The 144179-nt window shown below is 43.4% G+C and overlaps 1 pseudogene; it reads right to left on the bottom strand.

The window, feature by feature from the left end:
- Nucleotides 1-62110: 62110 nt before the first annotated feature.
- LOC134384053 (eukaryotic translation initiation factor 2 subunit 3-like) lies at nucleotides 62111-133775 on the bottom strand (annotated as a pseudogene).
- Nucleotides 133776-144179: the final 10404 nt, after the last annotated feature.

Raw genomic sequence — 144179 nt, 5'->3', positions numbered from 1 at the left:
GCCACCTGCCAAAAAAAAAAAAAAGATGCCGAATTCTCTTTCAATTTCTACTGAACTAAAAGCAATTACATTACAAAAGTTCTGGTTATTTTTATACTTTCTGAGATTAAAAAAATTCAACATCTCTATTATCAATTAAGTCATAAAAATTATTGAGATGTCATAATTAATTAATTGGCTTAATTTTATTAATTTTTGCTTCATCTTTAATCCACAAGCTCTGTAAACCTCATCTGGCCAAATTTCAGGATTCAATAAACTGGAATAACTTAGAAGTTTTTAATGTTTCACATTTTGTCCTTAAATAACAAATTCACTTTTATACAATTTATTAAACAATCTAGTAGTTTTAATCTTGAAATGATAAGGTTTTTTCAAATTGTTATGTATCATTTTCTTGTTCCTAAAATATCTTTCTTTTCTCTTTTGTAGATTTGTTTATTTTAGCTTTATAACTTTAACAGCTGAAGCATCTCTTTCTTATAAAGCAAAGTACTGAGGTCTCTCTTACAATCTCATTTATTAAAGTCAAATACCAAAAGAGGTTTTTATTTTCCAAGTGTTTACTTTTATTTCTCAATTATTCAGATTAACATTCAAGTCCTGCTTCGATTTCTAATCGTTTTTGCAGCTCTAGTAGGTCCAGATATTTCTCCAATTTTCATTATTTTAATTCTCACCTTTTCAGATATATTATTTAATTCTCTTTGATTGTCACTTGATATCTGGCAGGAAATATTTAAAGTGCTGTACTTGGTGAGGATCTTCCACTATATTGATCCCAAATAACTGAAAAACTTGTGACTATTAAACCAGAGTTTCTTCATGTGTTTCCTCTTAAATGTATTGTAGAAGATTCCCAGTCATTTACATTCCACTGGATGCATTTGAAAGAGCACGGGAAGAGGCGTATTTAAAAAGGTCTGTGTGTGCGTGTGCGTGTGTGTGTGTGTGTGTGTGTGTGTGTGTGTGTGTGTGTGTGTGTGTGTCTCCTAGAAATGACTCTGTGTCTGTGTGTGTCTCCTAGAAATGACCTCTTCAACTTTTTAAACTTAAGATGCAGTAGTTTAGAAGTCAACTTAAAAATGGGTGAGGTAACATAGTTTTAAAAAATTCTGTTAGGGAGTATATGAGCAAAAACCTGGAAAGCCCATGGCTCTATATGATTCCACCTAAAGATACTTTACAACTTGTTTATCTTTTCACCTGTTGATGGACATTCCCATCCCGGCCAGTTTTTCACTATCACAAACACATTGCAGTGAACACCCGTGTGTGTGTCCACACGCTCAGGAGCGAGGGCTTCTCGAGGTTCACTCGTAAGTGGAATTGCAGGGTTGAAAGAAGTGTGTGTTCACTTTGCTAGATGCTGTTGACTTCTCTCCAAAGTGGCTGCCCCGATTTGTAATCGGAGTCCCACCTACGGGGCCTGCGGGCTCCGGATTCTCCACAGCCTTGCCTGTCCTCAGCGGCGTCCAGTAGGCCTGGATGGTGTTTCATCGTCCATTTCGCTCTGATTACCAGGCAGTGTGTGTGGCCAAGTAAACAAGCGGGACGTGAACTGTGTTCTCAGAGCTCACACCTGAGCGAAAGGAGGCAAGTTCCAGGGAAGGAACTGGGACACCAATCTGTGTTTGGTTCACTATAATTCAGCCTCTCGCAATCCAAGGGTCCTCCCCAGGGGAGATGCATGTGGTGGGAGTTTTCTGGAAGCCAGCCCCCCTCCCTGTTTTCTGGAAAAGCCTAGACTCACTGGGAAGATAGAGCTGGCTGTCCCTCACTGGGGAGTCCCTGTGACAGATGAATGGACAGAGATCACGCTTCCATATGGACAGCAAACCTGTGCCCCACTCCTGGAGCACTTGGGCACCAGGATTTCCGTCTAGGCCAAGATTCCAGCATTCAGGACATGTCCTCAAGTGTGGGCTTGGGGAAGGGCATTGGGAGCTACCCAGAGTGGCCTCAGACGGAGGGACTGCCTCCGATGTTTCTCTCTGGCTAGGGCACTGGCCTGGGACAGAGAGAGTGCCGGGAGCCCCAAGAATAAAAGACATTCCCTTCCCACTCGCCTGGCAGGGTCAAGGCTTGGAGTCAAATTTGACTGAAAAGAAACAGCGAAATGGATGTGTCCGTGCACGTGCACGTGTGGGTGCGACTCACACCCTGAACAGGCAATCTCCAAACCTCCGTGCACTGTCAAATGTGTGCCCTGTGGAGAACGGCATGGCCGAGCACCACGGTGGGCCCTCCACTCAGCCCCCAAGACAGGGAAGACTGAAGCAGGAAGCCTCCCCTGAAGGGCGAGGGGGAATTAGCCGGGAGTGTCCAGCTAAGGAAACCGGCTTCACCTTTGGAGTAATAAACGGGGCGATGTCAAAGGTTGTTTGCTTTCTTTTAAGGAACGCAACATGAGCAGATTTGCATAGAGTATCGTGGCTACAGTGCAGACAATGGATTGGTGGCAGGAGACTGGCATGAGCCTGGGAGACCCCTCCGGAGACTTAGCAATGACCCAGATGACAAATGATGGCGGCCTGGGCAATGGCCGTGGCAATGAGGATGGGGGACATATGCAAGCTGATTAGGAACAGAACCGCTGGAGCCTGACGCTGCCCTGGCGGGGAGGTGGGAGGGGACTCAAGGGATAGGTGGGAGGTGGTGCCAGTTACACTTTAGAGAATGCGGGGACAAGCCCGTATGGGTGGGAAGAGGAGAGTGCTGTTGGGGCGTGTTAAATGCAGGGGACTTTGACCACAGAGACACAACAGGAAGTGGGGGACCCAGTCTGCAGCTCCTGAGTGGAACCAGGCACTGACAATGCAATTTGGGGGCTACCAGGCTGTGTGGATGACGACACTACCTGGGGGACAGTGAGTAGAGAGGGGACCTGGGAGAGACATGGTTGTTTATGTGGTTTTAAAACATAATAAAGTTTTATGTGTGAACTGGCTGCCTCTACCTCTTTATTGCCAGCCCACACACTATATTTATATTTATAATCACTTCCCCTAGCCTTATCTCACAGAGCATTTCATATGAAAGTGGCTACCACGTAAGCCAGTGCCTTTTCCTGCAGTCACCAGCATCATTACAGGTCTTAGAAAAAGGGTCACGAGCTCCAACGGCCATGCGCCCCGCTGTCGTGAATTTCCGGCTAGCATCGTTTGATCAACAAGACTCTAAGCTCATGGTTAGCTTACAAAGTTCCTAATTAAATGGGAATGGGAAAATGCATTTATTACTTATTTATAAGCAAACAGCCTTTGATAATAAAGCTGGGCACCTTTGTGACATGCACTGGCACGATCTTTTTAAACCTAGGCTTGCAAGGTACGGCTGTGAAGCAATGGGATTGACTTTTACAAACACACCAGAACTTATATATTCAAACAAGGTTCTCCTCTTCAAGGCAGGAGGACTAGCCAAACTATTATGTTCATTGACAGGACATAATTGAGACTCCTTTTGGGGACAGGATGCTCTTGAGAAGGAGGAAGGGGGTGGAATTTTGGCATCAGCCAAGTCGGTTGGAGCCAAATTGATGCCTAAGACAAAAGACAGAGTGAAATAACCTCAGATCATCAAACTCGTGACGTCCCCAGCCCCACCTGAACATGACAGTTGTCACCACCCACCAACCCTAAAACTGACTTCATTAGAATGTTTATTTATAGTTCAGACATACTGTGTTTCCTCTCCTTTCAGCACAACCACACCCAATTCACCCTAGTCCTGTCAGTTTTTTCTTTAACAAATAGTCCAGAACATTCCACTGCCTCCCTCTCACTGCACAGCCTGGAGCAGGTGCCACCACCTCCCACCGGCGAGATTCCTGGTCGCCCTCCACGTCCGGCAGCAGAACCACCTTCTCACAAGCCGGGTGCTGGGCACCCACCACCAGCTCCCCTCGCCGTGACAGCATCCAGGCAGGTTCCCTGACTTGCCCAGCCTTGCCTGGTCTGGGCTCCAGTGGGCAGGTGGTGCTGGACCCTGTGAGCTTTCTTTTGGTTCCTTGATCTTGCTAAGGTGTTGCCTCCCCAAAGCCACTGCAAATGCTGCTCCTGTGGCCTGAGCCCCTCTTGCCCCCTTCTTTATGTGTCTGGCTCCTACACATCGGTGTTAGTTTCTTATGGCTGCCATAACAAAGTACCGTGAACTGGGGGCTTAAAACAACAGAGATCTATTGTCTCATAGTTCTGGAGGCCAGAAGTCCAGAATCAAGGTGTCGGCAGGGCCACCCTCCCTCTGAAACCTGCAGGGGACGTTCCTTTCCTGCCTCTTCCAGCTTCTGGTGTTGCTGGCAGTCCTTGGCATCGCTTGGCTTACAGATGCTCTGCTCCAGACTCCTCCACCTTCACGTGGCCTTTCCTCTGTGCACGTCTCTCTCTTCTAAGCACGTCTCTCTCTTCTAAGTCATATTGGGTTGAGGGCCCGACTACTCCAGTATGACCTCATCTTAACTAAGTACACCAGCAACGCTCCTATTTCCAAGTAACGTCCCATTTACAGGTACTGGGGGTTAGGACTTCAACATATCTTTTGGGGGGATGCAGTTCAGCTCCTAACAGCATCCTTTAGGTCTCAGAATAAGCACCCCTTCCTCCAAAGTGCTTAAGCTACCCAGGGCGAGGGGTCAGCCTTCGGCTCAGCTCTAGCTGCTTTCCCACGGCTGCTTCTCTGTGTGTTCAGCCGGCCCATCTCTGTGTGTGTCTCTACCCTGAACGTACGCTTGTGAGCACTGGATCTACGCACCTGCTGCTCCTCCACAGCCTGGCAAAGGACAGGCACAGAGGAGATGCTCTCTCTATATATAAACATTTTTTTTTCTTTTTTTTTTTCATTTTATAGTTACACAATGTAAGCATTTTTTGTGGCCCTTTACCAATTTCTCCCTAATCCCCTCTCCCCCTTTCCTACCTCTGGTGGCCTCAGTTCTCTTCACTCCTTTTGAAAGTTCAATGAATCATTGTGATTGTTGTATCTTTGTTTGTTTCAGCTCCCACTTATGAGGGAGGACATGCGGTATGTCTCTTTGTGTCTGGTTTATTTCATTTAACATAATTTTCTCTAAGTTCATCCATGTTGCTGTGAATGGCAGAATTTCATTCTTTTTTACGGCAGAGTAATATTCCATGGTGTAGATATACCACATTTTTCTTATCCAGTCATCTATCAATGGACATTTAGGTTGGTTCTAGCTCTTACCTAATGTAAACAGAGCTGCAATAAACATGGGAGTGCAGGTATCCCTCCCACGTGATGGTTTCCATTCCTTTGGGTACATACCCAGCAATGGGATTGCTGGGTCTTATGGCAGCTCTATCTGTAGTTGTTTGAGGAACCTCCATACTGTTTGATGGAGTTTGGATGTGTTGTCCCCTCCAAAACTCATGTGGAAATTTGATCTCCAATGTGGCAGTGTTGCAAACTGATTGAGTCATGGGGGTGGATCCCTCATGAAGGGATTAATGCTCTCCCTGGGGGAGGGGGGATTAATGAGTGAGTTCTCGCTCTATTAGATCCTGCAAGACCTGATTGCTTAAAAAGACCCTGGCACCTCCCCTCTCTCTCTCTCTTGCTTCCTCTCACCATGTGATCTGCTTGTACCCGCCAGCTGCCTGCCACTTTCCGCCATGAGTAGAAACAGCCTGAGGCCCGTGCCAGATGCAGCTGTCCCAGAATCGTAAGCCAAATAAACCTCTTTTCTTTATAAATTACCCAGTCTCAGGTATCCTGTTATAGCAGCACAAAACGGACTAAAACACTGTTTTCCCTGATGGCTGCACCAATTTACAGTCCCACCAACAGTGTAGGATGGTTCCCCTTTCTCTGCATCCTCACCAGCATTTGCTATTCTGTCTTTTTGATTCTGGCCAGTCTAACTGGTATGAAATAATATCTCAGTGTGGTCTTGATTTGCATTTCCCTGATGCTGAGTGATGTTGAGCATTTTTTCATGTGTCTGTTGGCCATTTGTATATCTTCCTTTGAGAAATGCCTATTCAGCTCCTTTGCCCATTTTTTAATCAGCTTTACTTGTTCTTTTCTTTAACCACTGTTTGAGTTCCTTGTATATCATGGATATTAATCCCTTGATGGATGCATAGTTTGCAAATATTTTCTCCCATTCTGTAGGTTGTTTTTTTGCTCTGTTAACTGTTTCTTTTGTTGTGCAGAAGTGTTTTAGTTTGATATAATCCCATTTGTTTATTTTTTTCTTTTGTTCCCTATGCTTTTGGGGTCTTGTTCACAAAGTCTTTGCCCAGTCCTACTCCCTGAAGTGTTTCCTCTATGTTTTCTCTTAATAGTTTTATAGTTTTGGGTCTTGTAGATAAGTCTTTAATCCATTTTGAGTTGATTTTGGTATATAGCAAGAGGTACAGGTCTAGTTTCATCCTTCTACACATGTATGTCTAGTTTTCTCAGTGCCAGCTATTGAAGAGGCAGTCTTTTCCCCAATGTATACTCCTGTTGCCCTTGTCAAATACCAGTTGGCTATAAGTATACGGGTTGATTTCTGGGTTCTCTGTTCTGTTGCATTAGTCCAAATGTCTGTTTTTATGCCAGTACCATGCTGTTTGGGTTGCTATAGCTTTGTAATATAATATGAAGTCAGGTATTGTAATGCCTCCAGTTTTATTTTTTTTTTGCTCAGGATTGCTTTGGCTATTCAGAGTCTTCTGTTGTTCCAGATGAATGTTAGGATTGTTTTTTCTATTTCTGTGAAGAATGTCATTGGTATTTTGTTGGGGATTGCATTGAATCTGTAGATCACTTTGTTAGTATGGACATTTTCACAGTGTTAATTCTTCTAATCCAAAGTATGGAATGTCTTTCCATCTTTTGTGTCCTCTTTAATTTTTTTACTCAGTGATTTGTAGCTCTCATGGTAGGGACCTTTCACCTCCTTGGTTAAATTGATTCCTAAATAATTTTTTAAATTTATTAATGATTTATTTTTTATTAAGTTTATTTATTTATTAATATTATTATTATTTACATTCTATGATGTTGTTGTGGAACAGTTGGGGGAGGGGGAGAGGGCAAGGGGGAAGGAAATAGGGGGGGAGAAAGAGGAAGGGGGGCAGGATTGAGACCTGTGGCACCCCCCTCATTCCTGCATGGGAGGCCAGGGGGCTTCCATTGGTGGCTTGGTCATTGCTGGGCTGGGTGCAGATGTCAAAGGGGTGTGGCTGAAGCCCTCGTCCCACCCACCACCCCAGCTCAGGACCCTGAGGTTCTTCCTGAGGCAGCTCGTTGGTCATCGCTGGCTGGTCATGGGTGTCAGTGGGACATGGCTGAGGCCCTTGGCCCCCCACCCTCAGGACTGGTTGCAGGTGTCAGGGGCATGGCTGGGGCTTCATGCCCTCCCCCCTCCCTGGCTTGGTAGCCCAGGGGCCTTCCAATCCTTCTAGGTTTTACAGGTGTTCTTTGGTGATGTGAGACCTTCACTAGTTAATATCGAACTTTGTCTCTGATCTGTGGGTATTTTGTTTTTTCTTTCAGTTCTGTGTTGGATAATTTGCTGTTCTTACCACTTACACTCTGCACTGGAACTAATTCGTTGTCCTTTGGTTACTTCTAAAATGGGGGAACCTCCTGTGGGGACCAGCACTTGAGCCCTGTGGTTGAGCTAAATTGCTGCTTTGCTGCTGATTCCCTGGGGAAGGCTTTTTGTGCAGCTCTGGTTTTAATGGTTGACTTTATAAGTACTTCTGGCTCTCGTGAGGTCTGGTGCACCTGGGTTGTGTAGAAACTCTGGTCTGGGCCTGAGTCTTTTCAGCAAACTGTACCTCCTGCTGTTCTATATTCCTGACCAGTCTACACAGAGTGGTCCTGTGCTGTTTGGAGGGCAGATCAACTGTCCTTGCTGTGCCACGGTGTTCCCCTGGTGGGCCTGTTTCCTCCACTGCCCAAGCTCCTAAAACTTCCCATGGGATGGGCCATGCTCCAGTCCCTCGTGATGACTCACTAGCCTCTGAGTGGCTCCTTTTTTTCAGTTGTTGTGGCTCTTCATTCCTATGTGGGTCCATGGGAACCCTGTTAGTGGTCTTTCTGGCCTGGGAACCACCAAAGCCCTCTTCTCCCCTGCAGCCTCCAAGCAACTTCATCCGAAGGGCACGGCTGTGGCTTTTGCAAGCTCCTGCCCCATGCACTCACCAGCTCCAGCCTTGAAGCAGATGGAGCTCGAAACAGTCCGCGCAGTTCTTTCTTTCTCTCATCACGGCTTCTCTGGCCTTTATGCACTCTGCAGGTCTCTCCTCCTCTTCCCCTGATCTCTAGCAACCCCAGCTTGGCTGTCATTACTTTTTAATAGTTGTAAATTGGTTGATTTGTGAGAGAGAGTGACGCTGGGGACTGTCTATTCCACCATCTTGACCAGAAGCTACTAAGTATTTTATTTTTTTGGTGACTGTTGTAAATGGACTTGCTTTCTTGATTTCTTTTTCTGCTAGTTTGTTATTGGAATATAAAAACGCTACTCATTTTTGCGTGTTGATTTTGTATCCTGTAACTTTACTGAAATCGTTTATCAGCTCTAAGAGTTTTTTATTAGAGTCTTTAGGTTTTTCTCTATATAGGATTATGTCATCTGCAAACAGGGACAGTTTGAATTCATTTTTTCCAGTCTAGATGCCGTTTTTATCTTTCTCTTGCCTGATTGCTCTGGCTAGTACTTCCGATACTATGTTAAATAGGAGTGGTGAGAGTGGGCATCCTTGTCTTGTTCCCATTTGGAAAGCTTTTCTCCACTCAGCATGATATTGGCGGTAGGTTTGTCTTATTTGGCTTTCATTGTGTTGAGATAATTTCCTTCTATACCTAATTTGCTGAGAGTCTTTATCATGAAGGGATGTTGAATTTTGTCAAATGCTTTTTCTATGTCTACTGAGATAAGGATATGTTTTTTGTCCTTGATTTTGCTGATCTGGTGTTTACATTTATTTACTTGCATATGTTGAACTGTCCTTGCATCCCTGAGATGAATCCCACTTGATCATGGTATATAATTTTTTTGATGTGTTGCTGTATTCTGATTGCTAATATTTCATTGAGGATTTTTGCATTTATGTTTATCAGAGATATTGCCTGTAGTTTTCTTTTTTTGTCATATCTTTGTCTCGTTTTGGTATCAGGGTGATGCTGCCTTCATAGAATGAGTTTGGGAGCATGGCCTCTGTTTCAATTTTTTGGAATAGTTTGAAGAGAATGGGTATTAATTCCTCTTTAAAAGTCTGGTAGAATTCAGCAGTAAAGCCATCTGGTCCTGGGCTTTTCTTTGCTGGGAGACTGCTGATTATTGCTTCAATCTTTTTGCTTGTTATTGGTCTGTTCAGGCTTTCTATGTCTTCTCGGTTCTGTCTTGAAAGTTTGTATGTGTCCAAAAATTTATCCATTTCCTCTAGGCTTTCAAATTTGTTGGCATATAGTTGTTTATAATAGTCTCTAATGATTCTTTGTATTTCTGTGGTATTGGTTGGAATGCCTTTTTGGTTTTTTTTCATTTCTGATTTTTGTTATTTGAGTCTTCTCTCTTCTTTTTGGAATTAGCCTACCTAATGGCTTGTCTATTTTGTTTATATTCTCAAGAAACCAACTTTTTGTTTCACTGATTTTTTATATCATTTTTGGGATCTCTATTTAGTTCTACTATGATATTATTTCCTTCTGTCTACTAATTTTGGGATTGGTTTGTTCTTGCTTCTCTAGCTCTTTGAGGTGTAGCATTAGGTTGTTTATTTGAAATCTTTCTATTCTTTTGATGCAAGAGTTTATTGCAATTAACTTCCCTCTTAGTACTGCTTCTGCAGTACCTCACAGGTTTTAGTATGATGTGTCTTTATTTTCATTAATTTCAAGAAATTTTCTTATTTCCAGTTTAATTTCTTCTTGGACCCATAGGTCATTCAGGAGCATGTTGTTTAATTTCCATGTATTTATATAGTTTCCTGAGTTTCACTTGTTACTGATTTTTAGTTTTAATTTGTTGTGATCTGAAAAGTATTTGAAGTGATTTCAATTTTTTAAAAATTTGTTGATTTTGAGACTTGATTTGTGACCTAACATATGGTCTATCCTGGAAATGTTCCATGTGCTCATGAGAAGAATGTATATTCTACACTTGTTGGATGAAATGTTCTGTAGATATCTACCAGGTCCAGTTAGTCTGAAGTGTAGTTTAAATCCTGTTTCTCTGTTGATTTGTTGCCTAGATGACCAGTCCAATGCTGAGAGAGGGTTGTTCAGGTCCTCGACTACTATCATATTGGGGTCTATCCCTGTCTTTAAGTCTAATACTATTTGCTTTACAAATCTGTGTGCTCCAGTGTTGGGTGCATATATATTTATGATTGCCATGTCTTCTTCATTGTATAGCCTTCTTTGTCTCTTTTTATGGTTTTTGGTTTAGTCTATTTTATCTGATAAAGGAATAGCTACTCCTGCTAATTTTTGGTTTCCATTTGCATGGTATATCTTTTTCCATCCCTTAACTATTAGTCTGGGTGTGTCTTACAGGTGAGGTGAGTCTCTTGAAGACAGCAGATAGTTGGGTACAGCTTTTTAATCCAGTCAGTCTGTGTCTTTTGAGTGGGGAGTTTAACCCATTTACATTTAGGGTTATTATTGAAAGTTATTGTCTTACTCCTGGAATTTTACCAATTTTTGTTTGGATGTTTTAAATACCTTTTGTCCCTTTCTTCCCCCTTTACTCTTGGTCTTTGATGTTGGTTTTTTGAAGTAGTAAGATTTAGTTTCTTTCTCTTTCTTGTTTGCATTTTTGTTCTACCAGTGGGTTTTTTTCTTTCTTGCGTGTTTGGGGAAGTAATTTTTTCTTTTTTTTTATATTCCAGATGCAGGACTCCCTTGAGGATTTCATGCAGGGCTAGTTGTGTGGTGGCCAACTTCTGCAGTTTTTGTTTGTCTGAAAAATACACTATTTCTCCCTCATTTATGAAAGATAGCCTTGCTGGGTACAGTGTTCTTGGCTGACAGTTTTTTTCTTTTGTATTTTGAATATAGCATCCCATTTTCTTCTGGCCTATAGAATTCTTGTTGAGAAGTCTTCTGTTAGTCTGATAGGGGCTCCATTATTGGTGACTTGATGCATTTCTCTTGCTGCTTTTAGAATTTTCTCTTTGTCTTTAAGTTTTTCCAATTTGACTATAATGTGTATTGGAGAAGATCTTTTTGGATTGACTCTATTTGGGGATCTTTGAGACTCCTGGATCTGAAGGTCATGTCTCTCTCTATACCTGGAAAATTTTCCATTATTATTTTGTTGAATAGGTTTCCAATGCCTTTTCCTTTCCCCTTCCCTTCCAGAACATCCATGATTTGAATGTTTGTGAGCTGAAGGTTGTCTGCTAGCTCTGTTAGATTTTCTTCATTTTTTAAAATTCTTTCTTTCCTTTTTTTTTTTTTTTTTTGTCTGCCTGGGTTATTTCAAACAGACTATCTTGAAGATCGGAAATGCTTTCTTCTGTTTATTCTAACCTGCTACTTAAGCTATTGGTTCTGTTTTTTATTTCACTGAGTGAATCTTTCAGTTCCATGAGTTCTGACACATTCTCTAAGGTATTGAATGATCTCTTTGTAAGTTTTCTCCCTCATATGCTTCCTTCTGTTGTCTAACTGAGTCTTCTCGTATCTCACTGAGTTTCCTTAAGATTGTTGCTCGTAATACCTTTTCAGACATTTCAAGGGTTTCCTGCTTTATAGGGGCTGGTGTCTGAGAATTACTGTATTCTTTTGATAGTGTTATATTTTCTTGGGTTCTTGTATTTCTAGTATCTGTACATTGATGTCTGATCATCTGGTAGAGCTGTTGCTTCTGTTAGTCTAGAGTGGGCTTTGAGGAGAGAGACATCTCTTCTTTTTCCAGTCTACACTGGTGACTCTCCTTGTGTCAGTGCAGTCGAGTGGCTGGCAAACCACCCACACAGTGGCTGTGGCTGCTACTGTGAGGTGAGCCACTTTTATGGCAGCCATGGTTGTGGTGGTGACTGTGCTGGGCCATCCATGCAGAAGTGCTGTTTTCAGCTGCTTCTGCTTTATGCTGGGCAGGGGGTGCTGCCCGCGGCTGCCCTAGGACCCCGTGTGTTCTCCTGCTTTCTTCTGGGCAGTGGGGACTGCCCATGGCTCCTGCCTTACAGTTCCAAAAATTCTAGTGACACTCACTTGCTATAGTTCTCTAACATCATATCTCTATACAAATGTCTTTGAGCAGAGAGTCCAGGCATTCCCACTCTTTCTGAGAGAAGTCAATGGCCACACCCCTGAACATCACTGATCTCTGAGTCATGGTTTAAGAGCTTCAAGAAATAACCAGTCGTCTTCTGGGTTCCTATCTCAGAGAAACAACAAGTCTGGAAAAGGCAGAGTCAAAAGAGGTGCAGTTCAGGCTCCAGGATCTGGTACCAGGGTCCCAAGTCCAATTTCAGGTTCACCCACCTAGTGGTGCCAAGCCAAGCTCTCCCACAGAAGTGGCCTTCCCCACTCAATGTATTTTTATTAATTGAACTTCAAAGTGAGTTGCAGGCTTGAAGAAGCAGCAGTGGCTGGAACACTGGGTGACATAAATAATAAGCTGTAACCTACATCCATCTAATGCTTTATAATCTGCAATATTTTCAAGGCCATTATTTTATATAATGCACACAACAAAATAGGCTGGGAAGTCTAAATACCCCTATATTACAGAGAAGTGCACAGAACCCAATCTCACCACAAACGGAAATGCTGTGGTTAAGCAGAAACTTCTGGACCATGGATTGTTGGAGCTGGCAGGAATCTTGTGAAATATTTGGTCTAATCCCCTCCTTTTGCAAATGAGAAAGCCAAGGAGAGAGGAGTGAAGTGGTTCACTTGTTACAGCTTAGCTGCTTACTGCTAGAGCTGGAAATACATTCCGAAAACTTTAGTTTCTAGTCAGATTCCAAGAGGGTGATTCCCCACATGTTTGGGGAGTGGCAGGATCATTGCAGTAAACACGCATCCTCCCAAAATGACAATGTGGAGAAGCAACACTCATTTGGCATATACGGTGCCAGACAGCCTGGGTAGGAATCCCGACCACCCCTTCTGGGCTCGAGTGATCTTGCAAACCAGTTCACACCGAGGCATTGGTGATTAATGTGTTGTCTATCCCAGCTGAACCTACTTTTTGAGAGAATTCCTGAAAATCTATAGCCCTAGTCACAAATCTCTGCACTGGTGCTTCACGTAGAACCTGACACGGAGTCAGCATGCAGTGAATGTTGAGTGAATGAACACAGGTGGACCTCGGGTGCAGTTAGCCTGGAGTGAGGGACGTCCTGAGCAGGAGCGGCCCTCCTGGATTTCTTCAGTTCATTCCACAGTCGCAGTGCATGTCCCCCACGTGTATAGGGTTTGTGTGGCCCCTGAAATCTCACTTTGGTGTGCACGAGTGCAAGCTAATAAATGAGGGAAGCTCGGCATGGTCATATGCATTATAGTAGGATAACAAACTCCATTACATCCGTTTTCAGGCAGTTAGAGTGGAACATTCCAATGACGACACTGACTCAGTAGACCCACTGCGGCCGAAAGCCTAGAAAATACATCAAGAAAGGGTTTGGAAGCAAAGTTAGAAATATGTCCCTACTTTTGTCTACAGTCTAGAATAGCATATGCATTTTTAATTATTATATGTCAAGAAAAGATCTTAGAGAAGAACCATTAAAATATAATTATGGGAATAAAAGGCTTACGTTGGAGGTGGAATAAAGGTTAGGTGTTTTTTTTTTTTTTAAGCTTAGAAAGATGTTGGCCCAGGGGAAAAGTAGAAAATACTTTCTGTATGGATTTTCTGTTCATTAGAAGAATATTTATCAAGTGCCTCCTTGGTCCAGACACATCTAGGTGTTGGGATCCAACAGTGGACAAGATGGGCCAAGCCTTATCTTCATGGGGTCATTGGATATTAATATGAATTTGCTTACCAAATTTTGGAAAATTGGTTGGAAAGATTATCTCATGAAGCTTAGAAGGGGTACATTTAGAACAAATAAAAGAAACCGTGCACAGTGCCCAGGACTAGAGAAATGCCCCAAGGATATTGGTGATTTTACATAAAACGAGTGTTGATATTCTTAATGTTCTTTATATACGTGATATTAAAACTCCCATAGAAAACGCCTGGCAAAGGACAGAGAGCAATTCAGGAAGGAGAGATACAAATGACCCATCAAATTAAAAGCAAAAAAGAAACAAATTAAATACATGCAAAATTAAATGTAAATTAAAATGTAACAATGCACCGTTGCTAGTAAGCTTTTAGAATTAGTAACTCTGCAAGAGTAGTAATAAAAAAATTAGAACAGATTCTGATAAATCCATACCAGGCATGCAATGATTGATTAGTGAAAACCAGCATATTGGAGGATATGAAAACCAACACTTGAAAACTAGTTGGTTGACAGAGGTTCCCAGCAATACTGGCTGATTTAACACGACCTGAGATTTCTGTTCTGAAGGTTCAGAAATCCATTGCCTGGGACCACAGTGGGGAGGCGGAAAGTGCAGAGTTGAATTTCTGGCACGCAGCCGGCTGAGCTTTGTTATGTAACCATCGCCTGAGCTAGTCAGTATGAGACCTTGCGAAATAAAAGGTAAGAGGGGCCAAAATAAATTTGTGGCCAGTTAAAGCCGACTTGGCCGATGTTTCTCTAACACTGGCATTTGATAAGCACAGCAAAGAGCAACAAAACAGAAGGCCGTTTTTGCCTCAAATCATGTTTGTGATCGTTGTTCTGCACCATCTGGGACTTCATTCTCACTGTCAGACTTGACGAGACATTCCATGCAATCCAGTGAGAGCATCTGAAACGCTAACCCCAACAAGCCAAAGTCATGGAGGAAGAAATGCACGCTCCCCGTTTTCCCGTGGACGTGGCAGCTCTTTCTTTTCTCACAGCTGTTGCTGGATCTTTCCAGCAAACACCTAGAACTCTCCCCTCTCCAGAAATCAGGCACTCGTGGACCAGGTGATTCATTTGTTTAGCATCCTGTGCCTTTATTCTCAGAAGAAAGGGAACAGGACAGAACACTCTGTCAAATAAACAGTTGCCCAAAGTCTTGGGCAAGAGAAATTGGGACAGGAAGCAGACAGTGGACTCTGGCCCAGGTAACTACCCGATAAGGTAAACAAGCCATGCACAATGAGTTCCTGTCCTCCATGTGATAAATATTTATATGCTGAACCCTGTGTTTGAAAGCACTAAAGCATTTCTCAGGCTGAACATTGACCTTTGGATGCAAAACACGAGGCTAATTTCCTAGGTGATGTAATTAATTTTTGTGGCTCAAAGCCGTACTGAGAACAAGAGAAATTGTTGTTTCTGCAATTGCTTAAAAAGTGATTCAGCAGGTATGTGCAGCCTTCAGGTAACAGTGTCAACTTACAACCTGAAACCTTTCTTAGTTACACCTGGAATTCAATGATTTTAGGAAGACTGTGGTGTGGGTGTTCACCATAAGCAAACTCAGGTTTTCCTCATGTGAGAGTGACAAACTCAGCTTTGGGTTGATGCATGGCTTTGAATTATTTCTAAGGATGCTGAGGACTTTATTTTTAGGAAATTGGTTTAACATGGCCCCAAATTTCAGTGACTTAAATGTAATTCACTTTAGCATTAATAAAATGTGCAGGAAAACTATTTTCTTATGGTAAGCTAAATTAATCCCACCCCAAACAAATTAAAAGGCAAATGACAAATAGGGTTGTTTATTTGCCCAAGACAGCAGCATCTTTCTAGGTGGTACAAGCTGGAACCCAGGGTCCACCCTTGTCACTGTCCTCTTGCTCACGCCCCGTGTCCAGTGCATCTCAAGACCTTACTGTTCCACCCTGAGCTCTCTCAGATCCAGCACTTGCACCATCTGCATTTTGTCGACTCTTCTCTGCTCTCTCCAACTTGCTATTTGCACAGGTACCTCCAGGCACTACTCGCCAAGACTAAACTCAAGGTCTTCCCCCACAGCCAGGCCTTTCCTGGGTTCGTTACTTATGAAGTGGCACCTTCTTCAGCTCCACTCGCCAGGACCTGCAGCTCTACCCTGGGCTCCACCCTCCTCCTCCTCCCCTGACCCATCCTTCGCCAGGTCTTGTGGATTGTTTTTCCTGAACACCTTGGGTTCAACTACCATGTCTCTCTGTGGTCACTGCCTCCACCCTTTCTCAGGACGCCCTCACCTCCCACCTGGGCCACCCAAATAGCCTCCCATGATCTCTGGGGTCTGTTCTGCTGTCCTCATTCCATTGTCCACAACCAAGCCTGAGGGACCTTTCCCAAGCACAAGCTTGATGGGGCCACTTCCTGGCTGAAAACCACCTGGGACTTCCCTTCACCCTGAGGAAAAGATAAAGATGCTATCTCTGCCTGCAGGGTCCTGCAGGACCTGCCCCTCCAGGCAGCCACATGTCACATGTCCATCACTCAGAGATCCGGCCGCATGACTCTCTGCCCTTTCCCCCTCCTAATTCACCTCTAAAGACCTGTAGATATTTGAGATTAGCTGACTAATTTGCACATTTGCTTATTGTCCATCTCTCCTGTCCCTAAGGGCAGGGGCTTGGATGTCGTGTTCACTGCTGGAGCCCCAGCAGCTCAGAGCACAGCCTGTACCTCACGGGGTGCTCAATGAATATTTGTGGAATAAATGAATGGACGAAGAATTTAACCAATCAAGGAAATCAGCAGGGTGGGTGATGGGTGGTGAAAATGGTCAAGAAAATGGTCAAGCTCAGAGTGGGAAAGACCATGAGCTATGAGCTATGAGCCTAGGCTTGGATGGCTATCTTAGTTACAGCAGTAAACACAGTGTCTAGAAAGGCAAATAAATTGTCTCTGACTGACAATCTGAATGCCCTCACTCCTGTCTGGAACTCTCTTGTCTCTGTGCCTGACCCCCACTTCCGTTCACTTCTCATCCTTCATGGTTCAGCTTAAACCACTTTCGTTCATGTCCTTGGACACATCCAGCTCCTTCAGGCCTCAGGGCCTTTGCACATGCTTATACATTTTCAGGAATGCTCTGCAACCCTCACGCACCATCTTTAGTTATTTCCAACTCATTGTTAGCATCTTGGCTCCGATGTCACTTCCTTAGGAAAGCCTTCCCTGAGCCCCAGACTAGCTCAGATCCCCTTCACAGCACTCCAGTCCTGGCCTTTACATCACTTATCCCAATCTGTAATTACATATTTGGATAATTCTTTCATCCTGCCTATCTGCCGTTCTGCCCCAGGAAGGCAGGGATTGTGGCTTTCTTCTTCTCACTGCAGCATGAAGACCAACATCGAACACAGTGCCTGGTCTAGAGGGATGCCCAATGGACATGTGAAGACTTTATATACAAAAGAAGTGTTGGTATTCTTAATACCCTTTATATATGTGATATTAAAACTCCAATTAAAAAACAGGCAACAGATAAGAGGTGATTCAGAAAGGATAGATACAAATGGCCAATCCCTTATTAGGAATAAAAAAATGCAAATTTAAATACAACAAAATGCCATTTTAATATGCTAATCAGGCAAACTTTTAAAAACATAACAGTAGTACCTACAGATTCAACACAATCCCTATCAAAATCCCAATGATGTTCTCTTGCAGAAATAGAAAAATACATCCTAAAATTCATATGAAATCTCAAGGAACCCCAAATTGGCAAAATAATCTTGAAAAAGAACACATGAACCCATACGTCCTGATTTCAAAATTTACAACAAAGCTACTGTAATTAACATGGTATGGTATTGGCATAAAGATGGACATATATACCAATGGAATAGAATAGACAGCCCAGAAATAAACCCTCACATGTACAGCCAAATGATTTTTGACAAGGGTGCTAAGACCATTCAATGGGGAAACGATTTTTTTTTCAACAAACAGTGTGGGAAAATTGGTTATTCACATGCAAAAGAATAAAGTTGGACCCTGACCTCACACCATATACAAAAATTAACTTGAAATGGATCAAAGACCTAAACACAAAGATATTAACAGTGGGACGTGGCACTGTGATTTATTTTTATTTTCTTCTTCAAGATTTTCTACAGTTTACCCACGCTCTCCAAGACAGCCTGGATGTTTCAGCCATTGAGGTATCTAATAAGGACAGGTCAGGCGCTCTAAGGACGTTTAAGAGAATCCCAGCTACCCAGCCTTCCTCTTTGATGTCCGAGTTGGCCTTTTACATTTGAATATTATGAATTAAGTTATGAATGTTATGAACAAAGCTATTTAAAAATATCTTAATAAGGCTAAGGAAGTTTCTGTACAATCCACATCATCAAGGAAGACAGAGACCTGCAGAGAAAGCAGGCAGGCGTGAAGGTGGTACCTGACAGGAATGTCTATTTCACCTGCATCCCAGGCTGGGACCCTGCTCTGGGTCTCATGCTGTGGGACCCACTCTGGCCCTCCACTGGCCGTGCCCCTCCCCATGGGACAAGGAGCCCAGTTCCCACTTCTGGATTGTACGCTGGTTATCTGGGATCCCAGAATTCCCTACCCGAGTGGCCCCCAGCCAACTTCTGGAGTCTGCCCTTCTGAGGGTGGACCAGGATGGTGTGTGTACTTCTAGGCCAGAGGGTGGGCAAGAGGCTCTGGTGGGCAGGACAAGAGCGTGTGCAGGCTGGGTGGTGCGGGGCAGAGCCAGAGGCAGGCAGCAGAGGAGGTGAGCCAGGGGCTCCACTATACTTCGAGGCCCCATGAATTTGGGGGTAGGTCTACATGTCTCATTTTATTTACTGTAGTAAATTGATTTATGGCATTTAAATGTTTAGACATGAGGAATGAGGGCCTCCATTGGTCCTGTTGTCTGGGGCCCCACTGTTCCTGTGCAGGTCTGATGGTCAGGGAGTGTGGGGAGAATCCAGATACAGTCACTGAGGGCAGTATTTTTCTAACCATCAGAGGTGTCCCTGTAGTAGGTCATCCTACCGATTTAGTGGATTGCAATGAACACTTTTTTTTAACAAAATAGAAAATACTGGAATACAGCACATAAAAGAGTATTTTAGTAAAATGTTTGTTTCTGTGATACAGCCTGGTCTTGGTGTCAAAGATATCTTCTCCTGTGGGTCCCAGTTAAAAGAGCTTCACAGAGCCCCTCAGAGAAGGACACACAGGTGGGTGCAGACCATGGCTCAGAAACACTCTCTGCCAGGAGAAGGGCCGCAGGGCCCACACATCACTCACTGCATCCAGGGAGCTTTGGCCACCAGCTGGACGAGGTAACCAGGCTCCAACCAGCTTGAGCTGGATGAGGCTGGAATCTGGGCACTACTCTCCAGCTCCACCATGACTGCCCTCACCTGAATGCCGCTGACTCACCTGGACACCTGCAGAGGGTTCTGCCCTAGTCTCCTGTCCTCTCCTTCTCACTCCTCCACCACCCGCTCTGCTCATTCAGCCAAACGATGTTTGCACATAGGAAGTCAGATCGAGCACTCTCTCTCCTAGATGCCTCGACTGTGTTGCCTGGCCCAGCTGGCTGGTCACCTGGTCCTGCTGTCTCCTGGCTTCTCACAGCTCCTCAAAGGAGCCACACTCACTCTGCCTCAGCTCCATCATCTGGTAGCTCCTCCTGGTGCAGGCACATTCTCTTCGGTTCTCATGCTGGTCCCTTGTGTCGTCCAGGTCTCAGCTCTAATGCCACCTCTTTGGAGACCTTCTGGGACCCCCTTAGTCTCTGTCTTAGAGTTTCTGTGGACTCACTCATTGCCCATCCCCCCTTCCCACTAGAGGTCAGCTCCAGAGGGCAGCTGTCATTACAGCTGGGATCACAAAGTCTTGCACATAGTAAGTGCTCCATACATACTTGCAGGATGAATGAATATGGCACCACAGCGATACTCTTGACTATGAGAGTTCTTAGTCTTAAGTGCATAAAGTCTCCAATGTGTTAACTCTCCAGGGGCTTAAAGCCAATGATCTTGGACAAGTCATTTGGCCTTTCTAAGTTTCTGTTTCTTCTTCTAGGAAATGAAGAGGAGGACTAGAGGATTCCTGAGGGTCTTTCTAAATTATAAAATTTTGCAACTATAACAGAATATGGCTACCTACTACGAATTTCTATTTCTATTTCATTTTCTTCCCACTGTGGAAGGAATAATAAAGGGATATACATATTTATAGTATTTACAGAAGGAGATGAAAACTTCAAACTGTACCAAAAAAAAGTTATTTTCTCATTTTTAAAGTGATCTAGGGGTTTCCGGTCAAGATGGCAGAATAGAACAGTTCCCAGCGTCACTCTCTCCCACAAATCAACCAGTTTACAACTATAAAAAAGCAACAACAGCCAAGCTGGGGTCGCTAGAGCTCAGGGGAAGAGGAGAGACCTACGGAGGCCATGAAGGTGGGAGAAGCCACGATGAGAGAAAGAGAAGACTGATCTCACCATTTCAAGCCCCAGCCATTTCCAGGCTGGAACAGCTGAGCGCACGGAGCAGGAACTGGCAAAAGCTGCAGCTGTGCCCATCAGATGAAGTTGCTTGGAGGCAGCAGGGGAGAAAAGGGCCTTGGTTGCCTTTAGGCCAGCAAGACCACTAATAGGGTTCCTGTGGGCCCACATAGTAGTGAGGAGCCACAGACAACAGAAAAAGTAGCCACTCAGAGACTGGTGAGTCATTGCAAGGACTGGAGCACAGCTTGTCCCATGGGAAGTGTTTCGAGTGTGGACAGTGGGGGAGACAGGCCCACTGGGGGAACACTGGGGCACAGCAAGGACAGCTGATCTGCCCCCCAATCAGCACAGGACCACTCAGTGGAGACTGGTCAGGAACATAGAACTGCATGGGTGCACTTTGTTGAAAAGACTCAAGCTCAGAACACTTTCCACATAACCCAGGTGCACCAGACCTCATGAGACCCGGAAGTACCTATAAAGTCAACCATTAAAACCTGAGCTGCACAAAAAGCCTTCCCCAGGGAATCAGCAGCAAAGCAGCAATTTAGCTCAACCACAGAGCTCTAGTGCTGGTCCCCACAGGAAGTTCCCCCATTTTAAGCAAGCAAAGGACAACAAATTAGTTCCAGTGCAGAGTTTAAGTGGTAAGAACAGCAAATTATCCAACACAGAACTGAAAGAAAAAACAAAATACCGATGACCAGAGACAAAGTTTGATATTAACTAGTAAAGGTCTCACATCACCAAAGAACACCTATGAACCCTAGAAGGACCAAAAGCCCCCTGGACCTCCAAGCCAGGGAGTGGGGATTGCCCGGGGCCTCAGCCATGCCCCCCAATACCCACACCCAACCTAGCAATGACCACTGAGCAGCTGCAGGAAACACCCTGGGCTCCCAAGCCGAAGGGCCAAGGGTGTCAGCCACACACCCCTGACATCTACAACCAGCCCAGCGATGACCAAGCCACCACTGGAAGCCTCCTGGTCTCCCCTGCAGGAATGAGGGGGGTGCCACAGACCTCAACCACACCCCCCTCTTTCCTCCTTCTCCCACCCTATTTTCTTCGCCATTCCCCTCTCCTCCTCCCACCCAACTGCTCTGCACCAACATCTTAGAATGTAAAAATGCATAGAGCCAGGACCAGCCCCTCCTCCCACATCCAGGCACACTGCTGCTGCCATGGGGCCACCCAGGATCCCAAGGCATGGTGCTGGGATCTGACCCCTCCTCCCACAACCAGGCAAGGAGCAGGCCAAAAACACCACTTCCATGTGGGTGGCCCACTGCGCCCACCACGATAGCCACGGCTGCTGCAAAAGTGGCTAGACGCCACAACCACCGTGCAAATGACCCACCAGCCACTCAAGTGCATTGACACAAGGAGAGTCACCAGCAGAGACCGAAGAAAAGAAGAGGACGTCTCTCTCCACAAAGCCCATTCCAGAGAGACAGAAGAAGCATCTGCTCTACGATAATAGTGGGGAGCCTGAACACACATCTCTCAGGGCTAGACAGATCATCTAGGCAACAAATCAACAGAGTAACTGCTACTCTTTCAGAGGGAGAGAAGAATCTAGGGTTATCAGAGGTGGGAGCGGGGAGAGAGAGGGTGGGGAGAGATTGGACAAGGGGCAGAAAGAATAAGTACGATTTGTAATAATATATATGCCAAAGAAATTGATTTGATCAACATAGTCAACGTTGAACCCCCAAAATATATACAATCAATTATGACGCAATAAAAAAGAAAGATAAAGAGAAAGTGTTCTGCCTTTGGCATATATGTTTTAATGCTATAACTTTATAACATTTTGAACATAGTTTACAGCCTAGACCTATTTTGAGAGTCCTAACAGAGCTTTCCTAAGTGGGGCTGTTTGGATGACTAAAGGAAACAAACAAAAAAAATACACGAATGGCTGGTATTGAAGAAACTTTAAGATCCTACTCATGTGAAATTCTAAAGAAGAAGCATACAAAGATTTCTTTTAGTGTTTGCAGTCTAGACTCTTTTGAAATGCCTGAAAGTATGTACCTAATCATTAACTTTTATTATGGATGTATCAGGGTTTATTGCAGAAAAATGTAATTATTTGCTAGCTCTCCACCAGCTCTCATTCCTGTAGGCAGGAGGATCTATGTGCAGCACTTCTAGATCTCTGGCAGAGGTTTTCCTCGGGCACTTTCCAGTTATTACACCCAGGGAAGGGCCATAAAATTGATATCCGGCACCAAATCACTTTTACAGTTGGAAACAAACTCACTTGGTTGTGAAACACCCAACGCTACTGTATTCTCATGTTAGGATTAGAACCAAATCGCAAAAAACCTAATCATCCTATTGGTTACCCGTGTTTTCTTTTATTTTTTGTGGCAATGACAGCCACCAGAGTCAGAATTTTATTTTCTGTGCCTTCACTTGTAGAGAACTGTCTGCGCACACTTTAATTAGCAGGACTTTCCACTTCCTAGTTCTCTTAATCAAATTGTCCTAGGCAAACTGGAGTCGTTTTTCTCTCTCCAATATCCAAATCTGTGCAATTGGAAAGGTTGTCTCAGGTGCAGCAGAAGTTAATTACCAACACCCAATTTTTCCAATAGGCTGTCTCTAACTTTTCTGAAAACTTAGCCTAGATTAGAAGTTCATTCTAGCTATGACACTGGTTAGCGGCTTGCTGCATCTGCAAAAGGAACATTCACAAAATGAAGACAGGGTCACTAAATTTATTTATTTTGGCAAATGGAGGCTTTTATTTTTATCGGCTTTATTGAGATATATAATTAACATACCATACAGTTCATTTAAAGTGTACAATTCTATGTTGCTTAGTATATTCAGAGTTGCATGAGCACCCCCACAATGAATTTTAGGACATTTTCGTCCCCTCAGAGAGAAGCCCTCACCCCTCAGCCCTCGCACCTCTGAACCTCCCGTTCTCTGCAGCCCCAGGCAACCACTAATCTCCTCTTCATCTCTGCGGATTTGCCTATTCTGGACATTTCCTGTGAATGGAATCGTACTACATGTGGTCCTTTGTGTCTGGCTCCTTTCGCTTAGTATGTTTTCCAGGTTCATCCATGTTGGAGCAATATTATTTATTGTCAAATAATATTCCATTGTGTGGATACACCACGTTTAGTTTATCCATTCATTGGTTGATGGATCATTGAATTTCAGAACTGGAAGGGACATGGCAGATCTTCTAATGTAACCCTCGATTTTACAAAGAAGAGAGGTACAGGGAAGGGAGGGGGCTTGTCCAAGGTGACACAGCCGGACTGGGAGACCTGGCACTAGAGCTTTGGTTTTTTAAATCAGGAAATATTTCCAGCATACTGAAAAGCACAGGGAAAAAAGACAGTGAACATGCATATACCCACCACCCAGCTTCGAAGCCATTTTCCATATTTGCATATTTCTTACGTTATTTAAGAAACAAAATATTAAAGATACTATTGAAGCCTCAAATGTGCCCCCGTCTCTAACTCCTCATCCTCGTCCCTCTCTCCCCAGTGGACACTACTTTACTGAATTTGGTATTTCCATGTACATTTTTATTCTATTACTGCAAACACACACAACCCTAAATGTGCACAGTATTTTGAGCATGTATTCAAACTTCATATAAATCGCATCGTGCTGTGTCCCTTTGTAATTTGCTTTTTATGGTATTATATTTTTGAGATTTAGCCATGATGAAACACGTAGCCGTAGTTTACTATTTTCACTGCTCTGTGGTATCTGTTTTAAAAATATACCAGCATTTATACATCTATATTCCCTGATGAGTATTTAGAACAGGGGTCGGCAAACTTTTTCTGTAAAGAGTCAGATTTTCAATGTTTTAGCCTCTGTGGGCCATCCATTCTCTGCCCTAACTACTCAACTCTGCTATCGTGGCAGGAAAGCAGCCTTGGACAACAGGCAGACAAATGGGCATAGCCGTGTTCCAACAGAACTTCATTTACAAAACAGGCAGGGACAAGATTTGATCTGTGGTTTGGTTTGCCGACCCTAATTTAGATTATAGTCGTCCTCAGTATCCAAGGGGGATTGGTCCTAGGACCCCCGTAGATACAAAATTTGTGGATGCTCAAATCCCTTATATATATATCTGCATATAACCTATGTGCATCCTCCCGTATACTTATCTCTAGATTATTTATAATACCTAATACAATGTAAATGCTATCTAAATAGTTGTTATATTGTGTTATCTAGGGAATACTGACAAGAAAAGGAATTCCTACATTTTTTCCCGAATATTTTCAATCTTATTATGGTTTTAATTTGCATTTCTCTATGATTTGAGGTTCAAGCATCTTTTCTTATGAATTGGTCACTTAGGCTTCCTTTGTGTGAATTTCCTGTTAGAAGACTTTGCCCATTTCTTTCTCAGGTTCTCTTTTACTTAACTACTTGCAGGAGTTCCTTGTAAATTTTAAATGCTAATCATTTGCTGATTATAAACTGCATTAGCTTTTCCTAGTCTGGGGTTTGTATTGTCCTTTTGTTTTTATTATTGTTTGAGGGACAAAGGTTTGGTGGTTTTTTTTTGTGGCTGGCCAATATGGGGATCCAAACTCGTGACCTTGGTGTTACAAGGCTGTGATCTAACCAACTGAGCTGACCAACAAGCCCAGAAGTTCTTCATTTTAATGAATTGTCAGTCTTTTCATTCATGATTTGTACTTTCTGTGTCACGGTTAAGAAATCCTTTCTTAATATTTCTCCTAACTTTTCTTCCAAATGTTTACAAGTTTTGCTTTTTACATTTAATTCACTTGGACTTTACTTCCGTGTTTGGTATGAAGCAGGGATCTAATTTGTTTTTCCATATGCATGATCAGTTATTCAGCATTGATTATTGACTAGCCCGTCCACTATCATGAATTTATGTCATCTCTATCATGTTAAGTAATACCCATATATGTGTGGGTTTATTTGGGGGCCCTGTCCCTTTATTCTGTTTGTCTAGTTCTGGGCCAATGCCACATGTCTTTATTCCTATAAGTTTATAAGTTCTGATGTCTAGGAGGACAAGTTCCTCAACCTCTCACCTTGTTGTCTTTTTTTTAAGATGGTCTTAACTAGTTTGGGCTGTTTGCTCTTCTATCTATATTTTAGAATAAGCTTGCCAATTCCCCAAAAATCCTTTTGGACTTTTGATTGGTTATGCATTGAATTTATATACTAATGTGGGGTGTACTGGCATCTTTAAGAGTTATTGAAATCCTATCCATGAAGATAGTATACAGCTCTTCTTTTATGTTTCAGCACATATATTTCAAACAATTTTACAAATTACACAATTTATAAATAACTTTATAATTATAATTTTCTTTATAAAAGTCTTACATGTCTTTAGTTACATTTATTCTTTGTTTACATAATTTTTTTGCTCTTGTAAACAGTAGTTTTAAAATACTATTGCTGGGCCGACCCTGTGGCACACTCAGGAGAGTGCAGTGCTGGGAGCGCAGCAGTGCTCCCGCCGTGGGTTCAGATCCTATATAGGGATGGCCGGTGCGCTCACTGGATGAGTGCGGTACAGCCGGTCACAAAAAATAAAAAATAAAATAAAATAAAATAAAAAATATAATAAATAAAATAAAATACTATTGCTGGTGTATAGGAACACATTTGAGTTTTATTTATTATTCTAAATCCAGCAACCACGATAAACTTTCCTAGTTCCAAAAAAGTATTAGTTCCAAAGTTCTCCTGGATTTCTATACAGATGTTCACATTATCTGTGAACTATGACAGTTCCATTATTTCCTTCCCATCTTATGCCTTTTGCTTCTTTTTCTGGTCACACAGGTTAGGACCTGAATCCATCATGTGGTTGAATGGACATGGTGACAGTGGGCATCATTGTCTCATGCTTGACATTTAAGAAACTTTTCTCGTTTAATTTTTAAGTGTGAGAGGAATGGAAATCATCAAGTCGAAGGTATACCTGTTCCCCAATGTTTATCGCAGCACTCTTTACAATAGCCAAGAGTTGGAACCAGCCCAAATGTCCATCATTGGATGAGTGGATACGGAAAATGTGGTACATCTACACAATGGAATACTACTCAGCTATAAAAACGAATGAAATACTGTCATTTGCAACAACATGGATGGACCTTGAGAGAGTTACATTAAGTGAAACAAGTCAGGCACAGAAAGAGAAATACCACATGTTCTCACTTATTGGTGGGAGCTAAAAATTAATATATAAATTCACACACACACACACACACACACACAAAAAAAAAAAAAAAAAACCGGGGGTGGGGGAAGAAGATATAACAACCACAATTACTTGAAGTTGATACGACAAGCAAACAGAAAGGACACTGTTGAGTGGGAGGGGGGAGAGGGAGGAGGGAGGGGGTTTTGGTGATGGGCCACAATAATCAACCACAATGTATATCGACAAAATAAAAAGAAAAAAAAAAAAGAAAAAGAGAAAAAGAAAGTTTTTTTAAGTGATATTTGCTGTACGTTTTTGGCAAATGCCCTTCACCCAGTTATGAGAAATTTCCAGTATGTTATGAATCTTCACCCAGGTTTTTTAAATAGTTTTTATTAATTAACGTTTTTATTATAGAAGTTAGATATGCCTGTAGAAACAGAAATCAAATAGGTGACAAGTAGAAATGCCCCTTCTCAGGACCAACCCTACTCTTCAGACCCAACCACTGTTAACATTTTGTCTTTCCTTCCAGAAACTTTCAATGCACATCTAAGCATGCATTTTATGTCCCCGTTTGTTCACACATAGTAGATCACATGGCTGCATTGGTATCCATAGTTCTGCTTTCTCCTTTTAACAGCTGCATGCTATTCCATTGTGTGGACGCCTGCAATGTGTTTATCCAATTCCCTATTTACATACATGGGGGCTGTTTCCTTACATGTTTGCTAGTCTCCTTTGTTTGCTGTTACAAATAATAATGTCTTGGTGTCCATCCTGGAATATATATCTTTATGCATTTGTGCACATATATCCGGAGGATAAATAGGAGAAATTCCTAGTCATGAACTCCATTTTCTATCGGCCACACTTCTTTCCAGGGATGACCCAGTTTGTCACTGAAGGAGACCCAGGAAGACTCTGGACTTGCTTCAGTCAGCAACCTCCAGGACATGTGGGTCTCTGCCTGTCCCTTCCCTCCTGGCAAGAAGACAAAACCAGGGGCACAGGGAGCAGACAGCTCGCCTTCCGGTGCTTTTCCTGTGGACCTGTTGCTGCTCTTGGCCCATGGCAGCCTCTGTAGACTTTGGACCTACTTGCTTATCTGGACACACAGTGTCTCCTGCTGCTTCCTGTGTGCATGGCCTGCCTGCCTGGGTGCCTGGTACCATGGGGTCCTCCCTACCTTTAAGGGGCTTGCACTTGGCTCCATGGTACCTGCTTGCTCTTCCTCATGCTGAAGGACGTCTCAGATCCCCACTCTGCCTCTCCTGCATCTGTAATGAGTCTTCTCCTTCCTATGGTAACTGGCCCTCCCCTTCCAGCCTGGCCTGCCCCACGCCAGGCCCACAGCTTCCATGCCCATCCGCAACCACAACCCGGAGCCACCTGAGCCCACAAAGTACACATACTCTGTGGACAGCCCCTCCGATTTATTCTCTGCCCTGCAGCCAGGGCAATCTTTTAAAATGAAATCAAATCGTGTGATTTGCCTTTTTTAAGATCCTTCTGTGGCTTCTCAATGCACTTAGAAAAAACCCAAACACTATGTCATGGTCATGGCCTGCCTGTCCCCTCCTCCAACCCTCTCCAACCACCACGGGGGCTGAGGGGGCACAGTTCGAGCTGTCCCCTCCCCAGGCCTGGTCCCTCACTCAGGGCCTGGCACTTGCTGCTCCCTCTGCGGGACACACCCTCCCCCATCTCTGCGTAGCCCAACACCTTCTCAGCACCCCACTAAAAGTAGATGGGCTTCCCCTCTCCCTTCACAGCTGTAATCGTGTCTGTCCCCCTAGGACACAATGGATTTTTCTCTGAGGAGTGACCTGTCCCGTGTTGTACGGTGGCAGCCAGAATGCCCCACCTTCCCAGCGTGCGGCACCTCAGCCCATCAGACCCTCCCCCTGGAATTTGGCCCCTGAGCGCCTGTGACATTAGAATTTACAACAACAACGAAACAATTGGAACAGATTGATTTCAAAGGCGGTGCCCAGAAGAGACGCCCTCGGCCTGCCGCTCTGGACAGGCCACCCCACCCCGCCCCACCCGCCTCCCGCCGCTCCCCTGCGTGTCCGGCTGTACCAGTGGTAAATGCCCGGAATGTGTTTTTCCTGAGAGGGTGGAGCCATCATGCATCTACTCAACTTCTAGTGACGTTCAAGTGCTGCAGACCATGCTTCATCCCACGTCCTTAAACTGATTCAGTTCTCTTTTTCACCACTGATCTTTTGTGACACTCTAGCAACCAACAGGAAAATATGGATGAAAGATAAACATGCACACGTGTGAGGGACCGAGAGGGATCCATCCCCCAACTCCACGGGGCCGGGGTTCAGGCTATGGCTGGTCATCACTGTGCCCGGGGCCCGGCGTGCTGGAGGAGCTCAGTAAACTGTGCCTGGGACTGCATTAGGGCTCACATTTTCATAAAAAGCCTAGTTTTTACATAAAGCAAATTCATTTTTTCCCTTGTTTTGGACATAAGCTACAACTGGAGTAATTAAATCTCAGGGTTGACAAATCCCCTCTTCCAAGTGCCTGTTGGAAGCTGAGTTCCCTCTAGATTACTTTGGCCAGCTTTGCACAGCTCTGGATTTGGGCAATTTTTCCATCTGTTAAGCCAAAGACTGCGTCATGTGTGCAGACGAAACGAGCCCACTCTTACACCAAAGGCTGTACTGTGAGCGTAGGTGAGCCCACACCCGCAGACGTGGTCCATCCTCAGACATGTGGAGGCGTCCCGTCCTCTTCTCCAGGATGGCCACCCCCACAGCACCCACTCTCACGCTCACCACCTCCTCCCACCCCTTCCCTGGAGACTCCTGCACTCACTCTCTACAATAGTGGGGCTCTTCTCTGGTCATTCTGAAAGCTCTCCTGTCCCCCTCATCCCCATGACTGATGGTTTCCAAACACCCGCCTGTGTCTGGTATCTGGCACACACTCCAGACTCATGTCTCCAAGCAGCGATTTGACCCCTCCTCTCCACCTCTCAAACTTAGGGCGCACAGGCGGAGCCAGCGATCACCCCCGCTGCCACCTGGTGCCCTCTCCCAGCGAGCAGCAACCCCCTTCACCAGCTGCTCAAACAGAAACCCGGAATTCCTGCGTCTTCCTTCCTCCCTCCTCACCCCCAAATCCAATTCGTCGCCAAGGCTTACTGATTCTATCTCCAAAATATTTCTCAAATCCCTCTCTTCTCTCTCTCTGTCCATGGCCATCATTCTAGTCCAAGTCACCAGAATCTCTCACACGAACTATTACAGGAGCCTCTGCTCAGTCCTTGCGTAGAACTTTTGGATGCCCCCCCCCACAGGGCCTTTGCACGTGCTGTCTGAGTTCTCTCCTCTTCCTGGAATGTTCTTCCCCTCCTCTCAGCATGACTGTCTCCTGTTGATCCACCACACAGGCATCCTCCCTGAGTCCCCAGTTACGCTCTCATAGCACCTGGAGTAATTTACCATCACATATTTACTTATATGAGGGTACCTCAAAAAGTTCTTGGAAAAATAGAATTGAAAGACAATATGAATCCTTCCATGAACTTTTTGAAGTGCCCTCGTATATATTTCTGCTGAATATCTGTCTCCCCAACTAGATCTTAAACCTCCTGCGGGCAGAAATCTGATCAGCTCTTTTTCTCCCATGACATTCCCAGCACTTAGGAAAGCTCCTGGAACATATTAGTGCTTGACAAATATTTGCTGCATAAACATGCTGGTGATTCAAATTTGCACTTTCAGCCAGTATCTCTCCCCTGGTGACCCGTGGGACCAAATATCTCTATTCAAAACTGATCTCATGATCTCTCTCCCCAGTCTGTTTCTCCTCCTGTAGCCTGTGTCTCAGTGAACAGCCCCACAGCCCAGAGTCACCATCACCCCCACATCTGAAGAGTCAAACCAAGTCTTGTTCATCCTGCCTCCTTAATGGCCTCCATTTCCACGCCCTACTCTCCACCTTTGTTGCTCTGAAGGTTTTCGTTGGAGCCTCAGTCCTCACACCCCTTTGTCCTTGTAGCTTCCAACATGGGGACCCTCTCCTCCTTCCGTCGAAGCTGTCTTCACTTGTTAGCAGAGCACCGTTCCTAACCTCCCCGCAAGAACATCAGCTCTCATTTGGGAGAAGGGACTGGGTCGCTCTCCATGTGGCCTCCCACCTACTCCTTGGTGCTCAGGGGGGAAAGGGACAGGCCTCCTCAGTGGGAGACATAGCAAAGTGCTGCCAGCAGCCTTCTAACTTAGGGGGGAATTAGCAAGTGCACCTGGCTGGGAAGACTAGAGAGGCTAAGCCATGTTCCGACAGCCTCTCTGTTCAGTCATTAAAAAATGGCACTTTGGCCTCCACCTGCCTGACTCCTGCATTTCTCTCTCCATCAGGAAATGGGGGCAATCGCAGTACCTGACCCCTAGAAGAGTGATTATTAAATGTGAGTTAAAAGGTGTGAAGCACTTAGCACAGAATTTGGCACAGAGAAAGTGCACGAGAAATGTCAGCATCATCCTTACGATTATAAACTTGCCTGCAGGAAAAAGGGATTATCATGTGTCCTGGCCAACCTCAGCAGTCCCCACAAAATCCCCACCTCCAAAGGCAGCACACACACAGAGCCAATGGGGGAACCCACCCAAAGTAAAGCCTTTACGTTCCCATAGAAGGGAAAGAACAGCGTTTAATAAGCACGCCCAAAACCATATAGTGATCCTTCCAAACCAGCGGACTTGCTTTCCTTTATAGGAAATGGATATTCTTGGGGTGCAGGGAAGAATACAAATAGGTCTAGAAAGAGTTTTTTCAAATGGATCCATGCTATGGTGATAAACTGGATGTTTATTTCCCCAAATTAGTTATCATGTAATAAAATGTTATACATCAGATTAAATTATAGGAACACCAATCTTTAATCTAGTTAGATAATATGAGGGGTCTTCAAAAAATTCATGAAAAGATTCATATTAACTTTTGCTTCCATTTTTTCCATGAATTTTTTGAAGTACCTTTATATTATAGGGGAGAAAAAAAATCTTCCTTTACCCTCTCATGTTTAGCATCTGGAGTGTGCAAATTAGACTGACATAAGACAGAGTAGCAGGAGAAAAAGCACACACAAATTCTATCTGGTGTTGATATTTTAATTTTTACGTGCTCAGAGGCCTTCATAGAAAAGAAACAAAGACTCAAATAACAAGTTAAATTCTGGGGGCTTATATATCATCTTAACAATGTGCAATAAATTGTGGAAAAGTGACAAGACAGAGGAAAAGAAGTTTGGGCTTCTAGGGGCAGTAAATTTGGGGAAGTTAAATATGTGGAGAAAACAAGTGAAAGAGAGAATTATTCAGTAAGGTTGCTTAGGCAGACTCATCCCACACCATCTGCAGTGATGAAGGTTGTTCTCCCTTCCTCCTGCAATAGAGAGGGGGACGTCTTCCCAAGGGAAATTTATACTCTGCTGTTAGGCAGATAGGCAAAGGGTAGAGAACTTTTCCTGTGTCTGCTTTTTCTCCATTGCCTTCAGCTCAAAATAATCCTTATACCAAAGAGGCATATTTTGGGGTGGCATATTCTGATCTTTTTCAATATTTTAAAAGAAACTTAGTTACATTACCTTCAGCTCCCACATCTAGAGTTAATACTCTCTGCCCAAAGCTACACTCCTTTGCCTGTGTTAGGCAAAATCTAAGTGCGGAAGGCAGGCCTGGCTATTCATGCTGAAACAAACTGGCAAGAGTCCAGGCACTTTACCTTGGGGCAGAGTTCCTGAGACTGAGCCAGGCTGAGCAGAGGCGTGGTGGGGTTCAAGTGTCTCCAAGGTCGGGGAGCCCCACCTTCTCCATGCACAGGCGTTCTAAGGCTGAGCTTTTTAGGAAACCTAGAAATAAGATATTCTTCCTTTTAATGATTTACTCTCTTCTAAACACAGTCATGTCAACCATAATTTATTTCAACCTCACTAGTTTGAAGTATGGAATAATTTACATTAATGTTATTTTTAAAAGTTTCTTCAAGCAATAAAGATCAGAAGGAAAACAATGTAAGAGAAAAACATGTTAAGATTTTAGGGGCCCTCATTTGTATATTAGTAATTTAATGTTTGTTTAAATGATCCTTCTTTGTTCCCTAAATAAAGTAGCCAGTGTCTTTAGGGGGCAAGATTCTATTTTCTTCTACTATGGGTTTTTTCTATACTGTTGAGGGTAATATAACTTAAATTGCTTTTAAAATTTTGCAGGGCATCAGAACATGTCACCCCAAATATACCACTTTGGCCTAAGGATTATTTTGAGCCGAAGGCAATGGAGAAAAAGCAGACACAGGAAAAGCTCTCTGCCCTCCACCTATCTGCCTAAAAGCAGAACATAAGTTTCCCTTGTGAAGATGTCACCCTCTCTATTGCAGGAGGCAGAACAACCTTTATCCCAGAAATGGTGCTGGGATGAGTCTGCATAAAGAAACCTTAGAAAATAACCCTTTCATTAGTTTCCTCCATATGTTTGCCTTCCCACAATTTACTGCCCCTCGTAGCCCAAACTCCTCTTCATCTTGTTACTTCTCCGCAATTGATCGCCCTTTGTTCAAATGATACATAAGCCCCCCAAATTTAACTACTCCTTTGGGTCTTCTTTTTTTGTTTTTTCTATGAAGGCCTCTGTGTACATAAAAATTAGAATATTAACATCAAATAGAATTTGTATGCATGCTATTCTGTCTTTCATCGGCCTAGTTTGCACACTCCAGCCATTGCACTTAATAGGGTAGAGGAAGTTTTTTCTCTTCCTTACAATATTCTCTAATTAGACTAAAGTCCAGTGTTCCCATAATTTCATTTGATCTATAAGGTTTTATTATATGATAAATAATTTGGGGAAAAAAACATCCAAATTATCATCATAGCATGGATCCATTAAAAAAAAAATTCTTTCTGACCTATTTGTATTCTTCCCTGCACCCCCAAGAATATCCATTTCTTGAGCCTGCAGACAAACCGGTAAGAGATATATCCTAACTGCAGAGGTGTGCAAGTTTAAAACAAATGAACAACAAAAACCCAAATGTGAATGCATTTCTTCCTTGCAGAGTTTTCTTCCCATTTGCCAGGTGATTCACCACCTGATGCTCTCACTGGTCATGCTCATTGGTCATCTGCTGAGAGTCACCAAGCCTTTATTCCTGATCCCGAGTAGGAGAAAATGTGAAAGTGTGAGAAGGAAGTGGCATAAAGCTTCCTCAGGACAGGGGTGGGGAGGAGCCACAGCAATGAGCCAGGGAGGGGTGTCACCGCCACCTCTGCCACCCTTCTCCCGCCTCCTCCTCCTCATTGTACCTGCTCATGTGCACGGAGGCAGGTCCTTCAGATGCCTCATCTCACAGCCAGAGACGATCAAAATCCCTTTTGGGATTACATTTCTGTCCAACACCAAGACAGCGGTTCCAGGAATGAGCGATGACCGGTGTGCTGATGTGTCTTCCTGTCTGGGCAGGGGAGCAGATGCCAGCTGGTAACTGGGTCCAAAAAGAAGATGAACCAGTTCAGGTCCAGTTTTGGCTTCTCGGAGATGAGGAGAGTTCCCAGAAATAGTTTATTCATTTACTCGATAAATATCTGGAGCACCCGTAATGTGCAGGCACTGTACGAGGTGCTGGGGTCGTGGGCATAAAGAGTCGTAAGAGTCAGGAATGATACGGTCCTGTTCTCGGGCGCAATGGAACCAGCCCTACGGTCTAGTATGAACAGAGGAAACGAGCATTCTAAGTGCAACAGCTGGGGGTGCAAACTCGGCCGATGAAAGACAGAATAGCACGCAGACAAATTCTACTCGATGTAAATATTTAATTTTTATGTACACAGAGGCCTTCATAGAAAAAAAAATGAAGCCCTTAGATGTGGCCACCTTCTGCACTCCAGTGAGTCACCAATCTTAGCGGCCGTTAAGACTGACACTTGGTTCATGTCTAGGAACAGAATGAGATGCTTATACAGAATGATTCCTTCAAAAAGCCCAATGTTTTACAAAAATCACATACTGAACATACTCATCCCATCTCCTGAAGTATAAAGGTAAAACAATGGAATTAATTTTATTATATGCCTAAGCAAATTAGGCTGAAATCACAGAAAACTGGCTAGACAAAGTAGAGGCTTTTACCTCATGTCACATTAAAAGGACTTCTGCCTTTTTGCTCTTATGAGCTTTATAATTCTCATAACTATTTAATAACTCTAAATGAATAAAACATAAAGGAATGATATCAAGAAAAAGCATTGTTTTGACTAACTCAAAGTTCAAATCTGATTTTAACAGGGGTGTTTTGGCTATGCCACTGAGGATGGATCAATATCTTAGATAATAAGCCAGTGCCTGGGCACAGTGAGGAAGCTTCCAGCTGGTGTCCAGCTGCCTGAGGCAGGAAAGGAATCAGGAGAGAAGATCAAACAACTGATGCCAGACATCTGCCAGCAGAGCGTGGTCTCCCAGGCAGAGGCTGCATTGAAGGCATTCAGGCTGAGGGTGGTCTTGCTGGGAGATCTCCTGGCCCCGTGGTAGGCTGGTTTAGTCAGTCAGTCTTTTCTGCTTCAACTCTCTCTTTTAATGATTCTCCTGCCCTGCCCTTTCTGCGTCCTCCTGACACCATGTCTGTCCATCTGCTCCACAGGGTGTCCCCGGGATGTTTGTCCAGTTGCAGGGGCCCAGCGCCTCTCCTAAGGCTGCAGAATCTCTGTCTCGTCTTTTGGGTCTGTAATTCATCCACTCCCACCCACAGACCCATTTTCTGGAAAGAATAAAAGCAAAAATCCAACAAAACAGCATTATACTCTGTGCCTTTCTTTTAAACTCAACTGCTAGGCAAATGGCGTTTTACAGTCTAGAGGTGAGTGAGGGATGACTTCAGCCAAACCCAGGTTGTTTTGGAATAAATGTAAAATAAATTCAAAAGGCCCTGACTCATGAGAGATAATGGAACATCTCACTGCTCTGGGCAAATGTGGAAGAACCAAGATGGGGTTTATTCAGGGTTGAGCTGTGCATTGCTGCTGAGAGCCCTAAAAATGACTTTTAAAGACTCCCCCAGGCATGAACAGGCCAGATACACAGCAAGGCATCTGAACACTCGAGTCTAAATCCAGAGTTTTTGCCAGAATTGTCTGCCAAGACTATAAGTCAACAGCCTCTCTGGGCGACCCCTGGGAAATTTCTGTAAGTCACCATGACTTACATGGGAGGGGGCCAGCGTGTGGCAGCTTCGAAATCTATTCCTTTGTCACACCTAGTATTTTTTACATCGCTAAAGTGGCTCAGTTCTTGGCAGAGAGCACATCCCATCGGTGTGGGGTGGAAGGAGCAGGTGCAGACCCCTCGTGTGACCCCACTCCACCTCTTTGGGGTAACTCGGTGTTACATCATGAAATGTCTCTGTTCCACATTGTCTCTGTGAAGTGGGGTTCCATGTTATGATATTGAGACCCGTAGAGACCAGACAAGTTTAAGAGGATGAGTATGTCTGAATTTCAGGGTGAATCAAAAGCTAAATCCTCCTCGAAAGTCTGATGTTGCTTTGCTGGTCTGACCACAGAGGAGAGCAACCACCTAAGGGCCGATGGGAGTTGCCTGAGACCACAATTCCAGGATGGGAGTTGTCTGAGGCCACAGTTCCAAAGTTCCATTTTCTGTGAATGCAAGTGTCTTTCTTGACAATGACCATAGGAAACATGGCTAGACAGGGGCTAAAGGGAAAGGAGGGCCTCGAGGTTGACCCGGACTTTCCTCTCTTCTGGAAGTTGCATGTGGCCCTGTGGGCTCCCCCTGCAGGGCTGGGCCACGTTTTGTGTGAGTGTGTGTAAGCGTGCAAATCCTTGTGGGCTAAGATCCTTCACATCTCCAATTCCTGACAGTCCCAAATATGGGTCCACCCCAACGATGGGGTCTCAGCTGCGGGTCAGATTTCAGTGGCAGGCCTGGTGGGTCCCCTCCCTTCTGCCAAAGTACTGGTGTCCAGTCGCGCTCCAAAGACTAACCTATTTTCTAAGCAAACGCCCCTCAATAAGGGAAAACCATATGTCAGCCAGGGCCCCTCCTCATGTCACCTGTGGGACCTAGGAAAGCCTTTGTATTATGGGGTGGAGTTCCATGGGGGAGTGACATCTGATTAATCAGCTTCCTGTCTCCTGCGTGCTTTTGATCCTATCAATTTTCTGGTATTATGTTCATCAAAAATTGTTTACATTAATTTTGACTTTTAAAAACATTATCTTGATTACCGGGTTTTAGGCGCCCCTCCCCAAACCTTTACGCCCACTCTCACCTTAGTTAGTCCCTGTCTCTTGCCATACCCGCTGTTCTCAGGTGTGACACCTCTGATTCTGCACCTGGAGCGGGGACACATTGAAGTGCATTGCGAGAGAGGAGGGGTCGCCACAACCCCCTTTTCTGACCGCGCGGGGGGTCTCCGGCAGCATCCTCCGCTGCCCCCGGTCTGTCCCTCTTTTCGGCCCCAGGGGCTCCCCTGGGCTACAAAAGTTAAACAACAGCCGCTGCCGGATCCTGTGGTCGGAAACCCAGATTCGCCCTCACCCGCGGCGGCTCAGACCCGCAGCACCCGGGGAGGCTCCAGCTCAGGAGTCACTGAAGATAAACACGTGCTGCAGATGAGCGCGCACGTCGCCTGCAGGCAGCGGCGCGACGAGAGGAGGAGCCGCACAGGAGCTCCCCTGCACCTCCAAACGCGGGAGGACGCCTGCGGGCGAAGCGCGAGGCCGCGGCCGCCAGAGAGCACCCCGCGACCCCAGTCCCCCGCCCGCGCCCCCCAGCTTTCCGCGCCCCCAGCCCACCCCCGACCCCCAGCTTTCCGAGCCCCCCGCCCCGCCCCGAGCCCCCAGCCCACCCCCGACCCCCCGGGCCCCGCCCCGCCGTCCCGCTGACTCACCGCCCACCCGCCCGCGCCCCCAGCCCTCGACCCCCCGCCCCGCCCGCGCCCCCGTCCCACCCCCGTCCCACCCCCGACCCCCAGCTTTCCGAGCCCCCCGCCCCGCCCGAGCCCCCAGCCCACCCCCGACCCCCCGGGCCCCGCCCCCAGCTTTCCGAGCCCCCCAGCCCCGCCCGAGCCCCCAGCCCACCCCCGACCCCCCGGGCCCCGCCCCGCCGTCCCGCTGACTCACCGCCCACCCGCCCGCGCCCCCAGCCCTCGACCCCCCGCCCCGCCCGCGCCCCCGTCCCACCCCCGACCCCCAGCTTTCCGAGCCCCCGCCCCTCCCGCACCCCAGACCCCGCCCCGCCCGCGCCCCCAGCTTTCCGACCCCCCGCCCCGCCCGAGCCCCCAGCCCCGCCCCCGACCCCCAGCTTTCCGAGCCCCCAGCCCCGCCCCCGACCCCCAGCTTTCCGAGCCCCAGCCCCGCCCCCGACCCCCAGCTTTCCGAGTCCCCGCCCCGCCCGCGCCCCCGTCCCACCCCCGACCCCCCGGGCCCCGCCCCGCCGTCCCGCTGACTCCCCGCCCACCCGCCCGCGCCTTGCAAGGGCGACCGCTTCCTGTGGCCGCCGCCCCACCTTCCTCCTCCGGGTCCTCCTCGGGAGCGCGTCCCCACCCACCCCGAGGCCGACCTGTACCCTCGAGCCTGCGTCTTCCCACCCGGCTGGGCCTCTTCGCCCTCCTCCCGCGCCCGCCCGCTCGGGGGACAGTTGAGTCAGCCCTAAAATACGCTCAAGCACCCACTGCCCCATCTGTAAAGAAACCCCACGCCTCGAATGGCCACCGCTCTCCTTCTTCCCTCCAACTTCCCAGAGCTTCGTTCCCTTGGGCGGACCACTCCTGTCGGGCTGGCCTCTCTGCCACTCGCCTCAATGTGTTGTTTTTGAAACAAGGGGATTTTCACGTTTACATCATTTCAGACTAAAAGACGTTGCGAGAACATTACCAGGAACCGCCGCAGACCCTGCGCCCAGATCCCCACGCGGGGACACTTCTCCACGCTGGCTCTCCCGCGCTCTCTAGACATGTGTGTTTTCTGAACCATTTGCAAGTCAACTGCGGACGTCACATGTTCTCATCCCTAAATACACGGCTGTGTTTTTACTAAGGGCCAGGACATTCATGGCCTGGTTGGCAAAAGAGACTCCTTTAAGGATCCCCAGTGACCTCGGAGCTGCCCAATCCAGTGGACTCTCAAGGCTCCCTCGGCGTGACCTTTCTGCCTCGTGGTCTCTCTGTGTCGCTGTCTCCCCTGATTCTTTCCTTTCACGGACTCCTCTTTGCCTGCCCCTTGTAGGGGGTTCCTGGGTCTCGCTTTCTGTCTCATTTTGCAGACTGGAGGAGGCCACCGACTCTTGGGACATCAGCCATCACCATTCCAAACCTCTACGTGGCTTCCCAGGAACCACTACCTGAATTCCTCGCAGTCCTTCCACTCACTGTTGTAAACTGGACATGTAAGAGAACTGGACGTCACTGTCCCTGCACCGCACCCGCTCCATAGGGCTGTCCAAGCGGGAGACGCCCCTCACCTTGGAATTCTGCTCCTGCACCCCATCAAATGCCCCGCCGGCCCGCTTCCTGAATCCACTACCTCCCCCTCTCAGAGGTGAAGTCCACGTGGTTGGGACACCCACCCTCACCTGCTTCTCACGCCCTGTTAACTGGACTTGCCGCCCAGAGCCCGCGGTCCACCCCAGTCCCTGCACTGCCTTGGGAATTAGTCGTCTTTTTGATCTGATCAGGCCTCTCTCCTGACTGAAATCACTGTCCCCCAGGTTCTTCCACTGGGTTCCAGAGGTGGACTGGTGGGTCCCTGAAATGTGTTCAAATGTCCGGGGAAGGGTGGGGTGGGGTACTTATACCTTTCATCAGAATTTTAAAAGAATTTGTGACATCTCCCCAAAAGAAAAGACAAGAAGCCACAGGCCTGTGTGATAAAGGTCAATTCCTTATGGATCTAAGACCACTTACGTTCAGCTCAATCCAGTTTTCCCAACTCAGTTCCCGTGCTTCCCTTGGCAGCCAGTATGTCCAGCCCAGTATTTCCCAAACATGCTGGCCTTGAGAATGACCTGATGTACTGGGTAAAATCCAGATTCCTTGGCCCCTCCCCAGTTGGTTCTGAGGTGGTGCGGGGTGAGGGGAGCCCCAGGAATCTGTGTATTTGATGAGCAGGAGAGTCTAGTGGAGAAACAGTGGGCAGAATAAGCCGTGGACTTTCCTGCCTTCGGATCCTTGCATAAAATGGCGCTGCCTTCTTCTGGAATTTGCACTGCCCCACTCCCTCTACTGATAAATTCCTACTTCTCCTTCAATGCCAACTCATACTTCAGTACCAGGCCAAGCCTGCCCTGACAATTCTTGTGTTAGGGAGATAAAGGCAAAGCCGCTGTAACAAAGCACCCCCACGCGACACCCTAACTGAGACAGATGCGTCTTCCCTCTCCCGGGACAGCCCAGAGGACCGGCGACGGTGCTCTGCTCTGTCACCCGGTGCTTCTTGCTCCCGGTCACAGTCAGGGAAGCATCCTCTCTAGGGCCCTGTCGAGCCTGTTCCAGCCCAGGGGAAGGGGAGAGAGAAGTGAGGGGGCCATGTCCAGGGCTGAAGGCCCTGGCAGGAAGTCGCAGACCTGCCTGTAGCTCACATTGCCCGGAACCTGGTCAGACAGCCCCGGGAGCTGCAAGGGAGGCAGGAAATGTAGTTTCTGGCAGAGTGGCCCTGAGCCCACCCCCACAATCGTCCGCCCCAGCAGAAATAATTGTGAGAGAACTGAAACAAATGTTTATCGGGCACTTACTGTGTGCTAGGTGTTGTGATGGCCATTTTCCCACATGGTTCCTTTTCATCTTCGTGGGTATTCTGCACAGAGTCACAGGTGAAAAGGGGCCATGTTGGGCCTGGCTCGTTACTGACTGCCCCCGAGGCACATTCTGCTGTCCTCTCATTTGCCATGCCAACCTAGGTTACTTTTTTACATGCCTACCTTCCCCACTGTGTATGTGCTTAGGAAACCCTTATGCTAAGTGGTGAATCAGAGTGGGATTACTAAATTCGCTTTTGGAGATCATGTTGTGTCACTTCATCGGACCACATCATGGGGTCACCTCACTGGCTATCTTAGTTTATCCCCCTAACTCTCTGCACCATAATTAGCTCTCAGTCAGTCAGGGCAAGGGGTCGAGTAGAGCCTGCAAGTCTGCGTCAGGGACGCTATCACGGATTAGATGAATCCTAGGCCCCTCAAAATCCTAAGGTTCTGTATTTCTCCTCCACCCCAATCACCATTGTTTGCCTTGATGATAATTCAGACTGTGATCATTCTTCCCTTCAGCACACCTGTGCTCTGCCTTCCCGGTCCTGGGCACCCTCCAGGCACTGGGCACTTAGCCGTCTATTAAGGAGGCCCTCCTCTCAGAAACGTGGCCCTGGGAAGAAATGACAAGCAGTAAGTACATCGACAAGAAAACAAACAACAAATTTCAGAGACAGAAGTAGATTAGAGGTTATCAGAAACCAGGGGGGAAGGAATAATGTTGTTGCTTAATGAGTATAGAGTTTGTTTAGGATGTCGAAAAAGTTTTGGAAATGGAGGTAGTGGTTACACAGCATCGTGAATGTCATTAATTCCATGCAACCGTGTGTTTAAAAATGCTTAAAATTGAAATTCTTATAAATGTTTTACCACAATAAAAGAAAGAGAAAGAAAGAAAACAAACAACAACTCAGACAGAAATAAGAGCTAGGAAGTGGGCTGGTCGGGTAGCTCAGTTGGTGAGAGCGTGCTGCTGATGACACCAAGGTCCAGGGCCGGATCCCTGAGCCAGCCAGCTTCCCTTGTGACAAGATAGTTGCCCTCTGCTGTGGTATTAATACTTATTCATTGCATCCACTTGACTAAAAGAATCACAACATGGGACCTTTCTCCCCAGGGGTGCATCTCTTCAGTGTGATGTCCCATCTCCCGGGTGCTCTAAGGATGCACCTTGTCTTTGATTTGGCAGATTATACTCATGGTTGGGTAGTAATCACAAGAGATGATCCTGGACATTGGACCTGCCTTCATCGAGCTCAATCTCACTGAAGAGACAGAAAATAAACAAAGATACAAATAAATCTGAAATGACACCTGTGAAGCAGAGGTACAAGGTGCCTGGAGAACACACAAGAGGGGCTTTGACCCATCCAAGAGCAGTCAAGAAAGGCTTTGAGGCAGCCATGCAGGAGCTGAAACTGGAAGGAAAGGAAAGGGGTGGGACGGAGAGTGGTGGGCAGAGTGACACGTGTGCAAAGGCCCTGGGGCAGGAGAGGTAGGATTCCTTCCAGGAACCTTTATCGAACAGATCAAGGAAGGTAGGACGGGGTAAGTGCGGGTGGGGTGTTTGTGTGCAGCAGAACATGAGGGCAAACCTTGTGATCTTTGGGTCATCTGTGAGGATGAGACTGCAGTCAGAGGCTTGGGAATGGAAAGCTTAACAAAGGCATTTTAAAAAAGCATTTCCCAGACCGTTCCTGATTTGGGCGAAAGCTATGTAACTGAAAATGCGTACCTGAGCTGGAGATGGTAAGTTTTATTTGAAGCCAATGGTTTATATGGAAGATCTAAGTTCTTCTAAAATCTCTCCACTTAGCCCAAAAGAGATCACATAAAATCAGTCTAGTGTTTATAAGCACCCACGGCACTCATACTCTTGGATAGGACTCCTGAATAATTCGATGGAGAGAGAGAGAGGACAAATGCACCAATCACTTATCCAGTGATCATTTTATCCTAGTGAAAATTTCAGAGCAGTCCAAAGTTTGCTAAAAAAAAATGCTTGAAGTCAATTCAAAGGAGATTGTCCATTTCTCTAGACCCAGGGACCCTCACCTACTAATTTTTGCCTTTATTAAAAAAGAGAAAATGCCTCATTATGCTACTGAATGAATACAGATGACACTCACTGCCACCCCCCCCCCTTTTTTACTGTTGACTTGGAGAGCCTAGAAGAAAATAAGTCCAACCTCCTAGCTACCCCTGCCCTGCTTTTTTAAAGGGTTCACTGGGGAGAAATTGCCACATTGCAAAACTTGTGAAATGCCTGCCAATTAGAAAAAAGTCTCTATAACCTGAAGCAATATGCACATAAAAGCAAAACAAGAAAACAGACAAAAAGTGGAGGGAAGAAGGTGCTTAACTGAATAATGCTTAAAATTAAAATAATTTTTCCTGATGAAAAGACAACTTGGACCTGATTTAAAAGACACAAAAAAAGCAAAGGCAGAGTCAGAGCACAAAAATTAAGTTTTCCTATATACCTTAAAAACTTTTATGTTGTTGGGCCGAGCCCATGGTGCACTCGTGAGAGTGCGGCGCTGGGAGCGCAGCGACGCTCCCGCCCCGGGTTCGGATCCTATATAGGAATGGCCAGTGCACTCACTGGCTGAGTGCCGGTCACGAAAAAGACAAAAAAAAAAAAAAAAAAAACTTTTATGTTGGAGAAGAGTGGGGAGGGGGCAGCAATAGTGCTCAATTTCAGAAGCGTGGAAGTGTTCGTGCATAAAGATATCCCATAGCCTTCAACCCTCAAATTCCACTCCTGGGAATTTATACCAAGGAAATAATTTAAATTAAAAACAAAACAACAACAACAACAACAACAACAAGAAAAAAAACCCCAAGTATTATGGACATGGATGCTTATTCTTCCTTATTTGCAATATTTTAAAGAAGTGAAACTCTCTTCCCTGGGGGATGGCCGACGGGTGTAATGGTGAGCCAAGTGGTCCAGCAGCGGTGAAGGGGTGGAGGACTGCAGGTGCAGGGTAAGGCCGAGGGCACAGAGGAGAGCTCAGTCAAGGCATATTTAAGGCATTGCTTAAATGTGCATAGGGAGACGGAGGGAAGAATCTGGTGTGACCCTCAGTTTGGGTGGGGGGTGGTGCCACCAAATCAGATGGGAGTAGGGCTGCAGGAGCCTGCTGCTGCGTCTGCTGGGAGGCGGTGCTGTGGGGGGCGTGCTAAGTCTCAACAGCCCACAGAGGATCCAGGTAGTGATAATGTCCAAGGGGGGCAAGGGGGAATGTGCCTGGGCTGAGAGAGGACAGTGGCTGGAGATAAATAACAATAAATAAACGTTTTTCATTAGAAATAAAGAAGGTCATCCATGACTTTCTCCTTTGCTCCCCTTGGCTTTCATCCTGTCTGGCCTTTCAGAGGCAGCTGACATGGTTGACTGTCTTCTGGAAGGTCCCCCCCAAGTCCTTGGACCTATACATTCTTCATTCCTCACCTTTCCTTACCTCTACATTTGTCTCTTTACTTTGTGTTTTAAAAATTACTTAAAAGTAAATGTTTCTCCCCAAGTAATCCATTTTTATGCAGGAAAAAAAAACTAGAAAAAATACAGATAATTTAAAAGGTAAATTAAAGCCACAAGTATTTTGATGTATATCCTTTCAACTTTTACTCAACTGTCAAGTGCCACCTGCTAACCAGGTTTGGTGTCCTCTCCCCACCCCCACCCTCAGCACAGCTTCTTCCAATGAACACTTATCACAAGTAAAATTAAGTGATTATTTGTGTTGTTACTTCTTTAAAAGCTGAGTAGTTTAATAAATATATCCATATAAATACAATTTTTACCAAAATGAGATCAATTGGTAATGTTTTGTAACACATTTTCCTCTTGTATTAATATATTGTGAACAGTCTTTACATACTCGTGTCAATCTGTTTAATTCTTTTGGTGCTCCCGTGTATTGCTTTCAACTGTATGGCTGAGCTAACATTTATTTCAATCCCTCACTATTGGACAGTGATGGGATTTCCAAGCTTTCTCTAATCTACTGCATTAGACGTTTTTATACGTAAGTCTCTGGCTGCTGGTCTGATTATCTTCTACGACTGGAATTGTTGGGGTGAAGAATGTGCCAAATTTTCAGCTTTTGATAGAGGTTGGCAAATCGTCTTCCGAAATACCTACCAGTTTATACTCCCACCTTTTTGCTTTATTAAAACTTTTTTTTTTCGTATTACAAACAGTGCATCTTAACCATACGCAAAGGAAGCGTGAGGGGCCCACAATTTCGGCGCACAGCTTCACAATCCCTGCTAGGTGATTCTTCCTGTATTTTGTCTATGTGGATACACTTGGGAGTTGGGCTTCGGCTAGAGTCCCAGACTTACCACGCATGAGGTCTGTGGCCTTAGGCAAGTTACTTCATGTCTCCAAGCTTCTGTTTTCTCATCTATAAACTGAAGATGACAGTAGTACCATGTCACAGGCTGTCACAAGAACACAAGGCAAGCCCTTCACCAGTACCTGGCACACTGCAAACTCTCGGGCCACACTCCTAGGATGCTGTTTGCCCCTTGCTTTCTTACCCCAGGCACATGCACAGACATCCTCCCTTTGGAACAAGTCGACACTTCTAAATCCAGTCTTTCGCATGAACCTCAGGCCTACCGCTCCAATCATGACTGTCAACACCACCAACGGTGTTTTGCTGGTGTCAAATTTTCATCTGGTCCCACCCAACTTAGTTACAAGTTCCTCCTCCCCCACCTACCTGCCCCCATCTTAGTCATGTCATCTGTCCTCCGAGGCACCCATGCAGAAACCACAAGAACACCTTCCTCCCTCTCACCCAATTACCTGGATTTTAAGTGATTCTGTCATCCCACTCTATGGAGTTTGGCTGGAGTCAGACCAACCTCGTGTCTGCTTACACACTGTGTGACCATGAGCTGTATCCTCCCTTCTCTGAGCCTCAGTGTCTTTGTCTGTAAGATGGGGTGATCACAGACCTGCTGCTTAGGGCTGTGGCTCTGATGGTAAAATGAGATTGCTTACTAAGTGCTCCATGTCACGCTGGTCACAAGGGGGGCCGTAATCAACCCCATGGCCATTGCTATTGCTGTGGCACTAGCAGGCCGTAGCTGTCATTCCAGCCCACTTGCAGCACTGACATGGACCCATCGCCAGTTCCCACCTTCAGCCTTTTCCAGGCCAAATTTCAATGTGTCACCAGGATGACAATTCCATGGCATGTCTAGAGCATGCCACTTTCTGCTCAAGACTCTAGACAGCTCACAACCACTGACACTTAAGCCTGGAGTCCTCCTAGCGGGGTTTCCACAGGTCCTGAGAATCTGGCTCCAGTGTCTGTTCCAGCCTTGTCACTGCCCACACCCCTTCCTCCCTCCCTTCCAGCACCCCAAGCTCTGCTTCAACCTCAGGTCTCTCTATCCCTCTCTGTATATACCTGCCCTCTTTGTAAGTCCCACCGCCTGGATGGAGGCTGTTTCTCAGTGACCCAGCAGTCCCCATCTAAGGATGACTTAGACATCCCTCGTGGAGCTTGTTGTCCCTGGGCCCCTCCAGGTGGCATTCACTCCCCCTCCTCTGAGCATATACTGGGTGTGCCCGCACTGTCCATCACATCGAGCTCCTCAGGACTCAGTCTCCACTGTGACGTTGCACCCTCTTGACAGCAGATGCCCTTTCTCCACCTTTGCCTCCCCCGCCACCCCCAGCTTCCCTCTGCAAGCTCTCGATGTTTGTTTGTTCACTGTCCTGTTAATAAATAACATTTTGGGGGATTCAGATGTGCGAAACATTTACCCACAGGCCAAAGGTTTTACAGAGATTGTGCACCTCTCCTACGACTTATTCTGAGATGACAAAAATCTTCAAAAACAGCCGTGCCCATCAGCAGGGCTGCGTTCACAGATGCCTCAGAAGTGTGTGTGACAAGACAAATGTGGCTGGAGTGTCTCATGACCGTTGTCCATGATTATGGATGAGCATGAAACATGTAATATGCGTCTTTCTGACCCATGGAAATGCACACCACCCACAGTCCCCGCTGCCCACTCTTCCTCTCGAGAGGGGTGGGGACCAAACACGTACCCCGCCTTTCTTTCCTGAAGGCATGTAAGTTCCAAGTAAATTCGTTTAGTCCTGTTCCGAAAGATGATGCAACATGACTAGAAAGGAAGTGGGCAGTTAGCTGACACGGCTATGCATGGAGGAGTGTCACATAGCTCGAGTGTGCTGCACAATCCCAGAAACATGCTGCGCTTGGGAAGGAGGCGGGTGACTCAGTGTTCCCCTGGCTTTCGGCAGATCAAGCGCTCCGCTGAGCAGCACTGACCAGGACAGGCTGGAGTGCAACTGCTCAGATGGCGAGCCCCATCCTGGGGGCTGCCCAGCCCTCGGGTCACACAGCTGGGCCAAGCCCACCAGTGTGCTTTTCTCTAAGCTGGAATAAGGGGGTCGGGCCACATTGCGTCCATGGGGATTCTTAGCTATCCAAACGCCTGTGGAGGGGATGTTTGGGGAGGAAATGAGGGTGGTGTTGGCTGGACCAAACTCTGTGAACTCTCTGGTTCTGATTATTTGCTTTGCATGAGTGGGGGCCTCTGTCCTTAGAACGGGCTCTTGTAACATCACTCCTCTCTTCAGCGACCTTGGAGCTTCCGTCTAACCTGGCTGTTCCTTCTAGGTCTCCACGTTGCCTCCCTCATTCCCCTAATTAAACCTTTTTCTAGTAGAAAGACCTGGAAAATTGTTTCAAGGGCAAGAATCTGGCAACTGTCCCTGAAAATGCAGCACAGGCTCTGCAGGGGTTTATGATGTTCCAGAGTAGCCACCTGTTCCTCCCCACCCACCTCCGGGCGCACAGCCACGGGCTAATGAGCCGTGAGACAGATCCAGTCACCGGCCTGCAAGGCAGAGGCGCCACTTCTCAGAGGCACGGCCCCTGCACACCCAGCCAAGGGCCCTCTCTTGCCCACTGTTCCGGGTCCAAAAGCCCAAAGCGATGCTGAGCTGCGGGCACCCGCAAGCTTTGTTTCCAGACAGGTATGCACTCACCTGCAAGAAACTCACATTTCCCAAGGTTGCTAAGAGCAGGGAGTGTCACATCAGCTCTAAAGAATCCCTGAGATTATCACCAAACAAAAATTAGCTTGTGTTGCAGAGCCCAGAAGGAGGCAGGCAGGTACCACCACCTCACATCCCTGCAGAGTCTATCTCAGCATCTCCCAGACTCACTATCACTGAAACTATCTCTGCTCTGTGACTCAATGATGTGGCAATTAAGCTGATAAAGAGAGGCACTCCCTGCATCGTCTGCCTGGGCGGTGGGGGCACAGAGTCCCTGCATGTGGCTACCAGCAGTGACAGGGGTGCTCGGGGCTCAGGGCTCTGGAGCTATGGAGACCTAGGCTTGCTCCCAGCTCCCCGTTTCCTGGCTGTGAGTCGGAACATGTTATTCAGTCTCTCTGGGCTTCACTCCCTGCATCTGAAGACCAGGCATAATAACAGCATCTGTCTCATGGGGCTATGATCAGGACAAAGTAACTACATAATTTTAAGAGCCTAGAACAGTTCCTGGTATATCATGATGCTTGATAAATTAATAAACGCCAAGGTTCCCTCCCTGCGGGACATTAACTCCCAGACAGGGCTTTCAGATGTGGTGTTCACTATCCTACTGCTTCATGACCTTGAATCTTGCCCCATGGTGTCTCAACCCGTTGGCTCTACCAAACTGAGTGTTAAACACCGACAGGCCAACAAAGAGCAGGGAGGTCAGAGTCAAACTGAGAGACTCTGAGGCACAGAAAGAAATATCTATGTCATCAGAAAAGGCTGTCCTAAGTGGCAAAACTTGTATCTACTGAATGAAAGATTCAGATGACAAACGGAAGAGGCCGTTTGCAGTCTGTTTCCCACACCTCTCAGAAGAAAGCCTGTTCTCAGGTGAAATCAACTTTAAGAAAGTATATCATTCACCTTCTAACCTGAGGATTCTTTCAGACACCAGCCGAGGTGGAGGCCGCCCCGAATTCTTCCACCACCCAGGACTCAGGGTGGCTAGGCCTGCAGAAGCTGTGGCCCCACGCTGCTGGTGAGTGAGGCCACCCTCAAGCTTGCGTTCTGCCCTGCACTTGAGCCTCTGTCACCACTGGAGCCATCAAAGAGATCTGAGTGGCTGCTCATTTCTGGCGAAGCCTGGCTTCCTAGACATATGGCCAATGCAGACGCACAGAACTCTGCACTGCAAGAGGACCCCACCTCTGATCACCTCTGAGATTGGCGTCTTGAACTTCTTAATAATTTTCTCTCTGACTCTGTGGTTTGTAAGCAAAATCCCACGGGATGATGGAGTTTGCGCCAGGGGACTCAAGCAGAGCCAGGGTTGGGCACACACACCCCACACACTGAGTCGGGGGCAGGCTCCTGGGCACCTGGGACAGTCTGCACTTCCCAGAGAGGTCCACGAGAATCCCTGGATCCCAGGGAGCACTCCATTAAGTAGCAAATAAAGAACACCATGACAGGTCAAGAGAGAGACCATGGAGGAAAAGGACAAGCTCTCCTGCTTTTGCAACAAGGAGTCCCGCACTGTCATTTTGTGCTGGGACTCTGCCTCTGGCCCTAACTCCTTCTGGTGTGTCATCTCACCTTGGCTAGAGAAGCTCACCAGGCCAATGGGTCGGAATCCTGTGTTTGAGAGTTTTGTGTTTTATAGTGCAGAGGACAAGCTCCCCTAGCATCCAAAGGCCACATGGGGTGTTGGGGTGAGCCAGCAGACCTGCTGGGGTCTTTGTAGTCCTGTGGGTTGGCCACCACAGCCTGAGGCCAACTGTCACCTGCTGCAAGTCTTGACTCCTCACCTGTGGAAAGAGATCAGGCAACATGATTTTCACGATCTTTTCTGGCTCTAAAGATACCTTCTGATTCTGAGTACACGATAAGTCTGTTTTCTGCTTGTGAAAACCCAGTGCCATAGATAACACAGGATCCTGCAGTTTCCTAACACCAGCCTAGGTAACGTATGTTCATTTGGCAACAGAGATTTTTTAGAATAATGACGGTGGAAAATAACGGACAGGGATCTATGTTTTAAAGTGCCGTTCTTTGATCCCGATTTATTATAGGAGAAATTTCACAGCATCTCACAGCCTGGGCTTTGCGTACAATGACAGGAGAGATTCGTAAATATCCCTTTTGCCATTGGGCAGGGAAGGATAAGGATGGCGATACATAAATCAGGAAGACATAAACCTACGAAAACCCGCTCAGTGACAATGTGCCATGATTTTTGCTCTCTTTTAAAATTACGATTACTGGGGAATGAATAGAAAAGACGACTTGGCATCACATCCTAAATTAGCTAACATCGTGTTGACACAGGGCCCACCACGAGCTGCTGACAGACATCTGCACAAGGTTTCTGCACACTGGATCTTGTACTGCACTGTTCTCCAAAAGACCACGGAAATATGTTTAGAAAAGAAAGTTATGGATAGGCAGCAGAAGCCTCCCCTTCCAGATCACCCTGTTAAGTCTAAAGACAACCAGAAAAGAAACCCGGCCCCATGTACTGGTCATTGTAAAAATTCCCAGCAAGGAAGTTTTCAGACAACACTGCAATCCTATCACATTCAAGCAAATCCTTTTCTGGGCTGAAATGAGCTCCTTGGCCTTTCCAAACCAACCCATGGGGTCTGAGAAATATAGTCCAGGCATAATGTCCAAGACCAAATCTGTGACAATTTTCCACCCGCAAGAAGGAGACCCATATTCAAAATTTCCTAAATTTACTTTTACTTTTTCCTAAAGTTGGACATAAATTCTAAGAAACAGTATATATTACCTTACTAAATGTGTCACTAAGTTTTAATTCGGGGAATATAAAGTTAGTAAATACACAGAGAACTGCAATGTTTACTTCTGAGATTTCAACATCATGACAAACACTTCCTATTTAAGACTGTTTTTACTTGTATTTTTGGAAAAAGATTTTGATGAAATTGAGGATGTCAGCATTTCTATCTGGTATCCTTCCAATCTGATGAATTACCTTTCTTCATAACAGTGTTGCAGAGACCTGTTACCTTGTTTCTTACCACAGCCCAATGTTCTAAAGCAACTCACTGGGTCCCAGTGAGCAAAACTGTCTTTTGGGATAGAGAATAGTTTGGATTTCAGAAATTCTGGGATGTCAGGTTGTCACACTGACCCAGGAAAAGGGCCAGGAAGCTGTGGGGAAAAGAAACTAAGGGGGGTACACAAGGTACTTCAAAAAGTTCATGGAAAAACTGAATTAAAAGATAATACGGATTCTTCCATGAATTTTTTGAAGACTCCTTATAATCATGAGGAAAGTTAACAAAAGGCTTTAAAGATTGCATCATAACAACGGATGCTTAAAATGGTTAAAAGCACACATACTGTTATTGCTTTTGATCCAAGCTATTTCCTAAGGCAGTAAAATTAGCATGAAGGTATTTCCTTCCCTACTCTGAATGAGGGTTTGGCCACAGGTCCAAGATATCTTGAAAGGAAGACAGAAGACAGGCTTCAACCTCAGCCACCTTCAGCCCTCAGAAATCTTTAATCTTATAGCAGGTGCAGTAATTTGGGAGCAAATACTTGATGGACAAGAAGCAACTTTCTTTTCTTCAGAGATGTGACTGGTAAATATCCTAGGGCTTGCTTAGTTGGAAAGGATCTAGACAATTCCAGGATCAAAATTTCTCCCCCTTTTCCCATATTGACACATTCCAGAAAAGTGACTAAATCTTCCTGTACATCAATTTTCCTAAGTGAAAAATTAGGGGAAAAATATTTAACCCATTTTATGGAACTGTTGCAAGCATGTTGCAAGAAAAGTACAACCACACGTAATGTCTGGGAGGTACTTTACTCCTAGCTAATTGTCACATACACGCTTAAGACTTCCAACCCCGGGGAAACCTGCTTTACGGCCTCGAGGCCAATTCTACTGATTAGAATCTATTATCAGGGCATTAGTAAACGTCACATTTGGGGGGCCTCATGAAATAAAAACATGAGGAAACCAAACTGTGTGTCTTCATGCCGGAGCCTGAACTTTCAACAGGGTGGGGCTGAATTGGGAAGACGTACTTTCATACTTCTATTTTATTACATACACATTTTCTTCCTTTCCTTGGTCATGCGTCAGAACAGTTTGTAGCTGGGGATTTTGGGGATATTCTAGGTGTTTCTCATTTTACAGACCGAGCAGGTCCTGGAGCTCAGTGGTACCCGAGTTTTCTGACTCAGCCACCTACAGCCCTGCAGCCTCTCTGATGGTCCGCTCCCAATTCCACTACCCGGCAAACTAGTAGGTAAGAATTCTTCCTCGGACTTTGTTGAACTTTGCCTTTTTGTAGAAGGCACCCCGCTGGCCCAGGTCAGCTGTATGGAACGAATGCCACAGGGCTGAGCTCAGGACTCGGCCCTCAGTCTGTGGACTAAGGGGAAAAAGTGGGAAGTCAACCATTGTCTAGAGTCTGGCCATGTGCTCAGCAATTTCACATGGGAGTTCATCATCATCTTCACCAGGTTCTTCTGAAAGAGGCATCTTATTCCCACCCATGACCAAGGAAAATGCAGATGAGAAGTCTGACTTCTCCAGAGGGTGGTAGATCCAGGCTTGAAGCCCCAATTCCAAGGCTCCCGTGCTGGCCACTCCCCTGAGACAGTGTTGGAGCAATCGTCATCCTGGGCAGATGACCAAGGCAGGGACTCAGTCTCAGGGAGAAACCAGGGACCAATTCCTGAAACTGGAGGATACGTCCAAGGCTCACTTGTAGGAATAAGGCAAAAACTCAGTTCAGAGGCCTGGGGTGCAAGAGAGCAGAGCTAACTGGAGCCGAGCCTGGGAGCCACAGAACCCTCACTCCCCTTGCCCATGGTCCTGGGCCCACGACAGGTGCCAGGCCACCCCAGAGCTCCCTTTCTGTGAGCTCCAGCCCAGCTTCAGGTATTCACTGACTGATACTGCCTCAACTCTGCAATCTCACAGCCCTCCTGACTTCTCACAGACGTTTTATGTTTAGGCAACTGCCCTTTAAACTCCTTTAGCACAGAACAGCTGGTCCCTGTGCCCAGTTATTGAACCCCGGGAACCTAATGAGTATGCAGAGGTGCACGCAGGGCCGTCAGATCACCTGGGATTTAATCCTGTTGCCCTTCCATGCCAGCGGGTTACTAAACCTCTTTGTGCCTCAGTTTCCTCACCTGTACAGTGGAGGTAACAACAGGCAATAATAGTGCCCGTCTGATAGGGTTGTTTGAAGATTAAATGAGTTAGTCCACATTAAAGTGCTTAGAACAGTGCCTGGCACATAGGAGGTGCTCAGAAATGGACAGTTGTCTTTAATCTTTGCATGCATCTGTCACAGCACCGGGCAGAGCTCCCCTAAAGGGACCTCCCAAGGACTGTGTCCAGGCTGGGGACACGCTGTCTTCTGGACTTCTCTAAGAAAATTCTTCCTTGTGATCTGCCAAAATCCACCTCCCTGCAAGTCTCACTCATGGCTCCTGGCTCTGCCAGAAGGCAAACGCCAAAAAAACAGTCTCAAAAGAGACTGTAACGATAATGATAGAATTGGGCTGAGGAATTACAGTCTCCCTCGCAGCAGCTGTTCCCACAGTTCTTAGCCCAGAGCTAAGCACAGACCGAGGTCAAAGACCTTCGAGTTAAATTTGAAAACTGGCAAAAGCTCAGTTTTTCTCTGCTTCCTTTAGAAATGCATAAAGCACCTTCTCTCTTCATTCTTTTCAGACCAGAGCATGCTGCTGGACAGTCATGAGACAGAGAAAGTCACTCCGCTTGCACAAAGGGGACAGTCACAAGGGCTGCAGAGCCTTGACCTCACCTCACTCACTACGTGCCGTGCAGCCTGTAACCTCTGGGCACGCAGGGAGTGTGCCTGGTGAGGCGGCCACGTGTGACAGCCTCCTGTTTACGGAGCCTGTCCGGCGTCAGGTGTGGGAGCATGACCTGTGAGTCCCTTTCCTGACTTCTCTGGCATTATCCCTTGAAGCTGGCGCGTGGACTGTGACATACGAGGAATGTACACATCTTTTTTTAGACAGATTTGACAACTTAGCTCTCTGAAAATTTCAAGCATAAATCAATGAAAACTTAGGGCACCTGCGCCGGCTGCCTTAGGACTGAGCGGGAGTGAATTTGCTCCCCAGCACTCAGGTATGAGAGCTGTGGCATTATGTGTCTAAATCAAAGGTAGTTGGGCTTTGACCTCCTCCAGGGCAAGGTGGGCACTATTAGGGTACCTTTGTCCCTCCAACTGCTTATACAAGTGCCTGGAACAGAAGAAGGGGCCTCATCTTTGGTTGCAAGGCAGCCGGGGCCTCAGTTTCCCCAGCTTCTCGGGCTGAGCATTCCTGTGGTCTTGCAAGTCCTGTGGATCCAAGAGCTTCTTGTGAGCTCTCCAAGGCCTTAGCCCCAGAGACCCTAGACACCCCGCACAAGTTCAAGCACTTTCAAGGCATCTGCAACCTCAACAAGGGTGTCCTTCCACACCCAGCATGTCCTCCCCAGAACCCTGCCCCCAGGCTCAAAGAAGCTTTGGGCCAAACTTGCCATCCATCACCTCAGGTGAGCCCCTCTCCTCACTAGGGGACAATCCAATTAATCTTCCTCCGGGGGGCCTAGAATAAGAATGCTCAGACCCATCAAAATCGCTCCTGGGGGAGAGCGCAGGACTGGGGTGAGGAAATGCTCCGTCCCTCCCTGATCCTCTAGGGCAGGAACACAGCAAACAAATGCCCAGGGCACCAGCCAGGGCTTCTCCTTAGTCCTCACCCAGCCACTGCATTTTATGCAAGTAGTGAAGGCTGTGGAGATGCTCAGAAGCCCACATGATTATTCTACTTCTGGCTTGCACACACAGTCAAGACTACCCTGAGCCTAGCCTGCAGAAACCCCATGAAGTCAGCCACCCTGGGGGCAGCCCCCTGTGAGAATGCTAAGTGAGAGGTCAGGTCTGGTGACTGACAGGCAGGGGCAGCTCGGCTCAGTTCTTCACAGGTCAGAAGGAAACACGTTTTTTACTTAGACACGTTTTGTTTCCTGAGTTGTAAATGTCAGCTAGTGCCTACACCATGTCCTCACTGCATGTCGGCCCTTCTTTCCCTGAAATCAGGTAAGTGAAACAACTGGAGTCCCCCACAGCCTCCTGATCAGCCCAGGGACCCCCACCTCTGGGGCTGCCCCCCTCAGCCCCTGGGGTGCAGAAGCACCACATCTCCCCTCTTACTTCTCCTGCACGTCTGTCCTGGGCCTTCTCTGGCTGCTCCTCCCTGCTCCCTGCGTGTGGATATGTCCAACGGTCCTGACCTTGGGCCTCCTTCCCCAGTCATAGCCACTCCTAGTTTACCGAGTGCATGAACTCCCTCCTGAATCAACAAGGGACACAATTCGTAGTGGGGGAGGCTGCCCGGGCACCCAGACCCTCTCTCCACCCTGGAGCTCGGCCTCCACCACCTTTCTGCCCACCTAGCCAAGGACCCCCGCCCAGCTACACGTTCACCAAGCCCCTCCTGAGTCCCCTCCCCCAGCCACCTTCTCCATTCCTGTTCCCAAGCCTCAGGAGGCTCCCCGGAGACACAGGACCCGCCATCCCTTCCTCACAGGCTCAGGCTACTCTCACAGGTCAATCTTTTCATCCACCTCTCATTGTCTTCCTAGCAACCCCCCAGCACCTACCATAGGAGGCCTTTTATTTGGCCTCCAGTACCTCTTTTCACCCTCCTCAGAAAACCACGCATAGGACAGGGCAGCTGACCCCTGACGTGGGCTCTGAGTCCTGCTGCGTCGTCTCAGCGACTGGCTGTGTCTACGGCTCTTCTTGCTTCTAGTGTCACGTGAAGATGATTGTCCCTTCCTCTCCCTAGAGGTTCTGCCCTCCACCTTCCCAGACCCTTTGCACGGTCTCAGTTCTACCACATCTTACCTGTGCGGCCTCAACCTTTCCGAGCCTCAGATTCCTCATCTGCAAAGTGGGGATGATCAGATCTGCCTTGTAGACCTGTAGTAGGAACAGGAATAATCCTGCAAAGAGTGTCACACAGAGCCTTGGACAGAGACAGCGCTCAGTCCATGGAAGCTGGGATGACGACGATGATGATGATGATGAATCTGTCCCTAATAACCTGTGGATCGACCCAGAAATCCCCCCCCCAGTGACATAATGATGTGGATTGAATTGTGTCCCCCAAGTTTTATGTATTAGAAGCCGGATCCCCAATGTGACTGTTAAGAGGGTGGGAAATCCTATTATGGTAATCGTAAGGTGGGGCCTCGAAGAGGTGACTGGATTCTGAGGCACCTCTCTCTCTCTCTCTCTCTCTCTCTCTCTCTCTCTCTCCACTGCCATTCTGCCATGTGAGACCCCTGTGTTACTGTCACCACCGAGGCCTTCACCAGATGTGTTCCCTGGCCTTTGGACTTCCCAGCCTCCCAAACTGTAAGCAATAAATTTCATTTTCCTCATAAATTACCCAGTTCCAGGTATTTTGTTATAAACAACAGAAACGGACTCACACACGTGCACACACACATGCACTCACACGCAGCAGTGCTACACCAGTTGTGTTATGTGGCCTGCACTCCAACATCTTTATACACACGAAATCAAGTTAAAGTGCTGCCACCTCCTCGTGTTTAAAACTCATCCCTCCCTTGCTGGTGTCCACACGTCTCCCATTTCTTGGCTCTCTTTTGCTTGTTCGTGACATGCAGGACGACAGACTCGGTGAGATGACTGGCCTAGTTCTCAGTGCTCTAGCACTATTCTTCACTCCTTTCTGTGCTCTCCCACTACCTGAGATGTTCCAAATGTTCCTCAGCCTGGACTCTGGCACCCCGCAAGTGTTAGCTGAGTACCTACCATGTGCCAAGAGCTAGACAATGACAAGATGGTGAAGGTGGGGGAGGAGGAGGGGAAAGATAGGAAAGAAAGAGGAAGAGGAGGAGGAAAGGGGGAGGGGAGGGGAGGGGGGAGGGGGAGAGGGAGGGGAGGGGGGCTCTCATTTACTGAGCACTCGCTACCCGCCAGGCACTACCCTACATGCTTTACATATACAGACTCATTTAATCCTCAAAACAGGTCCATTTACTCCTCAGATAACTGCCATGTGGGGCAGTCACCATTCCTGCTTATGGCTGAACAGTTGTGCTGACCTGTCCCAGGACACAGCTCGAGAGCAGGAAGGCCCGCCAGGCCACCATCTCTGACACCTGCCTGCAGAGCCCAGACTCCCAGCCCCTGCAGTGACACACACCGTGTCATGAAGGTCACTTTTAGCAGAGAGGGAAGATAAGAAAAAAGGATGTGTGTGGATGGAGAGATAGCCTGGTGCCTGCCATGAAGTTTCAGAACAAAGCACTGTGACAACAGGCGGCGACCCACTTCGGGATGAGCAATTGGGTTGTTACACTAAGACCTGGAGACGGGGGTGCCCGCAAGGTGTGAGCACAGGAGCTTCCAGTGAAGAGAAACGCGTGACCTAGGGCTCTGCCATTTGGGATTGGGGCCCAGGCCCGGGAGGAAAGCTACCAGGGACACTACTGGGACCATTAATGAAAATTGAATATGAACAATTCAATTTCCTGACTTTGTTGATGGTACTGTGATGGTGTGTGAGAATGTCATAGTTCTTAGGAAACACACATGAAGTACACAGGGCCACAAAGCCTGTACTTACTCTCAAATGGTCCAGGAAAAATACGCAGATGTATGTGTATCTGTGCATCTGTGCACGTGCGTGTGCACGAGAGCTAGAGGGTGAGAGAATTATACAGCAAACGGGCAACACATAACCTACAAGTGAATGTGGGTAAAGGGTACGTGGGAGTTCCTTGCACTATTCTTGCAGTGTTTCAGTAAATTTGAAATTATATCAAAATTAAAAGTTACCAAAAATACATGCATTTGAACAGTGGCACACAAGTTGCAAGATCTTCTAAAAACAAACAAAACCCATCAAATATGTTAGAGTGATGAGCCGCGAGAGGGAGGCAGTGGGACAGAAAGAGGTACAAAGAATTTTAAAATACAGGGGGGTTACTAATAGAAAGAAATAGAGAGGAAGACCGAGGGGCGGGAAGGAGGGGACAAGGGAAATTCCAGGTCCTTCTCTCACACTGTCACTTGAGTGCACTCACCCGCTCTCCTGACTTCAACTTTTCAGTTTCAGAATGGGGACTCCTAAACCCTTACCCCCGGCTTGCTCGTGCATGCCAATCCTGTGTTTAGAATTGCTTGGCAGAGGGCACATCTCAACACCCCACGTTCGCCATGATTTGGTGACCCAAATTTACCTTTCCTTTTCCTTCCCAGCCAGCCCTGCTCGCCCAGGGCCGTCCCCTTCCTCCAGGCTCCCAGAAACCTCTAGAAACTTCAGAGTTTTCTCTGGTTCTTTCTTCTCTCTCCCTCCTTTCTCAGCGCGTCCAAGTTTTCATGTCTTACTCTCTCTTCCTTTGACCCGTTCTTCATTCCACTTTCCTACTTCAAGCTCTCATAACCTCGCCCTGCGATTAGGAAGCCGCCTCCAGCCTGGTCACTTTCCGCACCCACCCCACCCCCATCCCACTTGCCATCACTGCAAGGACATGTTGGGCCAGCCGACACTGTCCCTTTTCTGCAACACTGCCACTATTCTGTTGCTCAAGAAAACATGCTCCAGTTCATTGCTCTCTTGTCTCTGATTATTTCTCCGTAAGTATTTGTCTTTTCTTCCAGCTTTATCAAAAGTCTGTGGAAGCAGGTACTCATCCTATCTCGGTCCCTGTCTGTCCTCTTTGGTGCCTTGCACGTGGCTGGAGGCACAGCAGTGGGAGTTTAATCATTACTTAATCAATTAATTGGCTTTTTCTTCTTTCTGAGTATCAACGGTTATAACAAAAGAAATTCTCTTGCTCACCTTATGCTGACAATAGATGAGAACAAAGGACTTGATCAGGACCTTAGGGCTGTTTAGGGTCCCTTGTCAGATGTGTCCCAAAGCCAGAGGCAACACCCGTTATGATCACCCACGACACGACACGCACCAGGCAAAATAAAGGCCAATTCCGGTGGCTCTGTATTTTAATGTTTCTCATCTTAAAGATCCTAAAAGTATGACATTGCTTTTAGAATATACATTTCTGTAAATATTCCAAAATGCAGGCTGGTTCAGAACATGCTCCCTCACTGTTCACTGCCTCATGGTATTTTGTTTTCTCAGCCCAAGGCACACATTTTTGATATCACAGCAAACAGCGATTGATTCTATTTCTGGTTGCTTTAAAAACAGCTCTAATGGCTCCGTCACTGCGCAAACAAGGAAGGGGCCTGGTGAATAAGCTCCTTATGCCACCTTCTTGAGCAAGGTCATCACAGCTGAACGTCTGGACAACCCCCAGTCCTGTATGTTTAATTCCTTCTCTTGATATTTCATCATTTCGGATCATAAGGGAGAGAATGATGTAATCCCTAATAAATGCCAAAGTAGCCCTTTGGAGCAGGGACACCAAACATGGGCAGAGGGCCTCAGCCAAGTTTGCTCAGGCAAACACTCAGAGAGCTGTCGTCGAAGTTTTCATCTGAGATGCTGCTTCCTAAACAGGTTTCATAGAGGTCTTGATCCATCTATTTGATCTACTTGAATTTTTAACTTCAAAGCACTGCTAGAGCCCACACAAGATGTACAAGGGTACTTCAAAAAGTTCATGAAAAAGTAGAATTGAAACATAATACGAACCTTTCCACGAACTTTTTGAAGTGCCCTTGAACATGCTAGTCTTTGTATCATCGGGGGACAGGGACCACAGCATTTACATCCTCCCAGAACTATAGTAATATTATCAAAGACCACTTACTGTCAGTAGATTTTTTTTTACTATTATGTAAACGTCCTGTTCTGATTTTAACTTATTTCCTCTTGCCTCGTTCTCAGGGGAGATGGTGAACCGTTCATCGTGATTTTCTGAACCGTCTTCTAGCCTTTCTATATGAACACAGCAAGACTGACCTTCCACAGACCATCCGCCCTGAGATGTCTGTCCAGGTGCAATGCATTTTTCTTGTTAATTCACAAATTCTTCTCTGGTCCCTTCTGAAATTTGGATGTCTACCAGCTATTCGTGGATCCAGAGGGGAGAAGAGTGTTGTGGCCACAGAAAGGTGTTCAAACTCTGATGTAGGCTCATCAGACACTATGCTCTAAATAACTGATTTAATGAGCCTCGTGTCTCACCCTTCACAGTCCCAACAATCACAGAAGAGAAAGAAATCTCAAAAACTCTCTGACCCAGATTTCTCCCACATGGGTTTTCATGGAAGCCAAAATCATCCACAGTTATGGTTGTTAAGGTCACAGGTGAAAGGCATATTTGGGATTAAATCCACATATTTGACTCTCTCTTCCTCCTGATTTGCTGCTGAAACAACCCAACAAATGTAACTGAGACAATTTCAGGCCACTATAAACCTCCACCCAGCCTTGGAGACCCCTGGAATCAAAGTCCAGCAAGATGCAGGCCACGTGAGGAGAGGGCCACCACAGAGAGGCGGGTGGGGACACAGCAGAGGCAGCATCTGCTGTGCTGCCTGGGAACAGGGAGGTCCCAGGTGGTCTCAGGCTTCCAGGAGAAACTGCTCCCAGTTCTCACACTCCCTCATCCTCTCCCATGGCTTCTCTGGTCTGCCAGAGAAAAATTAAAATGCAACATTAAAATAAATTCAAAGTGCTCCCCCCCTCCAGCTTTTGACTGGGTATAAATAAATGGCCAGTGACCCACACGAGTGGCTTTCAGACTTCATTAGTCATCTTGCGTCTGCCCCTCAGTCCACTCTCCAGCCTTGCCCATCCCACTCTGAGATCCCTTACCCTCTGGCTTCAGGTTGGGTTTGACCAGTGGGCGCCAACCAGAGACAGGGACCAAGGCAGCTCCTGCAAGGTGGCTTCTCCATGCAGCTGTCCTCTCTCTCAGGGTTCCCTAGTCCCTTCAGAGCTAGGGTTGGCCACTGCCATCCTCCCATGCCATGCCTGCCTCAGTTTCCAGGCCCAGTTTCTGTAAATAAACTCTGCTGAAATTATCCTTCTTAAAAATCTATGTACCACTTTGTACTCACTGAGATGGCTATAATAAAAAATAATAAGGTTTAGTGAGGATGTGGAAAAACTGGAACCCTCATGCCTTGCTGGTGAGAATGTAAAATGGTGCAGCCCCTTTGAAAAATAGTTTGGCAGTTCTTCAAAAGGTTAAACACAGGGTTACCATATGGCCCAACAATTCCTTTCCTAGGTATAGGTACCAAGAGAAGTGAAAACACATGTCCACACAAAAACCTGCACACGAATTTCATAGCAGCATTATTCATAACAGCCCCAAAGTGGAAACAATCCAAATGTCCATCAACTGATGAGTGGGTAAGTAAAATGTGGAATATCTCTACCATGGAATATCATTCGGCCATAAGAAAACATGAGTGCTCTGACATGAGTGAATTTTGAAAGAAGCCACACACAACCCCTGACATACTGTCGGATCCCATTTATACGAAACGTCCAGAATAGGCAAATTCATAGAAACAGATAGTAGGTTACTGGCTGCCTAGGGCTCGGGGGGCAGGGAGAAGTAGGTAGTGAGTACTAATGGATTACAAGATTCCTTTTTGGAGGGATAAAACTGTTCTAACATTGACTGTGGTGATGATTGCACAACACTACAAATATACTCAAAACCACTGAATTGTATACTTTAAACGGGTGAATTATATGGCATGTCAATAAAGCTGTTAAAAATCTATGTGTATTGAGGCATAGAAAAAAACTTTGGAAAGTATTTTCAATCAAAATGTTAACAGTGGTTGTCTCTAACTGTGGAATTATCTTAAATTTCCACTTGTATATCTTTTGAAGTATGCAAAGATTGTGCATTTCTATAATCAGGGAAACAAAACAAACCTCTTATCTGTTCCAGGACTGTTTTTAAAACACTTTGGTCAGAGGACTCTTACAGATTCGAGCCACACCCCACATTGTGGCAAACATATTAAAATGCACCCAGCCTCACATGAAGTGTATTTCTTTCCGTGGAAATATATAAAACAACTTTTACAATTTTGCTTTAGAAATCATTAGGCTACAGATAACTCACTCATGATTGGCTACACCTCATCTGCAATCATGCCAACTTGGGAATTTCTGCAAGAGGGAATACATGTCACCTATAGACAGCTGATGAGAATTTTAGGAATTACAAATTATAAACTAACAATGTGGACATGTTACTTTTATAAATATTTGAACACTAATTTTATTTTTCCAGTTTTTTTTTTTTAGTAAGAAGAAAAACTTTATTTCAAACAGACTCAGTGGTGGGGTTGCTGGTTTTAACAGACAGTTCCACTTCAAACGTGCACTGATGTACAAATCTGAAATTGTTTAGCAATGATCGAATTCTGCTAAAATGTAGATTAAGTCCATCAATAGACCAAGTTTGACATTTACTGTAGACCTTACTATTTAGGTAGCAGGGGTTAAATTTTGTCAAAAAAAATGAGACTATCCTGATAGCTTCTACTAAGGTAATGAGCTGTAAAATTTATTCCCCAGTATTGCTTTGAAAATATACCCATCAGTTGCTAAGAGAAATTGTGACCTCATCCACATGTGGTATTTAGCTGCGATTCTTCAGTTATCATCTACTGTTAGCTTGATGGTCGCTCCTTTTCTTATCTGACTCCAGCCAATTAAATGCCAGTGTTCCTCAACTTTTCAGCTAAAGACGGCACTTTCTCCTACTTCTGTGCACACGGGATTAGTGAGAACTATTTCACCCAAATCAGCCTTGACTGCACCAATTCTTCCTGGAGACAGAAGTCCTGTTCAACATGAACACTTCATTTTTAGATGGCTTTTGCTCCTTCTGCCTTTTGTCTCTTTCTGCATGTATAACTGGAACCGAAGCAGAAAACAGAAAATTTCCAATTCTGCAACGATCTCAGGTAAAGCTCCAACTACTCCAAGTACCTGCCCGACCCTTCTGTCAGCTAAGTACAATGTTGGGTCAATTTTTGTTCCAACTCCAATGAGGCCCTCCGGAGTATCATACTGAATATCGTTATGTTCTGCAAAAAGTGATAAGATTTTGGAAGACTGGCTCATACATTAGTTTTCCTTCACTATCTTTGGAACAATACCAGGAGTGACTTCCATCTCCTGGCCCACCTTTAATACCCTTTTAAAATACCGCCCCTGGCTACACCCCTTTTAAGGTCGTCAGCCTCAAGGGCAGGTTTGTTGACATCAAAGGACCTAATAACAATAAACCAGAGTTCTGAGAAACGTCTCTTGGACATCTTGGAATTTTTTTTACTACATACTCACAGATAACCTCAATACTGTATTTCCACGAGCAGAAATTGGAATGATGGGATTTCCTTCTGCTACTACACCTTGTACAGATGCAAGAATCTATTCATACTGTTCTTTAGCCTGACCTTCTTTTACCAAAGCAATTTTATTTTGTAGAACCCAAATATGTTTCAGTTCATAATGTGTCTGGCAGCCAAGTGTTCAGAAGTCTGAGGTTGAGGACAAGATCCATTACCAGCTGTCCACAGAAGGTCTCCATCCGTCACCACCACATCATTCCGCACAGTAGCCGCAAATACACGCCGGGACAGTCAACAAAGGAAACACGTCTGACTAGTTTGAAGTTCCCTTTGGTCCCTGGACTGTCTGTAGGAAACGTATCGGTGTACTACTTCCACAGGATCTATAGCATTCTGGCCAAGGACAACTTGAGTCATCATGTTTATAAATCTTGGCATTAGCCTAGCCAAGCTCGATTGTAAGATTTCTTTCCAGTTTATTTTTGACCCTGACGGTGTGAACTCCAGAAATAGCTTTTACAACTTGGATTGTCCATGAGCATGACCAATTGTACCTACATTAATTATGGCTTGTCTGCTGATAACTTTGTCTAAGAGTGGAACCAACTTGATAACATCCAAGGTGGTGAGATCCTGGCAAGAAGGATGCCCAGAGTCACTCCAGCCCCTCCCCACCCCACCATCTCGCCAGGAGAGACAGATTGTTCAATACATTTAGTAGCCAATATGATTTTTCAGGCCTCGGGTATTCTGGTATGCCTGAGACTATCTCAGAGGACTGAAGCCAAGGCCCACGGGGTGCTGAGGTCTGCAAAGGCGTCCCCTTTGTCTCACCAGCAGGGTCAATGTTAACCTGCCCATTTGTCCCTAACCCTAACATAGGGTCAATGTTGACCTGCCATTTGTCCCTAACCCTAACACAGTGCCGGGCAAATAATATAAACTCACTATCTTTGGATTGGTTGATTTATGGAGGATTCAAATTTTCCCTAAGAAGTGTGATTTTATTTATAAGTCTTTTTTCAGGCCGCCATAGACAAGAAGGAGGCATTTTTGCATTCTTCAATTAAAAACCCTTCGCATTCTTGAAAAAGTAATCAAGATACCACTTAGCCAACTGTTTTATTGATGAAATGATTCTGGTTCATTAAACTATTCACTAAAAAAAAAAACAAAACCCCTGTTTATGATGAGTTCTACACTCTGTCTAGTGTCTGTACATCTTTGCCAACCCCTACCGGTATAACATTTCATGAATGTTCAACTGATGTGAAACACAGAGGGTTTACCCTCTCAAGACATGCTAGTTCTGGGTTTTCTGGGTTTTGCTTTTTATACCAGCTGTTACTGGGCTTGTGGTTATCCCTGATCCCACGCTCTTTACCTTCTGAACTTGGATCTAGTTTAGTTCTTACCAACCCCATATGTGAATGATTATTTTTTCTTCTATCACTACCATCTTGTAATTCTCTACTGAATTTTATAATTTTTAAGATAACTTTAAATTTTATTCCTGTATTACAGAACTTTAGCAACTGGAATTTCAATGAATGCACACTTTGGCCAAATGTTAAATGTCCAACTATTAAAGCCACTTAATAAGATAAATATTTTTAAACTTCTGAGATATAATACACCACTTGAAATTTTATTTTAAATATTCAAGCCCTAGAATTTAAAAAATTTGGTAGTCATATTTTAAAGACTTATTTTGGTTATTACGGCTTTGTAGTATAGTTTAAAGTCAGATAGTGTTATGCTTCCGCTTTATTTTTTTTGCTCAGAATTGCTTTGGCTATTTGTGGTTTTTTGTTATTCCATATAAACATTAGGATAGTTTTTTCCATTTCAGAGAAAATTGTCATTGGCATTTTGATGGGGACTGCATTAAATTTGTAGATCACTTTGGGTAGTATGGACATTTTCACAATGTTAATTCTTCCAATCCAAGAGCATGGGATATCTTTCCATCTTCCTGTGTCCTCTTTAATTTCTCTCAACAGTGGTTTGTAGTTCTCATTACAGAGATTTTTCACAACCTTGGTTAACTTTATTCCTAAGTATTTCATTTTTTGGTGGCTATTATAAATGGGCTAGTGTTCCTGATTTCTTTTTCTGCATGTTCACTGTTGGAGAATAGAAATGTTACTGATTTTTGTGTGTTGATTTTGTATCCTGCAACTTGGCTGAAATCATTTATCAACTCTAAGAGTTTTTTTGTAGAGGCTTTAGGCTGTTCGATATATAGGATCATGTCATCTGCAAACAGGGACAGTTTGACTTCATCTTTTCCAGTCTGGATGCCCTTTATTTCCTTCTCTTCTCTGATTGCTCTGGCTAGTACTTCCAACACTATGCTGAATAGGAGTGGTGAGAGTGGGCATCCTTGTCTAGTTCCTGTTCTTTTTTTTTTTTTTTTTTAAGCTTTATTTTGTCGCTATACATTGTGGCTGATTATTGCTCCCCATCACCAAAACCTTCCTCCCTTCTCCCTACCCCCCTCCCCCCCAACAATGTCCTTTCTGTTTGCTTGTCGTATCAACTTCAAGTAGTTGTGGTTGTTATATCTTCTCCCCCCCCCCCCGGTTTTTTTTTTGTGTGTGTGTGTGTATGTGTGAATTTATATATTAATTTTTAGCTCCCACCAATAAGTGAGAACATGTGGTCTTTCTCTTTCTGTGCCTGACTCGTTTCACTTAATATAATTCTCTCAAGGTCCATCCATGTTGTTGCAAATGGCAGTATTTCATTCGTTTTTATAGCTGAGTAGTATTCCATTGTGTAGATGTACCACATTTTCCGTATCCACTCATCTGATGATGGACATTTGGGCTGGTTCCAACTCTTGGCTATTGTAAAGAGTGCTGCAATGAACATTGGGGAACAGGTATACCTTCGACTTGATGATTTCCATTCCTCTGGGTATATTCCCAGCAATGGGATAGCTGGATCATATGGCAGATCTATCTGCAATTGTTTGAGGAACCTCCATACCATTTTCCATAGAGGCTGCACCATTTTGCAGTCCCACCAACAATGTATGAGAGTTCCTTTTTCTCCCCAACCTCGCCAGCATTTATCGTTCAGAGTCTTTTGGATTTTAGCCATCCTAACTGGGGTTAGATGGTATCTCAGTGTGGTTTTGACTTGCATTTCCCGGATGCTGAGTGATGTTGAGCATTTTTTCATATGTCTGTTGGCCATTTGTATATCTTCCTTAGAGAAATGCCTACTTAGCTCTTTTGCCCATTTTTTAATTGGGTTGCTTGTTTTCTTCTTCTAAAGTTGTTTGAGTTCCTTATATATTCTGGATATTAATCCTTTGTCAGATGTATATTTTGCAAATATTTTCTCCCACTCTGTTGGTTGTCTTTTAACTCTGTTAATTGTTTCTTTTGCTGTGCAGAAGCTTTTTAGTTTGATATAATCCCATTTGTTTATTTTTCCTTTGGTTGCCCGTGCTTTTGGGGTTGTATTCATGAAGTCTGTGCCCAGTCCTATTTCCTGAAGTGTTTCTCCTATGTTTTCTTTAAGAAGTTTTATTGTTTCAGCGTGTATATTTAAATCCTTAATCCATTTTGAGTTGATTTTAGTATACGGTGAGAGGTATGGATCTAGTTTCATTCTCCTGCATATGGATATCCAGTTATCCCAGCACCATTTGCTGAAGAGGCAGTCCCTTCCCCAGTGAATAGGTTTGGTGCCTTTGTCAAAGATCAGATGGCAGTAAGTGTGTGGGTTGATTTCTGGATTCTCTATTCTTTTCCATTGGTCAGTGTGTCTGTTTTTATGCCAGTACCATACTGTTTTGGTTATTATAGCTTTGTAGTATAGCTTAAAGTCAGGTAGTGTTATGCCTCCAGCTTTATTTTTTTTGCTCAGCATTGCTTTGGCTATGCGTGGTCTTTTATTATTCCATATAAATGTCTGGATAGTTTTTTCCATTTCTGAGAAAAATGTCTTTGGAATTTTGATGGGGATTGCATTGAATTTGTATATCACTTTGGGTAGTATGGACATTTTCACTATGTTAATTCTTCCAATCCAAGAGCATGGGATATCTTTCCATCTTCTTGTATCCTCTCTAATTTCTCTCAGCAGTGGTTTGTAGTTCTCATTATAGAGATTTTTCACCTCCTTGGTTAACTCAACTCCTAAGTATTTTTTTTTTTTGGTGGCTATTGTAAATGGGCAGGCTTTCTTGATTTCTCGTTCTGCATGTTCACTGTTGGAGAAAAGAAATGCTACTGATTTTTGTGTGTTGATTTTGCATCCTGCTACTGTGCTGAAATCATTTATCAATTCCAACAGTTTTTTTGTGGAGGTTTTAGGCTGTTCGACATATAGGATCGTGTCATCTGCAAACAGGGACAGTTTGACTTCATCTTTTCCAATCTGGATGCCCTTTATTTCCTTCTCTTCTCTGATTGCTCTGGCTAGTACTTCCAACACTATGTTGAATAGGAGTAGTGAGAGTGGGCATCCTTGTCTAGTTCCTGTTCTTAAAGGAAAAGCTTTCAGCTTTTCCCCATTCAGGATGATATTGGCAGTGGCTTATCATATATGGCTTTAATTGTGTTGAGATATTTTCCATCTATACCTAACTTGTAGAGAGTCTTTATCATGAACAAATGTTGAGTTTTGTCAAATGCTTTCTCAGCATCTATAGAGATGATCATATGGTCTTTGTCTTTAATTTTACTGATGTGGTGTATCACATTTATTGATTTGCATATGTTGAACCAACCTTGCATTCCTGGGATGAACCCCACTTGATTGTGGTGTATAATTTTCTGTATGTGTTGCTGTATTCTGTTAGATAGTATTTTATTGAGGATTTCTGCATCTATATTCATCAAGGATATTGGCCTATAGTTTGCTTTTTTTGTTGCATCTTTGTCTGGTTTTGGTATCAGGGTGATGTCTGCTTCATAGAATGAATTTGGGAGAATGGCCTCTGTTTCAATCTTTTGGAATAGCTTGTAGAGAATTGGTATCAGTTCCTCTTTGAAAGTTTGGTAGAATTCTGCAGTGAACCCATCTGGTCCTGGGCATTTCTTTGTTGGGAGCCTTCTGATAATAGCTTCAATCTCTTTTATTGTTATTGGTCTGTTCAGATTTTCTACATCTTCTTGGCTCAGTTTTGGTAGTTTGTGTGTGTCCAGAAATTTATCAATTTCCTCCAGATTTTCAAATTTGTTGGCATGTAGTTGTTTATAGTAGTCTAGAATGATTTCTTGTACTTCTGAGGTATCAGTTGTAATATCACCTTTTTCATTTCTAATTTTTGTTATTTGGGTCTTCTCTCTTCTTTTTTTAGTTAGTCTTCCTAATGGTTTGTCAATTTTATTTACCTTTTCAAAAAACCAACACACACAGATCAATGGAACAGAATAGAGAACCCAGAAATCAACCCACACACCTATGGCCATCTGATCTTTGACAAAGGCACCAAGTCTACAGGCTGGGGAAGAGACTGCCTCTTCAGCAAATGGTGCTGGGAAAACTGGATATTCGTATGCAGGAGAATGAAACTAGACCCATACCTCTCACCATATACCAAAATCAACTAAAAATGGATTAAAGAATTAAATATACACCCTGAAACAATAAAACTCCTTAAAGAAAACATAGAAGAAACACTCCAGGAAGTAGGATTGGGTACAGACTTCATGAATATGACCCCAAAAGCACAGGCAACCAAAGGAAAAATAAACAAATGGGATTATGTCAAACTAAAAAGCTTCTGCACAGCAAAAGAAACAATTAACAGAGTCAAAACACAACCAACAGAGTGGGAAAAAATATTTGCAAAATATACATCTGACAAAGGGTTAATATACAAAATATACAAGGAACTCAAACAACTTTACAGCAAAAAAACCAAGTAACCCAATTAAAAAATAGGCAAAGGAGCTGAATAGGCATTTCACAAAGGAAGATCAACGAATGGCCAACAGACACATGAAAAAATGCTCAACATCACTCAGCATTCAGGAAAAGCAAATCAAAACCACACTGAAATACTACCTCACTCCAGTTAGGATGGCTAATATCCAAAAGACTGAGAATGATAAGTGCTAGAGAGGTTGTGGAGAAAAAGGAACCCTCCTACACTGTTGGTGGGGCTGCAAAATGGGGTAGCCTTTATGGAAAATGGTTTGGAGATTCCTCAAACAATTACAGATAGATCTACCATATGACCCAGCTATTCCACTACTGGGAATATACCCTAGGAATGGAAATCATCATGTCGAAGGGATACCTATACTCCAGTGTTTAATGTAGCACTATTTAAAGTAGCCAAGAGTTGGAACCAGCCCGAATGTCCATCATTAGGTGTGTGGATACAGAAAATGTGGTATATCTACACAATGGAATACTACAGTGCTATAAAAAAGAATGAAATACTACCATTCACAGCAACATGGATGGATTTAGAAAAAATTATATTAAGTGAAACAAGTCAGGCAGAGAAAGAGAAATACCACATGTTCTCACTTATTTGTTGGAGCTAAAAAATAAATAAATACACAAATAAATGGGGGGGGCAGAAGACATAACAATCACAATTCCTTGAATTTGTTAAGACAAGTGAACAGATATGATGTTGATGGGTGGGAGGGGGGAAAGAAAGGGGGGAGGGAGGAATCAGTAAAGGGACATAAAAATCAACTACATTGTATATTGATAAAATAAAATAAAAATAAATAAAGGCTTAACATTATACTATGGAAAAAACCCCAATTTCTGCTAATAAAAAATGAAAAAAAAAAACAAAAAAAAAACAATTTCTCAGGGCTATCAACTCCTATGTCACTCCTGCAGGCACAGCTACAGCATTCAGTGGATGCTCACTTTCAACTGAAGATGGAAGAGCAGAATAGCTTTCATGTTTCTCACTTTTCTCCAGCACTTTCTTCATTTCTTTACCCTTTTTATGTTCTTTACTCTTCTGGATAGAAGACAATTTATACATGAGTTTGGAGACTTTTTCTCTTTGTGAAATTTTGATCTTTCTACTTTTAATTCATCCTATAAGACAAGAAGACTTCCCAAACAGGGCTTTTACTCAAAAGATTGATAACCTAAATGAATTTAACTATAAATTAGATATAATTATTAAATGTTTTATTTAATGTCATAAATGCAAGTCATTAAGTAATTCCACAACAATTAGAATTATGATATAATCTAATCTCTTGTTCTGCTTTAAAATTTGTTTTTTAAGTTAATTTTTTTAATTTATCTTTTTAATTGAAACATAATTGATTATACATACTTATGGTCTGAGTGAGAGTGGCCCTGGGCACCCATGACCTGGTGTCAGAGGTCTTGGGCAGACATGGTAGACTGGAGGACTGTGCCCTTAACCTCAAGTTTAGTTGACTCTGGGCAGTCATTCATCACAATGACAAGTGGAATGAGAAAAACCACTTGATAATCTCAGTAGATAAAGAAAAAGCGTTGATAAAATTTCCTGCTCATTTCAATGAAAAAACCTTTAGTAGACTAGAAGAAAAAGTCCTTAACCCAATTAAAATCACACAAACAGAATAAATATAAAGATGTTCAAAGTATTCCCTTTAAGATTAGAAGCAAAACAAGAATGCCACTATCACTGCTTTCCCCCCAAATTTACTAGCATTCTAGATAATACAATAACAAGAAAAATAAATTCAAAGCATAAAGATTAAAAAAGAGAGAAACAAGACAGTTGTTATCGGCAGATGATATGATTTTCTATATATCAAACTCAAAAGAATATAAACATAAATTATTTAAAACAGTAAGATAGTTTAGTATGATGGCTGCCTATAAGAGCTATATTAAACACCAGATTTGTGTAATAACATAGATTAAACCTGGAGACAAAACGCAAAGCGGAAAAAAGAAAAAAGTCCCAGAAGATTACATACAACATGATGCCATTGTTATAGAGCTCAAAAATAAGCAAAACGAAACAATAAGCAAGCACACATTTGAAATAAAACTATATTTTTAAAAAACGATGTCCAAACAGTATATTCACTGTAGTATTATTCTTAAAAGCATCAAACTGGAAACAACCTACATATCCACCAACAGATAAATGAGTAAACAAAGTACAGTATATTCATACGATAAAATACTACTCCACAAGAGAGAAAGATCCTGCTACTCTCAGCAACATGGATGAATCTCAAAAACATTACGCTGAACAACAACAAAAATAGGCGCAAAAGAGTAATTATTGTATGATTCCATTTATATGGAATTCTAGAATTGGCAAAATTAATTTACGGAGAGAGAAAACAGAGCACCAGTTGCCTCTGGCAAGGGAGAGGGAACTGATTGGAGAGAAGAGGAGGGGCTTTCTGGGGTAATGGAAACATATTGCTTGAATTACCCGGTTGTTCTGTAAGTGTAAAAATTTTTCAAAACTCATCAAACTATACATTTAAAATCTGTGTGGGGTTTTTTTGTATACGAGATTATACTTCTAAAAAAAATTTTTGGAAAAAAATTATGTAACCTAAAAAAAAAAAGGCAACAGCATAATAAACATAAAGTTTAGGATGGTAGTTACCTCTGGGGGGAGGGAGGGAGACAGAAGGAAGAGTCTCTGGGAGATGCAAGTTATTGCTGATGCTCCAGTTCTTGGTTTGAGTGCTGAGTGCAAGGATTCATTATATTATTATACTTTTATTAACACATATATTACATTCAATATTTTGTAAGTATCAGATAATATATGTCTAAAGATACTGAAAGCAAATGATTACTTTGGGATGAGAATATCTTTAAAAGGATTCACGGTAGCAGTACTTGAAAGAAAGATAAGATTTTTATAGACACAGAATTCTAGAAAGAATGCCAATTCCAACACTGGCAAACTCACAAAGGTGAGACGGAACAAGGCCCTTCTGAATGACTGAAGCACTTGACTTAGCCTATTTTACACCATTCTTGTTTCCAGTATAGAGGTCTATGTCACCAACAAGATTGACTTTCTTGAGCATATGGACCAGGTAAAATACTATTTTCTGGCATCTATCAAAGAACCAAACATTTGTGTAGTTGATTGATAAATACATGCTGCATCCGACTGAATTCTATAACTGATTAAACAGAACATCTAAAAATTAGGTGTACTTTCTTTCTTGGGTTATTACTGAATTAATTTTATATGCCAAATTGATGAGGTAGAATTTTTAGTTACGTTTAAGTGTATGTGTGTATGTATAGTATGCATGATGAGGATATTTACATGGTACTGGCTCAAAAAACACAGCCATTTTTGATAAGCACATGTAAATTATTGAATATTGTGATTTGCAACAAAATATTTAAGAGCAGTAGAAGTCCTAAAATCCAGTGCAATTGGAGCCTGCTGTTGGTTGGGTAATAATTGAAAATATTGGTTAAAGCAATTATAAAAAAGTGAAATATACGACACCCTAGGTATTTTTATTATAACTCCAATGTGTGAGTGTATGCCCATTTGACACTCTTGTGATGTACGTGATGTAGGACCAAACAGTGCTTTCTCTTTCCATGTGGGTCTGCTGACTGGAGCTAATTTGCTTTTTTACATAGATCCCTAATGCTGCACTGTCTACAGGGACCACAGTAGCCACAGATCTTCAACAGGCCCTTATGATCTGGCTCCTGATGAACTCCCCAACACCCACCTCTTGCTCCTCACACCCCAGCTACATTGATTGACCTTTCCTGAAACATACCAGGCTCATTTCTACCACAGGCCCTTTGCACAAGCTGTTTCCTCTGCTTAGAAGGCCCTTTCTCAAATCTTTGTGCAGCCAAATTCTTCTTTTCATTCAGATCACACTATAAAAAACAAACAAAAAAAACAGATCTTCCCACTTACTTAATCTAAAGTCACCATACTGACAAGATCTAGCTATTTGTCTGTCTGCCTTCCTCCTCTAGAATGCCACAGAGCAGAGACTGAAAAAGGTCTTGGATGCCATCCCAGAGTCTACAGCAAAGCACGTAATCCCCATTACAATATTATTATTAATAATAATATTGATATTAATATTAGCAAAACAGATTTTTAAATTTTTATTATTACCATTTTTTTACATTCTAAGATGTTGCAAAGCAGTTGGAGGAGGGGGAGAGGGGAAGGGGAGGGAAAGTGTGGGAGGAAAGGGGGGTGTGGTCAAGGTCCATGGCACTCCCCCTCATTCCAGCAGGGGAGACCAGGGGGCTTCCAGCAGCAGCTCAGTCACTGCTGGGCTGGATGCAGATGTCAGGAAGGTGTGGCTGAAGCCCTCAGCACCCCACCACCTGGTTTGGGGATGCTTCCAGCGTGTTTCCAGTGGCGGCTCAGTGGTAATTGCTGAGCTAGATGCAGATGTTAGGAGGGCATGGCTGAAGCCGTTGGGTCTCTACCACCCTGGCTCAGGAGCCTGGGCCATTTCTGGCGGCAGCTTAGTGGTCATTACTGGGCTTGGTGCAGATGTTGGGGGGCGCGTGGCTGAGGCCCTTGGGCCTCCACCATCCAAGCTTAGGAGCCTGGGGCACTTCCTACAGCAGCTCGGTGGTCATCACTGGGCTGGGTATAGCTGTTGGGGGAGCATGACTGAGGCCCACAGCCCTCCCCCTCTCCTGGCTTGTGGGCCCAGTGGGCATCTGGTCCTTCTAGGTTTTATAGGTGTTCTTGGTGGTGTTAGACTTTTACTAGTTACTATCAAACTTTGTCTCTGATCTGTGGGTATTTTTTCTTTCGGTTCTATGTTGGATTGTTCAGTGTTCCCACCACTTAAACTCTACACTGGAATTAATTTGCTGTCCTTTGCTTACTTCTAAAATGGATGAACTTCCTGTGGGGACCAGCACTTGAGCCCTGTGGTTAAGCTAAATTGCTGCTTTGCTGCTGATTCCCTGGGAAAGGCTTTTGTGCAGCTCAGATTTTAATGGTTGACCTTGTAAGCACTTCTGGGTCTTGTGAGGTCTGGTACACCTGGGTTGTGTGAAACTCTGGTCTGGGCCTGAGTCTTTTCAGAAAACTCCACCCCCTGCAGTTCTATATTCCTGACCAGTCTACACTGAGTGGGCCTTCAGTAACTGGAGGGCAGATCAGTTGTCCATGCTGTGCCCCAGTGTTCTCCCGGTGGCCCATCTCCCCCACCACCCACACTCCAAACACTTCCCATGGGACAGGATGTGCACTGATCCCTTGCAATGACTCACCAGCCTCTGAGTGGATCCTTTCTTCAGTTGTCTGTGGCCCCTTGCCTCTATGTGGGTCCATGGAACCCTGTTAGTGGTCTTGCTGGCCTGGGGGCCACCAAGGCCCTCTTCTCCCCTGCCACCTCCAAGCAACTTCATCCAAAGGGCACAGCTGTATCTTTTGCCAGCTCTTGCTCCGTGTGCTCACCAGGGCCAGCCTTGAAGTGGCTGGGATTCGAAATGGTGGAAGCGATCCTTTCTTTTTCTAATCATGGCTTCTCCTGCCTTTATGAACTCCGTAGGTCTCTCCTCCTCTTACCCTGAACTCCAGCGGCCCCAGCTTGGCTGTTGTTGCTTTTTAATAGTTGTAAATTGGTTTATTTGTGGGAGAGAGTGACGCTGGGGACCATCTATTCCGCCCTCTTGACCAGAAGCCAAGAACAGATTTTGAGAGGAGAGATGGTTAAAGATACTTTAGATGGCTCACTCTGTGTTATACTACGGGATCCTCCTTTTGCCTCAAAGCTTTCTGTATAGATGTGTATTTCTCTTCCAAAGCCTTTGAAGTCAGATTTGTGCTTTTCTATGTATCACTATGCTAAAATCAAGTTTTATCCAAGTTATATTTTATTTAGAATTTTTGTAATCTAGAAAGCTATTGACCTCCATAGACATTCAAGTGCAAACAATTCCTCCAAATTCTTATAATCTGTGTTTAGGACTCATTAGGATTCTTTCATTTACATGCTGAGAAGCCCATGATTATATAAATCTCTAAAAACCAAAGTATCTTTCTTCATAGATTCCCACACTATTGATTCTCAACTCTCCAACCTTCCCAGTGTTTCTACCTCTGGCCTTCTTGCCTTGATGTAAATCCTCAGCTTTCTTTGCCTGCAGCCTCACACTAGTTTCTAGGCCTCCACACAACTGCCAAAGGAGTCTTTAAAAACTTACATCTCATCAAGTCAATACCCTGCCTGAAAGCTCCACGGCTCCACTTTGCCTGGAGGTAAAGCCCCCAGTTCTTTGCAAGGCGGCACCTCCCTCCCCGACCAGCTTTGCTCTCCCCCACCGCCCACGTCCAGCAGCTCTGTGGAACTGGCTGCTCCCTGCTCACAGGGCCTCTTTCCTCCCTCCCCGCCCACGCCTGTTCCCTTTCCTTTCTTCGCCAGGGAAACCTGCAGCTCACCACCACCTCCCCGTGCAGCCATTTACTCTCATTCAGCTCAGCCCTGGCCAGCCCATGTCTGTCAGGACCCCAGTTCATGACAGTTCACCTGCATTGCGGAGCACTTGGGGTGTCCACCGCTGTCCTCAGGCTTTCACCTGTCCTTCCCACTCATGCCCCCAAGGGGGGAGAGACTGTCACCATCCAGCATGAAAACACAGAGGCTTCCTCTAGCAAGGTATCGCCACAGGCAGATGGCAGAGCAGGGGTCTGCCAGAAGCCTTGTGAGCCCTTAACCACGGCACTGTGCTGCTGCAGCAGGGAAGCCCTGCGCTGATGGAGCCCAAGCACCTGCCCTGGCTCCCTGCTGGGATAAAAGCCCCTGAATGGGCTAGGGGGTCTCCTGGCAACTACTCTGTGGGCCCCCCTGGATCTATTTCTTTGAACAAAGGTGACCCTGGCTACCTGCTTGTGGGTACGCAGGATTCATTGTGTCTAGACCTGGTACTCACAGCCCCTCAACTCCCCCAGCTTGTCTTCCCCAAGACGCGGAGGCAAAGAGACTGGTCTCTGTCCTGCACTGCCACAAGCCTGACGTGTGGTGGCTGGATTGACACTCACTAAATGAAGAGCTGAGTGAACAGAGGACCCACAAACTGGTCATACACTCCTGAGGGGCAGATATGTGGATCCTTCATGTCAGAGGCAGACCCTCCACGTTCTTGATGAGGTAGGGTTTGAACAGGGTGCAACTTTGGCCTTTGTCACTTTTTTTTTGTTTTTAATTAAATTGCCTGGGTCACTGACACCCTGCAGAGACTAGGAAGTGCAGCCTTGCAGTTTGTTGATGACATGCCGTCTGTTCACACCGTGTGGTCACGTGGTCTTTGCTCCACAGAACATCCTGTCTCACTGGCCTGAACCAGTCCATGGGTGAAATGGTTGGGACAAATGCCAGGAGGTCTGTCTCTCTCTTTCCTTCCTTCCTTTTCTTTCTTTCCTTCCTTTTCTTTCTTTTCCCTTTCTCTCATTCATTTTTTTTTTTGCTTTCTTCTTTTTTCTTTCTCTTTTTCCCCCCAATCTCCTCCCCACCCTTTTCTTTCGCTAACCCAGACTTGTTTACACAATCTGTGTTCACTGCAGTATTTTAGTTTGACTTCTGATAGGTGCCTGTGGAGATCAGAGCCAATATGGTGGCAATAGCTCAGACAGAGAGGAAATTCCAGAGTTGGGGAAAGCCCACCCACAGAGGCCTTCGAGGACAGTTCTACACAACCAAGGCACAGAGAGAAGCTCAGAGCCCCTGGGGCAGTAGAGGGTGAAGCCACAAGCCCCTGCTGACCGCCCCCCCCCCCCCCACTGCTGAGTGTCATGTGACTCATTTTCTTTACCTACGAAATTCATGATCATGGACTCAGCTCACATAATTAGATCCCTGAGCTTTAAGTTTTATTCATTTTAATGAAGACTGGGCTTCAAAAAGAAAAATAGCAGAGGCTTAGGTTCTGACCCTCTGGTTGAAAATTCCATCGCTCACTGGATCCCTGTCTCTTACCCCCCACAGGTGGTGTGGGGATAGCCACGATGAGTGAGACCTCCACGAGCCTGGCACTCGGGTGACAGAGTTGTTTGGCTGCAGAATCTAATTTATAAGCCACTCACAACTCCAGCCACTCTGAAATGTTGGAATGCCCTCAGATACTTACTTTGTAGCCAAACTGAAAATCCGTGACTCGGTCCCTGCCTTGCAGAGAAGGTGACAGGCTGCCCCAGGCAAGGAGCTTGTCCTGGGAGTGTCCCTCTGCAGGGTCCAGGTGACTGCAGCCACGGAGGAGGTGGTGGGTAGGGTGCAAGGAGAGGGCTCAACCCACTGGCACTCCAAAGCCCGGGATGCTCACACAGGTGGAATCTCAGCAACACAGGTGCCGGCCGCCCATCCACATCCACAATAACCCCTCGTGCCCACACCCCTGACCTCTTCCTATGATGACAGTGCCCTCCTGGCTGCCTTTTGCAGTAAGATTTCACTTTCTGATTGCAATCTGGGAGGGGGTGGTCCACATGCTCTCTGTCTGATTTCGTCATTTCCTCGGGCCCCCCACGACAAGGTTTAAGGGGTGTGTGTATGTGTGTGTTTATGCCAGGAGATAAGTTTTTTCGTGGGGAACAAGGCTCCGGGTGCATGACTCATCTTTAGGTGTTTCACACTCAGGGCTTACGCAACACTTCTCCAATCAGTGAAGAACCAATAGCCCAGAACCTCTCTTATCAACTTCCGATAGTAGTTTGCAGCCCATAAAACCAAGCTCACACACTCCCTGCAGAGAAAACATCTGCACCTGGGCTTCTTGGCCCAGGAGAATGTCCTTTAGTCACTTGGTGAGTCAAGCATGGCCATTGTTCCTCCTCTCCCGCAGTCACGGAAACCGCCTGCAGGGGCCCTGGCTGGGATGTGGTTTTCTCTGGTTTATCTTTTAGCCCCCACAAGTAAAATACCAATGATGGTTTTTCTGGACAAGCAATGAGCGAAGCTAATCAAAGTTTTCTCCTGAAATTCAGTGGACACCTCAGTGCTGGAACAGCTTTGGTAAATTAACTCATACTGGTACTAAATAATTCGTGTCATTATTTCTAAATGATGAGGCTCATAAAAGTTCCAGAAAACAGGGTGGCCTGCAGCAAGAAAGGCACGTGGAGCACATTCCAGACTGCAGTTGGTTTCTTTGGAGAGCACTTGGTTTTCATGCATAAGACAGTGATGCCGTCACCTGACCTCAAAGGTGGCTCTTTGGATAAGAACATAATTCACTTCGAGAGGCCTGGACCATTGTGATACTGGAGCTGGGCTGAAAACACACCAGCTGTTTGTCCTTTTCTTTCATCTGTGCACCAGAATTGGATAATTGTGTGATCCAAAGAAAGGGCTGAAATATTTTACTGCTGGATCTACTTCAAAGTAACAAAAGATACAGAGTGAGTGGTCCAAGTATGTTCACCCAACAACTCTAATAACATGCTCAATAGTGATATCTCTTTCCAGGGAGGTAAATTGAGTACTCTTAAAGGTTACTCTTGAAGAAATTTCACTCTGGAAGAAAAATAGAGAGGGAACATGGACTTTGCAAATAGCCATTTCAGTTAAAATTTTCTCTGGTCCTTTCTGGCCCCCTCCCTTCCCTCACCCTCTGCCTCCCCCATCCTCAGGACCTGGGTCAACCCTGCCTCCTACAGCCATCACTGGTACTCCCCTTGGGTGAACTCCCATGGGACAGACTAGTTCAGGCCATGGTCCCCGTACAACCTCCAAATCCTACACAGGGTGTCCAACATGACCCAGAAGTTTCTGGAGGGTAGAGTCACCCAGGTGGAAGGAGACTCTATCTATCAAACGCCCCCCATGGTCACTGCAGCATAGGGAAGGACAAAGGACAAAATGCACCCTGGCCCTTAGAGGTTCCACCTGAAGTGACATACCCCCCTTCTGCTCCTATTTCATTGGTCAAAGCGAGTCAAAAGGCCACCCCAACCACAAAGGGGTGGGGCAGTGCGATCCTACGCAGAGCTCAGCAAGGCAAGAGCCACGACAACTTGTTAAAGAGCTCTAATGACTACCACAGGGTCCACGCTGTCACTTGCAGTGCTGACAGAGCGGTGACCATAGCATCCAAATGCCATCATCTGGAGAACTCGCAGGGCTGGAGGACGGAGAGGCCCACATGGCCAGCCAGGCTGCTGGATTGAAAGGGATGGCTGGGGCGGCGATGGGGGTGTTCAGTTCTGCAAGAGCATGCAGGCTTCTTTCTTGTTCACAGTGTTGCCCTATAGCTGGCACAGTGTGCAGGGCCTGAGTAGGCGCGCAGTAAATGCTGATTGAATAATGAATTGCCTTTGCAGCTCACCAGTCTTGTGATGTAAGTTGTGTCTCTCCAATTACATTTGAAGCTTCTGAGGTCTAGGAGTTTGCCTTATCCTCGTGTGCCATCATTAGCTCAACAAGCATACGCTGTGCTCAGCTCTAGACTTAGCATGGAAAGATGAAAAAATAATAAACCCAATCTCTGTCCCCAAGGGTCTCAGATAGATTCTAGGGGTAAAAAACATAAACATGATGAACATTATAATCCTATATAGGAGAAGTATTCATAAAACACACTGGGGAATGTAAAAGGAGACATTTCCCCACTGGGGAAACACACTGGGGAATGTAAAAGGAACCAGGCACGTTCTCCCCAAGGATATATGACTTTATCTGGATCTCAAGGAGAAGGAGGTTAATAGGTGGATAAGGGAGAGCCAGGCATTCACACTAGAGACCAGGAGAGAAAAGCCAAGTTGGAAGTATTTTTCCTCTGGATTGGAGGGGTGCAAGGAGGGCCAAAGCTAAAGGGCCAGATAGTAAATATCGTAGGCTTTGTGGGTCATGCACAAACACTGTCACGTAGTCTTCGTGTGTGTGTGTGTGTGTGTGTGTGTGTATGTGTGTGTGTGTGTGAGATAACCCTCTAAAAACGTAAAAACCCATCTTAGCTTGCAGACCATACAAAAACAAAAACAAGCTAAGGCACACCCACTAGGATGGCTATAATCACAAAGGCAGATAATAACGAGTGTTGGGGAAGATGTGGACAAACTGGAAGCCCCATTCACTCTGCTAGGAATGTGAAATGGTGTGGCAGCTGTGGAGAACAGCCTGGCAGTTCCTCAAACACAGTGTTCTTATATGACCCAGCAACTCCACTCCCAGGTACAATATTTATCCAAGAGAACTGAAAACATGTCCACACAAAAATCTGTACATGAATATTCATAGCAGCATTATTTGAAATAGCCAAAGAGTAGGAACAACCCAAATGTTCATCAACCGATAAAGTTAAGTAAAATGTGGTCAATCCATACAATGGAATATTATTCAGCCCTAAAAAGGAATGAGGTTCTGACACATGCCACAACATGGATGAACCTCGGAAACATTATGCTAAGTGAAAGAAACCAGATGCAAAAGAACACAAATTGTATGACTCCATTTATACAAAATGTCCCAAACAGGCAAACCTACTGAGACAGAAAGCAGATCCGTGTTTGCCTTGGGCTGGAGGGGTTGGGGGCAAAGGGGGAGTGACTGCTAATGGGGACAGGGTTTCTTTTTGGCATGATAAAAGTGTTTTGGAATCAGTGATGATGGTTGCACAGCACTGTGAATGTACTACTAAAAGCCACTCAATTATACTTTAAAAGTGTGAATTCTATGGCATGTGAAATATATCTCAATTTCTTAATATGTGGTTTGTTGTTTTGTTTTTGACAGACCAAGGGCTATAGTTGGCCAAGCCCTGGGTTACTGAGTAAAAGGAGCTGCAGGAGGGAAGGCGCCATGGAGATATCCACAGTCTTAGAGGTCATGCTAAGGGGCCTGAACTTGGGCCTCCGAGGAATGGGGCCCAAGCCTGGCAGAATCACCACCAGAAATGATCTCATGAAAGGCTGCAGGCAGGAAGACCAGCGGCAGCTGTTGTAACATCACAGGAGGGACAAAAGCCTAGGGTGGGTGGGGGAGCAGTGGGGCCCAGGAGGGCAGCAGGAGGACGGGAGGCAGAAACGCCGTGAGAGGGAGCAGGGGGCAGGCACGGTGTCTGCTTGGGACAGAAGGTACTGCAACCTGTTTGGGGCTGAGGAGGAGGAGATGACAGAATGGAAGCGATCTCCATTTTGCACGGAAGGAGAAGGAATCCTCTCCTCCTCCTCCACAGCGGAGGTGTAGGGCTCTGCCCAGAGTCTGGGGAAGGAGGAAGGGCACCTGGGTCAGACTGTTCTGAGACACCCGCTCCTTCTCCTGCCTGTGGAGAGAAGACAGAGGCCCAAGGCCCAGAGGAAGTGGGAGGGGATGGCACGGGGCGGGGGGCTTCCCCTCAGATGGGGGTCCAGGTGCCTCTACCTGAATTCAAGTTAGAAGAGTCCGAATATATGATTACACACACATTTGTATCAGGTGTGAATTGTTAACAGAATCACGAACTTGGATGTGCAAAAATGTCACTGCGATGGCTGGTTTTATGTGTCAACATGGCCAACCCCAGTATACAGTTATTTACTCAAACACGAATCAAGGTGTCACCATGAGAGTACTGGGTGGGTGTGATTCGCACCCACAATCGGCTCACTTTAAATAAAAGAGATGACCCTCAATAATGTGGGGCTCATCGGGGCCTTAAGAGCAAAAGCTGAGGTTCCCAGAGGAGAAATCCCACCTCCAGAGTGCAGCATCAGTGGGCTGGGGGCTTGGAGAAAGGGGAATGGGGGGTTAGTGTTTATTTATGGGGTTTCGATTTGGGAAGATGAAAAAGTTCTAAAGATGGATGATGGTGATGGTTGCACACAATATGAATGTACGTAATGCCACCAAACAGTATACTTAAAAACAGTTAAAACTGTAAATTTTATGTTACATATATTTTACCACTGCTATGGTCTAAATGTTTGTAGCCCCCCCAAATTCATATGTTGAAATCCTAACCCCCGAGGTGATGGTATTAGGAGGCGGGGCCTTTGGGAGGTGATGAGGTCTGAGGGTGGAGCCTTCATGAATGGGTTTAGTGTCCTTGTCAAAGAGGCCCACATAGCTCATCCACCCCTTCCACCATGTGAGGGCACAGCAAGAAGGCACCATCTATGAGCCAGAAGGTGGTGCTCACCAGACACTTGAGAAATCTGTCTGCCTTGATCTTGGACTTCCCAGCCTCTAGAACTGTGAGAAATAAATTTCTGTTGTGTATAAGGCACCCAGTCTATGATCTTCTATTACAACAGCCCAAATGGACTAAGACACTACAATTAAAAACAAAGCAAAATGAAACAAAACCCGTAGTGTCAACTCCCACCTGAGTCTCCAGCCTGCTGGCCTGTCCTATGGGCCTCAGACTCGCCCATCCCTGCAATCCCAGGAGCCACTTCCTTAAAACATATCCCTTAATAAACATGTCCCATTGGTTCTGTGTCTCTAGAGAACCCTGATACAGTGATACTATTTCTTTACAGCTGGCTCAACCATTAGCCATTTGGCAACAGACAACCTGATATAACAATCCAAAGTCAGTTGGACATCTGGTTTAAATTCAGTTAATTTCATGTAACCAGGTATTTTGGTCAATTTGGGATTCTCCCCACCTACACACCCCCTTCTTCTCTCCTATCCTAGGTGGAATCTGAGTTCAGGGGAGGTTCACGCAACATGTTGGTGTTAACAGACAGAGATGTGCACACCTGGTCCATGATCCTCTGTCCTTTCTGGACTCTCCTAAAGACTCACCTGTCCCACCAGTTCCTGGGCATGGCCCTCCATTGCTGTGGCCCCTCTGGCAATGCCCAAGAGTCCACTGGGGCCTCCAGTTGTCAAATCTTGTGCTCTTTGTCCTCACCGACTAAACCTGAGGCTTCTTCCAGTCCCTGGCACTTATAGTCACTCATGTGTTCCTCTTGGAGTATTGAGACCTCTTGTCTGTTTCTCACCAACCACACTGGTTATGTGGGTCTCTGTAAGGCTGCCCATGGCCCATCTACACAAATAACTCCCATGGTCATGCCCCAGGAGCTTCTCTGAAAGGCCCCCACTCTCCAGGGCGAGGAGAAGGGTGTTTTTAGGGTTAAAAATGCCAGTCAATAATGTATATGGCACAAGTGATGATACAAAGCATCATCAGAAAATTCTTATCTCTCCAAAATTCTTATCTCCTAGGCTTTCTTCTGGTCCCGCTTTCTTTTGAGACGCAATATATGCAAAGGACCTAGAATGAGCAATCAGGAACCTGAGTTTTCCCCTCAGTTCTACCACTCCCTACATGATTTGGGGCAAGTTCCTTATGTGTCCTGAGCCTTGGTTTCCACACCAGCAAGACCAAGCATGGGGTGGTCTGCGTGACTGCTGCGGGCTGGGTTGCACACACAGGATCCTGGTAAGAGCTCAAAGGTCCCAGGATCTGGTCAACACACATTCAGAAACTTTTTCTAGATGGATTCACATTAATATAACCACAGAAAACAAATGATAAATTAATGAAACAAAATAAGCAATAATATGATTGCTAATGAACTGTTTTTACTCATGGTGCCTCTGACACCAAACCTGTGGGGTGGTTGTTCTCTAGTCAAGACACCAATTGGGTATCCAATAATTCAGTTCAACTCTGACATTAATCACCTGGAGTTAGTGTCAGACCCCACAGGTTAAGGGCTCAGTCCCACAAGATGCCCCTGCTTCAGACACCAATCACATTCCTGGGCCACCCATACTTCTGACCAATTGGCTATATAAAATCTGGGGTTTCCACAACCTCCTCCTCACATCTGATAATTTGTTAGAACGGCTCAGAGAACTGAGGAAAGCCCTTTACTTACTATTACTAGTTTACTGTTAAGGACACAACCTAGGAACAACCACATGGAAGAGATGCACAGGGCAAGATATGGGGCGCGGGGTCAGAGAGTGTCCATGCATGCCCTCTCTGGGCATACCACCCTCCCAGCTCCTCAAAGTGTTCAACAACCCAGAAACTTTAGGATTTTTAATGAACATTTAATTACCTAGATGATCGATTAAATCACTGGTACTTGAATTCAATCCACAGCCTCTCTACCCTCCCCAGGTGGGGACTGTAATCATACCTTTGGTCTTTCTAGGACCAGCACCCCTCCTGAAGCTACCTAGGGGTCCCCAGCCACCAGTCATCTCATTAGCATACAAAAGACACTCTTATCTCTCTAGAGATTTCAGGTTTTAGGAGCTGTGTGCCAGGAACCTGGAACAAATACCAAATATCTCCTTCCCATTGTACCATACCAAGTATACTGAATATTAGTGTCAACCAGTCAGCTCCTCCCTTGCCAACAGTAAAAGCTAACCTAGTCAGACACTGCTTGGTTAGTGTAAGAGCAATATAGGACTCATGGAATGGCAGCAATGTGCTGGAATAACAGAGGGAACTCCTCCACTAGAGATAAACATGACCTCCAAACAAGATTCACCAATCAATTTCAATCCCCACAGTTTCTTTACAATGCAGTTGATTGCGTTTAAAACAAATCTACTTCACTTGTGGTGGACGGAAGGCTTGGGCATAAAGATTGGGGCTGGGATAAACCAAGGCAGTGATGCCCGCCAAGAGGAAGATAAGAGGGGGTGCCTGCTCCGAAGGTCACGGGGACACAGACAGGGGTGACGCAGGAAGGAGTGACGCAGAAGAGCATGGAGGGGCTTCACCCTGGGCTGTCTGTCTTAAGACAGAGCAAGCTGCTCCAATAATAACTGCCCGAAACTGCAGTCCACACTGCAGACAGGCATGTGAATGCTACATTAGCTGCTGAGGAGGGCCAGGCAAAAGCAGCCACTCATCCATCATTCCTGGCAGCTCAGACCACTAGCAGCCCAGAGATTGCTCATGAACAACTCCTTTGTCCTCCGGATATGGAGAAAGTCTAGGCTTTTGTTTACTCTAGAGCTACCAGTCAGAAAGGGGTTTCAGCATCAGAGTCTGCAACCTTCCTATGAGATCAGAGCAAAGCCACTGATGGAGATTAACGTTCATTATAAAGCTTGATTCATTAGCCCTAAGATTAGCTTAAAACAGCATATTTACCATCCCTCAGTTCCAAAAAAAAAAAAAAGTTTCAAATCAGTATCAAACCAAAAGTAACCCCAGCGAGTGCCCTCCTCAACAAGGGAAAATAAACACCCCCAGCAGGAATGTCAGTGCCAGCCACAGAGCGCAAAGACCAATGTCCTAATAGCCAAGAATCTGCTGACAGAGCTGTGGGGCTGCTCCCCACTGCCCACTCTGGACACTCAGCAGTTAGGCCAACGGGAAATGTTACAAGATTTTCCTTTAAGGGTGAATTTGAGAAAGCTTTTCTAGTCGTCTTGGACGGGGGTGAAGGGTGTTGAAGGGTCAGGGGATCTGAATTTCCTAGTCCTTTTAACTACTGATCTACTACTGCACACGTCTCTCTGCTCCTAGGTCAGCTGGCATCATGTGAAATGAGGCTTTCTACATGGCTGCACAAAACCCTGCAAACCCAAACAGCAGATGTCTTCCCAAGAGGCAGGTTGTTTGAGTAGGAAGGCAATCAGGTTGCCTGTCTGAAGACAGTCATGTGGTCTCCTCCTTCTGGATAGTGTCCCCAACATAATGAGAAATGCCCTAGAATTTGGCCTGACCTAGGGCAGTAATTTTATGTTAGCGGCAGAGTCAGGCACATCACTTAACTGATATCAACCTGAGTCCTCAAACCAACTCTGGTGTTAACTAGCCGTGTGCCAATGAGCAAACTACCAACATTTGTCTGCGCCCCTTCATCTGTGAGTGACAAGGACTCCCTGACCTTCAAAGTCCCATCAATTCTAACATGTATAGTATCGTGGTTTCCTCTGCTAATGTAAGTAAAGGAACAAGAGGATTACATCTTAAAGCCCTAAATGTATTACAGTAAGAATACAAACACACTGATTTTTTAAAGCAGCCTTTTTAAAAAAACTGAGCAAGTAAGAAATGTAGAAACATACAAAACACATCTGGCCCAGCACTGACCCAAATCTGAAGTTGAGGGACAAACAGATATTCATAAAATTAAATCTTGATACGCACTCATCCTAAAGAAGGATGTTTGCATCCTCCACTCCACTGGACCCTACAGATCTGCCTTGATCAACTACAAAGTAGCATCAGGCTGCCCCAGATTTTTTAAATCCGGGGTTGACATGAAATGGTAATACGTAGAAGTCCTAGCGAAAGTCCAATCAAGTTTTTACCCATTGTGCTGTTTGTCCCTTACGAATAAAACCTGCAGGACAAACGCATCTCAGAGTTGGCCTCTCTCTCCTGAAAACAGGTCTACTTCCTCCTTGTGGACCATCGGGGTGATGAGCCCCATGCAGCCCACCCCTCCTTTCACCAGCTTGTCAGAAAATTCAGAACACAGGTCTGTGTTCAACTGAGTGTTTTTACCTAAACTAAGTCCCCAAGTATAGTCAAACTTGTCACTTCATTCTTATTTGATTGGTTTTTGGTTTTACAAAAGTACTGATTTTTTAAATGAATCTACTTTTTTGAGCAGTTTTAGGTTTACAGAAAAACTGAACAGAAAGTACCGAGTTCCCACATACTCCCTTCCCTCCCTGTACAGTTTCTCCTATTATTAACAGCTTACACTAGTGTGGACACTTGTTACAACTGATGAGCCAGTATTGACAAACGTTACTACTAACCAAAGCCCACAGTTTACATTAGGGTCACTCTTGGTGCTGTGCATTACATGGGTTTTGATAAATGTAGAATGACATGTACCCCCCATAATAGTATCATACAGAAGAACAGTTTCACTGCCCTAAAAATCCCCACTGCTCCTCATCATCTCTCCCCTCTCTCCTACTCCCCAATCCCTGGCAACCACTGATCTTTTGGCTTTCTCTAGTTTTGCCTTTTCCAGAATGTCATATTGCTAGAATTACACAGTCTACTTCAGACCTGCTTCTTTCATTCACCCACATGTCTCTGAGCTCCCTCCCTACCATCTTACAGCTTGACAGCTCACTGCTTTTCATCGCTGAGTAATATCCCACTGTCTGGATGTGCCATGGTTTGTTTACCCATTCACTTACTGAAGGACACCTTGGTTGCCTCTGATTATGTAATTATGAATAAAAGTACTAGTTTGGCTGATTTCCATTATTACCATTTCACAATATGTTGCCTCAAAATCCTTTTGGAAGTATACAGGAGTATAAATTAGTACTGAAATATGATTAAAGGATTGTTCACATTACACAGCATCAGTTTTTTAAAAACACCTGCCAATTAGAATCAAGTTTTCCACAGATCTGGCAAAAAGAACTGAAAACGTGCTATGCCTCTGTTACACGCAGCCCTGAGAGACCAGCGTGTCCCTCTGGTGCTTTCTGAATAAGATGTGGATCAAAGAACTCAGCAGGGTTTTACCACAAGACATACAAAAATTGCAGAAGTCAGAACTCGTTCACCCTATCTGGAATCAAGCTCTCACTTCTTTTTGTCAGATATTAGCAGATGGAATTACACTTTCTGCTATTGATGACACTACAGAATTTCCGGTATGTAACTAATCATTTTTATTATTAGCAATATGTTCTAATTATGCACAGAGTGTGAACAGCTTGGCTATGTGCCAGAGAGATAAAGAGGCAGAAACTCTCCACGGGGTGTATATTAGGTTACGCTTGCCTTCTTTGAGATCTGAGCAAGAGTTGGGAAATGAATACAAACCAAAACTTTCTTAATTTTTATTTTTATCAAGGTGCACTATAACTTCTTCTACTTTTTTGTTCAAGTATTATTTGCAGGTTTTTGTGTGGGCACGTTTTCAATTCATTTGGGTATACTGTATTCATTTTATTTATTTATTTATTTTTTTGGCAGCTGGTCAGTACGGGGATCTGAACCTGTGATCTCAAGTGTTACAAGGCTGCGCTGTAACCAACTGAGCTAACCGGCCAGTGCTTCAAGTATCATTACAGGCTTATTACAAAGCAGAAACAAAACAAAAGAGCAGTCTCCTGCCCCTCCTCACCCAATTCCTCTGTGTACTTTCAACCACTAGCAGATTCTTCTGATAGTTACTTCCATATTTACAAGTATTGTTACACCACTCTATCTCAATCAATCCATTTTAGACACTGTCTCTATCTCCAATTATAGTAGTTGAGGATTTGGGGCTCTTGCCCCCACCCCATCTTCCTAACATAGTTAACAGCATTGTTTTTGGTTAGATCGATATTTAATATGTATACTATTAGGACCATATACATATTGTTCACTGCTGAGTCAGGCAATAAACTACGATTATATTTCTTTTCCTTTACAACTCTATATTTGTCCCAAGGTTAACAGTTGCCTTCTATCTGGATTTACTTGGTTTTATTTGTACCTGTGCTACGAGTGTCCCCCATAGCCCTTAACAGCCTCACATTCCACATGGTTAAACCCATCTGATAATCAATCTCTTCCATTTGTGTTTCCAGGAGACTCTTTCCTGGGGCCCTGGGCTCCCTGATCCCAGCTCAACACTTTGTTCCCTTAGCTGCTGCCTAAGTTTGTCCTTGGACTTCCCTTCACCATCACCCTGGAAATTCCCTGTACTCACTGTTGAAGCCCTTGTCTCTGGGATTTCCTGTCTTCCTTGTTCTTGGTTATTCTTGGTTACACCCTCATTCAGATGGACCACATCTTTCAGGAGCTTCCTGAGAAAATATACTGAGCTAACTGAGAAATGAGTGCCAGAGTCAGAGAGACAGAGATCAAAACATCAGCTTTCTGACAGCCGAGACTGTTCGTAGAAAGTGGCTTCTTTCTGCTGGCCAAGGGAGCATCGTCCCACTGCACCCTAGAATTAAGCTCACCCACTCAGCTGTGCTAGAAAATGGCAGCCTCTCCAAACAGGCAAGAGCTGGCAGGACACCTACCTGCTCTCGGAAGGCCAGCAGAGCCCAAAGAAGAGAGGGAACAGGTGAAGGGGTGGAGCCAGTTTCTTCTCCCCAAACTCCCTGATCAGAGAAATCAGAACCCTCAGGGGGAGGCAGTGAGTGGGGGGACACAGGCCTGGATGTCAGCATTTATAAAAACCCTCAGGTGAGTCCATGCATCCAGGACAAGAACCCTGCTAAGCATCCAGGCCTAAGCAAGAGAAGTGAGTAGGAGTCTGGGTCCATTTTGTGTTGCTATAAGAGAATACCACAGACTGGATAATTTGCAAAGAAACGAAATTTATTTCTCACAGTTCTGGAGGCTGGGAAGACCAATGTCAAGGTGCTGACATCTAGCAGGGCCTTCTTGCTGCGTCACCCCAGGGCGGAAGGCAGAAGACATCACATGGAGAGAGAGTGGGTGAGAACAAGAGGGAAGAGAAGGGAGCTGAACGCATCCTTTTACCAGGAACCCACTCCCACGGTAACGAACCCACTCCCAATGATATAATCACCTTTCAAAGGCCCCACCTCTCAACTGCTGCATAGGGGATTAAATTTCTAACCCATGAACTCTGGGGGACACATTCAAACCACAGCTGCTGGTACCATCTAAATGCTCTTTACAGAAACCCTGCTGTCTTCAGCCCCAGGCTAACCTGGCCTTCACGCACGGCTCCCATCCCGAGCCCACTTAGGTGAGCTGCTTGCTTCCCGAATTGTCATCTCCACCTGCCCCGTTCTTCATTAATCGTGGCTCAGCCATTTAATTCTCTCCCAGTTTTATCTAGGATTGAGTTTGTTTCTCTTCCATGTACTTCTTGTTTTGAGCGGGATGTCTGAGACGAAATGGGGGACATAGGCATTCTCAAAACCAAACTTGAGTGAAGGCAAGTTGAAGGGTCTCTTTTACCAAGAGTTTTTCTTAAACGTTTTGGAAATGACCTAGAGAGATAACAAATGCATCTACTTCTATGAAAATATTTGTTGTTTTGAAGAAGAATCACAGACAAAGTGTCATGGGAGTCAAGAGCCAGAGCGAAGGTGCAGGGTGGACAGCCTTCAGCTCCCACATGGCAGGAGGGACCCAGATCTGCAAACATTGGCATGGGGTGCAGGGAAGCACCACCAGACACTCCCTCCTGATGAAACCTCTGTAAATTACACGATAGAATTCAGTTATTATAGTAATTGCCCAAAATACCCCTTTACACAGCACCACACACGGGAACCACCCTCATTGTCCCATGTGAGCAGGGAGTGTCCTGATTCTGACGCTTGCCAGCAGCTATGATCTTGGCTAAGGCACCCAACCTCTCTAAGCCTCAGTTTTACCATCTCTAAAACAGACAGACTATTATCTGTGCCACATGCCTCTAAGAATTAATAGGAAGCACCAATATGATCACATATAGGTGGGTGTTTCTGAACTGGAAGGTGCTAATCAGAGTTACATTATAATAATCCACCCAATCCTTTTTCCTTCAAGCCAGAATCCAAGCTGTTTGTCAGTTCCCCCAGAGCACACCCTGCTGCATGCCACCCCTCTCAAGGTCTTCCACTTTCACATTCAAACACAATTATCAGGATAAGAAAACAAACATAAAGTCAAACATGAAATAACCTATATTTTTAAACCAGTGGTACTGCTACCTTCCTCTAAAATATCCTAGCAAGGAAGTTGAGGGAAGCATGCACTAGATTTAAATGAGAAACGAACTAGGTTTGTAAACTGCACAGTATTAGTCTGCTCGGGCTGGCCAAGTCTGCATAGCTTAAATAACAGAAATTTATTTTCTCAGCACCACACTCTCCCGAGTGAGCCACGGGCCGGCCCCAGAAATTTATTTTCTCACAGTCCTGGAGGCTGGCGATCCAAGATCAAGGTGCCAGCAGGGTTGGTTTCTGGTGAGGCCTCGCTTCCTGGCTTACAGATAGCCACCTTCTCATTGTGTCCTCATATGGTCTTTTCTCTGTTCACAAGTACCCCTGGTCTCTCTTCCTCTTCTAAGGACACCAGTCCTATTGGATTAGGACCCCACCCCTATCATCTCATTTAACCTCAATTACCTCCGTAAAGGCCTATCTCCAAATATATCACATTTGGGATTAGGACTTCAACCTATTAATTTGGGACCGGGGGGAGACACAATTCAGCCCAGAATATACGCCCTCCTCTCATGCATGGACTCTGTCACCCTGACTGGTTGGCCAGGGCCTTCTGTATACATCTGCACAGCGATGTCTGTAGTACTGAGCATCACCAGGGCCCAAGCACTTCCACAACAGTAAACCCAGAGCAAAGGGGCATGCAGAATCAAGGAAGGAGAGGGCAGGTGGAGAAAGATAAAACCACTTCAGTGCAGAAAAAACTGGAGAGCAGAAGAGACTGGATTTCCAAGGAAAGAAGAGAGCCCTGCCAACAGCATGATGCACGTGCTCTGGGGGATGCCTGTGACAAGAGCCCCATCTAGACCAGAAAGAGAGATAAACTGGTACTCACAGAATTAAGGTTATGGCTTGAGGCCAGGCTGGTCTCACAGGCTTGGGAGAATTTTCTAGACTCTGGTCATTGATAAGAACTGTCTCCTAAAAGCTCCAATATCTGCTCTTTGCACATTAACAGTCTTGGATGTAGTCTGAACCCTTGTAAACTCTCAATTGTTATTCTGAAGCATAGCTGCCCTCACGACGATGATTCTGGAAGCATTTTCCTTTGAGAACTCATAGGAGAAGGGGTGTATGGAAAGACTACTTTTCTAAATCTGAAACCACAAGAAGATTTAAGGCTCCACATGTTGGCGGTGAGGTCAGAGAATCTGCCACCATGGAATTCAAAGTTCTTTGTGGTTTGACATAATAGCTACCTATTAAGTTTGCCTTCTGCGTGACCTGGGCAACTGCCATTTAGAAAAGGGAAAGCTATCATCCATCATGTGTCCTTATAAAGAACTTCTTTAACCTTTATCTTATGAAACTGTTTTCATAATTATTTGGCTGAGCTCAGTTTCCAGAGCACTGCACAAGACGTACAAATGGAATGAAATTGCAATCATCTAGGATCAGGCCAAAAATATCTTTCTAAGAAGAATAAAGGTTGTTTTTTTTTTTCCCCTTCCTTGAAAAGGACATAAATCATAACGAAATAAGCCTAAATTCAAGATTTACTTAAAACAAAACAAAACTCCCAGACTGTGTCTTGTCTCGTTGGGTTATTCGTTCAGCTAGGTCTCATCCAATATCCTTACGTCCACACCCTCTGTGGCGATACCTAACATCAAAATCGTGATTCCGAGGCACAGTAAAATCTTGAATTGTAATTCCTGATTAACTAATTTGCACTGGGATACAGAGAAGTGTCCTAAGGTATTTAGTTGACTCTGATATCTTGCTGACACACAAAAATCATGGCTTTTAGCATATTTTTAAAATGTTGTCATAATGAAGTACATTGTCAAGGTAGAAAGATAAAACATTGTATCAGCTTGTTTGCTTACTTGATAATTTTAAAAATTCAGACATGCTATATGTAGGTCTCCATCTGTACTCTTGCCCTGAACCCCAAAAGGTTAGGGACAGGCTTGGTGGGCCTCCACAATGTGCTGTTCCAGACGCCTTTTACCTTTTTGCTGTACCACCCTTAGCATGGGACTCTTGGCTTCGTGTTGTTTCACCTCATGGTCTCAAGATGGCTGCTCCAGCTCCAGCCTCATGTCTGTATTCTGAGTAGGAATATGAAGACCAAGAGAAGCAGGATCAGGTGGTGCTATATCACGAAAGCAAACAAGGTCCAGAAATCCCTGGCAGATCATGTCACCCGGCCACCCCTAACAAAAGGGAGAAGGTGGATATTTATGTAGCTAGGCATGAGGCCACCCTGAACAAAACTGGGTTTCTGATAATTAGGCAAAAGGGGAGAATGGTTGCCAAGTAGGCTGGCAGCGGCATCTGCCACACACAAGGGCCAAGAGCAGTGACTCTTGGGGACACCTGGCCTCAGGATTAACCTATCACAAGAGAGACAGAGTGGGCGAAGCTGGTCAATCATGACTGGGTGACTGTGTTCATGCCAGCGGAAGGTCGAGGTTCTGGTGGACCTGCATGTAGAACCCGGGGTAAGGCTGAGACCATGGACAAGAGACCATAAGGTAGTCCAGCGGGGAGGAGCTCCAGAAAGAAGAGGCAGATGGATCAAGGCACAAGACTCCCAAAATTCATATGAAAAGCTTTAAGAAAATGGGAACCCCCACTTCTAAAGAAACTGCTCTTTAGTTCCTGTTCCCAGACCGCTGGGGAGGGCCAGGAAACTCAGCTTTTCCTCCCTTCTGTTGAGCTCCCCAAGTTCACCTCACACTGGCTTTTGCGCCTTCACTGGCCATGGCTGATTTTAGTGGTGGTTCCAGATTTTCAAAGTCAAGGGCCTGAGAGCAGCATTCCCGTAGAGAGTGAGGTAAAGAGACATAAAACTGTCACTATGCGGCATCTGCATAGCATGATGCTGTCATTTTTCAGATTATGGTTCATTTAGGTTGTGTGTGGTTGGGGGGAAGCTGATGAAAATTCCAGGGTGCGGGCTAGTGTGTGTCCAGGGGTAAAGCCCTTTCCCCATACCATTCCTTACTGTCGCAATTGATCGATTTCTACCGCAACCAAAAATCCCCAATTTATATAAAAATATTTATATCAATTTTATCACATTTAAGAAGAGACATATGCCATTTAAATTACTTTGAATTAACTACATCAGGAAAGTTATGACTCATCAACAAATACTAAAGCGATGTATTTTGTTGACAAATGTAGATTTAAAGTTAAACACATGCTATGGCATCAAAAATAAAACCTAGTTCTATGTACTGTTTCGAATCTTTGCATTTTTTTTAAACACTGAGTTTTAATAACTGAGGTTTTTATATATACAAATCTCACATTTGCTTCTAAATCACAAAAGAGAAGATCTCAGACTGCTAGTTGCAAACATTCCTCAGCAAGTAACACAACACAGGTGTGCGTAATCTTTACCCCTAACAAATGACAAGCAAAATTAGATGTCATTGTCATTCTATTTTTAGTTTTTAATACTGGGCAAATTTAATTTTGATCAGATGAGAACAACCAAGAAATATGAAAAAACACATGTTAGGGCCAATTTGTAGAAATTTTATTATTCTATTCTCCTTGCTAGCCTTTATTTTCATCATCAGTGTTCTTTAAGTTGCCTTTAATCAGAGATTCATTCTGGGTATAAGTCAAAACATGAAAATGATTTAGAAGTGTGTATTAGCTGCATGTAGGAGTCAGCCATAGACCCACAGACTGAGGGACTGAGTTGTGAAGACCTCTGGCTGACCACCACTCCGAGGCTCTCAAACTGTTCCACTTGGAAGGTTCAAAAAGATTTAATAATTGTTTTATTTTTAAAAAATAGAAATGTAAGCAGACACTTCTCTGCCTTTAATGATATGAACTCTGGCCCACCATGACAAACTTCATTTCCTCCCAAATCCCTTTTTACTGATCCCCAAATTGAGGGACCACCTTTTACAGCTGACTAACTCTTCCCCCATCCTTAACTCTAGTCAGTTATCTTGAAAAAGGAAAGCCGTAATTTCGGTGACCAGAGAGAATCAAGTCAGTCACGCTGTCTGTCTCTCTGCCAAGATGAACTAAGCCTGTCATCCCCAGAGAGTGGGTAAATCAGCAGCTGTAGAAACAGCCTTGTGTTTCAAAATGCAAATGACCACATTTCCCTGACCCCGGGTGTTCTCTGACACATTCCCTACCAATGACTATAAAACTGCTCTCGGAATGTGGTAAGTTGAGAAATTAAACACAGATATCCCAATCTGATAACCTTCTTTCTGGCCTTTAATGATACTGTTTACAGAACGGGATTTTAGAAAACAAATTCCTTCATGGTCAAGGTTGAAGGCCTTTTTTTTTTTTTAAGTTCAGAAACTGTAAACTTTTACATAATAAGAAGGAGCCGGCTGTCCCCCTCTTACTTTAAGTAAAAGGAACGCATCTGAGCTAGCTGCTGCTGTGGAGATGTGTCAGGTTTCAGTCGTCCTGGGTCCATTCTCCCATCCTAATAGCATCTGAATGTCCTTTTATGGAACTGCCTTTTTCCCTTTGGAACAATCTGATGGAATCTCATGTCCAAGCACCTGCCTCCCACTGAGGGTGTGGAAAAGGACAGAGCTGCTAGTTTTCTGGAATCGCATTATTTATAGCCCATTTTCAAACGCAGTGCTTCAGCCTCACATCTGTTCTACGAGTCCCCGAGACTCTTCCAATACATTCCCTTCTGCTTACATTAGACTCTAACTGATGATCCTAGTGTGTACAAGAGGAACTAACTCATCCCTATCGGCTCTGATCCGGCTTCCTGAGAGGAGCTCAGTTTTATCTCAAATATATATTCTTCTGTCAAAACACATGTGGATCTGTAGAGCAGGGCTCTGAAATCAAACTTTGTGGAGCGCTGACCCAGATATGTATTCTCATTGATCGAAGGGTTCTTTTCACAAATATTTTAATTGTTTTCTTTGCAATGAAAATCTTCAAAGGATTAATACAGTCATCTTGTGGTGGGATCATGGTCCTCACACCAAACTCTGCCTCAAACATTCACATTAAGGTAGCAATTCAGAGTTGGAGAAACAACTGCAGGGAAGTGGACTTTCCAAAACATTAGGAATCTGGAGGTAGAGACGGCATTCAGAGAAACAAGGCCCCCACTCTTGACTCCTCTTCCCTGATGAGGAAATGGCCTTCCTGAAGCCGAGCACGGTTCAAGAAACAGGAGAGCCAATGTTGACCAACATTCTCCAGAGCAAAGTCATGAGTTTCTAGAGCAAGTTCTTCTTCTTGAATTGTGACAATTAAAGTCCAGATCATAAAAGTTCAAGGACCTAGCAAACATCATGAGCAGTGTTGATTGGCCCCGGTAGGGAATCCATGGGGAGCCCTCTGTGGGTCCCTGGGAAGCAACACTGAGATGTGTTTCATCTGCTTCCTCTGGGAGGGATGAGACACCGTATTTAATACAAGCTTAAGTGTCTTTGATTAAACAAATAAAAAACTTTAATCTTACAGTGAGGGGGTATATGTGGTCTCTTCCTATTAGACATTAATCCAATTGATATACTGAAGTTGGTATCAAAAGTCAGACTGGCACCACTATGCGTAGAAAATTCTTCTGAAAGAAGAAACAGTGAACTATTACTGAGGTGGACAGACTAGCCCATGGCATGAGGCTGGAGAGTGGCTGAAGGAATTCTACCAGTGGGGTCTGTCTACTATTTCCCTAGCTGGGACTGTTTGCACTCAGTGATCAAGAAGAGAAAGCTGCGCTGAAGGCACGGTAGCCCCCAGGCCGTTCCCTGGCTTCTCCCAACCGTATCAGCCTAAGATGTGGAACTGAGGAGCCCAAAGGGAATTAAAAAGCTAAGGAACTTCAGGTACTCTTGCCAACACAAAACAACAAAAAACCCTGAACCTTACCAAGCTTCTGGAGCTAACTACCATTATACCAGGAGGACAGAATTGGTCAAATTCAGAATGTGGAGAATTTCTATGGGACAGGCACCCTGGTTTCATCTACAAATAATGTCATGGGAAAAGAGGGGGAGGAGACTGTTATAGATTAAAAGAGACGTAACAGTCAAAGGCAAAGTGTGGATCTTATTTGGACCCCAATTTGAACGAGCCAGCTGTGAAAACCCACTACTGAGAAACTGGGGAAAATCTGGACATGGACTGGATATGAAATCATTGTGGTGGCTTGTACTGTGTCATCTTGGCAAAGCAGGAGCTAGATTTCCCCAAATCCCTCTTTCTGTGCCATTCTGGGATAGAGGTCACCAAAAGAGGAGTTCTCATGAGGCTTGGGAGGCTGAACAGAGCAGCAGCCGTGACCCTCCAAAGGCTGTTATGACTCACACGAAAGACACACGCACAGGTGTGCTCCCTCTTCCCTGTCCCTGTCCAGCCCCCTCCCCGTCCCGACCACCAACTCTGCTGGCCTGTTGGAACAGCAGGCTGAAGAAGCCAGCCTCCAGATGCTTGGCTGTGGTCCACTCTGACTAAAGCAATTATTATTAAAGGATTTTTGTTCATTGTGTTAGGTACATAATGGCATTGTATTTATGTTAGAAAAAAAAAGTCCTCATCTGTTGTAGGTACATACTGAAGTATTTATGGCTAAAAATATGTCCTGTCTAGGATCTGCTTTAAAATACTTTTTTTAAAAAAAAGGTTGGGGCATGGAGCATAAATAAGACAACACTGAGAAATGGCAATGATTGTTAAAGCTGGATGAGGGGTGCAGAATTCCACTCACTCTATGTTTCTGGTATGGTGAAAGTGCTCGTAATAAAAAGTGGGGGGAGCTAAGGAAACAGAACTGACCCTAAAGACTCCCACTAGCCCCAAACAAGCACTAGGCTAAAGTGCAGAGAAAACTGCCTAACTGGGAGATACTTCACTTCTTCTTAGGGATGTGTGTGGAGAGGGAAGAAAAACTAAGGGTGGCAAGAGCTGACTGACGTACTCACACCACAGAAGGAAAAAACAACAATGAAGTCTTACTATTACGTTTAACTGTGAGTCATACGCTTTCACATAGGTGAGCCAGTCTCGTTCCTGCAAACAAGGCTAAAAAAATCTGTGACTCTGGAATTCTGAGATTTGTGCAAGTGATTAAATTTTTTAAATGGTGCTCAAAGGACAGGGTTTCTGAACTAAGTATGGACTTTTAAAAGGGTACCTTCTAAGTTAAAACTCAAAATATGAATTGAGATATAAAACTTCTTTTTAGGAAAAACGTAAAAATCTTCATTATCTCAGGCATTGTTTTGGTTAGGAGAGAAGAGGACGCGGGACTCGGGCCAACCACAGCAGCAGGGTGGAGCGTGGCAAGGGCCCACGGTTGTGTTCCCAAATGTTCTCCAAGGCTAAACTTCTTGGAAAGGGATTTATTTTATTTCATTCAACCCCAGCTCCACATTTGGGTCATTTTAGGATCTCAGCTGGTGGCCACAGCTTTTGAGCCAAACCCTTTTTTTTTTTAAGGGGTTATTAAAGAGTTTTTTAAGTAGGGAGATGTTACATGGACAATATTAAACAGAAGAACATATTTTATATTGGGAAAGACAAATTAACACTGTTCATAAAGATGTGTAAATGCAGTAAATTCAGAAAAAAATGTGGACCTGACAGAGAAACAAAATCAAGAGGGAAAATACTGCATAATATTTTAAAAGAAGTAAAAGCTACTCCTAGTACCCTGTCTCAAGATGAGAGAACAGAGAGGGAGGAAATCAGAAAGTCAGATGGCTGGGAGGGTGGAGGGTGTCCAAGGCAAGAGAGGAGGACGTGCAGGATGCAGACCAAGGACACAGATGAGGAGAGTCAACATGTCCAACCCCTAGAGGAGACGCCAGCCCGGTCATTCCTGGGCTACAGTAAAGTGACAGTAAAATGAGTGGAAAGTGGAAGGTGGGGTGATGTGGGGAGCAAAGGCACAAAGTCCTCTGAACTGTTCACTCGCTGATGCTTTCCCTGGGAAGGGGATCAGAATACACCACCCTAAATATATGCCCCTTTGGTATAAGGATCATTTGGAGCCCAAGGCAGTTGAGAATTGACAGATGCAGGAAGAGTTCCCTGCCCCCTCCTTAACCACCTGAAAGCAGGGCATAAAGTTCCTGTGAAGGTGTCCCTGCACCCCTGTACCAGCAAGAGGAGAGCACTCACCTCCAGAGACGAGTCAGCGCCTAGACAAGTCTGCATGAACAGACTTACTAAAATAACCCTGTCTTCCAGTAGTTCCCCCGTACATTTCCTAGTCACTCCCCATGCTTTACTGTCCCTCAAAGCCCAAGCCCCCTTTCCTTTGTTAAAATGGGATAAAGTTCCTGAGTCTAACCACTTCTTTGAGTTTCACTTTTCTTCTGTGAACTCCCATGCATGTAAATTGTTTTAAAAATTGTGTGTTTTTTCCTATTAGTCTGTCTTTTGTTAGCTGAATTCTCATGCCCCCAATTATTTAACCCAAGAGGGTAGAGGCAAAGTTTCTTCTCCCTGACACCTGCATGCAAGGGCTAATTAAACACACAAAATGGGGAGGTCTGGACTAATTAACAGCCCCCATGAAAACAATTCACCTAAGGCAGTTAGGATCCTTGACACCTCCGATGACCTACCAAAGGCAGCTGGAAATAAATAACTGGCCCATGCCCTCCCCATGTCCAACAAAAAGCCCAGTGCTGGGTTAACCTGTTTCTATTCTGACACAGCTAGCAACTGCAGTACTGGTTTTAGCATTCTTGTACACCATAGTATCTTTTTAAACATCTTTATTGAGACATAAAATAAAAACTGACATAAAATAAACATTTAAAAATGAATAGATAAGTTTTGACATATGCATATACCCACAAGACCATCCACCACAATCAAGACAGTGAACCTACCCATCACCCCTCGATAGTTTCCTCATGCCCTTTTGGTACCACAGTATTTTTAGGTACCAAGATAGCAATATGTTTGTGAGTGTGACACCATTATTTTAAACTTGGGTGGGCAGGTTGCTTGGATTTCTGGCTCTCCTTAATTCCTTGCCCTATGTACCTGTTTTAGTTCATTTCTGTTGCTTCTGACAAAATACGTGAAACTGAGTAATTTATAAGAAAATGAAATTTACTGCCTACAGTTTCAGAGGCCGGGAAGTCCAAAGTCCAGGGAAGATGTCTGGTGAGGCTGTTGTCCTGGTGGTGACTACAGCAACTCAGTGTATCACATGATGAACATGGTGGAGAGATAGAGAGAGACTCTCATGTGCTCTCCTTTGAAAGCCCTCAGAACCATGCCCCTGACCGCTATTATTAATCCATTCATTAGGGCATGGTCCTCAGAACCACTTCAAGGACCTACCTTTCATGATAGGATTTCCCACCCTCTTAACAATCACAGTGGGGATCAAGTTTCTAATATATAAAATATGGGAGACACAATTCAATCCATTTCAGAACCCCTCCCACCCCAAGCCCTACTGGCCCTCATCACCACTTACCTCCTGCAACTCCCCACCAAATCCTCCTGCCCCCACCCCCAAACAAAAGCCCCCCAGTGGAGGGCGGCGGAACCACTCCATGTACTAACAGGGCCAAAGAGCCGCTTGATCGATCAGGGAGAGGCCTGGAGGTGAAGGAAGCAGCAAAGCCTGGCTCCCAGGGATGCCCTGCAACGTGCTTCCAGGTGTTTTCATCTTCTGTTTTATCATTTTATGAACTTGAAAAGTTTTAAATAAAATATTGGTGTTTTTAACAGTGGCATTTAATCCAAATTGAAATAAATACTAAAATACCAGTGTTGTAAGCATACCTCACTGGGATGCAGCCACCAGATCACTAAACAAAGCAACTCCGATCTTTGAGGTGTCTGAACTCTGAGGTGCTCACACAGTTACCCCAGAATATACAATGGGGAACAGAGACATTTTAATCCTGTAGGGATCTGAACATTTATGTTGAAACTTTCTGTGGTTATCCTGGTCTTGCTTCTATTTTTTAAATCCCTAAAATGTACCACTTTTCAACTGAATATTTGAGAGGTAAGTAAATGTAATGTAGAATTAAAATTCCAAGCAAAATAAATCATAGACTCAATTGTTTTGAGGGTTTTTTGTTTTTGCTTGTTTATGAATTAATTCCAATGGAACCAGACAATACTGGCTCAGGCTTCCTTTTAAAATGTTACACTTAAATTTAGGAGTATATTTTACTTTTAAAGTCTATAATAATTCTTAGTATTAACTTAGTTGTATTTTCCTGACATTCTTAATTAGCTTTCAGGACACTGAATTAATATAATATTTAGATATGATGAATAGCTACACTTATTTAAATGATAAAACTATCTGAATAAAAGATAAATAACAATGCTGATTCCCACTTTTTTAAAACTGGACAAAACCTTAAAAGGATATATTTACCTGTATTTGCCCTTTCAGAGATATGATCTCATGACTGCATGGAATCACCTGAGACATCAGATGTCCTGTGCTTGCGTTCTTCACGATCCTCTGGAGAGCAGTTAAAATTCTTTATTCTTTTCCCATAACTGGTTCTCAATGAGGTCAGCAAGTCGGATGGTCCGGATCTGGTATGGGATAAGGAGGGTGTCCTTGCAAGGGGAAGAATTCAAGCAGAGTGGGGACAGCCCAGCATGGGGACTTGGAGCCCAAGTGCATGAGGATGGTGCCTATGAAAGAAGTGGCCTGGTTGCAGGGGTCAGAGCCCGAGTTGGGTAAGGAGGGTCTATGCGCATGCTGAAGATCCTCACAAGGTGTCAGAGCCAAGCAGGGGAGGAAAGCATCATCTGGGGGGCAGGGGGTGGCACAGACTGCTAGCTACAGGGGATTGATCAAATAAGTCCATACACTTGCAATAATGGGAGCCGGGCTCTCAGTATCAGAGAAAGGAGATATAAATATGAAAAAGGAGAAAACCAGAATGAACATTGTGGTATTGAACTGGAATTGAAGGTATTGGTGTGAACTCAAGGACTTCAATAAAATAGATCCAGAAATAAGAGTGTGTGTTCACAAGCACATCCATTTTCTAGCTCTATACCAAGAGGCCCTTGGAGCAGCAATAGCTCAATTACAGTGAGCACACATGATGCCCAGATCTTGGTTTCTAAATACGTTTCTTCTCTAAAAGCTCCTTTGAGACATGGCTGGTTCTAGGTCTAGACAGGGAAAGCACAAGATGCCCCCAGAACATCTGTCTTTGTCAGAACAAGAGGAGGTGCTCAAAGAATGACTGGAAGGCATCAAAAGGACGCAGAAGTCAGCTTGAAGGGGCCGCCAAATATGTGACAATTTGAGCATCAAAATATAGATGGTAACAGATCATAACCTATCGGATAAAAGAGGAAACCATGAATCTGTATTGAATACAATCAGAGAGAGATAAGGAAAGAGGAGTTTTTCAGTGCCTCCCTCAAGATGCACATAATAACACAGGGGAAAAGAGCAACTTGGCAGCAGGGCAGCTCAGCGGTTGCCACTCCATCAGGCCATCAGCCCTGTGGCAAATCGAAACCCTGCAGCATGTCCTGATGGGATGGGACCAACACAACACAGCCTCCGAGAAATTCCTGCTGAACATGTGTGGCTTGACTCTAACCACGAGGAGACATCAAACGAAAACCATGGTACCCTCCACACAGCGACTGTCTTCTTATCTTCAAAAGCGGCAAGGTTGCAAAGGTTAAGGAGACTGAAGACAACACAACTCAATGCAACCTCACTGTGATCCTGAACTGGGTCCTTTTGTGGCAAAAGGACCTCATTGGGACAACTGGCAAAATTTGAGTGGGGTCCGAGGATTCCAGGGTGGCACTGGGTCACTGCTCACCTCCTGATGTTGATGGGGATATGGCGGTGTAGGAGAATGTCCTTGTTTGTAGGAAATACACACTGAAGACTTCAGGCTTGATGGACCATCAGGTTGGCAGTTGATTCTTAAATGGCTCAGGAAAAAAGTTTTTTATACTGTACTTGCAACTTTCCTGTAGGTTTGTGGTTGTTAGTAAAAATATAACAAAAATTTAAATAAGGTATCCTATTATTTTCCTTAAATATATGTCTTAAAGGGGTTTATTCATGACCTGGGAGAAGTCAGTCTAGAAGGAGACTGTGTGGATGAATGATTCCCTCCTTCTGCCTTTCCTGACTCCACGTCCAGGTCAGAAGTCCTTCTCAGCAGTGTCCACACCACCCTCTCTACTTTGCCTGTCAGGTGCTACCATTGTAACCACCCCGTTTACATATAAATTCCATGAGATTAGAGACATTGTCTGACTTGTTCACCAAGGCATTCCCAGAGGTTGACAGAATTCAGGCACACAGTAGTTCCTGAATGAGCATTTGCTGAGTGAATGAAAGAATAATTCATGTTGCTTTTCCCATAATCTTGGACTATTTCTAATCATGTAATTAAAAGGTAATGACCAAGTAATACAACTGCATGATTGATTCACTCTCCTTCATGGAATGATTATAAGGTTTTGGATAGACTCTCTGAAGTCTTTGCAGAGGAGGCAGGGAAAGGCTGGCGTGAGTCACTGCCATAGATCAACATGACATTGTTCTCTGAAGGGCTTGTGGTGGGGAAACCTAAAAAGGAAGAAAACCAGAGTGCTGCCAAGGCTACTGAGCAAAGGGTCAAGGCCCACAGCCAGTCACCAACTTCCAGACTCTTAATAAATAAGGTTACGAAGCTACGCAAATCCTTCTCAAACTACAGAATAAGTCCAGGGCTTCCAAAGTTTTAACAATGATTTCTGTGACAGAAAACGATTCTGAGTAACCCAAGGACACTTCAGCCCTGACTGAAAATGTCTGCGAACTGCCCCCAAGCAGACCTCTGCTGGTGTGTCTCTTCCAATCAGGGCAGCCTCGACGGCCCATGGGGGCAGGGTGTTTTCTTTTGTTCAGCTTCTCCACCGGAGAGAGTCCGTGTAAAAAGTAAAAGAACCAGTACTCGTGCCACACAATAGGGGCAATTGTTGTGAACTGCCACATTCCGTTAAATGTTTACCTTTTTGTTTCACAATGTGAAAGGAAATGAGGGGTCAAGGATTTTTGATCCCCCTACTCCCCTGGTCAAGACTAAAGAAGCCCAGTTGTTTTTCTAGTTGCTCAAGATGGAAATGGTAGCAGGTAGGAAATTAGCACTTAGCAAAGACTGTCTAAACTTCCTGTGCCTCAGTTTCCACATCTTCAAAACTGGTGAAATAACAGTACATATTTCATAGGTTTTTATAAGGATGACATGAGTTAACACAAACAAGGTAGTACCTGGCACACAGTAAACACTCCATAAACGCTAACACTCATTAACTGTAATATTGCTACAACATTACTGCCAGCAGCTTCCCGGCCATGTTCTAACAATTCCAAGACCACGGAAGAGCATGGATTTTCTCTCTCTCAGGTTGAGCTTGAAAATCCTTGAGGAAGGACTCTGACTGGTGTACTTCAGGACCCTACACCAGGTCCCAGGGGGACAGGAGAGGGGTGAGGGGAAGATTTATCAGAATAATGGAAGAGCGAGAGGCCGACAAAAGCGCCGGACGCCCACTGTAATGTCCACCGTGACGTCCACTACAGCCAGGGGAAGCCAGGCCTGCTTTATAAGTGCTTTATGAATGGGGTGCCTAGGAATTAAAAAGATTTTACAGGCCAGAAGTCACAGTCATGGTTCATAACACATATGGGTATTGGGCTTTCCTGGGGACAGAGCTTTCATGAACATCCATCCACTCATTGATCACAGAGAGGCTCTCAGGATGACAAGGTTTGCTCATCCCACACCCAGGAGTGCTTCCCACCTGCCAGGCCCGGATGGGCACCAGGCACAAAGACAACCAACCAAGCAATATCCTACAGAGAAAGGGACATGCCAATAAGGCAGCAGCAAGTCCAGTCCTCAGGGAATGACCTCACTGCTGAACTGGGGATTGATGAAAACAAGCAAATGCCTCACGTTCACTGCAAACTTCTGGGTTTCAGTGGACTTCACAACACTTCCACTATCTAAATCAGTTATAAAGTTGGGTTAAATACTTCTTGGGGGGGGTCTTGCTCTGTACTCCAACTTCCTCACACGGTCAAGTTCATTTCTAGTCCCTCAGGTCTGTCTGGAAGTTCTAAGAAAGACCCTTTTTATAAATTTTGCTCAACGTTGCAAAGGAACGGTTTGTTTTCATTCGTCATGTACCGCACAGGCCCACCTCCAGGTCTCTGGGGAACCATATGAGGCATTTTCCAGAGTTATTTCCAGAATAAACAAGGCTTGAAAGGCCAGCCTCGCTTAACCACTGCCCACAGCTTCATTTCTCCGCTCCAGGCGGGAGGAGAAACCCCTGACCTTCTGTAAATATTTCAACATAACCAGTTCTCTAAGGAATTAGAATTTGTATTTTTGAGTCAACTCTAAAACATCCACAGAAAAGCCACCTTTTTTTTAATTGTTCTGTGTACTTTACTGGTATTGAAAAGTTTCAACATTATATTTTTGTGACTATTAACAAAGGAATTTCACATTCCAAAATTCTGGGGCAAAAAGCACACAGAAGAGTCTAAATAATCAGATTGTAGGAGCTGCTTTTACCCAGCCACAGAAGATCTCAGAAAAACTCTACTTCTTAAAAAAAAAAAAAAAAAAAGAAAAGAAAAGAAAAACTCTGCTTCTGGCCACTAGAGCAACCTGCTAAATTGGGAACACCCAAGGCCCTTAAAATGGAGCTTAAAAAATGAAAATCCAATTGTAGTACTGGGACAGAATGTTATATACTAAAAGTATCTAAACTCCCCATTTTGTCACTGGCTTCTGACCCAAAAGGGATTCCTAGATTTTCTACCGCCCCTCCTCTGTCCACGTGCTCGGGGAAGGAGTTATTAAACCGACCAGGTTGGAAAGGACAGCCCAAGGTATTTTGAGACTCACAGTTGTGTGTGTTATAAGAGTGGGAACTTGGTCTCACCTTTGCCTCTGATGTTCCTGAGTTTGGGGAGCAGTGACCCAATGAACCTCAAGTTATGCAAACTGAAAGAGCATGGCCTGGAATGGAGGCTTTCTAGACACCGGGTTTTAAACTGAGAAGGCTTCAGGGATGTAAGCAGAGTGGTGCATGCTGGGCCCATAACCCAGAGGTTGGTGCATTGAAACCACCCTCTACTACAGACATGTGTGTTGCATTCTTGATACAGGCTTCAGGATTTGGTGGCACATGGCATTAGCTGCCTGGTGTCAGGAAGGCTGTGGGGGTTTGTGGAGGGGCCGTGGTGAACTCAAAAGAACACATTTGCCCCAAAAGACAGCCCTGCTCACCTCAAGACAACTGGAGCCAATGAACCATTGTCATGGCACCTTCTAATTTTTTTTTTTTTAATTTTATTTTGTCAATATACAATGTGGTTGATTATTGTGGCCCATTACCGAAACCTCCCTCCCTCCTCCCTCTCCTCCCTTCCCCCCAACAATGTCCTTTCTGTTTGCTTGTCGTGTCAACTTCAAGTAGTTGTAGTTGTTATATCTTCTCCCCACCCCCCCGGGTTTTCTGTGTGTGTGTGTGTGTGTGTGTGTGTGTGTGTGTGTGTGTGTGTGTGTGTGTGTGTGTGTGTGTGTGTGTGTGTGTGTGTGTGTGTGTGTGTGTGTGTGTGTGTGTGTGTGTGAATTTATATATTAATTTTTAGCTCCCTCCAATAAGTGAGAACATGTGGTCTTTCTCTTTCTGTGCCTGACTCGTTTCACTTAATATAATTCTCTCAAGGTCCATCCATGTTGTTGCAAATGGCAGTATTTCATTCTTTCTTATAGCTGAGTAGTATTCCATTGTGTAGATATACCACATTTTCCGTATCCACTCATCTGATGATGGACATTTGGGCTGGTTCCAACTCTTGGCTATTGTAAAGAGTGCTACGATGAACATTGGGGAACAGGTATACCTTCGACTTGATGATTTCCATTCCTCTGGGTATATTCCCAGCAATGGGATAGCTGGGTCATATGGCAGATCTATCTGCAATTGTTTGAGGAACCTCCATACCATTTTCCATAGAGGCTGCACCATTTTGCAGTCCCACAAACAATGTATGAGAGTTCCTTTTTCTCAGCAACCTCGCCAGCATTTATCGTTCAGAGTCTTTTGGATTTTAGCCATCCTAACTGGGGTTAGGTGGTATCTCAGTGTGGTTTTGATTTGCATTTCCCGGATGCTGAGTGATGTTGAGCATTTTTTCAAATGTCTGTTGGCCATTTGTATATCTTCCTTAGAGAAATGCCTACTTAGCTCTTTTGCGCATTTTTTAATTGGGTTGCTTGTTTTTTGTCTTGTAAAGTTATCTGAGTTCCTTGTATATTCTGGATATTAATCCTTTGTCAGATGCATATTTTGCAAATACTTTCTCCCACTCTCTCGGTTGTCTTTTAACTCTGTTAATTGTTTCTTTTGCTGTGCAGAAGCTCTTTAGTTTGATTGTCATGGCACCTTCTAATTTTCAACGAGAAACCAGAAATCTCCAAGTGTTTAATATCAAAAATTAAAATTTAAGAGGCCAACACTGAAGGAGCACACAGATAACTGACGGAGTTCTGATCTTCCCATGAGGACTTCACGAATACTTTTTCTGAAATGCCCCATGTAAAGTGTCTCCAGAGCATGCTCTGGTGCCCTGCAAGTATGTAGTCTGCACCATACCGCACAGGGGATCGATCTTGGCATAAACAGAGGCAGCTAGCTCTCTAGACAGGCTTGGGCCTCAGATTTACAAAAAGGTAGTGTTTTAAGTCCCCTGGTGTCACCATCTTCAGTTATACCAAAGCTTGCAGCACAGTCTTATGGAAAGTAATACCCTGGAGGCTCTGAGAGAGTTGACCAAAGGTACCTCTGCAGGCTCAAGTTAACATAGAGTTGGTGAGTCAGGGCAGCACCTACCTGTAAATAGCCACACATTTCACCAAATAGTTAATCTTTTTGTCAATCCAAGAGGTGGCAAATCCTTTGGCAATCCTTCCGTAAAATTTAAACACGCCAATTTTATTCCTGTTGTCTTAGGTCTCCAAAGGGAAAGTAATGGTCTACTTAATTTTGTTCGCATAGAGATATTTATTTTAAAGCTGGATGGCTGGCTCAAGTGAATTTGGAGACAAACAAGTGGACTTGAGGAGGAGAACCCGGTAACACGCAAAGCTTCCTGCAGTCAGGCAGGCAGGCACCAGGATGATGGTGATGGTAATTCCAGCACTAAAGGAGGTGTGACATCTCAGCCAGCAAGCTCTGAACATTTGGGTTACGTGAAAAAAACTAACACGCATACAGTGTGTCAGGCCCACAGGCCAGGTCACTCGTCATCTCTGTTCCCTGTCTCCACTTCCTGAACTCATTACTCCCAACCTCATGGCCGCCACTCTCCTTGGTCACATTCTACAACAATTTACACATGCGGATGAATGAAGAAACGCAACCCGGAGCATCCTCAGTGCCCCGTAACAGCCTAAAACATATGTACTAGCTCTGTGCTGTTTTAATTTATACTGATTAGTAGACTTTATTTGGGGGAAGCAGTTTTAGGTTTATAGAAAAAACTGAAAGTTTCCATATGCTCCCACACCTCCCCCAATTTCCCCTATTATGAGTACTAACATTTTGCATTAGTGTGGTACATCTGTTACAACTGCTGAGCCAATAATCATAATCAACCAAAAGCCACAGTTTACACTAGGGCTCACTCTTGGTGTTGCACATTCTATGGGTTTGGACAAAAGTATAATGACCTGAATCCTCTATCGTAGTATCATACAGATTAGTTTCCATGCCTTAAAAGTCCTGTGTTCTATACATGTTCTCTTTACTTGATAACTTCTCACTTTTTCAATTTGTTTTTTTAGTCTCCCCCCCACAAATGACAATGCAGAATCATTGTAAAATATATGAAAGCATACACACACATACATGCACAAAAAATTTCAGTGTGGCAAGCAGAATTCTGAGATGCCCCGCCAGCACCAAAATCCCAGGCCCGTTTTACACACATCTTCTTCCAGTTATCTAATCAAACACTAATCTAGGTGCTGCTGTGAAGAGGATCTGCAGATGTAATTAAGGTTCCAAATCAGCTGACCTTAAAACAGAGAAAATACTCAAGTGGGCATGACCTAATCACACAAACCCTTCACATGCGGAGAGTTTTCTCTGGATAGTCAGATAGTTGCAGAAAAGGAAGCCAGAGATTCGAAGCATCAGAGGGAATCGCTGCAACCTTGCTTGACTGAATGGACCACGTACCAAGGATGTGAACTTCTAGATGCTGGAAACAGCCCCCACCTGACAGCCAGCAAGGAAATGGGGACCTCAGTCCTACAACACAAGGAACAGGATTCTGCCAACAAGAAAAAGCTTAGAAGTGGATTTTGCCCTAGAGGCTTTAGACCAGAACTCAACCTAGTCAATACATTGATTTCAGCCCTATGATATCCTGAGCAGAAAACCCAGCCATACCACACCAGACTTCTGACCTACAGAACTGTGAGTTAATCAACAGGTACTGTTTTAAAAACAGCTTAATTTGCGCTAATTTGTTACCTAGCAATAGAAAACGAATACCTCCTCCACCCAGACTTTTTTCCAGAGCTTTTATGCATACAGTCTATGTGCTTACTTTCCTTTTACAAAATGAAATCCTATTACACGTAACTATATTATAACCTGCAAGTTAAAGATTTGGTTTGCCAAATTCAAAACAAAACAGAAACAACTGTTAAATTTTGATTGGGATAATACTGAATTAACAGATCAGTTGGGTGAGAATTGATATATTTTGGAGATGATGTCTTCAAAAACATGATATGACTCTCCATTTTTCTAGGTCTTTAAATGTCTGTCAGGAAAATTGTAAATTATTCTCCATAAAGGTCTTGTTTGCTTTTATTGTGCTTATTTCCAAGTAGTATTGCAAATGGCATTGTTTTTATTACCCACTTTTTTCACTGATTGTTGTGGGTATGACAATATTATAGAAGTATAATTGATCTCTGTATTTTGACTTTGCATGTAGCAACTTATCTAAAACACATTATTAATCAATCCGTATATTTCTTTGGATTTTCTAAGAAGGAAGTCAAACGCATCTCTGAATGGTTTTATGTCTTCCTTTCCAATTCCATAATTTTCTTTTCCTCCTCGTCTTACCAAGCTGACTAGCACATCCGTTGCCATGTGGACTCAAAGTGATAAGACTTGATGTCTTTGAGTGCTTCTGACTTTCAAGAGAATGGTTTTAATATTTCACCCATAAGTTTGGGGTTTGTTGTAGTTTTACCCACCCCCCAGCCTCTGTAGTTTTTTTAAAAATTGTCTTCATTATGTCAAGGATATTCTCTTCTACTTGTAGTCTGTTCATTCTTTTTTTTTTTTTTTTTATCATGGATGAATGTTAAATTTTATCATTTGCTTTTCTGCATTGATTGAGACAATCACATAGAATTTCTCCTTTAATCATCCGATGGAGCAAATTACCATAGATTTCCCTGGGATAAACTTTACCTTTCTCATGCATCCTTTGACTGTTTGCTAATATTTTGCTTAGGATTTTTTCAGCTACGTTCATGAGTCAAATTGGTAAGGAATTCTCCTTTCTCGTACCATTCTTGCCTGTTTTGGTACCGTGGTTATACAAATTTACTTGAGTTTCAGTAACTTAGTTGAGGAGTGTTCCCTTCCTTTCTATCATTTGGAAGAGTTTGTGCAATATTGGGATTATTTCTTCCATGAACATTTGGTAAAACATTTGGTAAAATCTGTGGAATCATCTGAGCTTGATATTTCCTTGAGGAGAGATTTGATTTTGTTTCAGTTTCTTTAATGGGTTTAGAACCAGTCAGGTTTACTATTTCTTCCTCAGTTAATGTTGTTATATTGCTCTAGTAACTTATCAATGTACAGTCCTAAAGATGTTTATAACATCCTCTCATCGGTGTGAGCTCTGCTTCATCTCTACTTATGCATCCCCGTTCAGTCTTAACACTGTTTATTTGTACCCTCTCTCTTCCTGTCTTGATCAATTTTGCTGGTGTGTGTGTTTTTTTGGTCTTTTCAAAGAATAAATTTTTGTCATTCTCTCTATTATATCTGTTTTCTACTTGATTCATTTCTGTTCTTACTTTGAGTATTCCCTTCTTTCTACTTTGTTTGCATTTATTCTGAAGTCCTTAATCTAACTGGCTACTACACTGAATGCTTGGCTCACTAATTAGCATCTCTTGTTTTCTAATGTAAATACTTAAGGCTAAACTTTTTACTCTAATTATTGCTTTAGCAACATTCCTCCAGTTCTAATATGTAATATTTTTATCATTCACTCTCAAATACTTCTTTTTCCATTATGATATTTATTTTACACTAAATGATTTAGAAACTTTAATTTCTAATAGTATGGGAAATTTTAGACACGATTTTGTTAGTGATAAATATACTGTGATCAGAACCATATGATACCAATCGTTTGAAATTTGTGAGCTATACTATGTGAACCAACGTCTTTATTTTATACTCATTCCTGAAAGACACTTTAACCAGAGATGCAATTCTACATAAAAAATCATTTCATTACAGAAATGTATACCAAAGATATTATTTCACTGTTCTCTGGCTTTCTTGTTGCTAGTCCCAACTAGCTCTATTACAGCAGGGATCTTGGCTGTTTTACTTACTCCTTTTTAAAGAAATATTTATCTTTTTCATACCAACTTTATTAAGATATAATTCACATGCCAACACAATTCAACTATTTAAATTCAAAGGCTTTCAGCATATTCATGGAGTTGTGCAACCATCACTACAATCAACTTTAGAACATTTTAATCGTCCGAGGGGGGGGGGAACCTCACACCCATTAGCTGTAGCTCCCTATTTCCCCACAGGTGTCTCACCTCTAGGTAACCAGGACTCTACTTTCTGTCTCTATAGATTTGCCTGTGCTGAGTATTTTCTATGAATGAAATCACACAATACATGGTCTTTTGTGATTGACTTCTTTCTTGTAGCATATTCCAAGGTTCATCCATGTAGTAGCATGTCTTACTTAGTCCATTCAGGCTTCTATTACAAAATACCATAGACTACGTGGCTTATCACCAACAGAAATTTATTTCCCATAGTTCTAGAGGCTGGGAAGCCCAAGACCAAGGTGCCAGCAGATTTGGTGTCTGGTGAGGGCTCACTCAGTGCTTTGCAGGTAACATTTTTGCTGCATCCTCACATGGTGGAAGGGGTGAGGGAGCTCTCCAGGGTCTCTTTTATAAGGGCACAGTCCATTCGTGAGGGCTCCACCCTCAAGACCTAATCACCTCCTAAGTGTTCTACCTCTTGCTACTACTGCATTGGGGATTAGGTTGCAACATATGAATGCTGGGATGACACAAACATTCAGACCATAACACAGCATGTATCAGTACTTTATTCCTCCCTATTGCCAAATAACACTCCATTGTATGGATATATCACATTTTACTTATCCATTCATTAGCTGGTGGACATTTGGGTTGTTTCTACTTTTTAGCTCTTAGAAGTTATGCTGCTATAAACATCTGTGTGCAAGTATTTTGTGGACATGTGTTTTCATTTCTCTTGGGTATATACCTAGTTGTAGAATTGCTGGGTCATATGGTAACTACACATTTAACTTTTTGAGGAACTTGCCAAACTGTTTTACAAAGCAGCTGCCCCATGTGACAATCCCATCAGCAATGTACAAGGGTTCCAATTTCTCCATATCCTCAGCAACACCTGTTATTATGTCTTTTTATTATAGTGCTTACTCCTTTTTGTCCATCTTGCACTGTGCCTGCACGTGGCATGCACTCACATATTTGATTACGAATAATGTAACAATCCTCCTAATTACAGCATGCTTTTAATCCTCATGTGTATGTTATGGTTATATACATTATGGTTATATATGTTACCTACAATATGGCTAAAGTATTATTATGTCTTGTACAGTCATTAAATGTCTTATTTTAAGCTATACTGCTGTTTGGACAGGAAGGCATGAGGAGGAGGCAAGGGGAGAGAGGGCCAGTGTCACTAGTGATGGTCAGGGCCAATAACCGAAGCCACAAAGGGCCACCTCAGTGGATGTAGAACATGTAGGCAAATTCTTGACATTATACAGGCCAAGATCTAACTTCTAGATAAAAAATTAGAAAAAATCTTTCATTTTACTACATACAACTTTGACCAGATAGTAACGATATAGTTCCATTGTTCTCAATTACATTTTACTACTGAATCAAGATAACCTAAATTTTTAAAGTCTACATATTTTCCATGAGTTTCAAACCTATTTTGACTTTAAATGTGAAAGAAAAATCCTAAAAACTGCCCTCCTTCCCAACTTGACCTCATGTAAATTAGGTTATCACCACTGGACTATATAATCATTTGTTAGCCAACAATGTCCTTCCAACCAAGGGGTCTCATACTGGAAACCACATAGACTCTATGGGGGGGTCTGAGAGTCTTGGTTCAGGGAAAAAGAAAAGATTTACATTTTAAATAGAAAGGCCATTTTGGTGTTTGTCCTGAGGGCCAGGAAGACAAGTGATTGGCTAAATCTGTCTGTCCATTCATCACATATTCATTTAATGACATAATATAATGTGTTTGTCTCCAACATCCTTCCAGACTATCCCCAGCATTCTGTTTGACTTGGTTACAATGATTTATAAATCTTCTCTCTAGGTTATAATCAATACCTGGGACTGTATCTTCCTCCTAAATATAGCTCGGGTTATATTTCCTCAGATACGTGTCCCCTGTACTTATCTATATGATGCTCATCTAATGGTTGTCTAGTCCCTCATGCTGCCCTTGCAACTGGTCCCCATTACCTTGAAATTTCAAGAAACCACAGCCAAACTGCTTCTTCATGCTGTCCCTTTATTTGGTAATCAAAATAAATATTGAGCACATTATGGGTCCTCGATAAACACTGATAATAACAGATTCCATCCTTGATAATCACTGACTTCAAAAAATTGATGAAGCACTTGCCTTTGTACCTCTGTGGTCAATACAAACTGTAATTACTTGCTGCTGTGAAATCTGCCTGCCAATGACAATATGGAATTAGATGACTTGGAACACGTGTCTCAGCTGCGTGTCAAGCTGTGATTTCAGGCATGCCAAGGTGTGTCTGAAAAGGTAAATCAACTGGGCCCAGGAAGTAGGGCTCACTGTTTACCTGAGAGCCCCAGGCAGTGTCTTAATCCCAGTCTCCACCGCTTTGACTTTCTCTGGTCCCCTAGTGAAAGGACTTCTGTTTCCTCTTTCTGTTTAACAGGAATTCTTCTTACCTAACATGCTTTCTTCCCAGCCCACGGACTTCCTTATTCTGCAACCAGTTTTAAACTCTGGGAGAACGAGAAAACATACCCACTGCAAGATGGCAATGGTTAGAGCAGAAGGGTTGTGATGGTGATACCAAGAAATGACAGGAGTGACAGCTAACACCACAAAGAGTGACGTCAGAGCTGAAACTGGGAAGTATGAAGGGAGAGACAGGACTGCATGGCAAGGAGGACACCTCCTGTGTACTACAGGAAGTCATCGGAACAGCCCCTCAAAAAGTGCATGTGAATGGAATAACATTGAGGATATGTGCTAAGTGAAATAAGCCAGTCACAAAAAGACAAATACTGTATGATTCCATTCATATGAGGGACCTAGAGTAGTCAAATTCATAGACAGAAAGTGGAATGGGGTTGCAGGGGCTGAGGAGAGAGGGGAAGGGGAAGTTGTTGAGTAAGCTTAGGGTTTCAGTGTTGCAACATAAAAAATTCTGGAGATTTAAACTCAACTTTATTAAGGCATAATGTACATGAAATAAGACATACAAACTTTAAGTGTACAATTTGAGTTTTGACAAATGTATACATACACCCATGTAACCATCATCCCAATTAAGATATAGAACATTTCTATCACCCTAAAATGTTCCCTTGTGTTTCTTCCCCATAAATCTGGGCCAACCACCCCTGACCCAAGGGAATGAGAGATCTTTCTACATTCAATTAGCCTTTCCTAGAGTTTCATATAAGTTGGAATCATACAGGAGGTACTTTTTTGTGTCTGTTCTTTAGCTCAGCATGTTTTAAAAATTTATCCACGTAAATTATTAATTTGTTCCTCTGTATTGCAAAATATTTCATTGCATAGGTATGTCACAATTTACTTAATTCACCTGTGAATGAACGTTTGGGTTGTCTTCTAGTTCTCTGGCAATTATTATGAATAAAGATTCTACAAACAAGTCTTTATGTGGACCTGTGTTTTCATTTCCCTTGGATAAATGCCTAGTAGTAGAATAAAGTCACATATATATAACTTTATAAGAAACGATCAAGCTGTTTTCCAGAGTGGTTGTACCATGTTAGATTACTGCCAACAACATATGAGAATTCCAGCTGCTCCAGTCTCACCAACAGCTGGTACTGTCAGGCTCTTACACGTTAACAGTCTAGTGGATGCGTGTAGTTTTAGTTTGTGTTTCCGGGATGCCTAATGCTGCTGAACATCTTCTTCAGTGCCTGTTCTACTGCAAATACTGTCTCCCAGTCTGTGACTTGCCTTTTTGTTTTAACAGTGTCTTGCTGAGAGCAAAAGTTTTTAACTTGGAAGTCCATTTTTCAGTTTTTTTATGGTTCATGTTTTTCGTATCTTAGCTAAGAAATATCGCCTATCCCAAGGTTACAAAAATTTCTCTCCTATATATTCATCTGTAAGGTTTATATTAAAGGATATAATCTATTTCAAGTTAGTTTTGTTTAGGGTATGAGGTGAACATCAAGGTTCCTGTTTTCAATGCGGATATCTAGTTTTTCTTGCACAATTTGTTAAAAAGACCCTCTCTTCCCTCAATTGAATTACCCTGGACGCTTACCAAAAATCAATCGACTATACCTACATTGGTCTATTTTTAGCACTTTCTGTACTTTCCCATTGATCTGTATGTCTATTTTATACCAATACCACACTGTCTTAATTACTGAAGCTGAGTTTCAGATAATGTCATCTTCCAATTTTGTTTGTCATTTTCTAAATAATTTTGGCTTTTGTAGGCTCTTTGCATTTCCATTTAAATTTTAGGATCAGTTTTTCAATTTCTACAAAAAGCTTGCTGGAATTTTAATTGAGATTGCATTGATCTGTAAATCAATTTCGAACATAATTGACATTTTAAAAAATATTAAATCTTCCCATCAACGCACATGGTGTATCTACTTATTAATATATTTTAAAATTCCTCCCAGCAATATTTGGGCACTTCCTGTGTACAGGTTTTATACATATTTTCTTAAGATTATCTCTGAGTTCTTCATGATTTTTGGAGATACTGTAAACAGAATTTTTGTAGAAATTTCAGTTGTTCTTTGCTAGTATGTAGAAATTCAACTGATTTTAATATATTGACCTTGTATCCTGCAACCTTCCTAAACTCAGTCTTTATATGTAATAACATTTTTGTGTGTGAATTCCTTAGGATTTTCTATGTTCGAGGTCATGTTGCCTGTGAGTAAACACAGTTTTACATCTTTCCAATATGTATGCCTTTTGTTTATTTTTCTTGCTTTATTGCATAGACTAAGACCTCTGGTACAACACTGAACAGGAAAGGTGGGAATGGACATTCTTGTTCTTGTTCCGAATCTCAGGGAAAAAGCATTTGGTGTTTCACCCTTAAGGACACTGTTAACTATAGGATTTTGCAGATCCCCTTTATTGGGTTGAAGCAGTTCCCCGCTAGACTCAGTTTGCTGGGAGTTTATGAATGAGCATCACATTTTTTCAGAAGTTTCTGTTTTGGTGTAGGGGTGGGGTGCATCTGTTAAGGTACCGTGTAGAGAAGTTAACAGAGCAGGCCTGAGACTGCTATCGTTTGAAGGGCCTGTTGGCAAGGCTGCCCTTGGTTGGCATCTGAGGAGGCCTTAGATTTCAGGAGGGTCCCCACCATTCCCAGAACTGATAAGAGTGGCTCACTATGCCTAAACTACCTGTATGAACTACGTGGTTCATGCTAAACACCTGCTTTCCTTCTGGGAGTCTAAAATTTTGGTATGTGCCACACAGAGGCTGCCTATATGACTACCCCCAATTAAAACCTCAGGCTCTGCATCTCTGTGAGCTTCCCTGGTAGACAACATTTCATACATGTTGTCACAACTCATTGCTGGGGGAATTAAGCACAGGGAGAGGGATTTTGGACGCTTATGCCTGGTCTCCTTCAGACTGTACCCTATGCGCCTTCTCACTTTGATGACTTTGCTTTATTTCCTTTTACTGTAAAAAAAAAAAAAAAAATCTCAGCCATGAGTATGACTATATGCTGAGTCCTGTGAGTCTTCTTTAGGACTCAAATCTGGAGGTGACCTTAGGGACCACCAATACAGATATGAAATAATTTTTCTCCTTTATTCTGTGAGTTACATTAATTGATTTTGAGAATTCATTTTGATTTGCTAGAATAAACCCTGCCTGGTATTGTCCTCTGTATACATGATGGTACTTCAACAAGTTCATGAAAAAATAGAAATAAAAGATAATATGCATCTTTCCATGCACTTTTTGAAGTGCCCTTGCACAGCTGGATTTGATTTGCTAATATGTTAAGTGTTTTGCATCTATGATATTGGTCTATAATTTTCTTTATTACAATAATTTTGACTGGTTTAGGTATCAGAGTAATTCTGGCCTCATAAAATGAGTTGGAAAGTGTTACTTCTTTATTCTAAAAATTTGTGTAGGATTGGTGTTATTTCTTTCTTATATTTGGTAGAATTCTCTCTTAGTCCATTTTGTACTGCTATAATAGAATATCACAGACAGGGTAATTTATAATGAATAGAAATTCACTGGCTTACGGCTAGAGGCTGGGAAGTCCAAGACAGAGGGGTCAGCATCTAGTGAGGGCCTTCTTGCTGGTCATACCATGGCAGAAGGCATCACTGACAAAAGGGCAAAGAGAAGGTGAGAAAGAGAGAAAGAGGGGGCAAACCACTTCCTCAATAACAAACCCACTCCTGAAATTAAGGCTCTGCCCTCATGACCTAAACACTTCTTTTATTTTCAATTCTAAATATTTCCTAAAGGTCCCCCCTCCCAATACTGTCACAATGGCAATTAAATTTCAACACGAGTTTTGGAGGGGGCAAACACTCAAACCACAGCATTGTCTAATGAAGCCATATGAACCTGGTGTCTTCTTTTTCAGAAGTATTTATACTACGATTTTATTTCTTTAATAGATATAAAGCTAGTAAGATCTTTTTCTCAAGTCAGTTTTAATCATATGTATCTTTCAAAGAATTTGTTCATTTCATTTAAGTTTTGAAATTTATTGGCATCAATTTATTCAAAATATCCTCTTTTAATCCTTTAAACATCTGTAGGATCTATGGTAATGCCCTTCTTTCATTCCTGATGCTGAAAATCTGTGTTTCCTTCCTTTTTCTTCTTGATCAGTCTGGCTAGGGGCTTACCAATTTTTATTAATCTTTTCAAAGACACAGTTATTGGTTCCATTGATTTTTTTTCTCTGTTGTTTTACCATTTTCTATTTCATTATTTTTCTACCTTTCACTTATGCTTATGTTTATTTAATTTGCTCTTCTTTTTTTAGTCTTTTAAGGGAGAGGCTTAAATCATTAATTTTACACCCTTTCTTCTAATTTACATATTTAATGCTGCTATAAACTTCCCTATAAGAACCACTTTATCTGCAGGTCACAAATTTTGATACATTGTTTCATTTTCATTCAATTAAAAATATTTTCTAATTTCCACTGTAATTTCTTCTTTGACTCATGAGTTATTTAGAAATGTGTTGTTTGTTTTCCTGATATTTGTGGGGTTTTCAGGGATTTTGCTATCCTTCATTGTAGTTTCTTTGCTTAATTTTAGCTAAGTTCCAGATAGCAGGGTATTGGCAATAGTTACTGCTATCCCTTGGCTAAAAGCTCCTCAGACACTTAAACTATCTACACTTTAAGTAAAATATTAATGATTTTTAACAATCATTAATTTTAAATTAAACACTTGGGTTCTTGTGCTTTTTGAAACTTCTGGATTTTAACTCATACTCAGATCATTAAATCTGAAACTAAAACAACAAAAGTTCTGAATAGGTAAAGCACAGAGGATTTTTAGGGCAATGAACTATTCCGTATGATACTACCCTGGTAGATACATGTCTTTATATGTTTGTCAAAACCCAGAAAATGTACACCACCAAGAGTGAACCCTAATGTAAACTATGGACTTTGGGTGATGATAATGTGTCAATGTAAGTTCATGGATTGTAACAAAGGTACCACTGTGGTACAGGACATCGATCGTGGCGGAGGCTATGTGTGTAGGGGCAGGGGTATATGAGAACTCTTTGTACTTTCCATTCAATTTTGCTGTGAACCTATAAAATCACTCTAAAAAATAAAGTCCATTTTAAAAAGTAATAATAAGATATTATGACATTCAGAATGCCAGATTAATGTTCAAATGTTAAAAACTAAATGTTTGTTGCTGCTACTAAATTAGTTTCTCTAATCCCACATGACTTTTAAAATCTTCCTTAAACTTTAATAAGCTTTATCAAGTGACAGTAAAATTACTTAGATTAAGCCTACATTATTTTAGAAATGAAGCATTTTGAGGACTTAGTCATGTCCTTGGGATATGAATCAGCTATTAAATTAATATGATCTTAAGGAAAAATGACCCCTCTTACTACTACTCACTCACTACATCTCCTGCTGAGACTATATTAAGATTGGCATTACAAGTGCCATACAGCTGCCTCTCCTATGAGTTCAGCAGGAGCTTGGTAAATAATATCAGAACTGAGTCATTTATGGTTGAATGACACAGAATGAAAAATAAATGCCTTTCAGGCAGTTCCTGTTGCCTAATATGGAGTAAGAAGTAGACACTTTAACTAAAGAGCCCCACCTGTGACCCAAATGAACCTTTCCCTATAAGGACGTTGATCTAATTTCCTGATCAAAAAATGAATCCAAAAACACCGTAAAATGATCTGTCTGGACCTGAAAGAAAGCCTATTTTCGCTTCTCAAAGGCCTTGTCAAGGTAAGTCTACCAAGCTTATTCCATGAATAGCTAAGCAGTGTTTTGTTTTGTTCTGTTTTAAAGAACAGCAGTTAAAGTAGCTCTTTCATCCTAGTGAAAGGTCATATTGCCCAGCAGTCCTATAGGTGGCTAGAGTTTACTGCATTGGGAAGCAGAACAAGATAACTGAAAACAGTTCTCATATGTAGAACTTGAAAAATAGGACTAATACTTTTATTAGGGCTTTTCCAACACAGCTGTCCATTCTACTGTGTTATAAACCCCAAGACAGGGATGCCTCGTATAATTTATACCACTAGTCGCCAGGCCTTCTTACCTGATAATAAAAGTGAAATCAATACACAACATCCTCTTTCTTCAAGAAGTAGAAATAATGAGGTTAAACGACAGCTTTCAGATAAAAGCCATAAGGAAAGGAAGCCTTTCCCAAGGAAGTGACAAGATTCATAAACTGAATGACTCATAAACTGCTTTCAAACTGCAAAACTGATTATGAATCACTGAAGAAAAACTTAAAATCTCACAAAATTTGATTGTCTTTTAGGAATCAACAAACTCTACTCTGCTGTTCATTAACCTATTCTTATTCAATGTTCTGAAATAACCTTATGGTGATACTAAGATAGGTCAATTTGTTACAAATTTTTGTTTAATAGCTAGATTTGGCTCTAAATTTCTTTTGAACGGATAAGAATCTGGATGAAAAAAAGACTTTTGCTTAGATAAATGTATTCGAAACAGGCATTAGATAAAAATACAGAAATTTCTTTTAGTGAAAATCTGTGTACTTCCGAATCCTTGAAAGAAGATTCTGTGGCTGAATAACAACCTGATAAAGGATGATGTGGCCTTGATGAGCAGGACCTCCAATAGAGAGAGTTTGGAGATATTCAAAAGTAGAGACCTGCAAGGTAGTTCATTATATAAAAACCATTAACAATAGATAGAGTTCTCTAGAGATCAGAGTCTGTATTATGCTGTTTAAGAATGAGAAATTAAGGGCCAGCCCGTGGCTCACTTTGGAGAGTGTGGTGCTGATAACACCAAGGCCATGGGTTCGGATCCCTATATATGGATGGCCGGTTAGCTCACTTGGGAGAGCATGGTGCTGACTACACCAAGTCAAGGGTTAAGATCCCCTTACCGGTCATCTTTTAAAAAAAGAATGAGAAACTAATGGATGACCCAAGAATGTTCCCAAGAAATGGTGTAAAATGTCTACTCAAAGATTTTTAATCATTAACTTTGGAGCAACCTCAGACTTACGCCCAGGTACAGGAACAAGGAACAGAAGGATAGAAGTAGCAAAGAAGACACATCTGGAAAGCTTGGAGATAGTGAAGGCAGATGAAAATAGTACTGGAGTGTTAGTAACTGTTTTCATGTTTATATAAGGGGAGTTTATTATCAGTATGTGGAAAACCAAAATGTAAATAAACAATAAAAATTTATCTAGACCACATAAACATTATGGATTTGACAATTCGGCCTGAAATCTCCTATGATTTGCTCACTGGATTTACATGTCATAGCCTTATTGAACATTAAGGCCCCAAATGTGAATGACAGGAGAAAAGGTATTCTGAAACCAAACAGCCCTCAGCTCTGAAGGCTATTTGTCAAGAGTTTTAAGTTCCCTTGACTTCAGGGTATAGGTAGGCTTTTCTCCACAGGCCTAGAGATGGGTCAGTTTTAGGTGTTTTTTGCTCATGCGGCAGCTTTGGTAGAGTAGAAGAGCAGAGAATTTACAACCAGAAGACCTGGAGTTTCAATCCATCTTCTTCCACTTACTGGTATGAGGCTTAGGAAGTTATTCAGTGTCGCTGAGCCTCAGTTTCCTCATCTGTAAAATGGGAGCCATAAAACTACCTCACAGGGTTGTTGTGGTCACTGCATAAGGTAAGGTATGTGAAAGCAGGTTGGAACTCCATGAATTTTTAGCCAATGTGAATCTTAAAGCTACTGGAAATCATTATTTTATGTCTCTAGTATTTGATCATTAAGAGTATTTATTAAATCATAATTAGAGGAAAAGAATACTTCAGCGTTATTACCAAGGACATTAGTTTCAAAGATTATTTGTGAAGACTGCATCCCACAACAACAAATGATTATAAATACTCACCTGCAAATCCTTTCAATTAGCTTAGAAACCATTATTTGTAAATCCTGAAGAGCAGAAACTGTCTTTGCGCTTAAAACAATCTCCTAACCACAGTAAATACTCAACAAATACTTGCTGAGACAGTGTTTACAACAAAGAATTTTCAGGGATTTCAGTGTTTTCCTGCCTTTTCAGATTTGGCTTGTTCCCTCATGGAAAACGTTACTTGTGCTGACCACAGGATAAGTGCTCCGCCTCTTGTGACTTACAGCCTTTTCCTGTGAACTGCTGTTCTCAGAGCTAAAGGCAGCATGTTAAGTTCCTATTTTTTTTACTCCTCCCCTCTCGCCAAGCATTTAAATCAACTCAGATTAAGAAACCAAAATCGCCTATACACTTTGATCTCTGGGTAAAGTTTAATGTGTCAAATATATGTGCTACCTCTCTGCCCTCCCGCTCAGCCGCGCTGATGATGTGGACAAGCTCACCAGTCTGAGAGAGAAACACAGAACCAGTGAACATATGGGAATGGACATGTCTCCCTAGGAGTCCCTGATGGCTCTTCTGAGAGGTTGGTATCCAAAATTTTGGATTCCTTCCAAAAAAAAATGATCATTAAAGCTCTGCCAAGATTTGAAAAGTGAAGATGAAGTGACTTCATATTTGAATGCAAGAGACAGATCACTGGGTGGAGTTAATAAGGGCAGGGGTGAGTCAGAGTCCTGAGCTGCGAATATAATTACAGCTCATTCAGAAACGAGCACGTACATACATGACCTTTATTCTCTACCAAAGCTGCACAAACGTTCATTTCCATGCTGACATGGACAACCAGGGGAAACAAACCTAACCACCAGGAGCCAGACATCTGACCATGTCCATTGAGATTAGATGGCTCTAAGCAACACTACACCTCCACTTATCAACCACACACCTCAAGGGATCGATGTACCCAGATGACAGTAGGGACCAGCTGATCTGGTGGTCAGAGTTGATAATGATTCTCCAGACTGAGATCTCATCTGAGCTTTCCTGTTCCAGGTCTCCATTTTCCAGCCTCATGCCAACTCAACCCTTTTGAGAAATCTTTGCCTCTTCCTTTCCTTTGATAATCCCTGATATTTGGATGGCTTTTCACAGTGCATAGTCCCCAAGTCATGTTCATGTTCTTCTTTAAAATGTCCCACTCGCCTTACTCTCCTGTTATATTCCCATTGATCCTAGCTCTTCACCTCTAACTCGTACCACATCAATAGCCTCCTCGTTTCTGGTTTTGTTCATCCTTTTGTTTATCCAATACGCCACTGCAGGTTTATGTCCCTAAAATAAATGCCCTTTGCAGTCATCATGGCTCAGCTCAGAAATCTTTAGTACTCTTCCACCTCTTGCAAACCCCAATGCCTAACACTGAAACACAAAATCCGCCCAAATTCTACTTCTGAATTCTCTCCTGCAACACTCTTGCTCCAGCCTACCTGGTGGCCCCCTCTGTAACATACCCATGCCGGTTTCAAGGCTGGCTTGACCCATAATGTCCTCCTCTTATCTCTGCTGAGCCTAAGGAAGTCCCACCCGACCTCCAAGGTCCAGCACAGCTGTGGCCCCTCTGTGAAGCCTTAGCAACCATCACTTGGCCTTTTTATTCCCTCGACTTGAATACACTGCTGGCCCTGCTCACATGTGAGCTTCTTCACGAAGCATCTCTGATCCTCCCAGCTGGAAGAGATCCCCCCCACCCTCTGACCTCTGCAACACTTTCCTTACTGTTCATGACACATGTCACGAACTGCCTGATTTTACAGTTATTTCCCTGTTAGATTATAAGCTCACTGGCATAGGGACCATGCCTTACTCATCTTTTTATATCCTGCAGCACCCAACACAGTGTATTATCAAAAAACCATCTGTTTGTTGAATGAATAAACAAAGCAGTTTTCTTATATCGGAGCAACAGACATCTTGACCCCAACTGATAGATGACTCTCAGTACCCTCCCCTTAGTCAACGAAGTACGGTCAACCCTCACCAATCATCCTGTGCCTTTCAAAAAGACCCTCCATTGTTCACCTTGCTAGTCATCCAAAGTTGTGCCACGTTATATGAGACTTCTTGGTTTCATCTGACAAATTAATGTGTAATAAGGAAAATAAATATCACATATTTCAGTACGCCTACAATTACACGTGGCACATATGTTAGAGTTCAAGCTTGGTAGCCTTAGGAACACGCTCAAAAATATGAGGTTTTTGAGTCAGCTACAGTAACTGAGTATTAATAAGATAGTCTGACAAAGGCAAGACAAAAAAAGGAAAGGAAAAAAGGTGGAAAGGTGCACATGAACTAAGTACCAGATTCGGGGTACAGCAAGTGACTGGTTTTAACACACTTTCCTCCGCTCTCTGCTAAGGCATCCATCCTTTCACAAGGAGCATTACAAATCCCTGTTCACATCCATCAAAATGTTCTGAAATTAGATGTCATTCTCACCACTCATCTCTTTCCAACTTCACTACAGTCTTCTCTGATCGCCCACAGTTTTTCCTGTCTGTGAACCTTTTTTGGTGCTAAAATGCCATGTGTTTCTTATAACAGCAATACTAATGCTGTCACTACCGTAGTTCTATGTCATGCCTGTTTCAAAGACACTCAGAGTACTTTATGGACATCAGGTTATTACCATGTTATTAATTGACCAAATAATTCCATAATTTAATGAACAATTATTCTCTCCACTGAGCAAACTAAAGCTCAGGAAGATTATGTAACCAGCCCTAGGATGTTACAATGTCAAAATCAGCCTAAAACTTGAAATGAGGTCTTTTAAGTCTGCACTAGACTCAGAAAGCCACACCCCCTTATCTTTCCAATGGTGTGCTCTAAAGGATACAAGCAAGAAACCAGCAGCAGGGCATAAGAAAATGCTATTCTAAGAACAATATCCCACATCTAATCCCTAACTGCTGCTCTGTCACCTGAACAACTGCCATGCATTCTTATTTTTCCTGTCTAGGGAGAACTGACCTGTCTCTAAACATTGGGAATGGCCTCTCCCTTCTTAAAAAGAAGTTCTATGCTGCAGTCTCTGGCCCAAGACAGCCTCTCCACTGCTCTCTCCTTTGGGTGCTAAGACACAAATCAGATCACGTCACTTCTCAGCTCAAAACCCTCCAGTGGCTTCCCCTGTCACTCAGAATAAAAGCTACAAAATCATTACTGTGAGGTTTTCTGTGATGTGGCCCCTGCTCCCTCTCTATTCTTGATACCTCCTGATCTCCCCCTTGCTCACTACATTCCAGCTGCTCTTGTGTTCCTCAGGCACACGCTCCCTCAGGGCCTTTGCACACATTCTCTCTTCCCTTTGCCTAGAATTTTCTTCCTCGGATATTCATGACTTATGTACTACTGAGGTATTAACTCAAATATCATCTTCTCAGTGGCATCTTCCTTGACCACCCCATTTATTATTTCAATCTCCTCCCTGCCTCCACCCCAGCATGGTCAAGATCCTGTTTTTACCTAATTTTTTTCCCTAGCCTTTGATACTACCCAACATATTTTACTCATCTTACTTGTTGTCACGACCCAGTACAGCAGCCTAGTGAACACAGAGGAATAAAAATACCCATCTTTGGGTTGGGAAGAGGATACTATGTGCAATAGTGACTAATGCTATGATAAACTGTGCTCAATTGCTTTTTATACTACTGCTAAGAGCTATTACAAAGTCACTTGTGGTTTGAATTACTTTAAAATTCAGAATACTATTAATTTCCGGTGGATAATTCCAAGAAACATGGTACTTGGGGAAGAATTAAGATGTTTTCAGAACAGCACAAAAAGCTGCCTGATGTGGATCTAGAGTAAAAGACCATACTGCTGAAGTCATTTTCCTGTTTAGTAACCACAGCAGGCAATTTAGTGGATATTTTGAGATTTACTGTACTCTGATTCATTCAAAATGAGATTCCGCAAGATAATATGTTTCTGTAAAGTGTTTTGGAAGAAAATCATTTCCATTCCAGTTCATATTTTTTATTAAAAAAAAAAGTACTTATCATTTCCAAGTTTAGAAGTTACTGCATTATACCAGAAAGTTTCTTATGGCTTACTCAACAAGATTAAAAAGAGAGGGAGGAAGAGATTTAAAGTGGACACACCTATTCAGCTAAATTTAGCATTCGAGTGTCTTCCACAGTGTGCTGAGCATGTTAGTCACCCTTTGCCTTATCTTGTGCACGTGTAAGAGGCAAAGCAACCTGCCACTTTACACAGATGCTGGCTGGTGTGCCACTCTCTGTCCCACAGAGAGTGGGAATGGGGACGACAAGTAGACACGCAGTCCTCGGATGCCATTCCACACCGACTCCACTCTCACCTGCATTTCAGCAGCTGCCTCCAAGGGTTCAGGTGGCACCAAATGGACCGGAAACATTTCCTGACATCAAGATCCACTTGGTCACAGAGCTCTGGGCTCGTGTGAGGTTCTGTTTTGTTCTCATTCATTCCCTGCTCCTGCCTACTTTCTCCACAACCCCGAGCCCACACGACAGCTACAAGACCGTGGCCCAGTTGTACCATCACCATGGCCAGTCTTGAATATCGCTGCACCTCTCCCCTGATGACGACTGAGATTCTTCACAGAAAATTCCCTCTCTGATGTCATCTCATCCTATGTATCTGGAATTCACCAAACAACCACTAGCCAGGCTTCTGTCCTTCATGCCTGTATTCCCAAACACCTATTACAATAATGGGCATACAAGAAATACTCAAGAAATGGTCACTGAATGAGGGCTTTTGTTGCATAAATTGTTCAAGCTTAGTTATCTTAAAGGCCACTTTTCTGTCTATGCAAAGTCTAATAATGTAACACTGGCCTTTTTTTTTTTTTTTTTTTGTCTTTTTATGTGACCGGCCGCACCGCGCTCAGCGAGTGAGCGCACCGGCCATCCCTATATAGGATCCGAACCCGCAGCGGGAGCACTGCTCCAACTCCCAGCGCCACACTCTCCCGAGTGCGCCACGGGGTTGGCCCTTTTTTTTTTTTTTTTTTGAAAGAAAAGCACTATACATATATGCAAAAGGCAATATGTTTAAAGCTGAATTACTTAAAATAATTTAAAATACATGTAGCATGTTCATTGTAACACCAGAAGAATCTGAAGCATCAGGTAAAAAAAGACTAACTGCACATACATTGAAAACGTTCACTTTTCATCCCTGCATTACAAAAATTGATAATAATCAACTGTGGTATATTCTTACAACGCAATGCTGTACAGCAGTAAGAGGGATGAACTCTTGATACACAACACAACATGGATGTGTTTCAAAAATATGCTGAGTGAATGAGGCTTTACTCAAAAGAGTATATACTGTATGATTCCATTTATATGAAGTTCTAGACAGGCAAAACTAGCCTGCGATAGAAAAAAGTTAGAACACCGGTTGTCTTGGGAGCTGCAGCATGGATAGACTGGGCAAGGATGTGAGAGAACTTTATGAAGTTACAGTAATGTTGTGTCTTTTGTTAAGGGCTTTGTATTACACAAGTGTATACATTTGTCAAAACCCATCTGATGGTTTACTTAAGATTAATACACTTTACTGCATGTGAATTTTGCCTCAGAATAAACAAAAAGGAAAAAATAACCATACACAAATATTGAACTCTAGTTAATGATAGGCATGCTGAAGAGTTCAAGGGCAAAGTGTACTGATAGCTGCAACTTATTATGAAATGCATCGAAAAACAAGATGGATTCATATAAGAAAGAAAGAAAGGGATGCTTGAAATTTTTCACAGATCTGCTAATCTGTGCAAAAGAAATGTAGGAAGGAAAAACTGGAAACAAATGAAATCACTTATGATAAAAGTAGATGGCAGTGGGCAGAAAGATGGGGGAGCAAGAGGGCACAGGGATGAGGGGCAGCACTTCTCAGAATATACCTTCTGTGTAGCTCTGACTTTAGAATCGTGATCATGTTCCACACACCACTCCTCCTAGCCCCCCCCCCAAAAAGTAAATATATTTAAAATCAATCAAGATGTGGATGAAAGCCAAAAGGAAACACAAACCGTAACAAATGAACCTAACTGTATCGCAAGTGAATGAGGTGACCACACTGAAGAGAGTTCGGCTGTATTCCATAATGCTACAGACAAAAAGAATGGTATACAAATATTATAGGCTAATTAGTAAATTTGTGTCTCAGGAGGGTGAGAAATCCTGAAACTACTTTATGTGTATACTGGGATTGGACAAATAGATATATTGTTGATAATGAGAGCCATGTCCTTCACTGCCGGAGACAGAAGTTACTAATGAGGAAAGTAGAGGCTGGAATGAACCCTGTGGTGTGGAACAGGACTCAAAGGGATCGGTATCAACTCATGACTTATATACACACACACTCTGATGGATAAATATAGAAGTGTGTATTTTAGGCATTATTAAATTTAAATATATTTCCTAGCTCTATCTGCTCAGGTAGCCTAAAAAGCAATGACATCCGCGTAGCAACGAGCACGTCCAGCAACCAGATCTTGGTTTCTAAACGCCATTTTCCAAAAAAGAACCCAGGGCTCCTTAGAGAACATAGGAATGCAGAATGAGCCTGCAACATCTTGTGGTGCCAGAAGATAAGGAAGTGCTCAAAGAATGAAGGAGGATGTCAGAAGGACTCAGGAGCTGATGTGAAGGAGCTTCCAATGATGAAACAGAGACCATCTGAACAACAAAATAAATAATGATAATACCAGATTAGATCCCAAAGAATAAAATATAAATGGGCCCATCCAGATATAAATAATTGAGTAAAAAATAAATGGAGAAAAAGAGGCACCTCTTCCTTACAGTAGAATTTCAGCTAATAAATGTGGAAAGAATGAGAGACAAAAAATTGACACTAGAGACTCACAGGAATAAATACAGGCAAGACTTTCCAACGAATGCTAAAATTCATTGAAGAGAGTTTACAGAGAAGCAAAATATTTACATAGTCTCAAAGTATCTCCTCCAAAATGTTTATTATTTACAAAGGGAAAAACAGTGAATTTATGGTGAAGAAACCTGGCAGAGAACCCCTAAACCAAGTGATTAAAGACAGTATCAGTGGCAATGAGTGACGTTACCGTGCCCCTCCCCCAGCACGTGCTGCCTTCTCTGAGGAAGCTATAATCGCACTTCTGTGGCATTCTTATAAAATATGCAGAACCTCAATCACATCAAGAGAATACTTGGAGGGGTGTTCAACAAGTGAAATGGCCAGTACACTTCAAAAGAGTCAAGGTCATGGAAGACAAAGACCGAGAACTATCGTAGATTAGAGGAGCTCAGGAGACAGGACATTGAGATGCAGTGTGGGATTCTGGACTGGATTCGCACCAGAAAAAGGACATTAGTGGGGAAGACAATGAAATTCAAATGAGAGCTTTGCATTAGTTAAAAGTGTTGTCTTCATGTTAGTTTTCTTATTTTGTTCACTGTATTTTGTTTTTGTAAGACACTAAAATGAGGGGAAGCAGGATGAAAGGTATTTGGGAACTCTACCATTCTGCAAATTTTCTCTAAGTCTAAAATTATTTCAAAATAAAAAGCTAAAAAAAAAAAAAAACAGATTGATGGATGGATAGATGGACTATGTGATAAATAAACGTATTAAAATGCTAATTGTGTAATTTAAATGTAGGACAAATGAGTATTCACAGTACAGTTCTTTGCACTTTTCTGCATACTTAAAATTTTTGAAGTAAAATGTGGAAAACACCCAATTAATAAACTACATTTAATTTTGATTCTGGTGGTAACTAATTTATTCCTAATTGAACATAAAGAGCTACGTAATCAAGCAATTTGACATGAGTAAAGTGGAATAAAATTACTTTTGCTGATCCACATAACACGGAAGGAAAACCACACTCTGGAGTTAGGAATCAGAACGATAATCTAAACAACAAAGGATCAAGCTGACAATAGCCAAGAGAAGAGCACACAAAACTTTAAAAGTAAAAATGGAGTATTTAACAAAAGAGGATCAATCTACTTTTAGGTTCATGAATACTCATACTGATAGAATACACTTGATACTAGATGTCTCTTAGTAGTGGCCCGATTTAAGAAGCTCATACTACATCCCCCTGTCAAGGCCTGTCCCTGTGAGTACAGATGGACCTTATCAAGCCACTGATTAGAAAAGGGAGGAGGTGGTAGAGTCAGCTAAGCTAGGGCTGGTGTAAGTTGGTACAGTTGCCTTATTTAATATTATTTAATTGCTGAATAAACCGATCTAATGAATCAGCCCCACAGTAAAATGATGTAACAAGCAATAAATCTGTACTGGTAACCTTTGGTGTTCTGTATGAATGTACACACTGTAACCCACATATTTATCACTGAATGCGGGAAACCGTGGGGTTGTAATGAAATACACACATGTTCCTTGGAGACTGAGATTCAGAAGATGAGGAAGGGAAAAACATGATCTTGCTCTAAAGATTCACAGATCAGGAAACATCCTATGAGATAATTCAGAAAGCTTCTGGTTCCCAGTATAGAACAGGAAACGCCAAAGGTCCAATTCAGCCCTAGGAGGATATACATTTAGGGAAAATTCCAAAACCTAGTCCTCATGGGAACTCGGAAAGGAATCAGACCCAGAAGGTGGAGGCTTGATCGGCTGCTAAACTTATCTGGTTCTCCAAGTGAACTGAGTGCTTGAAAACTCTGTTCAAAAATCAGTTTTTCAGAAATCAGTTTTGAAGCTGGAGGAGAATTAAAAAATACTTTCACAGTGATGAATGTCCTTCTTTTAACTTGTGGAGTATAAAACTTGGATATCTCAGTCTAGATCTGATAGACGATGTGTGTCAAGAAGGAAATCTGGTCCATAATCACAACACTTTCAAATACTGCCTTAGTAATAGTTTCTCTAAGTCCTTTTCAGGCATGTGTCAGAATCTTGCGCATTATTCTCTATGTGAAAGGAATGCTTAGTGTTTCTAATTGAATCGTAGGAAGTTAATAATTCTGAATAACACTGATTTTTGAAAACAACAGCCAATATTCATTGAACACTTACAATGTGTCAGGCCCTGTGCTCCGCAACTAGATGTATTAACTCACTTAACAGTACTAATTCCTTCCCAGAGCGCTCCCTCACCCTCAACAGGACACAGAGCAGACCTGTTGTTTACTGGCAGTCCTACAGATAAGGCGATGACTACTGAGTACTTGAGACTCCTCCACAGCCTTTTTTTTTTTTTTTTTTTTTTGTACACACTGAAAGTTTGCCAAGGGTTGAACTGAAAATTATTCCAGCTGCATTTATCTCAAAATTGCTAAATAGGGCCACTGCTCAAGCCAGTGCTATACTATCCATTTATAGTTCAACATGGCACTTTCCTACCACAGTCCTCCTTCTGATCTTCAAAGAATACACATCTTACCGAGAAAAGTGATTGCGTGACGAAGCTGTACTTGTGCAGCCTAAACATCGCAAGTATAAAAATTCACTCAGGAATTCTACAAAAGAATCTGTTAAAAACAAAGTTTCAGAGCTCACTCCATCCAACAGATATCCCATAACTATATTTTAAAGCAGGAAGGAGAACATTAATACCTTCAAATAATTATTTAAAAGGTCAATTCACTCTAATTCTTTTTCTGAATTAGGACATTAAATAGCACACTTGGTTTGATAGATCTGACACACCATTTCTCACTGTGTCTTTCTTAAAGTTAAAAACAATTTGTGTCTATTTTTAAAGAGTGATAGGTTTTATTGGTATTCCCATGGCTGGACTAAAATGTTAGTAAGAAATGCAAGTTAAGATGCCATCTGAAATACAGACTTGTGTAGGTAACTAGTCTATAAGAAAGTTATCAGGTTTCCTAAGTAATAAAGCGAGCCTCTGAGCAGATGTGTTTTCTTTCTCTCCCCACCATAACCACTGATCCCAACAGTGGAGCAAACTACTTCACAAATTCAGGAAAAAGAAGATGACTTAATAGTGCTCAAGCTGTCTGCTTTGACATTTGGAAATTTAAAACTCCCTGACTCTGTCTCTGACTATAAAATTGAAATATGGACCTTGCAAGGTACCCTGAGGAGTGGGCAGTGTCTGTGCATACTCACAAATAATTTACATACAAAACATACACAAATATATTTCATCCGCTCCCATGTTCTAAATGGTGACTATGGCCCTTCTATGAACCATCTCCCAGCTTCTTCCTCTTCCTCTAAAACCTGGGGCTACCCTATTACTTAGGGGGCCACAGCCTCATTCCAAGAACATATGTGAGCCCCCTTTTGTGGATCAAGGCTCTAAACCTCAAATCCCCTCCTTTCTACCCATAAAGGTATCTGTATGTTCACTGGCTCTCTCTTCTCACCTTACAGGATCAGAGTTTCCACTTTCCTACTAATTTTTATTTCCTCAAGCTCTCTCTCCACTGCTTTTTCCCTTGGCCTACAAAATAAGCTCAAGTATTCAGCATCTGAGGAAAAAATTTTACCTTTTAACCGACCTCTCTAAATTATTGTGTGCTCTCTCTCCTTTGCTTTGGTGCTAATTTTAGCTGCTATGTCAGCCTTAAATCCATCTGCTTTTCTTCGTCTTTGTGGCGAGCGTCCAAGCCTGGCCTCTCACCTGGTCTCTTCTACTTTATTTCAAAATGAAAAACTGATTGTGTTCTACTGTCTACATATTACTAGTTTTCTAACTGTGCTTTGACTCAAATCCTTATGATTGAAAAGATGCAGCATGAACTCCTGTCACTACCCTTTGCTCTGTCCACATCCTCAAGGCTCTGCACTTACTTCCTCAGTGCCTGGAAGTCTCTCTGCCCCACTCCCAACTGTGTCACTCCTATTTGTGCTTCATGTCTGAGTGCAAATGTCACATCCTTGAGGATCCTTCTTCGTCCCCCAGATTACGTTATGTTTCAGCGCTGGGCACCATGTTTCTTCCCTTCGAAGCACTGACCCAGTTTACAATGATAAACTTACTTTGTGTCATTATTCGTTTAGTGCCTATCTCTCCTATGAGACCCTAAGATGCATGAGAGCAAAGCCTATGTCACCTTTGCTCACATTTATGTCTACAATGAACAACAGTGTCCAGCCCTTCTTAGGAACTCGGTAAACATTCACTCTTGTGCAATGTTAACCTCCCAGAAAGAAGCAGCTAGACTAGCTGTCCTTGCTCCCTGATTCTCTTTCTCTACTTATCACCGACAACTTGCTAAGGGTCAACCTAATGTGTTCTTTTAATCCTACCCGACCTCAAGATATCATTTAGCCCTGCCGCCTGCATTCTCTGTTGCCTTCCTCACATGTCCTCCCGACTTTTGGAGTAGATATTTGTCCTCCTTATCTCTTTGGCCTCTTCCCGTGGCTCCTCTTTGCTTACTCCTTAAATGTTAATCTGCTCCCCCAACTCCAAGTTCTGACTTTCTTGTTCTTCTCTTCCCATTCTATGTCACTGATTTCTTCATCTTGGAATATCTCTAAAAACCTGACCAAAGTTACGGACGCATTCCGTCGCAGCATGCCAAACGGAAATGCACAGAAAATATTGCCTTTAATGTCTGGTGGTTATGGAGCCCTGAACGCCAATCATCACAACCGGTGAAGGACCCCACTGACCTACATGTCACCCACTTCTAACTGCCACCTTTGTCTGCTAAATCTCTATTCTGACTTTTCTTGAGCTCAATTCTTCACTTCAAATATGTATTTGCTCTCTCTTCCTAGCTGTTTCACAAGTGCTGTCAACAAACATTTCTTTCCCCACCCCTGCTATCTTTTCCTGCTTTCTCAAGCTCAAGTTGTTGCCCCAAGCTAGATACCTGTTTTTAAAAAATTCAAATTATTCGTCTATGGCATCTCTCTAAAGTCATCCAGGCGCCTTCCCACAAAACAAAAACTTTATCTTCTCAATCTAATTTTCAAAGTTTTTCAAAATGCGTTCAACATCTTTCCTGAAAACAAACCGATTTCAGATCAGAATAAGAAATAAAACTTATACACGTCAAAGAAAGGAACAATGAAATCATATTAACAGCCCCCCACCCTTCAACACCACCAAGAATGGCCAAAAAGTGCTAAGGGACCAGTAAAAAAGAGAGTGTCCCCGACATTAAATAAGAAACGCTGTTCATCTGACAGGCACCCCAGCTGCAGCCCCTCTGTGCGCCCCACTACCCGAATTCTCCAGAACGGCAGCGCGGTTGCGGCCTGGCTGGGCTGCTCCCTGACCCCACACTTGGTCCAACCAACACCCCGCTCTGTGCTCCTCATCCCGCCAACCTGGCGTTCTTCCCCACTGTTCTGACTTTCCAAAGTCTTCCTCCAGGCCCAGAACCAGGGACTCACACACGGGTAGCGCGCTGCCCTCCCGCTGCCCCTCTCTCCCCGCTCGGTGCCAACAAACGCTCACCAGGCGCGGAGCACATGCGCCGTGTCCTGTGGGGGGGGCCCGAATGTACTAGAACAGGGAGGCCACAGAAGGAAGAAAACCACGTCGCTCCGACTTCGAGGTATTTACAGTCCAGCAGAACCATTTTTTAAAAACATACAAAAACTAATTAAAATGCCAGGCTGAAAAACACAGGCTGCTGAGTCTATTCCGTGTTGCTCTAACAGAACACCCGAGAAAGGATAATTTGTTGTTTAAAAAAAAAAAGAAAAAAAAAAAAAAGCATAAGTTTACTCCGCTCACTATTCCGGAGGCAAGAAAGTTCCCGAACTGGAGGTCCCACGGCGATGCTTCGACTCCTGGCGGACAGTGGCGGGGCAGTTGGCATGCGCACAGGGGAGGCCAACCCGCGCTCCTGGGAACGCCCAGCCTCGCGAGAACTCACCAGCCTCGCGATAGCTAAGCCCGTCTCGCGAGAGCATCAGAAGTGCATGTGCGAGGGCTCTGCCCGCGTGACCCCAGGACTTCCCATTAGACCGCAGCTCCCGATGCTGCTACGTGGAGGCATCAAGGCTCCGGCACGTGAACTTCTAGGGGGAAACGTTGGCATCGTTGCCCAGGCTGATACCGTATTACAGTACAAACTGATGCAAAACGTCATTTCTACTTCTCTAAAAGTGCATCTTACGTGTACTCTTGTGCCTTTGTGATTGTCGTGTTCATCTGCATCTGCAGCTGGTGTGGAGGCCTTCTGAGGGCGGGCGCTGTGTTCCACCCACCCTGGTGAAGCCTGAAGCCGAGGAGAGGGCACGGCAGAAAGCAGAAGAGGCCAGAGACCGCCCTGTCCACGGGACCAGTTTTTATAAAGGTAGCTCGCCCCATCCTGACCGTGAAATTGCCGCAGATCATAACTAAGCCTCACATTAACCGTAACTTTTCTTTTTCAAGGAATTCATCATTTACGCACCCAAGTATGTCTAGCGGAATTTTAAACAATGACAAGTTCAATTGCCTTGGTCTCCTAAAACCCTAAATTTGAAGTTGAGATTAAACATGTCCTCCAAGACCTTTTAGTAGCAATTGAGAAATGCAATTTAAGAAAAATGAGTTAAAGTATCTATGTCTAAACTCCTTCTCTACCATCTCATAAAGATGATAGTGCCATCGGGTCAAGAGCCAAACCAGCGAGGGAAAGTGAAGACGCTGCTGGTCTCGCAGCCGCCGTATCTGGCCAGCTGTTACAGTAGGTGGTTGGCGGTCCCCTGTGAGTCACACAGGAGTGAGGCGAGTTCTTGACCAGTACTGTAGGCGCTGAGATCCGGTATTTGCTTTTAGACCGTGGGAGCAAAGACTAACAAGGAAAATGCAGCAGAACAGCTGGGAAACAAATTCCCTTCTGGCCTGCACAAAAAGGGTTTCTGCCAAGTCATTTTCCATCCTGGAGACAGGGAAGGTCTAGGAAGGATACGTGCTTTTCTGTCCTTCAGATTCATTTCTTTTGCCCTCTACCTGGCTTCACTTATCACTTTCCACCCCCTGCTAAAAATGATGCTAAGCTTTGACTGTTTTGTAACATGAAGCTTGGCAAAAATATATTCAGTTGGACGAGCAACTAAAAAAAATGTTAGTGTGTTTCCTTTATCCTTTTGAATACTGCATCTTTGGCAATTTTGGGATTCAGGCTACAGAATAAATTAGTATTAGCTTGTGTGGTGGCATGGTTTTACCCTGTCCTACCCAACCAGTTTCTTAACTTTATAAAATCTTGTCATGTGTACGGCTGAAATAACAATTCTGACCTCACCAAACGCTACTGGACTGAGAGAGAATTCTATAAGCCTAAGAATATGCAAGTTACTACTCACCCCTCTCTTGATTTCAAGACAGCCATGAACCGGTTCATCAGGGAACTGTTGGTTCTTCTGGAAAACCACCTGGATTCCAGCTACAATCTTGTAGGATTAGAGTAAAGCAGCCTTCAGAAGAATGAAGGCATCTTAGGACCCACAGTTTATCATTCAACACTTAGTTAAAAGTAATTTTTTCACCTGGCAGTATTTTTGTTGTTGTTCTTGTTGGCTGAGTAATAAATCCATTTTCTAGACAAAAGTATCTGGCAATATATCTTACTTTACTAACATTAATTTTTGTAACATACAGTCTTTTAGTTTCGGTAACTCCTTGCGTGAGCTGGTTCTTCCTGTGAGATGATAGTTAACAATGCGTGTCAGGGTGTTCCTATGTAAAGAATACTCTTCTAGTAGAGAATATTCAAAACATAATCAAGTTGAGAAAAAGTATACAAACTACTTATGCATATACATCAGTAATGAACATACTCCTTTGATTTTTTTCCAGTCAGATCTGATCCACTAGTAGCTTTCAGCATCGTCCCTAGCCCTTTACCTTTCTTGCCTGTAGGTATGCTAAAATGAAGACCTGGAAATTGAGCAAAGCAGAGTCGTTTAAAGTTGCAGAGGGAAAATGCAAAATTAATAACGTCTCACTTATCCAAGAATTGCTTATCTGGATATCTCAGCTAATTGGAACTCTGCTGAGAAAAAGGGAAAGAGAAAACAAAATATTTCAACAGTCAAAATAGAAGTGACAAAGCTAATGCACTAAAAATCACATGCCTCTTATATGTGGAGAGGCAGACACAGGAAAAATAAGTGATAATTACCTGAAGAGAAAAGAAAGTTGTAGTAAAAAGTAGTACATGAATTCAAAAAGCATGCTAATGTAGAGCAAGCCAGTGCAGAGACAAAAAGGTCTAATGCTGTCAAGAAACCCTGATAACCTGTGGCTATAAAAGGCTAGAAAAGCCACTAGCACATAGTAGGCTGTCAATATGCCTTCACTGATGAATGATGGACAGGAACCGCTGTTTTATATGATGACCCAAGATCTCAGTCAATAGGTAGATTGCATTCAATATGATTTTACTTAGGTATAATGATAGAAGGAGAGTAACGTTTTACTGTATTTTTTTTAAAAGCTTCCTATAAATTTTCACATACAATGATGCAAACATCAGACATGGATTATTGAATTGGTTCTAGAACAAAATCTGAGCTGTCACCTACTCTAAGAAAAATAGAATTCTGCCATGCTCTAGCAGAAAATGGCCAAATGTAGAATTCTGTATGATAGGGCCATTTAATTTCATCCCTTTGGGCAATGTATGGTATTTCTTTTCCTACATAGGGATCTTCAAAAAATCCTTAGAAAGATTTGTATTACTTTTTTTTTTTTTAATGGCAGCTGGCTGGTGGGGATCTGAACCCTTGACCTTGATGTTGTAACATCACACTCTAACCAACTGAGCTAACTAGCCAGCCCTCATATTGTCTGTATATAATACTGTTTTTCCGTGAACTTGTTATTTAAAGTACCTAGATTAAAGAAAATCGCTCTCATACATAACATACTATGTATTTTACTTAACTTATTATTGGTCTCCCCCTACTAGAGTGTAAAATCCACGAGGGCAAGAATTTGTGACTATGTTGTTCACTGCTATGTCCCCAGCCCCCAGAACAGTGCCTGGAAGAGTAGGAGGTCAATAACTAAATGAACAAAGAGAATAATAGGAGAGTAAATGTTGTGTCTTTGGCTAGGTGGCAATATCATTTCTAAATCAACACTTAACAGGCTCTCGTATGTGAGGCACACTGTGCTCGGCAGGTGCTGGGGTGTAGAGGAGCTTACGGTCTGCTTTACAGAAGGAGACGTTAAAATATAGCAAGCATCAGGAAAGAGGGTGTTCAAGAAGCATATCACAAGGATGCCTCGTCTAGTCTAGGCGGTCAGGAAGGCCCACCGTGAAGAAGTGGCATTTCAGCTGAGACCCAGTTACAGCACAGTTGGCCAGGCAAAGAGAGGAGAGAATATTCCAGGCAGAGCAAAGAGCAAAGTCAAGGTCTGGGATTGAGAGAACGGTATCCCAGCTCCTTAGAGGAACTGAAAGAAGTTTAGAAAGACTGGACACTAGCATGGGAGGTGGAGAGAAGGGGAGAGAAAACGAGTGAGCAGAAGATATGGAGAAACAATGCCAGGCAGGCAGAGGAGGATGAGGACCCTGAGCTTTATTCCTGGCTAGTGAGAAGTCACTGAAGGGCTTCAGGTTGGGGAGCGGCATCATCAGATTTGCAGTTTTTTAACATTTGCTCTATATTGTGAAAAGTGAATTGGAGGTAGTCAAGAGTGGGTGCAGGGAGATAAGTCAGGAGGACAGAGCTGGTAGCTTGGATTAGGGTAGTGATAGTAAGAGGCATGTATTAGGAATACAGCATGGACTTATATAAAATCATTATTCTTATTCAGATACTCTATTTTCCTCAAACTTTCATGACATGACTTAAGTCATCCAACAACCTAAACAAAAAGAGGATAGAGTTGTATGTGGGTTAAGATAAAAATGATGCTATGATTAAAATTTTATAAATTATCTTAGAAACATGGCAAAGTATTTTAATATTTATTTTGCAGGAATAATAGAGACAACATATTTTAGAGCATTTGCCACATGAAATGTGCAACTAACAAATAACAAAAATGGCTTCTTTGTTGAAGAACATAAATCCCATGGAGGTGTTTTCCCCAAGGTAACACAGATAAGAAGTGATGGTGCAAGGACTGAAACCTAGTCTTTTGGACATCAAACTTGAATTCAATCCAGTGACTTTATGATATAACATTGTGTCCAGCAGAATCCTCTGATATATGGCCTTGTCCGATTTAATGCCTCATTTGGGATTTTACTTATCAAAAAATACTTTCACTTGTTTATTAAGTGTCTGCTGTGTGCACAATGCCAGGCTCTGTAGACACAATGATGGATAAGACCAGGTCCTGTCCTCACGGGGCTTACTGTCTTATAAACAGGCAATGGTAACACTATCCACGAAATCCTAAAGGATAAAAGAATACAGAATGTTTGAGGCACATCTAAAGAGCAGGGACCTAGACTCAGGGGAGTGAGAGGGTCAGAGAAAACCTCCTTGAAGATTGTCATCTAAATTACAGAAATAAGACTCTTCCCAATAACTGCCAAAACCTCGCTCAAGAATAATTCCAATTTGGATACTCTTTCCTGCCTGTCTCCTATATTTTCTTTCCAAAATGATAGTCACATAGTACTTTTTATAAAGAGCTTTAGAGTTTAAAAGTGATTTTGCATACAGCATTTCATTCGATCCTCACAGCAATCCCATGGAAATAAACCAGACAGGTATTATAATTCCCATTTTACAAGCGAAGGAAATAGGGGCTCAGAGAGGTTAAATTAAATTGTGCAATTGCACACAATTAGTAAGGAGAGACCTGAGCTTAGAACCCAAGTTTTTAGACTTCTTGTCTATTGCTCTTTCCATTAAATCACCAATTTCTTGTTTAATTTACATTCCGTGTTTACCAGTCTCACTACTCTTTCTCTTCCGCCTGATCAGTACCTTCTCTTACGTATTTTCTTCCCTTCATACAGTGGTTAGAGACTGGAGAACCTGAGAAGCCATAACCTAGCTGTTGGGAACATGTGCGAATATAGAATTCAAGAACATTTATGGAATAATACACAAATGAATGACAGGTAAGTGAGTGCTTAGTAGGTAAATTCCTAAAGGAGCTGTAGGGTCCAAGGAAAAATTTCCTCTTCACTCTGAAGTTTCATTAATAAAAATCACTGATAAGTGTAGATCAATGTGAAGAAAAGGTGTAACAAACTTTTTTATTTAATGTGCTGGGAGAGGCAAAGCAGGGGGGAATCACAAGAGAGTGATGTCCCAATTTTCCAGTGGGACACAGAGTTTATATACCCGTCTCCACAGGGAAAGGGGAGATGAGGGTGTAGGAGTAAATGATTCTTGGGGACACAATGGCCTGGAGGGTATAGAATGGCCTGGGACATCTGTTTGGCCCACAAAGCAGACAGTGACTGGTAAATGATTTTCTTCAAAATACTGAATGGGACTGAAATAGAAGACAATGGTCTGTGACAAAAGTTAGTCTAGGCGTGTTGACAGACTCCAGTCTTCCTTCCTGTGATATGAGTTAAGTTAATGAAAACTGGAAAAGGACTAGAGGTGACTGTCATCTTCGGAGGGTCCAGACTTCAGGCAGATAAGGGACCAGCTTCCTCCTGTTCTTTGGAGGGTGACAGAGGATTGAGGGACAGGAGGGAGAGATCAGAGAGACCTTGAGGCTGCTGCTTTATTCCAGCATGTGAAAGCACCATATTTGGGGTAACAGCTTTCTGCACCCCAATAGAACCAATTTAATTCAAAATCAGCCTACACTGGGCACACTACAGACTAATTAAGAACTTTCCCACTTGAATTTTGTTTACAGTTTTGAAGGAAAGGGAGGGATAAAGAATGACAGGAATGAACAGTGCAATTTACTCCTTTCCATCTGCCCTGGAATGAGATGAATTTCTAAATACTAGGAGTGCATGTTGTTTTTACTTAACCACTCAGTCACAGGTTAAATGAAGCAACTAAAAAAAAATTGCTGCAGGAAGAAATCCACACACAAGTGCTGGTCATCGGAGAGGTATAAATAAATGAATCCCAAAATATGAAAAATAGGAAGACAAAATCATGCAAAAGTGGAATGGCAACTTCAGTGTCACTTTTACTTAAGAATTAATCACACAGTAAATGTGGAAGAAATAAATGACTCTGTGTATTAAAAAAAAAGACGAATACCCAAAGATTTGTAGAATCTATCGCCATGTTTCCAAATTTATTCCCAGTATGCATGGGTTCCCTGTGATGCTGGGCCTTCCTAGGGTCAGTTGTCATGACTGTAATTATACAAAATCTTTGGGAGTCAGAGATGCTAACTGGGAATTGGGTAGTCTGTTCAGGGTGAGCCCCTCACTTTCTGATGCTAGACAGGTCTGTCTAGAATTCATTTTCTACCAGTCGTGTCTGAGAGTGCAGCCAGATCTAAAGCACATTTTCTCTTGAACAAAGGAGCAGCCATTCCCAAAGCCCAGTCCAACCTGAAATACCAGATTTCCTAAGGAGAAGTCTGCCCAGAGTCCCTCCCAGCTCTCTCAGTACCATGTTTAACCCCTTCCTTCCCTCAGGTCTTCAGGAGTCTGCCTTCAAACACCATGAAGGTTATTTGAATTTTTAAAATATATGTATATCTGGTGAAAATTCTCATGTCTAAACTACTTTTGGGGGTATGGCCGGTTACCTCAGTTGGTTAGAGCATGATGCTGATAACACCAAGGTCTAGGGTTTGATCCCTACACTGGACAGCCACCAAAAAATTTTTTTTTAATTTTTAAAAATAAGCTACTTTTTGGAGATGTGTACATAACATTCCTTTATACATACAGAATCATTCCAAAGAATATCGAATAAGAAAATTGTATGAGGTAACAATAGTACTACCACTAATTACAAAGTTATTTATTAATCTTCCCAATTTATTTATCTTTTTGAATAAAAAGAGGAATTAAATTAATAATTCTGGTCATTTTTCAAAGTCTATCACCATGAAATTTTGAGTTGGTTCACAAATAATGTGTATGAGACATCTTTTAAATTACCTCAAGTCTCTGTTTTGCTAATTAAACTCTGCACATTCCCATTCAGTAAATGAAAATATTAAGGTCCATACTGAGTTTCTTTTTATTCCAATTGTTGATATCCCTGTTGTCCTTTTTGAAAAGTCAGTCTTTGGATTCTGCAGTTTAAGGTTCCTGTTAATTATACTTGATACATGCAATTAAATATGAAAAGTTTTGGCTACTAAAAATCCTGCAATCAGAAAAGTAGTGGAATCTGAAGCATAAATCTTTTGTTAAAAACTAATAAATTAAAGAAATGCAAATGAGAGAAAGACATACTTTTTTCATTTCTGTTTTCTTTCTTTTTTTAGCCTATGAAGTTGGGAAAATTTTAAAGAAAAACACTGACACTCATTGATAGCAAAACGTGGAGGAAATGAAGACTCAATCACCACTGACAGGAGCACAAATCAATATAACTTATTTGCAAGGTAAGCTAGCAGTTAGTACCCAAAGATTTAATCATTTCCTTTGATCTGATAATTCTCCCTTGATCAATTTATTCTAAGGAAATAATTAAAGATGCTCAAAAACTTTTGGGTAAAACGTTCATTTCAGCATCATTTATAATGGTCAAAATTAGAATCAAGCACGCATGGGAGAAATGAGAAAATAAGCTGCAGTTCCCTGATAAATGTGGTCAAGGAACCCGACCCCAGAAGTCTTCATTTCTCACTCCGAGTTCTGCTGTGCACTTTAATGTGACTTCACGTGAGGCATACAGTCTGTGCACTGAATTACTCAGCAACAGAGTAAATTAGTTTAATGAGTTGTAAGTAATCTACCAATCAGCCAGGACTCTGACTAAAATTACTAAAATCCAAGCACTGTATTAAACTTTTATGCCCGAGTATAAAATTTATTTTAAGTTTTTTATTTTCCTGAGTTGAGCTCTACCAACAAATGGCAATTTGTTACCACTGATTTTTATATCATCCAGTTATTTATTTTACAGATGAATATAGCAATAACATAAATAAAATATTTTAAAAAGTATTTTCTCAAATAAAGTCTATGCAGTTGACATGATGGTTTCTTCCTGGAAAGAGTGAAGTGCTCGATAAATACCGGCTTGTCACAGCTAATGCTTAATAAGCTTCACACGTACAGATTCACGAAATTTCCCTGCAGCCCTATTAGGTGGGCACTATTATTATGCCATTTTATAGTTGAGCAAATAAATGGAAGCACAGACAGCTTAAGTTATTTGCCCAGGTAACCCAGCTAGGAAATGGCAAGGCCAGAATTGGAATCCAGGCAGTCAGCATTCAGAGCCTAAGGTCTCAACCACTGTGCAACACTGATATTAAAATACAATAATTAGATACAAATATAATAATTAAAACTTGTGTAACCTAGATTAATATTTTAAATGCACTGGGCTTCTGGTTAAATAGAAGCAGAGGAGGGAGAGAAGAGCTTATCAAGGAGGCGATGATACCAAAACGTTCATTGGGCCACAGGGGAGAGGAGGCAGGTTGGTGAAGAACATTGTAGGCCAAGAGCACAGTTTGACCAAAAGGGCAGGCCTAGGAGTCTTGTCCCTGAGGCTAGAGTGCCAGCAGTGAAGAAGGAAGGGCGGGCAAGGACTAAAGGGCAAGGGCTCTGTGTTTGATCTGATCTTTATTTTGTGGCTGTGTTTTTTGTCTTCTTTTTTGTGTGTATGAGAAATGAAGATGGAAGAATTTTAAGTGGCAGCGTGACATGATCAGGTATTGTTTTCAAAAGAGCCATCACTCTGGCAGCAGCATGAAAAGTGGACTAGAGAATGGAAAATGTTGGGATCAAGAGGACCAGTGAAAAAGAGACGTACAGTAGCTGTAGGGCTGCTGGATTAGAGAGGAAGGGACACATAAGAAGTCTTATAGCAGTTAGAATTCAAGGCTTTGATCACTGGTTAGATGTGAAGGATTAAAGCAACAGAGAGGATTGACTGAAGAAAAACTACTTGAATACATATGTGGATGTATTTTAGAGGCACAGTGCTAAGTAAACCATTTTTCAGCAGACCACTTAAGTTCAGAAGAGGGGAGTTTACTTTTTTCTTCTTGATGTTTCCCCCCTTCCTAATAACATCCTGAATTACAATTACTCTTTTCTCTTAATTACTAGATCAACTCAAAGTAAACAAAATTTTCTGAGAATTCTTTTCTCAACCACCTTTCCATAATCAAATTTGCTTTGAATTTATCAAGGATAGAAAAACTCTCATTGAACATAGGCAATTCTGTAATCTTGTTTTCTAAAACATAGAAAAGGTTTTTCAAGGATAGACCTGATCCTGACTTAGAGATTCACATACCATAAAAATCTCCATTTTACCTCTTTCAAACTTTATCTTAGTTTTTACTTGAATGTAAGGAAAATATTCACTTACGTTTTACATATAAAAAGTCTTTCCTAAGAATGACTCTTTTAGCTGTGACGTGTATTCTCTAAGAAGTCGGTTTGATTTTTTTAAATACATCTAAAGGGATACAATTACAAATTTATGTTCTGGAGGATAATTAAACAACCAGGTTAAGGATCTTAGTCAATAGTAAATATACCTTTCTCTTATCTAAACTGCAATTCAGTTCTAACTCATGATAGCAAGTTATTAAAATAATTTTCCAAGACTGATTAAATTATAAACTAATAAATATATATTTAAATTAAATAATAAGAGCCTTTGAAAACTACTAAAAAGCAATTATCTTCA

Source organism: Cynocephalus volans, chromosome 8 (genome assembly GCF_027409185.1).
Source record: "Cynocephalus volans isolate mCynVol1 chromosome 8, mCynVol1.pri, whole genome shotgun sequence".
In the NCBI taxonomy this organism is placed as follows: domain Eukaryota; kingdom Metazoa; phylum Chordata; class Mammalia; order Dermoptera; family Cynocephalidae; genus Cynocephalus; species Cynocephalus volans.
This window is presented reverse-complemented; position numbering and strand designations above follow the sequence as displayed.